At 35.5% G+C, this 144,179-nt stretch overlaps 5 protein-coding genes across 11 annotated transcripts; 1 reads left to right on the top strand and 4 right to left on the bottom strand.

The window, feature by feature from the left end:
• Positions 1–33,753: 33,753 nt before the first annotated feature.
• nsmaf (neutral sphingomyelinase (N-SMase) activation associated factor) lies at positions 33,754–53,237 on the bottom strand. Of its 2 annotated transcripts, XM_065261764.1 has the most exons (31): positions 53,155–53,237; positions 50,487–50,576; positions 50,214–50,292; positions 50,067–50,131; positions 49,500–49,536; positions 49,371–49,421; positions 49,180–49,251; positions 49,057–49,104; positions 48,917–48,969; positions 47,593–47,722; positions 47,432–47,503; positions 47,208–47,316; positions 45,709–45,885; positions 45,541–45,620; positions 44,995–45,085; positions 44,805–44,868; positions 44,669–44,720; positions 44,442–44,562; positions 44,055–44,186; positions 42,694–42,736; positions 42,402–42,562; positions 41,836–41,944; positions 41,691–41,749; positions 39,027–39,091; positions 38,879–38,946; positions 38,680–38,803; positions 36,926–37,009; positions 35,946–36,096; positions 35,754–35,856; positions 35,564–35,673; positions 33,754–35,189 (listed from the first exon to the last, which is right to left on the bottom strand). In XM_065261764.1, exons 1-31 carry the CDS (start codon positions 53,190–53,192, stop codon positions 35,095–35,097), a joined length of 2,733 nt encoding a protein of 910 aa, XP_065117836.1. In that variant the 5' UTR covers positions 53,193–53,237; the 3' UTR covers positions 33,754–35,094. The 2 variants fall into 2 exon arrangements, with proteins under 2 accessions (XP_065117836.1, XP_065117837.1); XM_065261765.2 differs by lacking the exons at positions 44,055–44,186; positions 44,442–44,562; positions 44,669–44,720; ... (14 more) ...; positions 50,487–50,576; positions 53,155–53,237 and having other exon boundaries at positions 42,402–42,592.
• Positions 53,238–56,569: 3,332 nt separating this feature from the next.
• ggh (gamma-glutamyl hydrolase (conjugase, folylpolygammaglutamyl hydrolase)) lies at positions 56,570–63,673 on the top strand. Its single transcript, XM_065261771.2, has 9 exons — positions 56,570–56,741; positions 56,830–56,938; positions 57,070–57,120; positions 57,243–57,327; positions 60,026–60,164; positions 60,290–60,396; positions 60,500–60,590; positions 60,674–60,808; positions 62,971–63,673. The coding sequence occupies exons 1-9, from the start codon at positions 56,639–56,641 to the stop codon at positions 63,090–63,092; spliced, it is 942 nt and encodes a 313-aa protein (XP_065117843.1). The 5' UTR covers positions 56,570–56,638; the 3' UTR covers positions 63,093–63,673.
• A 136-nt stretch (positions 63,674–63,809) lies between these two features.
• Positions 63,810–98,368, bottom strand: unm_hu7910 (un-named hu7910). 4 transcript variants are annotated; one of them, XM_065261770.2, is made up of 17 exons: positions 98,210–98,368; positions 90,016–90,168; positions 89,801–89,872; positions 81,557–81,604; positions 80,305–80,388; positions 79,923–80,105; positions 79,759–79,844; positions 79,590–79,676; positions 68,309–68,459; positions 68,095–68,231; positions 67,915–68,013; positions 67,741–67,830; positions 67,522–67,659; positions 67,046–67,181; positions 64,542–64,633; positions 64,293–64,426; positions 63,810–64,172 (listed from the first exon to the last, which is right to left on the bottom strand). In XM_065261770.2, exons 1-17 carry the CDS (start codon positions 98,247–98,249, stop codon positions 64,022–64,024), a joined length of 1,881 nt encoding a protein of 626 aa, XP_065117842.1. In that variant the 5' UTR covers positions 98,250–98,368; the 3' UTR covers positions 63,810–64,021. The 4 variants fall into 4 exon arrangements, with proteins under 4 accessions (XP_065117842.1, XP_065117840.1, XP_065117838.1 ...); XM_065261768.1 differs by lacking the exons at positions 63,810–64,172; positions 64,293–64,426; positions 64,542–64,633; ... (9 more) ...; positions 80,305–80,388; positions 81,557–81,604 and adding exons at positions 83,223–87,133; positions 87,671–87,709; positions 88,485–88,574; positions 92,066–92,114 and having other exon boundaries at positions 98,210–98,349; XM_065261766.1 differs by lacking the exons at positions 63,810–64,172; positions 64,293–64,426; positions 64,542–64,633; ... (9 more) ...; positions 80,305–80,388; positions 81,557–81,604 and adding exons at positions 83,223–87,133; positions 87,671–87,709; positions 88,485–88,574.
• A 2,837-nt stretch (positions 98,369–101,205) lies between these two features.
• Positions 101,206–111,047, bottom strand: sdcbp (syndecan binding protein (syntenin)). Of its 2 annotated transcripts, none has more exons than XM_065261776.2 (9): positions 110,835–111,047; positions 110,328–110,433; positions 108,858–108,972; positions 108,574–108,680; positions 108,108–108,269; positions 105,659–105,834; positions 102,399–102,570; positions 102,169–102,260; positions 101,206–101,993 (listed from the first exon to the last, which is right to left on the bottom strand). In XM_065261776.2, exons 2-9 carry the CDS (start codon positions 110,376–110,378, stop codon positions 101,939–101,941), a joined length of 930 nt encoding a protein of 309 aa, XP_065117848.1. In that variant the 5' UTR covers positions 110,379–110,433; positions 110,835–111,047; the 3' UTR covers positions 101,206–101,938. The 2 variants fall into 2 exon arrangements, with proteins under 2 accessions (XP_065117848.1, XP_065117847.1); XM_065261775.2 differs by having other exon boundaries at positions 110,328–110,418; positions 110,835–111,046.
• Positions 111,048–112,665: 1,618 nt separating this feature from the next.
• On the bottom strand, positions 112,666–123,094 carry cyp7a1b (cytochrome P450, family 7, subfamily A, polypeptide 1b). Of its 2 annotated transcripts, XM_065261774.2 has the most exons (7): positions 122,991–123,094; positions 121,995–122,022; positions 120,733–120,970; positions 118,915–119,498; positions 118,469–118,593; positions 114,885–115,063; positions 112,666–113,493 (listed from the first exon to the last, which is right to left on the bottom strand). In XM_065261774.2, coding segments are annotated over exons 1-7 (1,467 nt in total). In that variant the 5' UTR covers positions 122,992–123,094; the 3' UTR covers positions 112,666–113,181. The 2 variants fall into 2 exon arrangements, with proteins under 2 accessions (XP_065117846.1, XP_065117845.1); XM_065261773.2 differs by lacking the exon at positions 122,991–123,094 and having other exon boundaries at positions 112,667–113,493; positions 121,995–122,256.
• Positions 123,095–144,179: the final 21,085 nt, after the last annotated feature.

Here is a 144,179-nt window from a genome sequence, read left to right on the forward strand (position 1 = left end):
AACGCAGAATCTTACAATGCCTAAAACAATAACGTAAATGCATTTATTTAAATAACTGAAGAAATTTTTTTATTTATGCATTTATACTGTAGCTCATACAGTCAAATTTAAAAAGTATTTCGGTTTTGAGTCGTAAAATATTAACTTTAAGCGTTTATCATTCATTTGTTACAAATAATCATACAAAAATTGTGTCTATCAATAAAAAAATCAATGAAGAAAGTGTATTTTAAGGTATATAATGTATTTTGGGTTGAAATTCGCAATAAAATAACTAATATTGTAATATGTGACCCTGGACCACAAAATCATAAATCGCACGGGTATATTTTTAACTATAGCCAACAATACATTGTATGGGTCAAAATGTTAATTTTTTTTTGCCAAAATTCACGACTAATCTCACGGCAAGTCGTGTTATAGTCACGACAAATGTGATTCATTTATTTGTGTCCATGGCACGAAATTCAGTTTTTTTTTAGCACAAATGTCTTTTTTGTTTCAGTTGCACAAATGTCTATAAATAGTTTTTCGTGTCGGTGGCACGACTTTCTTTTTCGTGTCATTTTATGTATTGTTTTCTCATAGTTTTTTTCCTTTTGTTACCATTGTCACTTGGGGTTACAATCACTTTCTGTTACATTTTTTAGCATCGTACCCAAACCTCAACTGTAACCCCAACTAAAGGCCAAAATAGTTTTAAAAGCGGAAGAAAAACATATAGAAACCAAAACATAAAAGTACATCCTAACCCAAACCACAAATCTAACCCTAAGCGAAAATGATTTGAAAATAGAGGCAAAAAAAGGAGAAAACGATACATAAGTCATGCCATGGCCACGAAAAACTATTTTTATAAATTTGTGCTGAATGACACCAAATCGACATTCTTGCTAAAGGCACAATAAAAAGCTAAATTTTGTGCCATGGTCACAAATAAATAAATTTAAAATAAAAGAAATTTTTTGAGACTATAACACAAATGAGATCATGTTGCAAAATTCATTAGGATATTAAGTTAAGATCATGATCCATGAAGATTTAAATTTTCTACTGTAAATATGTACTTTCCTACTTTTTAAAGTCTCAAATATCTTATTTACTGTATAGGAACCACATCTTGATTCCTTCAAAGCCTTTACATCAGGATGGGGTTACTGGAAAAACCACTGATCGTTTTTGAGATGAATGGAAACCGAGAAGTACATAGCGTATCTCTCTGAAGTTATTTACAGGGTTCATCCAGTATGGCAGCTGAAGAAGTCAAGATCTTATAGTAATGGAAAGCAATAAGAAACCAATTCAATTAATGAACACTGAGCAAAATGACTTGACTTGTGGAGACATTGTGTGGCATTGTTGAACCAAATGACAGTAAATGGTAAGAAATGGTAAGAAGAAGTGACGTTCCCAAAACATTAGGAGAATTTTTCCAGTCTCACAGTTTCTACACTGTTTTAACTTCAACAGTTCATTCTTTGAAAACAGAAAACTCATAATCCATCCATTTTTTCACCGTGAATGGAGACACTGTTTATCATGAACTCTCTCTTTCCCTCAAAAATATAACATCCTCCATTCATTTCTATTTCTCTCTCACACTCCTTTTCTTCTTTCTCATTCACTCAGAAATGAAACAAACATCAACACTCAAACATTCATTTAGCCATTCATACATACTGTACATTCTCACGTTCACATTAAAGTCATTTTAATCTCTCTCTCTCTCCAATGAAAAATTGCTCTCCATACTCTCATTACTTGGAAACCACAAAATCAGAAATTCAGTTTCGTATTACAGTACCTCACCGACTTTCTTACAAACAATGAACAAGAATCCATCATACAAGAAAAATACATCAGTACATCTCTATACATAGGCATACACAATTCCTGAAACTTGATTTATTTGTTGTGTGCATTTAAATAGCAGATAACATATTACAGCATGATGTGCTGATGACCTCATTATGTAAATGTTTTCTCATTAGTATAAACAATGTGAAACTTGTAGTATTAAAAATATGCTATCTGATATTTATCATCATGAACATGTGAATAAATTATAAAAAAGCAGTGTGATCACATTAGTCTATTTTGTTTTGCTTGACGATGTTCACTGCGTTAAGACAAAATGACTTTTATATGAAACAGAACGAGACCGCAACAATCAGATTAGGAGAACAAAAGGTTTGGGAGAAACTGTGTGAAGAACAGCAGGGTTTGATGTCTAACTGGATTTTACCCTACAGAGTGGGGTTATAGTGGGATGAAAGCAGGTTTTGTTGGCTGTGGGAGTACACAATGCAGGGCAGTGAGTACAAGGAAAGAAGACATTTAAAGATGGAAAAGATATGATTTGATGGCTTTACAGTGCACTTTTAAAAGCAGTAATATCATAAGGAATTTTATTTTCATTGATCTGAAAATGTATGTAAAAAATGTATTTGTCCTGAAGTTTAACAAATACTGTAACGTCACTCAGGCTGCGTCTAAAACCCCCTACTTCGTTACTATATAGCAAGCAAAAAGCAGTAGGTGAGGTGAGCAGCAGTATGTCCGAATTCAAAGTGAAGGTGAAAAGTGCCCGGATGGCCTACTACTTTTGGCAAGATCCCAAAGTGTTCATTCGATGGATCCTTTAGGCCAGTGGTTCTCAAACTGGGGGCCGGTTTCCCCCAAGGGGGCCGCGAGATGGTGCCAGGGGGGCCCCAGTTTTATGACATTTTATAAAAGACATTCATTTTTCATAAATTCTGTGTAATTAAACCTAAAAAAATAAGGCTACTAACTAAGGGTGTCACGATTTCGATTTTAAATCGAAATCGATCGAAATTAAGTCACAACCTCGAACTTCGAATTAAAAAAATGTGATCGTCAATGCTGCCACGCCCCCATGTCACGTCCGGTCGGCTTGTCAAGCAGGGGAAAATAAACCTCTCAGAGGTGATTAAAAAACATTGGTTCAGCGGAACACGATTTATATTTTAAACACGAAGGATGTATTGCTACAACTCATTGTAATGGATATCATAAACAGGATTACTACCTAGTGATCTGCCTTTGGACAGAGCGCAGCTCTCTGCACGTGCGCGAGAGAGCCGCCAAGATGCAGCGGGTTATATTTTAAACAAAAGGGATAGTTTGCCTCAGCTCGCATGAAACGCTTAAAACTGAACAAATACGTAAGGATTACTACTTTAGTTAATGTTTAGACTTTGGACAGATGCGAGAGCGCGTGCACGTGAGACAGAGAGAAGCGCAGCTGCTTATAACGCACCAGTTTTATTTCAGATGCTAGGAGGAGTCCAAGACGCGTGCATTAAGTCCATGTGCGTGCAAGAAGGAATCCTCTCTCTACAAGCTTTCTCGCGCAAGTAAAGCCCACAAACCCCCATGCGAGGAAAAGCACGCAATGTGCATGTTAATATGAAACTATAATAATAATAATAATAATAATAATAATAATAATAAAGGCACAAAATTTTTTGTCTTTAAAAAAAAATTACAAATCGAGAATCGAATCGAACCGTGACCTTAAAATCGAAAATGTAACCGAATCGAGGATTTGGAGAATCGTGACACCACTACTACTAACCAACAGCACTTCTTTGTATGCTTTAATATATTTTGTCTAATTAAAATGTTATGTTTTAGAACAAAAGGAATGCGCAAAGAAATGCACCGTACACAAGAGGGGTCAAACACTGAAAAAGTTTGAGAACCACTTCTTAAGGCTACAGAGAGACCCCAGGAAAAGAGTTATCCAACGAAGAGTGTTGTTTTATTCAAAAATATCCAAAAGTAACATTTATAATTCAAATACAAATACTTTAAACAGCTGTCCCTTGTGGTTAAATTGCGCCAGTTTAACGTCATTCCAGTTAACGACTTGTTACGACGACGTATGTCACGTGATGTACCAATATGGCAGATGTACTGTCGTACGTCCAAATCGGGTGTGCCTCGTATGATAAGTGAAGCTGCTGGCTCTTTGATCGCCCCCTGGTGGCTGGATGCAGTACAAGTCATAAACCCAGCCCTCCCCATGCAAACAGACAGGACTACAAAATTAAAATGTTCCATTTTTATGCTATAGATGTTCCATTTGTGATTGACAGCTTCTCTGAGCGAACTGTCAGAGCTTCGATTAATTTTCAACAATTAATTTTCAATTTCAATGTTATTTTACACCGACAAAATGAGTTGTTCAGCAGTAAAATGTACTAACCGGCCAACATGAGTTTTTTTCCAGTAAAATTATAATATGTGGACTTTATAAGCTAATTAATAAATATATTAGCTAAGATAAAACGCCTAACGTAAGTTAAAATATACTGCGTAAACTAAATATAATTAATTTTGCTGTCCAAAACATTGTATAGACTAATTGTTCATTTTTTAATCTTTAAAAAAATAGCCATACTGTTTTAACTCTTTCCCCGCCTTTGACAAGATAACTCGTCAATTAAGAGAAAACGCTTTCCTGCCAATGACGAGAATATCTGGCTTTCCGCAATACCACTATTATCCACCATGTGGCGCACTTCCGCAACTTATACAACCCGGAAGTAGCGCCTCACGTGAAAGAACTAAGTGTATGTTTTAAAGATCGCTCTGAATCTGATCTCTATCAAAAGGCCTTCAGAAAAATGGAATTATCTCAGCTTTTTGCTCAAAATTTAGTGTTTTTGAAAAAAACCTACTCATATTGGGGAGGTGATAAAAAGAGAACTAATGAAGGTAGGATAAAACTTGTTTTTTTTTTTTAAAGCAGAGGGTCTGTTCTTTCATTTGATATATTGTTTGTTTATATATTTAAAAAATAACATTTTCTGGAAGGCATTAAACTTTTGTGAAAATCATAAAAAAAATGCTGCCGCTGGCTGGCAACTTTTTTTTTAAACGCTGGCGGGAAAAGTTAATATATACTGTAGTGTATTATTATGTGTCTATAAGTTGTTGTATTTGTATTAAACTTACCTTATTTTAGCAAGTCAGTCAAATGAGACGTTCTAGGGGCTTGGCTGAATTGATGATACCCAGGCCCCATAGATATACACTAGTTGTTGTCGCCTTGGGGTTCTAAGCATGCGTCAAAACCGCCACCATCTTGGAACAGGGGTTTTGTCATAGGAAGTAGCTAGGTAATACTACTATCTCCGCCTGCACTTCGAATTCATGAACGATGCCGGACTTTTGTGCTGCGTATGGATGTTAGGCTTACTAACACTATGCTTTACATCAAAACTTTACAATTTCTCTGGACTCCACACTTAATACATGTCTGACCATTGGAACGAACAAAAAAAAACCTAGAAAATCGCATTCATGACGACTTATGGTGATTTTATTTCCGTTACATCTTTGCCTACAATGATGCTTGCTGATGCAGGGCTCCCCTGTTTCAAGATGGCGGCTACATTTGACGCATTCGTTCCAATGAACTTCCAAAGTGACGTTTTTGCGTAACAGTAACGTACAGTCTATGGTCCAAATTCATTCATACGATCCATAATCATAATATAGTACCTACTGTTTTAAAGTCGCAATGAAATTGAAATGAAAAACTATATATGCATTTTTAATATTGTGGTATTATTAACAAATGACTTATCTGTGAGCTTCATTATTTTTTAAAAATTCGTGTGTGCTCATAATCTTTAATCAAAAATGCAAATCTCCTCCCCTCCTCAAAACGATCTCTCTTCACTTCCGGTCAAAAGTATGGCAGGTGGGCGGGGTCCGGGAGAAGATCGCAGTGATTAGCAATTAGCAACACGACCCAACTTCAAACGATCCAATCAGATCTCGATGGACAAATTCAAATCCAGCCCTGCCTTATTTCATCTCAAAAGCCGTTTCATTCGGATATACGTCACCACGGGGAAAATAAGGCAATCGCTACTTCCGTTTCATGGCGACTTTAACGGTCGATGAGTAGGGACGTCATCTAATTCAGTACTTACTATCCTATGCATTTTCAGACACAGCCTCAGATCAGTCTACATGACTTTTGATCAGAAACTTGGCCTTTTCAGTTATGCAAGTTTTGTAAAAAGACTAGTTTAATGATGGCTTATAACCATATTTGACATGAAAACCTTACCAACATTACAAGTGGGCCTCAGAGGAAAAATATTAAACAATAAAAATGTGTCCTGAGCTAAAAATAAACCTACAAAGTTCTAAAAAGCATGTGTCTGTGAATTTGTTTAGGTTTCCAAACCTGAGAGTGGAAAAAGAGACTAGTGATGTAATTGCATTTCATCAACATCCAAACGAATCAGAGCCATCAGTAGCTCTACTTTCTTAATGTCACTTAAAAGACTTCTATGGCCCGGAGTTAATAAAACATCTTAAACTTTACTTACCTCTTCTAAAATAACGTTACTGTCTGTCACTCCACACACAACGAGTTCAAGTGGGTTTTAAGAAAACACTGCAGTCGTGACTCGTGACAGTGACCAGAAAAACACCTGTGCACCATCAACTGGCATCCTAATAAACATCACAATGCCAACACTTCGTTTCTATTAGACACCTTTTGAAACATTAAAGTGAATAGTATAAAAATAGTTTGACATACCGTGCCATCGGACGCTCACGCCGAATTGCTGAACTGAGCACGCGCTAGCCTGTGAATCCACGAGAGGACGATCAGTGAGGTTATAATAATCGGAGCTGTTTACAATTTCGGACTGGAGATTTCGTTGGCTAGTCTGACAACAGTAAATGTTTCTTGAATTGACTTAAGATATTATACTAAATTAATGATAGTCAATTTTAAGAGCTACTAAACAGAAACATTACGAGATAACCACTTAACTTTTTCTCCTGAAAGCGTAGCAACTTAGCATGACGTTACGTGGTCCAAACCGGTGAAAATCGGAATACTGCTGTAAAAATCGTACACCACTTGCGGATGAAAGAAACGAAAAAAAAAATCCGTGCTCAGATGTGTTCAAAATCACGCGACGCTGCGCAGACATGTTGACTTATGACGTAAATGTACCGCGAGATGATTTGCAGGCTATGATGTCATACGCCGATCGGTCTGCGCAGCGCCTCGTGAAACGCGCAGGCGCAGTATGCATTTGAAAGAGCGCAAATGGAACAGAAAACGGGATCAAGGCGCGCTTGAAAGTTTTTTTGAATGGTTTTTAAAAGTATTTTGTTAGATGGAGAACTGCGTTGAGGTCTCACCCCTCCCATGTCTGGCTTATATGTTGTGCAGGAGTCGATTCACAGCTTAAGCACTTAAAATAAATAACCAGCAGTTATGAGTCAAGATGTGCAAAATGCTTCGACCTGAATTTCATTAGATTCTTGAACAGCATCATGACTCATTTGTCACTCCTCAAAATAAAAATAGCAAAAACTTTTGCTTTTCAAGAAACATTAAATGCTTACAGACATTGTTTATTCAGTCATGATTTTAAATTAACCAGAGAAAATTAAACTTAACATAGGAAAAAACACAACAAATGTAATTGTTTAAAATATATTTCTTCAATATTTGTTAGTGTTATTCTCTTGAATTCTTAATGAGGATGGGTCTTACTGTGAATAAAAGATTATAAAGACAAGCATTTGTTTTATTTGTAGGCTAATCATGTTTAATACTGAAGATAAGACAAGAAATAATGAAGTAAACAGGATACATTAGGATTTGATATTGACTTTAACTGGTTTTATCATGGGACTTAACAAAATAAGAACTGATTAACATCCATCTAAACTCCCCACTGTGCCCCTTAACCTAAAATTTTATTAATAAATAAGTAGCTCTATTAATAATGCATATAACTTCATGTGTCAGTTAGGGATTTCTGAAATGGATTTGACATTTGACATTCGCTTTTAATTCTTTAGACTCCTTTTTTGTCCATTGTTGTATTATCATATACAGTACATAGTCATTTCATGATTTCATTTATGTCCACATGTGCTTATGTGCACTAAACAAAAATCTGCTAGTACATGTTTTGCAAGGTTTAAAATAAATAATTAATTTAATTATATATATTTCAACATTTATCAACTTTTTTTCTCATCTAAAGGTTTCATGTCATTTTAAAAGATATATGCACACTTATATAAGCCACTTAAGCCAACACCACAGGAATTCAATTAAAATGTTTCTTCAAAATAGTAGTTTTATCCCCAAAACAACAAATAATGTAAAATCAGCATGACTAATAAATATTTTTTTGACGTCATTTATCATCCCAGGTAAAAAAAAAAAACAAAACAAAAAAAGTTTAGTATGCAATTTGGCCTTTTTTTGGCGAGTTTAATTAATGTTTCTGTTGATCTATACCCTTTTCACGACACACATGGACTAATGTTTGACAAATTATTTAAATGTTGCCTTGTCACTGTTTATCGTTGATCATTTTTATTATTGTTTTCTCAAATGAAAGAGTTTCTCTTTCCAAACTGCAAATGTAAAGGCTAAAAAATGAGCTGGATTGTGTCTGGATTCATTAAAACAGCACAATAGACATATGCACTTTTAATAAACACTTTTCTTTCTCGCTGCTTCTTTCGTTTCCTTCGCCTTCATTGTCTAATCCTGTTTTCAACCCCCACCTCACTTCAACCTACTAGATTACGAATCGGTCCCCATAGAGGGCCGGTTGTCTTGGTTACGAGCCCCACCCTGTCCAATTCAGGGCTGACATCATGTAGAAACATATACCTCTGCTTAATATAATCAATACAGAAATGTTCTGCTTTTTTATAAAAACAAAATATGCAATAGTAACAATATGTGTACTATATGGTATTTCATTTATATTAATTATTTGAACTGCACATTTCATCTAATTTTATGTGAACATACAATATTAAACATCTAACCATCTGTGTATTCCATGCTCATGTTTTCTGTATATCTAGAACACAATACTGTACATATAAATGGATGTGTTTATTGTACGTGTTTGTGCGTAAATAAATGCTAAATCAAGTATATATTGTGCAAAAACTACATTAATACTATGCTGACATTGGACCTTTACTATATGACGTCTCATGGGCTTGAGGACCCCGTTTCCAGACCCTTGTTGCTGTGGCAACAGTGGAGTGTCATTCCAGCAAGCATCTTCCATCTGTGTTGCTGTTAAGCATCCAGGAGACGCCCCAGGCATCCGAGTATAGCCATGTTTTTATCTTTTGCCACTGAAAGAATGTACAAGCTTGTACAACTGAATGAATGTCCAACAATGCACCAAAAGAAAATTCTGATATCTTATACATTTACATCTTGAGGATCACACAGACTGACATTCTCAACTCTCTTTCACCGTCTAGGTTAACTAGACTCACTTCTAGCCAACATAAACTTGAATTTGTTGAATTTTTGAATTTGAATTTTTTACAAGGTGTTTGGTTTCATTTTTTTTCATGCTATGGTTAGACATGAAATTAAAAATCCCAAATTTGCCTTGTTTTAGCTTGGATGTCTGGGCTGTGTTTGAACGGCTATTAGACGTCTTTTAAATGCAAAATTGCTTTCTGGGAATGAACTTCCCAAGAGCAGACCTCATCTGTTTCTTCTGCACCTGTGACTCCTAACACAGTCGTTCACACTGAGCACAATAAGACACAGTGCAGTTCAATGAGAGGGCAACTTCACACGTGCACAACTAATGGAAGAAAGTGACATTTAATTTAAAGGCCAAATTAAACAATTTCACAGACTTCAGATCCATAAACGCCCTCAGTTTCTGATAAATCAAGTAGCAAACACCAGAACACAAGATCTATATGTGCTTAGATGTTATAGACATGCAATAATAACAGTGAATATCTGTGCCTCATGCTGACGAAGTGTTTCTGACACTACAAAAATGTTTAGTGTTTTGGGCTGTTGCCATACAGTATAAGGGTTTGCGGTTTTGAAAAACCTTTAACCCTCAATATGAGCATTAGTATCTCTAATAGTGTTATGTTTGTCTAGTAAGCGTTTTTGTGTGTATGTACGGTGTAACTACATTCATAAGAACTACATCAGCATCTTCTCTTGAAAGCGGTGCTCTTGTTGAGAGCTGTATCACCCCCTGAGGACATTATACTTCATTGACAAATAGCCTCATAAAATACCGCATGCAGAAAATGGGACATGAGAAAGGTATAACTGAAGATTTTGAGTGTGAGTTAATGCTGATATCTTGCAAGCAGCATTACCACTGATTGATTAAATTATATTAAATAAGTGTCTGTCTGTCCTGGTATTTTTATTATAGGGATTTTTCGTTAATAGTTTGTTTTGTCATAGTTTTGCTTCTTTAAAGGGATAGTTCGGCCAAAAATGATATTAAACCCATGATTTTCTCACCCCCAAGCTGTCCGAGTTGCATATGTCCATCGTTTTTCAGACAAACACATTTTGGGATATTTTAGAAAATGTTTTAGATCTTTCAGTTGATTAAATGTAATGTTACGGGGTCCACGACCTTCAAGTCCAAAAAAGTGCGTCCATCCTTCACAAATTAAATCCAAACGGCTCCAGGATGATAAACAAAGCTCTTCTGAGGGTAATCCACGCGGTGTTGTTGTAGAAATATCCATATTTAAAACTTTATTAACGAAAATAACTACCTTCCGGTAGCGCTGCCATCTTAGTCGCGTCCGCATTCAGGATGAGAGCTTACGCAGCCTACGGAGGCGACTCTGCTGCTGCTCTGTACCCCCGCCCTCCGAATTTGTCATACGTCACTAAGAAAAGTGCGTACACTACTCTCTCCTGAATACAGAGGAGTCTAAGATGGCAGCGCTACCGGAAGGTAGTTATTTTCGTTAATAAAGTTTAAATATGGATATTTCTACAACAACACCGCGTGGATTACCCTCAGAAGAGCTTTGTTTATCATCCTGGGGCCGTTTGGATTTATTTTGTGAAGGATGGACGCACTTTTTTTGGACTTGAAGGACGTGGACCCCATAACATTACATTTAATCAACTGAAAGATCGAAAACATTTTCTAAAATATCCGAAAATGTGTTTGTCTGAAAAACGATGGACATATACAACTCGGACAGCTTCGGGGTGAGTAAATCATGGGTTTAATAGCATTTTTGGCCGAACTATCCCTTTAAACACTAAATTCAAGAAAAATTCAAGAAAAATTTGCTTACCCCATTGGCAGATTTTTTGCATGTTTTATGCACAAAATCACTAAAATTTGATATTTTTGATCTAAAAACTAGACTTATTTTCTTGGGTCGTTTTGCTCATCAAGAAGAAGCATCTTAATTTAAGAATTTTTTGATATTTTTACTGAAAACAAGACAAAAATACTAAGAAAATGTTTTCTTGAAAATCATTTTATGCATTGTTTGCCTTAAGTTTATTTTCACATGTCTTCACATGTTCTCCATCACTTTAAGCATTAGGCCTATATTGTCATCACTTTTGTCTTGTTTAGTTAATCATTAGTCTTGTATTTATACCCCTGCCTTTGTCTAGTCGTTGTCCAATCTTGTCTTTGTTATGTGTGTATATTTGCCCGTCATCCTGGTTGTTGTTTTGGTATTATTAAAGTTTATGATTTTGGAATTTCCTCATCTTCCTCTACACGCACCCTGACAGTTTTGCTCCTCTTTGCCCATTGCTCTTTGCCAAGTATTCATGTTTCCTGCATTTCAGCTTATTTATCACTGTAAAAAATGCAGCATAAGTTAAAACAACTTGGTTTTGTAAGTCAATTCAACCTATAATTTTAAGTTTTGACTTAAAAAAGTTGACATAACTTATAAAACCTTGTTAAAATTGTTTAACTTAAAAAATTAAGTTAAAGTAATATAAAAAAAAAATGTCGATTTGACAAAAATACTGCAAATTTTTTAAAGTTTGGTGATTATTTTTAATATAATGAGAGTTTTTAATTTGTTTCTCTCTATAAATACAGCATAAAGATGTGTATGTATTAAAGCAAATGCTCTTTTTATTTTTAAAAGATGGCACAAGCAAATTCTCATGCAAATGCTTTCTCAATTTTCTAAATTTTTTACTGATAAAAGAATATATGGAGTCTTCAAAAGAATGTGAAACTTTCTGGAACATGTCTATAGTTAATTCAGGCATACATATTTTTCAATTAGCTAATTCGTATGAATTCGTACAAATTGAAACGTACCAAAATATATGATTATTCCTAGAAAGAAATTCATTCTCTTTTATATGTCGATTAAATGTTCAATACTTTTGGGGTCAATCTATCGTAACAAAAACAATGATGTAATTAAATGCATGCTTATTTTACACAAATTTAACAAAAGTAAAAAAAAGTGTTATTCTCATCAAGTGTATTAAAACTAAAAACTTTTCGTAAATATTGATTATTTGGACCTATTGATACAAGAGGACCTATCATCGGCCAAGCATGCTAATAAACATTTCTCAACTTCTAACACACATAAATCACAGAGTTGCACACATCCTCTTCTGCCAGCACTATACCATATTAAAATCCAGAAGAAGTCTGCATATTTTCTCCTAAAATCAAGGCAGTAAAGTATTCAGACTCTGACTCATTAGCACTCAAATGTCTGTCACAGTGATCTCAGATCAGATTAAACTTCAATCACACTGCACACGCGCATCCCAACATATCAATAATTCAAACCTTATTGATCCTGCATCCCAGTGAAAGTCAAATAACACTGCTCAATCTCTGCTAATTCAGTCTTTACTGACAGACAGCATACCTAACAAATATCACAGAGGTGACCCGTGTCAAATATATCTAATAGATCCTGACAACCTTTGACCCAATAAGTGTTGCATTTTTTTTTGTCATTCATAATTATTTGTCAGAGATTCAAAGTAGTGAATAGTTAAAGTTAACAATAAACTAAATCATTTTAAAAAACTAAACTCACAAAATATATAATTTCTAGATAATTAAACCAACACTATCAAAAAATAAAATGATCAATAAATGCTCCCTAGCTGTCATTGGGGCGGTACCCTTTTAAAAAGTACACATTTGCACCTAAACAGTGCACATTAGTACCTCAAAGGTACATATTGTACTAAATGTATACATGAGGGATACATATTAGGACCTTTCATTCTGGGCCATTTTTGGGGACTAGACATTTTGATTTCATGGGTTCGATTACTTTAGGGAAATTTCAATGCAATTTAAATATATCTATATAGCACATTTGTCACCTTTTTTCATTGTTGCAAAGCAGCTTTACAGTAAATGCATCTTACTGCAGACTGTAGAGACAAAAGTGGAAATTATGAAACAATGAAATGCATAAATTATTGCAATATGTCATTACTGCTGACACTAACAGTAAAAATAATTGTAAGTTTAATAGCAGTGCTTTTAAATAGGTATGTTTGTACATTAGTGATACAATAATTGATTGTGCGTAGAAAAATAACTAAATTCATGCCAAATACTTTAGATGCATACAATACAATGTACCATGACCATGCTGTATGTAGAGCAAGTTTATTATTTTGCATCCATTACAAGTCAAGCCACCTTAATGCTTAATATCTGTGACTTCTCTCGTCATAACACTGGGAAGTTATGTGGGTGGCAAAGTTTCATTTCCTTTTTATAATCAACTTATGAGACTTCTGCTGCAAATCGTGGGCTTGTTGTTTATTATGCACCAGAAGTGTTGGTGCTAAAAATACGGTTCTTGATTAACAGTTATGGCTCATGAGACGAAAATTAAAAAGAAAAAAAAATCACCACAGCGGTCTCTTATATACATGCACAAAGCATTATTTTGTGTTAAAACATAGTAATATTGATGACTTCATCGGTCAAGGATGTAGTGCGCACACAAAGAGCATCAGACACGCCCCGCTCATGACATCAGACACATGGAACAAAGGTGTTTCATGGCATCTGACTTCATTTCACACCGTTACAAACCCTTCACCTGTACTTTCTGTATGTTGTATGATATTTTTAAATAGTGCATATTGTTTATATTGATCACCTGACATATTATATTTAAAACATAAACATTTAGTAATGGAGGAACTAAGAACCGAATGGGTGGGGAGGAAAGGTGAGCAGTCAATCAAAATATTTTCATCAGCACATAGACAGACAATATAAAATATCTGTATTTTTGTGAGAGAGAGAAAAAGAAAGAGAGACTCTCAGGAGATATCACAATAATAAACAAACCGAATCAGCATTTCTCCAGCGCACACTTTGTTTTTCTGTCATGGTGGACACTTTATTGTACTTTCTATTGCTTTCATTTTGATCTAATGTTATGTGTGGATACCATTAAGTGTACACTACACAATGTAGGTGCCTTCTGGCTTTAGTATGCAGAAGAAAATCAAAGCAGACGACACACCCATTACACCTCTCATCTTTACCTCACTACAATACTTTATAAAAACAAAACCATCTACACAGCGTGAAAAACCAATCTGACCTAAAGATACAAAGAATCTGGCACCTGCCAACCAAACATCAAACTGAGAAGCAGACTGAAATTTAAGATGTGGATACAAAGAAATTTGTAAATTAAAGTAGTTCCCAAGACAGCAATCCCTCTTAAACTCTATTTAAGAAAAACAAAGCCTGGTGTTGTTCAGAAAAGACCTCAGGAACTTCAAAGATCTTCCACCATCAAAACACCGCAGATCCCCAAAGTGAAGCTCATGTTTACCTTCTTTGGCCGCCTCCTCCTCCCCCCAAGACCGTTGAGTCTGTCGGTAGCCTCCATCCTCAGATGGGACTGAGTATCTTCATTCATTCCCTTTTCAAAAATTCAATGTATCCCTCCTGTGGTCTTTTATCAATGTAGACACTCAATAGATCCAACCGGCCAATGAAGATCCAACTCTACTCCCTCCAGTCTGATAGTTCACAGTGGCAATAGTAACAAATAAAGAGCAAGAGACTGGAAAAGGGGAGTGGCCCAAAGAGAGAAAGAGAGAGAGAGAGAGAGAGAGAGAGAGAGAGAGAGAGAGAGGGAGAGAGATGGGCGCTCAAAGGAGGGTGGCAAATAAGGGGTTGGCGGGAGGAGGGAAGCACAATGGAGTCACCATGGTAACAACTCCCACCAATGTTTATCGGGAAGCACAACCAGCCCCAGTTGCCACCCGTACTGTGTGTGCTTGTGTGTGTGTGTGTGTGTGTGTGTGTGTGTGTGTGTGTGTGTGTGTGTGTGTGTGTGTGTGTGTGTGTGTGCATGCACATCTTGTTTATTTCTGACTGTGAAAGTAAAATAAAGGTAAAATTTGAACATTGTTATATTTTAGATCATATTTTACCTAAAGAAAATGTAAACACAAAATTTTAAAACATTTCATGGCACATAGTGCTGGGAAAAGATTAATCGCGATTAATTGCATACAAAATAAAAGTGATTTTTAGCATAATATACGAGTGTGCTGTGTGTAATTATTATGTATATATAAATACACACACATTAATTTATATATTTAAAAAACATTTACATGTGTATATATATTTATTTATATATTTTTATATATATTCTATATTATATATAAATTTAAAAAAGTATATAAGATGTGGAGATTTTTCATTCACTGCTGTGCGACTTTGTGCCTTCAGTAAACTGACAGCTGCTGTGTCAGGATCACCTGAGCTTCTAACACCTGTGAAGCTGTCAGTCTTGTGCATTACAGAGCAGACAGAGTTACATCTGTGTACACATAATGCATTCATTATTAGGATTCATTTATTAGAAAGACCCCAATTATACACCCTAAAATTATGACTAAGAAAGCCAGGGGAAATTATAGCACAACTAAAAAGTATTCATTTGTATACCACTTTACATTAAAACCATAATGTGTATTGACTAATGTATAACACAAACTGTATTTAAAGCTCATTCATCAGTAATGCAGCACACGCAGTAAAAACTGTCCATCTGTCATTACTGCTCAAGGTTTAGTACCATTACATACACATCAATGAGTCCATTCAAACAGACCTCAATACTGAAAGCAATAAAAATGAAGTTCAGTCTATTCAATAAGGAACTGAAAGTTTCAACAGATTCAGTCTAAGCCAAGTCTATATGAAATAACATATTGGGGAGGTTTTCCAGACAGAAAACTCTTATCATAGTCCAAAAAAAGTATTTATTTATACTAGTGCAATCATTTAAAACAAATCTTAACATATATCAGTGTCATTATTTTGTCTCACATACACACCAGTATAGTTTTAAGTAAGGTTTTGTAGGGTATGTCATGTGCCAAAACACTACAGTTTAAAGAAATGTAAAGATTTCCTTTCTCTCTCTAAAAATTAAAACATGTTTATCATTCACTCAAAAAAATTGTTTGTTCAATCAACATAATTGAATTAAGGAAAACTTTTCCACGAAATTAGATTAGGCTTGTACAACAAGAATACAATAAGTTAATTTAAACAAATAATCTTTTGTTGCACCAACTTAATAAATATATTTATATTGGTCATAAAAAATATCTTGTTCAATAAACTAAATTCAGTTAAGGAAAACTTTTCCACGCAGTTATTTCTGTTCAACAAAAACAAAACAAGTTTGTTAGCATGCTAATGACACATAAGATGAACATGTGAAAAGAGACTGATCTTCACACAGTCATTAACACAGTTAGTGCTTTTTAAAATAACTACGTACAGTCTTGTTCAAAATAATAGCAGTACAATGTGACTAACCAGAATAATCAAGGTTTTTAGTATATTTTTATTGCTACGTGGCAAACAAGTTACCAGTAGGTTCAGTAGATTCTCAGAAAACAAACAAGACCCAGCATTCATGATATGCACGCTCTTAAGGCTGTGCAATTGGGCAATTAGTTGAAAGGGGTGTGTTCAAAAAAATAGCAGTGTCTACCTTTGACTGTACAAACTCAAAACTATTTTGTACAAACATTTTTTTTTCTGGGATTTAGCAATCCTGTGAATCACTAAACTAATATTTAGTTGTATGACCACAGTTTTTTAAAACTGCTTGACATCTGTGTGGCATGGAGTCAACCAACTTGTGGCACCTCTCAGCTGTTATTTCACTCCATGATTCTTTAACAACATTCCACAATTCATTCACATTTCTTGGTTTTGCTTCAGAAACAGCATTTTTGATATCACCCCACAAGTTCTCAATTGGATTAAGGTCTGGAGATTGGGCTGGCCACTCCATAACATTAATTTTGTTGGTTTGGAACCAAGACTTTGCCCGTTTACTAGTGTGTTTTGGGTCATTGTCTTGTTGAAACAACCATTTCAAGGGCATGTCCTCTTCAGCATAGGGCAACATGACCTCTTCAAGTATTTTAACATATGCAAACTGATCCATGATCCCTGGTATGCGATAAATAGGCCCAACACCATAGTAGGAGAAACATGCCCATATCATGCTCCATGCTTCACTGTCTTCACTGTGTACTGTGGCTTGAATTCAGAGTTTGGGGGTCGTCTCACAAACTGCCTGTGGCCCTTGGACCCAAAAAGAACAATTTTACTCTCATCAGTCCACAAAATGTTCCTTCATTTCTCTTTAGGCCAGTTGATGTGTTCTTTGGCAAATTGTAACCTCTTCTGCACATGCCTTTTTTTTAACAGAGGGACTTTGCGGGGGATTCTTGAAAATAGATTAGCTTCACACAGACGTCTTCTAACTGTCACAGTACTTACAGGTAACTCCAGACTGTCTTTGATCATCCTGGAGGTGATCATTGGCTGAGCCTTTGCCATTCTGGTTAGTCTTCTATCCATTTTGATGGTTGTCTTCCGTTTTCTTCCACGTCTCTCTGGTTTTGCTCTCCATTTTAAGGCATTGGAGATCATTTTAGCTGAACAGCCTATCATTTTTTGCACCTCTTTATAGGTTTTCCCCTCTCCAATCAACGTTTTAATCAAAGTACGCTGTTCTTCTGAACAATGTCTTGAACGACCCATTTTCCTCAGCTTTCAAATGCATGTTCAACAAGTGTTGGCTTCATCCTTAAATAGGGGCCACCTGATTCACACCTGTTTCTTCACACAATTGATGACCTCAGTGATTGAATGCCACACTGCTATTTTTTTGAACACACCCCTTTCAACTAATTCAACTAATTGCCCAATTGCACAAACTTAAGAGGGTGCATATCATGAATGCTGGGTATCATTTGTTTTCTGAGAATCTACTGAACCTACTGGTAACTTGTTTGCCACGTAGCAATAAAAAATATACTAAAAACCTTGATTATTCTGGTTAGTCACATTGTACTGCTATTATTTTGAACAAGACTGTATATGGTAAAAGCTAATGGTTCCTGTTGGTATTTTAATGGAAACCATTAGGAATTTCTGTAATGGTTTTATTCTTTTTTTCAGCAGGGTGTGTACGTCATGAAATCCAAGCTTATATTATTTGAATAACTGTCTTGTTACCTAAAACACAACACCATTTTAAAACATGTCAGCGACTCCTAGTAACTGATAGCTGGGATTGAAAACATTTTTACACAGCGGGGTTAGTTGTCACACAGCGTTACAATTAGGGCTGGGCAAAAAAATCGATTTTCCGATTAATCGTTTTTTTTTTTATGTGGTCGATTCAGAATCGATTCTCAAAGAATCGATTTTTTTCTTTCATATTTATTTCTGCAAACATTGAACGAAAGATTAACGTTAATCGAATTACTAGTCTTCTTCACTAGATGTCACCCTATTTTTTGCTTTGCGCGAGGTTACCAAGGAGCGAGAGGCAAGCCTGTCATTCATTAATTCAGTGCTTAAAATGGTGGTTTCAGGTGCTTCATCGATTTTAATAATTAATTACTCACTGTTCTTTTTATTAGTATGGTATTTGTATTTAATCTGTATTTATTGAGTTGAATCGAGAATCGAGTATAAAAACTGCCCCGAGAACCGGAATCGAAAATTGAATAGAGAATCGAAATCGAATCGATTTGACAGCTTGTGAATCGAAATTGAATCAATCTGGAAAATCTGAATCGATACCCAGCCCTAGTTACAATGAAGCCTCAGGTATACAATGATAACCAAAATAAATACTATTAATCAAAATGATAACTGTTAATTCAATATCAGGGGAAATAACTCAACATTATGATTTTATGTTTTAAAAAAAAATCTATTCATATGGATTGCTGAATAATAGACGGATGGTTAGATGAAGGATGATGGATAGATGAATGTGTGGATATCTATCTATTATAGTCAGATATTTAAACAAAATCCACCTTTAGTATATAGACAGAATTTGATTGAAATTTGTGTTCAAACTACATTTTCTAGCAGGTGTTACAACAAACCCTCTGTTTGTTACAATGAACCCCACTAATGGGGTAACGTTTGCACTCCTGTCACTTTCGGTGTAATTGTACGATAACGGTAGATCCCACAAACAAACTTTAAGTGTTCATTTGTAGCAGAGATCTGTGTGTTGATTGGGTAAAAGATTATCATTCTAACTTAAATATTTTTTGAATAATAGAACCAAAGCCAAAAAGTGGTCCTTTGTGCCCCACTCCGTCTTTTTACAAAGTGCCTGTGTTTGATTCAGGAAATGCACATCCTGAAGAATATATATATATATATATATACACACCATAATGCACTATAAGTCAATTTGAATAAAAGCGTCTATCAAATGCATGAATCTAAATGATTATGGTTGGTTGCATTTCATTATAAATATTAATTCATTGTTTTCATCTGCTGTCTGTGACCCCATCACAGGCTTTAATCTCCAACCATCTTCCCCATCATTCTGACTTTGACCTACACTACTCCTCCAATAGAAACATCAGCCAATCACAATACTCCATTACTCCATTTATATATTTAAATGCATGCTAATGCTATGATCATGCATCTATAAATGAAAGTGCCACTAAACTGTATAAAAATAAGAATAAGTAGTCTGCTTCACTAACTAGTCCAACCCGATTCCTGTCTTTCTAGAATGATGTGAGAGGAATGTGTGCATCCATACCCATATCTAAATAGTAAATATTAGGAACTATTGTCCCAGTGACAGCTTTTATAAGACACTGATTATGAGTCTATTATTGTTTCTTGAATTTAATTCCCTTCCAAGTCAAGTGATTTCCAAAGATCTGCCTGAAATATTTAACAGCCATGAAGCCTGAACAGTGTGAAGAGTTCATCCCCCCTTCATGCACACACACACACACACATTTATGGGGAGCAACTCCACCTCCCCATCTGTTGAGGGGTCACTGACTTAACAAAACTCTGCCCCTCCTCCCTACACACGCACACACACACACACACACACACACACACACACACACACACACACACACACACACACACACACACGCACGCACGCACGCACGCACACACACACACACACACACACACACACACACACACACACACACACACACACGCGCACACACAGTCTGTATGTCCTGATGACCATGACAACACAGTTAAATGATGTGAATTCACAGGCATCTCATTCCAGCGTCCATCACCTTGAGATGTGTAAATATTTATCAGATTCACTAAAGTCAGCAAAGCTTCACACAGGGCACCACTGAGTAAATGTTCATTTGAGTAAAGTCCAGAATAGATGACCTCTCCAAAAACTTCCCAGAGTCCAACAGAGTAACTGCTTGAAACTGGACAAAACTACATTCACACTGCAGTGCTTCAACTCACTTCTGATAATAGCACTTATGCATTGTGTTGTAGACTATAATTACACAACAACAATGGAGTGAAAATGGAAAAAAAATATTTTGCATTTATAAAAAAATACACATATACACGACAACGCTGTCAAAAATGTTTGCATTTACATGGATCCACAAAAAAAACTAAATAGACTGTATCATGTGTGCCATGCCAGTAGATGGCGATGTTACTCTGTAAAGAAAGACTACAAAACTGTGCAGCCTTCTACAGAGTGATAAATACAACAATCAAGATTGCAACTTTTTGGAGTAGAGATAATAAACTGCTTTAATTGGGTCCCCAGTGCTTCTATCAACCTAGATAGAAAAAAAAAAGATCAACCCAGTAAGTTTTGGTAAACCATTCTGTGCAAGCATGTGAAAAAATAGGTCATTGAAATTTGGCTCCCCTTGTGATGTCAGAAGGGGATCTTATTATAAGACCGCCACTTAATCTGCACTATCCAACCACGATACTGTAATTTCATGCAGAGATCAGCTCATTGGCATTTTAAAGGACACACCCAAAAATGGCACAATTTTTTCTCCTACAAAGTGGCATTTATCTTATAATAAATGATCTATAAAGTATTTGATTTCGAGCTAAAACTTTACCTATAGTATGTTGTCAGGGGACACCAAAGACTTAGTTTACATCTAAAACTATAATAATATTTGTTAGTCCACCTTTGTTTATACCCTTATACAAATATTATCCATGGTTATTTTGTGGTAAACATTGTGTAATTACAGTAATCATGTTTTTTTTAACTGTAGTAAAACCATGGTTAATTTTGTAAGGGGTGTCAGCGGGAAATCATTTTTATATCTCATCTGTTTCTGAAGTAAAAAAAAATTCTTTCTGAATGTAAAATATGAATGAAACTGCAAAAAATATTGTGTGTGTGCATGTGTTCGTGTGTGTTGATCCCTGATGGCAAACTTTCAGGTCTTTTAGGGGAAACTGTGTTGCCATAGAGACACATCTAAGTGGATATCCATAGCAACTGGCACAAAAATGCACAGTCAGAATGAAAACACAGACAATATTAGAGAAATAAAGCAGCGTGTGTATGCATGTGAAATTATGAGTGACACACACTACACAAAGACATCTGAAATATGAGCTGCTCTCTCGATTCATGGCTTAACTCAATGTTTATTTTTATTTCTGTCTAAAGGAATTAATCACAGCTCTTATGAAGATAAAATGATTATTGAGCTCTTTTAACACACCAGTAACATTAATAAATCACTGCTTTTTTACTAGACAGATTATTATTGATTTCCACCAATCAAATCAATTATGTCAGAAGCTATGGGTGTTTCTGTATGTACATATGTTAACCACAAGAGGGCAGCACTGCTTTATCCTCCTGCAGAGATTATCAATGTTTTATTTGTGTTATTGAACTGAGAGAAGTTGCTCTTTATATTTACCATAGTAGCCAAAAAAATGTATACATACATGAGTAATGTAAATACATACTGTAAGAAATGTATATAAAAATGATAAAACAGCAAATAAACTGAAACAAAATGAAAGATTGAACAATAATTCAAGGAGATGAATCTATAATGTAGGCTTAGGTATTGGTATGAATATTTCACGTTTGAAGAATATATATATTAAGTATACCTGAATGATGATGCATATATATATCAATGAACATATGAATGAACGAATAAACAAAAGAACAAAAATATGAATGATTGAATGAATGAACATTTTAATAAAAAATGAATGCATGAACATATGAATGAACATATGATAAAAATAAACAAATTAAAATATGAATGAATGAATGAACGAACAGATGAAAGAACTAACGAATGAATACATTTTGTCTTGGTTTATATTGGCTATGAACAATTTACAAATGTGTTCTGCTAATGAATGAGGCCTAGATTTAATAAACACCACAGCAGATTAATTCAATTACGTTTACTTCAATGTTTTTGGGGATCTGAGGTTTATCAGATTATAATATAATAAATGTGTGGTTCTTATAGCTCAATAGAGCATTGCATTAGCAAAAGGTTGTGGGTTTGATCCCAGGAAAATGTAAACCTTGTAATGCATTGTAAGTCGCTTTGAATAAAAGTGCTAAATGCATAAATGTAATAAATGTATAGGCTTTTCAGCAGCAGATTGATTAAGAGGTGAGGTTTAATTAGTGAAGTGGATTTGACAGCATATACAATTTAGGAGAAAGGCAAGAGTATGAGCTGCAGACCAGACAGATAGCCCCGCCCCAAACTCACACCATTGGTTGAGCAGGCCGAGCCAGAAATTTTATTTCAACACTCAAATTTAATTCAATATTTTGTTAAACAATCCTTTATTTAATAATGATGCATCCATTTGATTTCCAGCCAACTATGACATACTGTAGCATTTACTGGATCATCTGAAGATGCACAATGACACTGACGGACGAACACAAAACCGCATCAAAGCTCCATTAAAATATCAAGTGTCCATCAGAAACCTCCTCAGTAAGATGTAGGGTTAAGTGGGCAACCGATAGCCTGTGAAATTCACACAGGGCGCATATGTGCCCCTTACCCAAAAGTGCTTAATTCAGAATAATAATTATGAAATAATAATTTTGCATAATTTACATACATTTTTCTTTACTATCAGAGAACTGGGACAAATTAATTTGAAGTGCATTCAAACGCACCTGTTTGTGTGAGTGGGGTTGTTGCTTTTGACTTAGCATTGTCAAATATTGTACATTTTTAAGATGTTTTTAAGAACGCATGCATGTTTTCTTAACATGACAATAAAAATCAAATGTGGGACATTTCCTTAATATGCGACGTGCAGGACAAAATTTCAAAATTCTGTACAAAAACAACGCAAAGCGGGACGGGTGGTCATCCTACATGAGGATACTTTATATCAATCACTAATGCTATGGATGTCGCTAGAGGTTATTATAGTTTATAACATTTTAAATATGGAAATTTTTCTTACAAAATCTCATTAATTACCCTCAGAAGGCCTTTAGCCGTGTGGATTATGTCTGTGAAGGATAAATGCACTTTTTTGGGCTTCAAGTTCCCTGATCCCTGTTTGCTAGTTATAAAGCTTGGAAGAGGACTTTTTTCAATAACTTCGATTGTGTTTGTCTGAAAAAAGATAATCATACAAATCAAGGATGGTTTGAAGGTGAGTAAATCATGGGGTAATTTTCATTAATCGCTGGATTTAATAAATGCTTTCAAATTTATTTATTTTTAAATATATTTCAAAATATACAAAAAATGGCCAAAAAATATATTGGTCAAAAATACATTGTTATATTATTCATGTAGCATTGAGGAGAAAAACTTAAGGTTCAAATTTAAGTTAAACTGCTCAACTGCAAAAAAATATACTTATAATTATGTTTTTTTAAATGCTTATATATACTTAGACTTTATATATTTTGTAAAAACATTTATATTTTGGCAAGGAACTTTTTTTGCTGTATAGATTGTAAAATTAGAAATGTATTTGTTGTCCTGAATAGAGCTGTCAAAAGATTAATTGCGATTAATTGTGAACAAAATAAAAGTTTGTGTTTACATAATATATTTGTGTGTAATTATTATGTATATATAAATACACAAATAACATTTTTCTTAAATTTCTATTTTTGTTATTTTTATATAGATGGTTTCAGCAGTAACAACATAAACAAGCGGCTGTCGTGGTCCGCACGTAACTTCCGGTAAACTTCGCTAAGAATAAATAACAACAAAGTTCTTTAAACATAGTTTATTTATATAACAGGCAAAAAAACAACACATAGATTACCTGGGAAACCAAAACGTTTGTTATTTTTGACGAGGCATTTGTTCAAGAGATCAATTAGCAACTAGTCAGACCATTAAAAAACGAAACTGGAAGTAAAGTGCGGATGGAAGTAAAGTATAAAGTTATATATATAAAATTTTAAATACATATGCATGTGTAATAAAATAATTACACACAGAGCACACACATATATTATGCAAAAACTAATAAACTTTTATTTTGTATGCGATTAATCGCAATTAATCGTTTGACAGCCCTGATTTTGAAATATATATTAATATATTGCTTAAAACTGAATATATTTTCAAATTCAAAAATACATTTAATAAAGGTTTACCATTTAACAAAATGTATTTAGCATATATTTTAAACATATTTTTAGCCAGAAACATTTATTTTTCTGCCAGATGGGAGTAAAGTCTTAAAGATAGCTGTCTAAAGTTAAAAGTTAACAGTTTTAAATATGTAAAAGTTAAACATCATTTACTAATCAAGTTATGGTTTTCTAAAAATGTTTATTAAATTTTGAAATTTGTATGCTCGCTAATGTGTCTATTTGTATTTCTGTGTATGCGGTGTATTGAAGTAAGCGCAAGCCCTACATTTGTGTGTGTTTGTGTATTTGTATCGGTCTTTGCATAAGCTGGGTTCAAAATGAGTGTGAAAAGGGATTTAATGGCAAAACATTTGGCTGACCCCAATTACACACACACACACACACACACACACACACACACACACACGCACACACACGTACACACACACGTATACATGCAACAATAATGCCTGGCGACACCACCGGACAGCAAGATTTTATTCTGCTAAAATATTTACCCAGAACAGGGAGAGGTTTTCATCTTTACCTAAAGCACATTTCTAAACCATATGTAAATATTTAAAAAAAATATATATGATCTATTCTTCAAATCAAAACTCTGGATCCTTGTATTTGAGATGAATTCAACAGATATTCATCTCAGTGCAAAATATGTCCGGATTTCTCAAAACAGTGCCAGTAAGCGTCTGCTTCTAATAATCCTGAAGATTCAATGAGCTCTCATATAGACTCAAACAAGTATTAAACAATGACAAAATAAGCATTCACCATCAATTCTTCACATCTTTACCAAGCAAATTCTGTCCATAAAAAGTAAAGACTCTCTCAACATCTCATTCACACACACTTCCCACTGATGCTCGTATTCCTGGAGTTTTTGGGTGTTTAAGGCGGATACGAGAGACTCAGAGCAATGATATGACAGGAATGAGCATATGGTTTCTATTATCCTATTCTTTAAACCTGGAAATACAGCTCTAAAAATGTCCATTAAAAGTAACATGCATAAGATTACATACATTATACATCTAAACATTCAGGTGATGAAATTTCATCAGGCCAAACCTACACCAAATATGAAGCACCTATAAACCAAACAGACGGAAAAAAAATCTTGCTTCCAAAAATAACTTTGTCACATAGGACAACGGTCCGTGTATCACAAAACACAAGGAAATAACATTTCTGATAATAACTCAGAAGAGGATATTTTCGTCTTCCCCTTCAAATATCTCAGATGTCTCAGCTGTATGTGAATGGAACAGAATACAAAAATACATCTGGTGTTAAGGTCTAATAATGTTACATTTAACAGTCATGACTGCCAACCGTATCATAAAGGACTGGACATTCTGTTTCTCTTTCTGTTTGTATGCCACTAAGCTTATTGTCTTGGGGTCTAATGTGTGTAAAGGAAATAAAACTCTGGTAAATAAGTCTGAGTGCCAAACAGTGAAGGAGCTCCATGACTGAAACAATAATGTACGGGAAATGAAGAGAGAGAGAGAGAGAGCAGGAGGTAAAACTACATTCAGCTTTCAAACCCTGACAAAATAAATGAACGTGACGCCTGAAATTCCTGTCAAGTAGAAGATAAGCGCTGCTTAAATTAGACACTGCCCTTTACTCAAAGTCATACTGTCTCCTCTTCAACAGATATTAAACTACATTTTATGTAAGCAACTTTACAATGCAAAAACATCATTAGATTTTAATTCATTTATAAGGACAATTCAACTTGCAATAATAGATATCCTATTTTATACGACAGATATGTCATTCTGGACACACAAAACCAAGGGTCAATATTTTGAAATTGAGATTTATACATCATAAATATGCTTTCTATTAATCTATGGTTTGTTAGGATAGGACAATATCAGACAATCATTCTGACTAGGGAAGCATAAAAATTAATCGCGATTACTCTATTGCAGAATAAAAGTTTTTGTTTACATCATATATGTGTGTGTACTGTAATTATGTATATATAAATATGCACACATACATGTATAATTGTAAGAAATGTATATATTTATACACTCATCTAAAGGATTATTTCTCATTAATGCAATTATCTAATCAACCAATCACATGGCAGTTGCTTCAATGCATTTAGGGGTGTGGTCCTGGTCAAGACAATCTCCTGAACTCTAAACTGAATGTCAGAATGGGAAAGAAAGGTGATTTAAGCCATTTTGAGCGTGGCATGGTTGTTGGTGCCAGACGGGCCAGTCTGAGTATTTCACAATCTGCTCTGTTACTGGGATTTTCACGCACAACCATTTCTAGGGTTTACAAAGAATGGTGTGAAAAGGGAAAAACATCCAGTATGCGGCAGTCCTGTGGTTGAAAATGCCTTGTTGATGGTAGAGGTCAGAGGAGAATGGGCCGACTGATTCAAGCTGATAGAAGAGCAACTTTGACTGAAATAACCACTCGTTACAACCGAGGTATGAAGCAAAGCATTTGTGAAGCCACAACACGCACAACCTTGAGGCGGATGGGCTACAACAGCAGAAGATCCCACCGGGTACCACTCATCTTCACTACAAATAGGAAAAAGAGGCTACAATTTGCACAAGCTCACCAAAATTGGACAGATGAATACCGGAAAAATGTTGCCTGGTCTGATGAGTCTGGATTTCTGTTGAGACATTCAGATGGTAGAGTCAGAATTTGTCGTAAAGAGAACGAGAACATGGATCCATCATGCCTTGTTATCACTGTGCAGGCTGCTGATGGTGGTGTAATGGTGTAGGCCCCTTAGTGCCAGTTTGTCATCATTTAAATGCCACGGCCTACCTGAGCATTGTTTCTGACCATGTCCATCCCTTTATGACCACCATGTACTCATCCTCTGATGGCTACTTCCAGCAGGATAATGCACCATGACACTTTGAATAATTTCAAATTGGTTTCTTGAACATGACAATGAGTTCACTGTACTAAAATGGCCCCCACAGTCACCAGATCTCAACCCAATAGAGCATCTTTGGGATGTGGTTTCGTGCCCTGGATGTGCATCCCACAAATCTCCATCAACTGCAAGATGCTATCCTATCATTATGGGCCAGCATTTATAAAGAATGCTTTCAGCACCTTGTTGAATCAATGCCACGTAGAATTAAGGCAGTTCTGAAGGCGAAAGGGCGTCAAACACAGTATTAGTATGGTGTTCGTAATAATCCTTTAGGTGAGTGTGTATATAATATAAAGTATACATAAATATACATACAGATGTAAACATTTATATGCATGCAATAGAGTCATCGCGATTAATCGTTATGCAACCCTAATTTTGACCCATACAATATATTGTTGGCAATTGCTACAATATGCCCGTGCGACTTATGACTGGTTTTGTGCACATATATTTATTCATGTCCCTTTCAATTGTTTTTTTTTTTTTGTAAAGCTGCTTTGAAGCAATAAAACATTGTAAAAAAGTTATGAATAAATGTGACTTGTCTTGAACCATCACATTAATTTAAAACTTAAGTTGAAATAATTTGTCTAGCCAATCTTTTATGGTGAATAAAGAGGTGACAGAAGGTATGACCAAGTGTAACTAATAGAGAAACTACCTGAAAAATCCCTGCATGGGAACAAAGGGGGGGGGCATTTTTCTTTGCATTACATTCATGCGCTTCAATTCAAAGTGCATTCAAGCTACACATCACTTTTATCAGTATATGTGGTTCCCTGGGATTCGAACCCATAACGCTATGTAGAAACTCTTTATTCCCCACCGAAAAAACAAGAACACACGTTGCTCTTCACTGTATCCATTTTAAAGGGGAAAACATGAATGGAATGTGAAATAAGTTCGTCTCGGATCTAAATGACTAAAGCTGTTTTGTTTCACGGTTTCACTACGTTGCTCAGCAATGGTGACAAACTGGTCAGTGAGAAAGACGGCAGAACCAGAAGAAACCGTAAGAAGAAAAGATGCCTTAGTGGAGAAAAGACAAAGCTGTGTGTTGTGTTCAGACAGAAATGACAAGGAGCCATTCACACACGCACACATACAACACAACACAGCCCGTCTGTGAACTTGACACGTGGGCTGTGAACAATCGTGTGAACAATTTGAGATATTCTTGATTTATGGGGTCACAAATAGGGTGGATGAATTAAAGCTTTGATCTCATACTAACCCACTACACACACGGTATGAAGTCAATGTGTCGAGCTGCAGGTGAAATCAAAAGATCAACATTTAGCCAATCAAATATTTTCATATCAAGTTTGTGACTTTTCCAGGTTAAAGTCGCCATGAAACGGAAGTAGCGATTGCCTTATTTTCCCCGTGGTGACGTATATCCGAATGAAATGGCTTTTGAGATGAAATAAGGCAGGGCTGGATTTGAATTTGTCCATCAAGATCTGATTGGATCGTTTGAAGTTGGGTCGTGTTGCTAATTGCTAATCGCTGCGATCTTCTCCCGGACCCCGCCCACCTGCCATACTTTTGACCGGAAGTGAAGAGAGATCGTTTTTAGGAGGGGAAGAGATTTTTGCATTTTTGATTAAAAATTATGAGCACACACGAATTTTAAAAAAATAATGAAGCTCACAGATAAGTCATTTGTTAATAATACCACAATATTAAAAATATATATATAGTTTTTCATTTCAATTTCATTGCGACTTTAAGTTTACCTCTATCAACATCATCTGTGCTATAACCTAAGAATATCGACGTCATAAAATGCCAAGTTTGAAAAATGAAGCATTTACAGCCCATTCTCATGAAATGTGTAAAAATAGCACTCAGTGTGAAAAGTCGTGCAATACATGAACCAAATTCCCATTTTGCGTGCATTTGATACACCAATCCTTCCTGTTAGTTAATACAGTGCATCTTCTGGTGTCGTTTTATTTATTATAAGTTATGATTTATTTACTCTAGATTTTAATTTATGTTATTTACCGGCAACAAATGAACATTAAACCTTAACAAGTCTTGATCTTTACAGAATAAATGTATAAAATCACTTCCAAAGCATTCTGGGAAGCAGAAGTCCTCATCCTCAACCTTTTTACATTTCATTCCTTCAGATTTTGGTTCCCAGAATGCTTTGCATGAGGCTGTTATTTAAGTGAACGGGAAGGAATGGTGTATCATATGCATTTAGGTTTTTTAGGCATTTAGCAGATGCTTTTATCCAAAGTGACTTACAAAGATTAGGAAACAATAAATGCATGCAACATTGGAATTTGGCGCATGTAATGCATGATTTTTTTCACATTGCATGCTATTTACTGCGCACTTCATGAAAATGGGTTTGTAATGCACTTACATTTATACAGGCCAAGCTTTTAGTTTTGTAAAAAAAACATTTTAGCAGATGCTTTTATCCACAGTAACTTACAAATAAAGACCATCAAACACATTTTGTCAGTAAAGAGGGGATGACTTCTTAAGGCAAATAAACGTCATGCATTACCAAATGCACAGGATTTAAAACAGATGATCTCAGTTCTGTCCCAGTGTTTTAGACAAATTATTATTTTTTGTTAACAAGAATCATGCAAATTATTATTAACATAAAATCAACTAGCAGAAGCTTTTACGCCCCACCAAAAATAAGGAAATTCAAACTGAAGCAATATATTCAAAGACGAAGTTGAAGTTGAGATGCTTTCTGACACCGCAAGAGCGCTCACCAAGCTTAGTTTTAGAGATTTTCAGTTTTTCTCATAAATCAGTTTCTTGTCTACTGTCTCACATCTTTCTTATTTTTTTCCTTCCTGTCTCATCTCATATCTTTAAATGTGTAATAACCTTTAGACTTGATTGTATTCTCCTTCACCTCCATATATCATCTCTCTCCATCTCAATCTTTTCTAGCTCGCTGTATTTTAGGTAGATCACAAACAGCAAGAGTTCCTAAACAGACCCTTCATTTATCCATATCTCTTATATAGTGTAACATCTTTAATATTGGTACTTCTCCCAAAGATGAATGAGAGACTAAGTAGACCAAATTTTTCTACTTTAAAAAGATGCTAAAAATGTAATGTGCGTCAGTAGAAATCTCACTAATGTCTCAAAAGGGCACACACTACCTACACTACCTACAAAGACTATATTAAATGATCAAAGATACACAGATGTCCCAGCACACACACCTTTAGAAACAGTGCCAAGTGTTTGTTTATGTGCATCAGATCTGCCAACCAATCTGTTATCATGGAGACATGGAGCCATTACCTGCTGAACCCTAATGATTCACACATCAACACACATTGATTTAACCCTTTACAACAAAGACAACAGCTTTCATTCAAGAGCGCACAACAAATACCAACAACATCTATACATTACAATTATATAGCATGTTACATAGTTACAATATAGCATATTGAGTAATAATCATTCTAATGATGTCACTTCCTCTTCATTATGGTATATACAATATTATTAAGATTAATAATATAAAATAGTATATAATAATATCATTATCATTTAATAATTCATAATAAAAAACAATATAGGGCCGTTTGTTTTTATTTAAAAAAAAAAACATAAAACATCTAAATATTAAAAGAAAATTCAACATAATAATCGCATGAAATCATATCTTAATAAAAAATAATACGACTTCAAATATTTACTTTTATTAATAATGAAATTGAAAATGAACGATGTTAAAACATCAATGACTTGCTATTGACATTTGTTGACAAACACCAAAGCAGCAAAGACAAACTTTAACACACACAGATGCTCAAGGAAACGAGGAAGCCCTCGTGCAGCTGACATAAGTGTGTATGTGTGTATAAATGAAGCATGCACGTGTCGTTTACCTGTCGTGGATGCTCATGTGTTGTTGGAGAGGGTGTTGATGTTGATGTTGTAGGTGAAGCCATCAGGAGCGCGGACGCACCGCTGCGTTAGGCTATCCGGACGAGGACTTTCAGATCACCGCTTAAACAACACAATCAGATCCTCCATCTGTTCGTCAGACACAACCCAACCGTGACCTCAAAACGCGTTACCGGATTTAAGCCCGCGCATGAGACGCGTAATCATCCGTCGCCGTGCTCTTCACACAGCACGCGCGCAACAGTTTTGTCACTGAAATGACAGCGCGCGCGCACGCACTCACTCACAAAATCTCTCAGTTTCCAGACACACACACAACCACAGACAAACACAATTACACATAAATACACAAACAACCACACACAAACCCTACTGAAAAATCCAGCTAAGACCAGCAAGCTGGTGAGCTGGTTTTAGCTGGTCTCCAGATTGGTTTTAGATGGTTTTGCTGGTGTAGCAAGCTGGTCTAGCTGTGTTTTGGTCACTTTTTAAGCTGGTCTAGCTGGACTTAGCTGGTCAGGCTGGAAGACCAGCTGGCCCACCAGCATGAACAGCTTTGTCAGGCTGAGAGGACCAGCGTAAACCACCATAAACCAGCTTATGCTGGTCTTAGCTGGATTTTTCAGTAGGGGACACAACCACGCCCACACACTAAATTGCTAAAAAAGATGAAAAAGTTTAAAAAGATCAGACGTTTGTTTAAATGACACTTTGGTATGTTTAAAATGACATTCATGGTCCAAGTGCTTCAAGTACAAGTTAAGTGTTAAGTACAGCCATCATTTTCCATTACAGCAACTGAATTAAATCCACATATGACACATTTATGTAAGGTGAGCTGCATTGTCAGCGGGGTGAATGTTTGTACAGTTACCGTCTTTAGTTTGACCTCCGGACAGATATGGACTTCATATAGCAGGTGTGTGGAGTATTTACATGTAAGTCACGTGACCCAACTCTTCCTGTCTCCTCTGTTGAAGATTATGACTTTGATTCAGTTTAATAGAAAGCAAGTCTGATAAATTATTCAAAGCAAATGGATTAAGGTAGTTACACACTTCAGAAGGCTGCTTTTGTAACCTACATTGTGCTTGTTTTGTCACATTTTCAATGTTTACGGTGAAAGAAGCAAAACTGAGCACTCTCAGAAAAGATGTAAAAAAAATATGAAAATCACTGCTATTTGAAGACTGGGAATTTTTTTTTTTTTTAATAATAATAATACATTTTATTTATAATGAGCTTTTTGAAAACTCAAAGTACTATAATACTACTAAGCATAATATGCATAAAGAAATACAAATAATAAGCAAATAATATACAATCAAAATAAACAGAAAAATAAGCTGCATTAAAAAGATAAACAGATTTTTTTAAAAACAACCAAGAGTTGGAGTCTCTAATCATTGAGGCAAGGGCATTCCATACAGTATACATGGACCAGTTACGCACTTGGGAGGGAGGAAGAAATACTTACATTACCATCAGTTATCAAGATTATATTTGTGTATTGCCGTTTGGAGGCCAACCATTAGACGTTGTGTTTTTGACTCATTGAGCTTAAGAAAATTGGCCTGCATCCAGGTATTAATCTCAACTAAAGAGGGGGTGAGAGTAGTAATTGCAAGGCTACAGTTCAGATGTGTGCTGACATAAATTTGGGTATTGTCTGCATAACAATGAAACTCAACAATTTAATGAACTTTTAACAACCAAATTTATGAATAATCTAAGCCAAAGGCAGCATATAAATTCTAAACAAAATCGGCCCAAGTACAGACCCCTGCGGAACACCCTGTTGAACTAGCATTGGTACCCATTTCATAATTTATTTCAAATTCAGCTTCGAGTCAATTTTACATATCAAGTAATAAATACAGTCTTACAAGTTGACAATTACAATGTAGTAACTGAAATTTCTCTATTGTGTGTGTGTGTGTTTTATTGAAACTGCCCAAATTATTTCAATATCTTTCATTCAGATTAAACAATGATGTGAGATGTGCCTGTTCAATTTAAACTATTCAATAAATCTACCCAGCCCTGTTAAAAGCACAGATGTTAAGACAATGTAAATACAGACATGAAAGTCCTTTATGAACATATTGTTTAATACAGAAAAAAGAAACACAAACATTAAAGAAATAATCGGTCAGTATAACTTACACGTATAACAGTAATGCATTTGCAAACGTTTGGACTCCAGCATTTTTTCCATTAGGCTTAAAAACAAAAACAGATCAAAGTAAACAACAACTTAAACATCAAAATGGAAAGGTTATAAACACCCAAACATATTGCAATCTGGCCACCAACATTTTAAAACTTATTTAAGTTATTATGCTGTATGTTTAATGACAGAATAATGCATAATCTTGTGAAACTGACTTTAACATTTTTTATGAATAACACACATAACACAGAAAATCCTCTTCACTGAAGAGTCATTTCTCAAGGCATTCGGTTATAAATAGCGTATGAATATAAAATTATTCATATATACAGAAATGTGTCTATAAGCGAATATTGTAACATCTTATGTTACAGAATAATTTAATTATGCTTTCATACATAACTTGTATGTGTAATAATTTGTAGGTTTCAAGTTATTTGTAAAGCAGGCATTAAAAGACATAACTCTCAAATGATTAAAAACAAAGGCACATTTAAAACTCCTATCAAATGTGCAGCAATTGGCAAACAAAAAATAATAGTAAATTAAATCTTAACTAACTAGTAAATATACGCATAATATGCAATACAAACAAGCCTTTGACTCAAGTTATAATACAGTCTTAAACTGAAGGGCACAAATTTCAAACATAAAAATTCTGAATGCCATATGCATTCATGTTTACACTTCAGTTTTACTGTAATGTTGACCTGCAAGCATTAGTGGTAAGTTATAATATAACAGGTAAACTGATTCTTCAGTTCTTTAGTCACCTCTCATTAACGTGTTATCTTCTTTGTAAACCCGTATAATAATGTACGATTATTTATGACAGCTTATATGATTTAGTGATTATACTGATCAGCAGCTGTGCCTTTAAACGATAATATGAATTGTTGTTTGTCGGATCAATATTATTTCGACAGATTAACCACATGCATTTTATATTCAGCCAAACAAATGATTGGAAAGATATCTTAAAATACTACTAAAAACAGTATCATGCAATGCGTAAGCCATCTCTCCTCATCACCGTTTACAAGCTTAATGTCATTTAAAACTGATAACTTTGTCATAAAAATGGACCAAATTAAGTAAGGACATAACAGAGAACTAGCATTTCTCCAGTTTAAAATGTCCCATGAAATAACCGGGTGAAAATGGACTATAGTTTGTATAAAGCATGATGGATATGTGTGTGTGTGTGTGTGTGTGTGCGCGCGCGTGTGTGTGTGTGTGCGCGCGCGTGTGTGTGTGTTTGTTAATACTGGGGTTTCCACAGCCGAATTTGTTTATCTTCTCCACCCGTGATGATGTTACTGCCCTGTTCATTTATCCACATACAGGTAACTGCACCTATATTCAAAATAAACAATGACGATAAACATCAGGTGAGATACTGCCATGCACATGTGATCAAAGTTTGACTTGTTGGCTTTAGCACGTCTGCTGGCTGTAAAAAGCAAGTTTTCACAATTCAGATGGAGTAGCTGTGGATGCCATCTTGTGTCAAGACACAGGAGTTCATTTGGCACGCACATCACAGTGAAGCGGTAGCGGCTAGCCATTAAATGTACATGGGTTGTATACTCGTTATCGCAGTGCATTATGGGATTGAAGTGCACTCAATAATGTTCACTATAATTTTGGACACCACTACAATTTCAATTTAAGGGTATGGGGCTATTTTCTTACTGTCCGCTGGTTGACATCAGTTTAAATTTGATTACCTAAGTGAGCTGGGATCTTCTGGATGACTTTACTACTGAGAAGATTCCAAACGCTGAGATTTCCTGACAGTCCTCCGGTTAACACAGTGCTGCCGTCCCATAGGAAACACCTGATGAAAATACAAGCCGTGAAACTGTGTCTTTAGGTTAAAATGCGTGCATGTACTGTATTTACATGTGTGTCGTTTACCTTTGTTCTTCTTCTGCACGTACAGTAGAGATGAGCGTTCCTGTCTGTACATCTGTGACCGCCAAACACGAGTCCTCGCCAACACTTAGAATATGTCTACTGTCTGAACAAACATACACATAGCAGGTATAGCACAGGTCACAGGTTCAATTTCATCTTTCGTATGCAAACGCAAGTGTCAAAATGACTGACCGGGACTGTAGGCCACCTGATGGATCTTTCCAGAATGGCACGACAGCTGGTGAAGCGGCAAAGGATGGCTGAGATCCCACACGCTGAGGGTTCCTTCCCTGGTGCCCGTTGCCAAAAGCGTGCCAGTCGGACTGAGATCCAAAGTATTAACCTGAGCACACAAACACATTCATACTTAAATTATAACAGCAGCAAGTTAAACCATAACAAACATCATCATGATTGCAAAAGTCAAGTACTATTTTCTAAACCAGGGTTTCCCAAACCCCTGATGGTTCGTAAGGGAACTGCAGGGGGGAAAATGTATTAATTATTACAATTAAATCATAAAATCTAAATAAATAATGAATCTAATAATGGGTAATATTAACAATAACCATGTCAAATACTACTGATAAAAACCTTCAAATGGATTAAAATGTGCTTTTGAAATATTTACTTAAAATCTCAGGGGGTTATTTAAGTAAAAAATTTATGTCAAGGGGGTTCGGCTGACAAAAAAAGTAAAGAAAACCCTGAACCAAACAAATACAAATTAGTATTTGTACTATTTTCTAAATTTTGCATTTAGTTAATGCATTCCTTGGGCACAATCATTTAATATTCATTGAATTAATAATGAAAAATTTTAAAGAAATAATTCATGATTAAATATTATGTTACCCGGTCTGTGAAAACCCAGCTGAAGTATTTGTTTGTGATTTATTGTTTCTACATCCAATACAATACTGACAGAATAAGATCACATCAATGATTGAAATTAAACTTTGATGCGCCAACCCTCATCATTAGATTATGAGACTTGGATTTCCAGACAGGGTCACAGATTTGAATACAACTATAGTATATGAGGTGAATTCAGGCAGATGGGGACACGTTTTGACATGGAGATGATGTTCAACGATTTTTTTTTTTTTAATAATAAGCCGATGTTAAATTATGAAAAATGTACAAGCGTGTTGCAGAGTAACAGCACTGACCCCAGCTTCATGCTCGAATTCAGCCAGCAGATCAAAGCGAGTCTTCTTATTACTGGAGATATCAGCTGCTACACACCTCCACATCTGATAAAACACAGAGAAAGCATGTAAGTACTGAGCACATGATAGGAAATTCAATGAGCAGTTTGTTTGTGTGATACCTTCACATCCAGACAGATCATATCACACATAAAAATAGCAAGACCTTTCTCGAAATGCAAGCTTATTGGCTAGATTTACACAGTTTCTTGGTGCTGATGTGCACAGGAGTCTATTAGTCCTTTATATGACTAATACTGCTTTAAATGATATCAGGTTTGTCACCTCATGTTATATAAAAGACAAACATTAGTTAAGTTCACATTTATGCACTTGCCAACATAACATAGCACATATAGGTTGTAGATTTTTAGTATGTGTGTTCCCTGGAGATAAAACCCATAAACTAGGGCTGCAACTTACAATAGGCTTTATGCCCAGCTGCACTTCTTCCTGAACTTCAGCCAGCTCCTTGTTTCCTGTCTTCCAATATTGGACAAACTGATTTATCCAGGTGTGTCTGATTATTGTTGTTGTGACTACTGAGGTCAGGTACACCTGGATTAATCAGTTTGTCCAATAATGGAAGACAGGAAACAAAGAGCTGGCTGAAGTTCAGGAAGTAGCGCAGCTGGGCATAAATCCTATTATAATCAAAATCATTCGATTAATCGATTAAAAACCTAAACAATAATCTATTCAATTAATTTTTTTTACTTATAGCAAAATAAAACCCCATATTTGCGTATCCATGTGCATAAGTGTACTTTAAAAAGTGAAAAAGCCACACATTGAGATTTACTAATATTGGGGCAGTTTCCCGGATAGGGTTTATCATAGACTAAAATTAATGTTTGAACCACCTTAATTTAAAACATTTTGCACTGACATATCTTTGTCTTAAGATGCACACCAGGAATGTTTTATGTAAGTTTTTTTTTTTTAAACTCCGTAAATGTCTTTCTAACTTTGTATTTTTGTCTTGTTTTCAATAGAAATATCTAAAAATTCTTAAATCAAGATGTATTTTCTCGATTAGAAAAAATGACCTAAGAAAATAAGTCTTTTTAAAAACTAAAAAGTCTAGTTTTTATCTAAAAACAAGACATATTTTCTTAGGTAACTGTGCTCATCAAAAAAAAAAATCTTAATATCTTAATTTAAGAAGTTTTAGATTTTTGTACTGAAAACAAGACAAAATACTACGTAAGAAAGTCATTTTTGCAGTGTAGTCCTGGATTAATCTAAACCCTGTCCGGGAAACTGGCCCCATAATCTTAATTTTTTTAAAGCCTTAAACAAAAATATTGGTCATTTTTTAAATAGTACAATGTATTAAATGTCAAAATACTAAATGTATTGAGTTCAATCAATCTTTAGGCATGCACTGCAAAAAATGATTTTCAAGAAAAGATTTTGTTAGTAATTTTGTCTTGTTTTCAGTAAAAAAACATATTTTTACTGAAAACAAGACAAAAATACTAAGAATTTTTTTCTTAAAAATATTTTTTTTGTAGTGTTTAGTTCAATCAATCTTTAGGCATGTGCTGGTGAGGAAATTTTGCCATAGATTATTAAACTCCTTGTGATCTTAAACTTTAGACCTTGATAAGTTAAAACATTATTTGTTATCAACTTAACAATCCAGTCTAATTGGACAGTTTTTAGTCAGAAAAATAAGCCATTTATGTTTAAAGGTTGAAGCTTTGTTTCACCTTCACAGTGGAATCCCATGATGCCGTGTAAAGTTTGTCATCTCTCCAGCACATGTGACTGACCGCATCATCGTGACCCATTAAAGTATCTTGTCTTCTTCCAAACGCTATGGAGTAAAAATACCTGCAGAAAACAGTACAGGTGTTAAAGAAAGACTTGGGGAGATTAAATGAGAGCGATGGAGATTGAAGGTCTTACACGTTATTGTCCCAGGAAGAGCACACAACAATCTGATCATCAGGTAACATCAGGCAGGAGGACAAAGCCTTGAAAGATAAACAGTCTGAGTTTAAGTGTGAATGTGAAATGACTGCCTTTATTATATACTGTATGTTAGACTACATACCATGTTGGAAAAGGACACACTTCTTTGCAGGACGCCATCTTTAGAGGACATCTTCATTGTAGAGTCTATGTAGAGACAGCCATATTTATTACTTTTATATAATAGATACACATAACAGTGATAATAGATTATAAAAAGATCACATGCAAGTAACACAAATGTGATAAAGACACACTTAGAGATCATTTAAATATAACATTAAATCATAAGACATTTGCATTATCTATACATTAGAATTTTACAGCAGTAAAATTGTGCATGCACCCACAGATTCCGGAAAATCATTGGCAGTGTAAATTAACCAAAATCAAATGAAATTCAAAATCAAATTTTTCCTGTGTATTTTCCGTAATCTGTGCGTGAAAAGAGCTTTGGGCATTCTGAAGCCTTCTTCATAACAACTGAACTCGTCTTCTTTAAGTTCTTGATGATCTTGGTGCAATCGTCCGAACAGCAGTTCATTTTCATGGAGACTTCATCTGACTTTTGAAGTATTATGCAAATTGCATTAATAATAACTGAGGCGGCAGACTTTCTTAAAACTTTTGGCCACAGCTGTCACTGATGTAGGTACCCATTAGTGTTGGGCGATATGAGATTGTCCTATTGTCAGCCTGTGAGATCGCCTTCACTTGATTGTTGGACAAAAAAGAAGCAAGGGCAACACTGTCATGAACGCAACCTTCTTAAAACTGATGACATAAATCTGAGCGGGTCATTAAACCCAGGCACTCTTTAAAATTTTCTACGTGCCAGGGAGTGAGAACAAGACACTCGCTGGTTATAAACCCCTGTGTGCCAACCTCTCTAGTGCAAGGAAATGTCAGTGCCGCGCGTATTACAAGCTCATGTGTGAGGAAGTTCAGGTGCTAGAAGGAGTCCATCCATGCGCATTCAGGTCCGAGACGCGCGTATTAAGTCCAGGTGCGTGCAAGAGGAAATCCAACAGTACCCATGTTCAAAAAAATTATAATAATTTCCAATTTATTATTTCCAATTTCCTTATTCAATTCAATTTTATTTATATAGCGCTTTTCACAATTGGTAATTGTTTTAAAGCAGCTTTACATTAATAAAAGCACTGAAAAGCACAGAAAAATCGACAGATAGCTTAATATAATACAGATAGCATAAGCAGCTAAATTTGCTGCGGCTATGAATCAACATTATAAGCGAGCGTATTAATAATATAACGTATAGAAGAGGGTGCTAAGTTAAGCCAATGATGGCTGACTCGGATGAATACTTGGCTTTTTGACGGGGTTCGGCCATATCTTAGATTTTTTTCCACCGAACCGAACCCTAAGCTTGCGCTACGCTGGTCGACGTCACGCGGCCGTTGATTACACACATCAGGTGCTGACGTGGAGATAAGTGTTTTTTTTTTCGGTGAGCCTTAGGGGCGTTTCACATTTCGTGGACGCACCTGGAAAAACTAACGCCCCATTCAGACAGCCAACGACAAGCAGTAGCAGAGCGACGCGATCTCATTCATTTCAATGGAAACCTGGCGACTTCCGGCGACACGAGCGAAAGTGACCGTTGGTGACCGTATGGGCGTGTCCAGCGATGCGAGAAAGTTAAGAAAAGTTTAACTTTATGCAAATGTCGAGCGAAGTTCGGGAGCTACTTCCAATGAGAACAAAGCAGTGGAGTTCACGTCATCCTTCTCTCGTCAGTTACTGGCGTGGATGGTACTCATTTGTTTATGACAAGCAGATTTAGAAACGCCTCATTGAAAGAGACGGGTGACACACAGCGATAACATCGCTGGTTGTCTGAATGCGGCGTAACGCATCGCACCGCATCGCTTTCATTGTGCTTTGCAGTCGGGCTATCAAAATGCATCCCCGCCCTGCCCGTCGGGCTATCTTGACTTATAGGGAGGAAAAAATATATTTAAATGCTTATGTACCCTCTCACAGATTAGGATGGGTAATTGTGGTGTATGAAATTCAGGCATTGGGTATTTAAATTGCGTTTGAGCGCACGCTCGAGTTTAACTTTCACTTTCGCGATCGGGCGAAGCCGCAGTACAGGAAGCAATCCGTACTGATTTGTCATGGATTTTTGTGCAAATCCTCCAACTTCGTCCTGTCAGTCATTACTATCCTCACGTAAGAAAATTAAATCTCTCGCAGCAAGCTTTAAAGTGATATAGGGCAGTGTAGAATCGCTCTTAAAGCGACAGTAGCCCCTGTTTTTCTGATCGAAAAACTGATCCAATCTCTAACTGGATGATCCAAACTGTGAGTTTTGTGACCCACTGAACCACTTTTAAATGGTGGGTATATCTAGTGTGGGGATGAGCAGGAACAGTTGGTTTACATGGAAATCCAGTTTTTTGTTTGTTAAAAAACCAACAGCATCAAAACAACAACAAGAATAGCAGATTAAACATTGTGGTTAGAGGCCCTATTGGCTTTGTATTGGCAAAATTTCGGGCAACCAAAAACTGAAGAGTGCCTGCCCGAAGGGCTACCAGGGATTTAGAAATTTTGCGAGCCCTGTAATGGAATAAGGATGCGAGTAGGATTCGGTATTCGGTTTCGGACGAATCTTAAACAGTGGATTCGGTATTCGGCCGAACCCAAAAAATCTGGATTCGGTGCATCCCTAGTTTTAATAAGTCAAAAAATTAGAAGCAGAAGTAAAACAACTAACCTAGAGATGTTGAGAAGATCCAGTCACCCGTGAGAGGCACAGCAATGCCGGTTACTGCCCTGCACAACAAATACAGCAGTAAACAAAAAGATCAAACTCCTTTCTGAGTCTGTGTGCGAATAAAAACAAACAAACAAACACTCACTCTTTATGTAGTTTGTGACAGGACTGCAGTGTGAGTTTGTTCATGTTACTCCAGGCCATTTTCTTACTCTCCTCTGTCAGATCTTCAAATGACTCCATACTGGGTGACACTGACCAAAAACATCATCATCATCATCACAAAATGCTCATGGACACCATCAAAATATACAGGAGCACTTATGTGTGTTCCTCTTATGTTTTACACTGCTGTAAACATCTTGAGATCTGATTACAAGAGATCAGTCGAGGCAGATATAATGTCTGAATCTCTCAAACCACATACAGTAGACAACATTAGAGATTAGAAGAAAAAAAAATTATGAGAACTAAATGTCAACGCAATAAAATAGACAATTAATCGTCACAATTTATCAGACAATTTAATAATCGTGACAACCCTATTAGAGATGCTGTGTGACGTTGGTCAGGAGACATCCAAAGACCCCTGGCTTTTAACCACGTGAACTTTGGTTATTATGGATATTTTGAGACCTCGTGACTGCTCAAGTTACTCTCCAATAATAAAATTTTTGTGTTTAACAGACGAAGGAAAGGTGCGTGTCGTACCTGGTGAGAACTCGCTGCTGCTGAGGCTCGGCGTCGCTGACAGATTGTGAAATCGTGAAGTGATGCGCTGAGGATGAGGAATGGTGAAGAGCTGCCGGGGCGTTTGTCCAAACTCCAAAATCTGAGTTAACATGGCGATTTTCTGATCTGGGTCCTCGATGCTGCAGAAACACACAGACTAAAAATGTACACTGACAAATATAAAACGCACATAAACACACAACACCACATTCAGAAAGTAAAGGCAAGAAGCATTCGTTGCAGATATATTTGAATTTGATGAAATATTTACCTATCACAGTCAACTCCTCCCTCATATGTTAATGGATGGAAGACTGTAATATAGCAAACATCATTATATTTATACTGCGTACATTTATTAGCATTACTTCATTTATTCAAAGTCATTAAAAAAGGAATAGTTCGATCAAAAAAGAAAATAAGTGTAAATCTGATACAGGATGAAGGTAAGTAAATAAAAAATGTACTTTAAACTCAATTTAAAATGCTATACTTAGCCTGGTATATAAGGCAGTCATTCCAGAAAAACGCAGAGTTTTTTGTGATTGTTGCGGGCAAAAATCCTTGATCTTACGAGTTTTCTTAAAAAATGCGGGATATTGATGCACTTTTATGCGATGAACTGCGGGAACTTGCAAAAACGGCATGAACTTGCAAAAATGTTTGCAGCTTTTCATTGATGTTCACGTCGCGTAATTACGTAACTTCCTAACATTACTATGACAACAGGGAACATGGCTGCGCATGTGTGTAGTAAATGCAACATTCAACTTTCTGCTAAAAATGTAATTGAAAATTTTTTATGAAATCATGCAAGCCCTGTATATTTTGCGAGCAGAAATCTGCAATTTATGCGGCGTATTTAAAAAAAATGCGGATTATGCATAGAATCATGCGATCGCAGAATCGCGTTTTTCCGGACCGATAAGAGATAATGTATGTAGGCAGCAAATTGTTATCAGAGAAATACGCCACGACAGTGTGATCTTATTTTGCAATAACAACCTGCTGTCTCTACATTATCCAGCTTATTCACGGCTAATTCATTTTTCATAACTAATGTAAGGAATATTAAATATTAGGGGTGTAACGAGACACTTAATTCACGAGACGAGACAAAACACGAGTCCACTGGACAAGATTTTACCGTGTGTTATTAGTTTTGAGCGATAGTTATCTAAAAAGAATGAACCTTGAAATGTTGCGACTGGCCAATCAGAATCAAGCATTTTAAAGGTGGTGTGTGTAAATTATAGCGACATCTAGAGGTGAGATTGCAAATTGCAACCAACAGCCCACCCCTCAATTTCAAAACGCATATGGTAGCGCAACAAAACAAACATGTCATCGTCTGAAACAATGTAGGGACAAAACGTGATTAGCAGAGAGCTAATCTAGAAACATGACGCGACCATTGTAAGGGGACCTGCGGTGTATGCAAATAAAACGGCTCATTCTAAGGTAATAAAAACAATACAGTTCGTCTTTATACACCACTAATAATATAATTATGTACATTATATTGCATTTCTGTCAAGAGATCCTCCTAAAAGTGACACAATGCTGTGTAATAAATATGCTATAATTTCATCATTGTAATTGGTTGATGTGAATACATGAGTTGTGATTTACCGTTGTGGGCTGCCACAGCTTCACTTCCCCTCTGTTTGTAGCCAAAAATGAGATCGATCCACTCGTGCAGATGTTCAGACACATACTGACTCTCCAACGCTAAATTCTGTTTCTGAAGGAAGTCATCTGCGTCTGCAAACACACACACACACACAACACAAACAAGAAAACCACACGTTACATCACACAGAAATCAAAAAAATCAGGCCATAATGTGGTGATTTCATACATATCCATAATGTTCTTTGAAGTTTATTACTAGCATATCATCACAATTGCAAATCTATCATAAATACAGCACTAGGAATATCACCCATCACTAGATGGCAGAGACCTTTAAAAATTCACAAAGCATGAAGCTAAAGAGGAAAAAGGTGAAATGTGAACCTGACGCCCATGGTGGAAGTTCAACATCTCCGACTCTTCCTCCTCCCTGCCGTCTGCCGAGATTCAACACCAGCAGATTCTTTAGAAAACTGCCGTCACTCCCGTAAAACTCAGGTATGAGCTGACAAACACAAACCAAATCAAATCAAACACTTTTCATGTCACAGATTCAGAGCACTTCACAAAATACTGTAAAGTTGGCTTTATTGAACTGAAACGTTTCTCACCTCTTTAAAATCTGTGCCTCCCTCTAAACAGTTCTTCCATGTTTCTCCAACACTGCACGAAGAAAACAAAAAAAAAACAATGATGTACACACACACATTTACGCTCTTATGTCTGCGTCTGCATGTATGCAAATACCTGTTAAACATTCGGTCCGCATGATCAAAGCGTCCGTTTTGCAGGCACAGCATGTATTCAGGAGCTAAGAAGAGAAACAAAGACAAAATTTTATTAAACTAACACCTGGAATTAAACCATCAACATATGAGATAATACCGCAAACAACACCACAAAGTGTCATTTAGTTAACAAATCAACCAAGACTCACCGACTCTGACCAGGTAGAAGAGCACATATCCAGGTGAAGAGTAATGACTGCCGTACATAAATCGTGGTTCGGGCATATCTCTGTAGCGTTCCTGAAGCACACATACACAATACTTAAATAAAACAAAATACAGAAACGGACACCATTTCTGTATATCATTGTTAGGGCTGTCACAATGATTAAATAATCGTCTCATCGCGATTGTTTGACCTCATCGTGATGATTTCAGATCACCGCAATGATTGCACATCTCTCTAAAAACACAAGGGGGAGCTGCAGCGCCCGTATAATGAGTTAGTACCAGATTACTTTTAAATATGTCTTACTTGTATTAATATTTACTGCCAGATAAACCTTGCAAAAGATTTAATTTAAATAATTACAACAATATGTGAAAATTATTTCATAAACAAAGAAATTAAATGTCAAAGCAATAAAATAGGCAAATAATCGCCACAATTTATTAGGCAATTAACCGTCAGCCAAATCTCATAACCGTGACAGCCCTAATCATTGTGTATAAAGCTCCTCCGTGTGATTTCTTACCAGCAATCTCTCCAGTCTCTCTGTGTTCAGAGCTCCGATCGGTTTACTGAGATCTCGAAACGAAGCAGGGTTCACCAAATCTGAAAGATCACACAAATATCTCTCAATATAATATTAAAGCACAGACCTGCAGCTCACGGGAAAGAAAAGAAAGAGAGAGAGACTGACCGAGTTGTGCACTGGTGTAGTCGCTCAGGACCCAAGGGAACACAGGATACTGGGAAAGATCATTGACACTGCGGTCGGCTAAATTGTTGAGATGAAGCAGGTACTGATAGTTGGTGATCAGACCTCTCTGCCATTGCAGCATGTAGCTCTCGGCCGTTTGCTCGGTCATGTGATTCTCTAAAACATACACACAACACACTTCTGTCAACATCAGATCTTCTTTTATAACATCATACCAACTTCAGGAGGGCAAGGTCACTGAAATTATTTGGCGTTCGATTGCTGGTAGTTGACTAGATAGAAAAGAGAGACTCAATCCTGCAGCCCATATATAATAGGGGTAAGAGGGGCACAACCTAAAGCAGGGTTAAGATCAATATATCATACAGATCATTTATTATATCATGTTAAAATTGTCACTTTGTAGGTGTGTGCAAAAATGTGCCGTTTTGGGTGTGTCATTTAACATGCAAATGAGCTGATCTCTGCACTAAATGGCAGTGTTGTGGTTGGATAGTGCAGATTAAGGGGCGGTATTATCCCCTTCTGACATCACCAAGGGAGTCCAATTTCAATGAGCTATTTTCCACATGCTTGCAGAGAATGGTTAACCAAAACTAAGTTACTGGGTTGACCTTAATCACATTTTCTAATTGGAGACCCAATTAAAGCACTTAAACATGGAAAAAGTCAGATACTCAGGGTTAATTTCAAATTCAAGGACCTTTCAAGGACTTTGCAGGTCCAATACCCTCAAATTCAAGGACTGAATATGAGGCACATTTCAAGGGAGAGTAACGTTACATTGTGTTACCTTTTAAGATACATTGTTACAGTTCCCTTTCGAGGGAACTCGCGCTGCGTCACTGCGGTGACACTTTGGGGACGCCTCCAGTGGTAAGTGCGTCTGAATGTGTATATCAAATTCAACCAATGGTGAGGCTTAACAACAAAGACAGGGTGACGCGGGAGACAGGAAGTATATCGCTATCTGAAATATTGCCAAAGACGGCGTTACAGAGACGCAGGAAGTATGGCAAGGGAGACGCAGCGTCTCGTTCCCTTCTCAGGGAACAACAGTCACATACGTAACCCGAGACGTTTTCATGTGTCAAACACAACTATGCAAAAAAGCATTTTGGTATGAATCAACATTTGCATTCAGAAGATATAAGCATTTAAAGCGAACAGTTAAGCATTTTAAGAATTTTATGATATTATCCTTCACTACGCAGGGAATAATATGGATTTTTTTCTTGCATAAAATAGATTCAAGCACTTTTAATGACCTGTATCTATGTATGTATATTTTTTAAAACTTACTTCCCAGGGCCTTTTCCCCCCATATTCAAAAACTTTCAAGGATTTCAAGGACCCGTTGGAACTCCTGAATTTCATGGTATGTCCCCTTTAAATATTTTCGATTGATTATGCCAAAGCCAAAAATCTTTACTTTGTGCCCCGCTCTACCCTACATGCTGTATGCAAATGAAGCCTACCAAGGAAAGTAGCGATATAGTAGTAAAGCTCATCTCTCTCTTTAGTGTTGTAAAACCTCAGGTAGATGTCAGATCGCAGATCGTTCTCTGTGCAGAAGACTTCAAGGCCCTAAACACACACACATACACGTAATACAGATACATAAAAGCATATAATAATTTAATATATGAATGCCAGATACACACAACTGAATATTACACATTTCCTAGAAGTACACACTCACCAAAGGCTTTAGCCCATGTCTCCGTTTGTAGATCCGTCTTACGCTGTGCAACCCGATCAGCACCACCGAATCCTTTCAGAAACGCATGAGAACAGCAGTGAAGGTCAAGCTCAATCTCAAGAAAACATCTATCGGAAAGCCTTGACGGCACGTGAACTCACGGGATATTCATTCATCGGCTGGAAGTAAAGATTGTGATCTGTGATGCAGACGTGACCGGCATTCGTCACCAGAGGTGAAACCATCTCTGCTACACACTCCATGTGTGGACGCTCGGTTACGCACTGAAAACTTCAAACGCATACATATGTCAGCACTTAAACAATATTTATTTTTGATCACAAATCTGAAACAAAAGATATTTGAGGTAACACAGGCATGATGTGATGTTTGCAGAAAAAGCCTATTGTGTTATTTCACTATTTACACATACTGCACACAAAAATATGGAGCCCCTAAGGGGACATGGAGCAAAAATTAAATAAAGTTTAGTTTCGTGTGCGCACGTGAAACTATCGCATGTGCACGTGAAAACTAAAACTTAAACAAAACAATTCTGCACATGAAGGTTTCGCGTCAGCACATGATCGGTACAAAAATGACAAGAGCTTTTAAAAAAATTTATTTGATCAGCTTTACAAAATTATGCGAATCATAGTGCACCAGGTCACCTGGATCTCATAAAAACAAAATGTGACTGGTCAGTGTTACTGTGCGTTCACACCAGACGCAAATGAATGAAATAAATTGCGCTATTCTGAAACTGAAATGCTTTCGTTGCAAAACCCTCTAAATGCATGCAAGCTTTATGGCATAATCTACACTTCACTGTCCTTTCTGAATAAAAATAAAATGCTCAAAAATTCAGTCAATATCCTAATATATAATATTTGCGCAAAGTTAGACACTTCAACATTTTGAGTTAACTTAATTCGTGCATGAAATTTAGATGCAAATACGCTCATTTTGCCAGCTTTAGCTAGCTTGTAGTCTCAATATGTATATATATCTCTCAAATTTAGTAAAGAGTGTTTTTAACAACTAACCAGATTGTACAACCTCCTCTTTTTATTCCTGTTACTATAAAAGTACGAAGATATGCGGCACGAATATCTGCCAAAGTTCAGATTTTCAACTTGTGCGTTTTGCGCGAATCACGTCAAACGTCCTAAATTCTCGCCATGTCATTCGTGCCACGTCATTAATGTCACCTCATTCGCGCAAATCGCAGTAGAGGATGTCTATCGCATCTTTGCATTGACTTAACATGTAAATCACTTGCGCTGAACGCTTCATTCGCGTCTGGTGTGAACCCACCATTAGGAATAGGCCGATATATTGCAGTTGCCGAAATATTTTTGTTTGTTTGTTTATTATTGGTATTGATAAGCATTTTTAATCTTTGTGTTCATAAATTAGTTGTTCCTTATCAAAAGAAACTTAAATATCTGACAGACAGTAAAATGATCTGATGTCTATTCTTACCTGTTTTTATCAAAACATGTTCTTGCCAACCTGGACTGCAGGATAGCTGCAATCTGCGAAAGAAACACAAATATTCAGTAATGTAACAATCACTTATCATAACTAATATAGGTACATGTGCATGTATTTTTATTACTAACCATAGCTGTCTGGTCACCCAACTTATCCAGACAAGATGCTCTGTATAACTGTAACAACAGCAATGTCATTTATTTAACAAACAATATAAAAATCTCACTCAAAAAGTGAAATCAAAAACCAACCTGTAGTAAAATCTGAACAACATCTTCAGTTTTACTGGACTCTTCCAGCTGAAAAATAATCTTTTTATCTCCCTAAAATAAAATATTTCATACATTCATGTTAAACACCTCTATAAGAATGCCAATAAGCAATACCTTACTAAGATAACAAGGACAAAAACAAATGCAGGCACACAAAACAATAAACTTACCCTGTCGTATTTATATGGAGCAACCACATTTCCTTCTTTAATGAGATAAATCTGAGAAAAAAAAGAGAAAATACACAATTAAAAACAGAAATAATGCAAGACAACATGTGAAAATGTGCACACGCTCACCTGCCGGGTTTCTATAAGAATACGTGGAGGTTTACTTCTGCAACATGAGACATGAAGAAGGAAATGAAAAGGGGAAAGAACATATTTACAAAAGAAACTAGATTTTAAAATAAATAAAAATCCCCCTTAGAAAAAAACTAAAACAGCATTTATCACAATCATTACAGAGATACAACAACAAACAACATATAAAGAGTTCAGATGCAAAACTCTCTAAGTGCGTCTGACATGTTTTCTTGTAAATAAGCAGTTTTATTAGTCTTTAAGGTTCAGTAATTTCACTTTAATGGCAATGTAAAGGTTTATTAATCAGTAACTGAAATGCTATATTTTCACAAATGTCATTTAAATAATATTTAAATCTCTTTCGCTGCAAAACCCTCTAAGTGCAGAGTCTCTGGTCACTCTTCGCTGACCTTTCTGAATAAAGATAAAACACTCAAATATTCATTCTATATCCTAATTGAAGAAAAAGTATTTTATGAATGCCTAATACGAGAGGATTCACGCAACATTCAGCGGCTTTTGCATCTAAGCTCTTCATGTAAATGGGATTGAAAGTGTTACTTTATAAATGGATTGAGGTCCGTTTCTTCCACTGCCTCAATTCCTCTGCAGTCTTTAAGAGGAATCTGTATGAAAGAAAATGAATAATCTTACCGTAAGGTAAAGAGAGAATCATCAGATGACAAAATGATGAGATATGAATCATACCTTTAAAATAGGCTCAAGCACATCCTCTGGTTCATATATGACTGATTTGGAGCAGATCTTTAAAGAGCCACTCTTGCGTCTAGGTATAGAGAAACACAAGAGATCAGCTTTCTTAAACCATTGATGCTAAACAGTAAGGAATAGTAAGGCAGAAGAAAAAACAAACAGATGACAGCTATGAGAAGGCACAAAAACAGCATTTGTTATGCGTGTCCTGTCTGTAACCTTTCACATTTTCCTCATGATTTATTCAACATCATTTCAGTTCCTCACCTGTTCACTTCTGTACGTCTGCCGCTCAGATTATATGCTGTGTGTTGTTCAAAATAATGTTCTTCCAAGTCCAGCAACAGCAGGGAAAATCTAAATAGAAACATTTAAGACATTGTGAAGACTGGTACCCATGACATCTATAAAATAAACAAGACAATTAATTATATAAACAAATTGGGTGGCTCTCAATAGAGAAACATGGTAAATGTATACTATAAATTAAGGATGCACTGATATATCGGCAAATATAAGGTATCGGCAGATAAAAGTAATTTTTCACTTCACTTTTTCAATTTTTCAATCAAAAGGTGTTGCACCCCTAGGATTTCATGGAATAATTTGAAACATTGGGTAAAAGCAGAACTATCGGTTTGTGTCGTTATCTGTAAATGTCATATTAAGTAATCAGATATCGGTATTGACAGACAAACGTTGTATCGGTGCATCCCTATTACAATTTCAATCATAATTTAAAGGTCTACTGTGTACATTTTAGCTAGTGATAGACCGATATATCGGCCAGCCGATATATCGGGCCAATATTTGCGAGTTTTATGTGTATCGGCATTGGCCGTATTCGCCGATTTTTTTCAGGCATTATTTACAGACAGAGTGCTGGAAGCCGCAAGCGATTGCAGGTCATGTGACTAAAAACAACCAACCTTTCCATGACAACATCGAAAGATTGTTCCATAGCACCCTCACCTGTTTTTACTATTTGTTGAATATAGTTTTTTTTTATGTTCAATAAATGTTACTTTTTTTAAATTGAGACTTGTAACATTTGGCATCATCATTGTGTCATTTTTATGATGTAAATTGAGTGAGCAAAAGCAGTATCGGCTCCAAATATCAGTTAAAAAAATCGGCAGCCTGTATCGGTCATCTGCTAAGGCTGATGAAACAAAAATCGGTATCGGCATCGGCACTGAAAAATCCATATCGGTCGATCCCTAGTTTTAGCAACATCTAGCGGTGAGATTGTGAATTGCAAACAATGGCTAATGCAGGGTTCACACCAGACGCAGTAGAGGCGGCAAGCGTGAGTGATTTACATGTTAAGTCAATGCAAAGATGTGAATAGGCATCCTGTGGAGCGTTGTTGCGGGAAGCGCGCAAGTTAAAAAATCTAAACTTTGGGGGATTTCTCCGCCGCATTAGCCAATCAGGACCTTCCTGTAGTAGTGACTTGATTACAGGAAGCGAGCGAAGTCTCAGCGGAGTCGTAGAAGCCCCTCCCATGACGCGAATTTTCGCGTGAATGTCTCGAATGACTAGAATTTCATGCGCGAATGAAGCGAGTAAAGTCAAGATCTTCAAGTGTCCAACTAGGCACGAATAGCGCGTTTTGCCGCCTCTACCATGACTTGTGTGAATGCACCATAGCTCATTCCTCCCTTTCGAAGCGCATAGAAAAGCTACAGTAGCCACCACAGGACAAACACATCATCGCCTGAGACAATCCCTGCTGAGAGAGTCCCAATATGAATACTATTAATCCCAAATAGTATTTAAAAATTAGATTTAGGGTACTTTCACATCTGTAGTTTGGTTCATTTGGTTCGGACATCCCGCCCCTGTTTATATAGTATGGAGAGACGACTGCACATTCTGATTGTATTCGCAATCGTAATCGTTATATACTACTTAGTATGTATACCCCACTTGAGGCAAACTATTCATTTCGAGAATGAAGTGCGGATGCGGATTGAAAATAATGTTTTAATGTGATGCAAACGGCTAAGTTTGTCCTCGAGCTGCCATCAGGCTTTTGTTGCTCGTTCTTACAGTCAACAAACACTTGCTCATCCCATAATCCACAGCAAAAACAGTACATACTTTTAGGGCATAAGACATAGTAGACGAAATGGGATTGTAATGACAAAATGCGCTCTGTAGAGCAGTTTGTCCATTTAGCGCTACTGTAGAAACATGGTGGCGCGAAATGACGACTTCAATATAGTGTATGTAGATAAAAACAATACAGTTCATTATGTAAGATCTTTATACACAACTGATCATATAGTTACGTAGATTATATTGCATTTCTATCAAGAGATCCTTCTCAAAGTTACACACTGCACCTTTAAAACAAATACTAATCTTACTGAAACATCATTAAGGTCAAACAGAAACTCCTAACAATTGCAACCTTACAAACAGAATATATGTTTTTATTCTTAAAGTCCAATTGGATATGCTGTCAAGTTTTAAATGTTAAACTGCAGGGCAGTAAGGAAAATCATTCCAGGAGCCAGAAGGTCGATCGTTCTTGATGTTTTTCGTCTGATGGAGAGACACAATATGACAACAATCTAAATAACTTTAGATCCAAATTATGATAAAAATCCCAATATGACTCCTGCATCATATTTGACTTTCTAACCATGCATAAAGTATAAATATAAAAAAACATATTTAATTAAACAGAAAGAGCGTTTATTATGACTGCACAGAAACGCGACGCTTGTCATTTTTGATAAATGTGTTTGCTTGTATTTATGTGATCCAGTGAGGTAAAGTGACACGATCAGCCTGAAGACAGAAAGCTGAGGCCGGGCGGACATGAGAAAAAACACCCCATATCACTTCCAGAAGCGTCCGATCAAACATTCACTCACATCCAGACCCTAAGTGTGCATTTAGACATCAAACTGAAGTAAAATACCTTTCTTTAACGCGCTGCTTCCTCCGAATAAACGCCATGAGCTTCAGTCGCCGCAAGCAGTGTAAACACGGAAGTCCCGCGAACCGGAAACAACCGGCGATCACGTGAAACAACGTCATTACTACATAACACGTGTCTCTGTTGCTTTAAAACAATAACAAACAGGACAGGACGATATAAAAGGTTTAAGGTTTGGTTTATTTTAGTAATGTTTACGTGTTTATTCAATACTTTATTCACCAAAGGCTGGTATGTTGTCAATTTTTATGAGGCTGCCACAAGTCGTTGTTACTGCAACATTTTCAGCTAAACCCATACGGCAAAAAACCCACATTTATTTGCCCAATAATATGTTTTAAATATATGCTAAATACATTTTGTAGAAAGTAAATCTTTAATTAAATATATTTTGAATTTGAAAATATATTGAGTTTTAACAGTCTTATATAAATATATATTTAAAAATGTATTTCAGGGGCAACAAATACATTTCTAATTTTACAACCCATTTGGCAAAATATTTTTTCCTGGCCAAAATATAAGTTTGTATAAAATATATAAAGTACAAGTATAAAATATATAAGTTTGCATAGAATATACAATTATAAAAGTATATACAAGTATATTTTTGAAGTTGAATATTTATTTAAAAATATTTAATTTTAATCTTTTCAAACCCGTTATGTTTGCAGGTTTGTAACATACAAAGTTTTTCTTCTAATGCAGCATGAAGAATATAAATGCTTTAAAATATATTTCAAAATATACGAAAATAGCCAAAAATATATTTGTGAAAAATTTATTTTGCAAAGATATTTCAGAATATATTTCATTACATTATTTTTTTTTTTTGGTAATTTTTGATATATTTTGAAATATATTTAAAATTATATTTGAAAATATATATATATTTGTCATATATGAATAAAATCTTTAAAAAAAAGCATTTCAATGAGTGGGAAAAAATTAAATATATTTCTATTTTGTGCAATGAAATGATTTTAAACCAATTAGATATCTGAAAGACGATATAAACTAAACTCATTTTTTTGAACACATTTTCATCTAATCTGTAATAACAATTCTTAATGTATGAAGAGGGAAATTTGTCCAAACTTGGGTTTTGTCCACTATTAAACAGGGTGATATAGTTTATCTTTTTACAGTTGGCAACATTCACCATAGAAAATAAACAGTATCAAAGAACCAAAAACACAGGATAAGCAAGAAAAACCTGCGGCACACCATGGAAATAAATACAAGGAAACTAAGAGGTTCTTTGATGTCTATTGTTTTATTTTAGACACTGGAGGCATATAGTCTGAACTGAAGCTCAAAATGTTTCATTTCTAATGTGGGTCACGAAGCCCAAAGAATCGAAACGCACAGAAATTCAGTTACGTGGGTGTTGAGTATTTTTATGTTTCAAATCATATTATGCCTCCAGCAGGATAACTGTGAGTGTGGTGTACAACACTGTAGTGTGCATCAGGATCAATGCACTGATTGTCTGTATTCACAATGGATGTCTTGCCTCGCCTCCACAGCATCAGAGAAATAATACACCTGTAATTGGTAAGTTGCACTTGCAATTTGGATGTAAATGTACATTTTAAAAGCTCTATTTTTAGATGGATATGTCTAAAACTGTTAAAATCACAGAGACATTAGATGGACACTGCAGTGACCAAAGTCAACAAAAGTTTATTAAATAGAATTGATAGTCATCTTTATCTTTTTTCTTGCTACAAAATTGGTGCAGTCACTGTGCAGTCATTTAATGTTTTTTATATTTTGGTTAGATTATTGTAGATTGTAGACAGAATTTACATAAACTCTTATAAAACACACTTTCACAATCATTTCTTTCAAAGAACACAGAAACACTTGTATATGATATTTGTGCTCAAAACAGTACACAAGTAACAAGAAGTAACAAATAACAATAAAATACAAAACAACCATGGAGCATACCCTCAGAAGAGAGATCAGAAGTGAAAATTGTTCATCTACCCATGTAACAAATATTGAAATAAAATTTACAATTTGTTCCTTTTGCAAAGTGAAAGAAAAGTATTTTTACACTTTATCAATTTTTGTTCTTATTTATTGTTGGCTACAAATTTCTGCTTTGTTACTTCTTGCATTTTATCAACTGTGTAATATTTCTGTTATGATGGCTCTTTATCACTCTGACATTTTTGAAAATAAGGAATTTGATGATGCCTTAATTTTCCATTGTATGATGGGAAAATACCACATTTACAAAGCAATATAAATCTAACTGTAAATGTTTTGCTCCTGATTTAAATATTTATTCTATCTATACTTAGTTTAATTCTTTGTTGGTCACTGTTGGTCATCTTTCAAAAGATCTCCAATATAAAAAGAAAATACCATTACAACATTTGATTACATTTATTTTCTTCTCTGTTTTTATTAGAAAGTTGCTTAAAGAATACGAAGGTGAAGAATAAAAATTCAGCCAACAGAAAGCGAAAGAAAAAAGCCAAGGAATCAAGGATAGCCAACTTTGAATGCAGAAAAAAAATAAGGAAAATAGTAATACAAAATTATAAAAAAAAAAAAAACATGAGCATACAATACATTTAAAGTTTTAATTGCCTTTTTGCAACTGGAGGTAGATAATAATTTATTGTAAATGAAATGAAATACATTGCAAGCAAAATAATTAAATTACAGAGAAAGTAAACATCTTCATATTGCTTAATAAATCCAATAAAACATCTTTAAAGCAAAGCTCAAAATCATGAAATTTTTTATGTCAAATTACATTCCATAAATAAATGTAGGAGAGTTTTTGGTGTGAATTACAGAAAGTGCGATTAACTTCTATTTTTAATTTGAATTTTGTCTCAATAAAGGTTTTACCGGATAATACTGATGAAGAATCGTATAATTATTCTCTTTGACCCTATTCATTAATAAATACTAATTAGGGAGAGTCCAAACCTTCTTCCATAAACCATTATCCACTAATCTGTTTTATTGTGTAACATGAGGAGTGGAAACATAGTTATTAGGAAAAAAAAGAATGAATAGGTTACTTCTATTATTTTTCTGCGTACTATTTTCCTCTCTTTTTTTATTTATTTACAAGAACGTTACATACATATAAGAGGATCACAAAGTGCTTATTATTACATTCAAAATATCTACCAATTGATCAAATCAAAGGAAAAATAAAAATGTAAAAAATAAACAACAACATTGGGATATTTTATAATTAATCAATAATAGAAAAGGTTGTAAAAAGTGTATACATTCGTTTTGTTTTTTTTATTTCTAAGATTTTTAATAGTTTCAACATAATTCCTTACTTCTCTTCTATTTATTTTCCTCACGTGACGTTGTTTACGTGCCAAGCTTCACGTGACTTCCGACGTCACAAAACAGGAAATAACAGTAGCCTACCGCTGTCATGTGTAGCAGGACAGACAGATCTTGAAAAACCTCTTGAAACATGACTTATATTCACTTCTTCTGCGTTTTGACAGTTTTTGTCAATGCCGTATTTTCTGCCAATTTCGGAACAAAGATTAAAACAAATGAACGACCGATAATCGGTGAGTGGCGGTGCATTTAAAGCGAGTTTGCTGGTTTCAGATTAAATCCTTATGTATGTAAATTAATTATTAATAATGTTTTGTCCAGGTGTTCTTACGCAGGAGTTTTATGATCCACAGCCGGGTAGAAACTCTTTCATTGCGGCCTCTTACGTGAAGTTCCTTGAGTCTGCAGGCGCTCGAGTGGTGCCTGTCATGTGAGTTCATATCATTTTCACACAATAAAACCTTTTATAAAGGTGATACAGCAAGATTAAATAGAACAATGATTTGTACATTAATATTGAATGTAATAATGTAATGTATATGTTTTTTAAATGTTTTACAGGATCAATAAGTCTGAAGAGGAATACACACAACTCTTTAAATCCATTAATGGGTGAGTGAATATCAGTCTTATATAATGATGGAGGTGATGATATTACAGAATGAGTCATGTCATGTCATATCATATATAATTTCATATATTATGTCCTGTCATGTCATCTCTCTCTGTCTTAGTGTTTTGTTTCCAGGTGGTGGAGTGAGTATAGAGTCGTCTAGTTATTCCAGAGCTGCTGCTGCTTTCTACAGACTTGCCCTTGAGGTTTGTGTACAAATCGGTTTATCAGCTAAATATGACATCATCACCATGACAGTGCATTTAAGTTAATGTGTAATACTAGCACTTTCGAGCGTTAAATCATAGCACCATATGCTGTAATGTGAAATTAAACTGAATATTTTATTTCAAAAATACTTTTACACCATATACCAGGATGCAATTTGCAGGGGGGTGGAGGTGGGGGGATTATCCCCCCTCTAGTCTTTATATCCCTGTCTCTGATTAATGATTTAAATCCCCCCATGATTTTTGGTCATCAAACGGACATATAAATGGCCTAAAGTAAAGATAATTACGTAAAAACGCTGCCACGCAATAGTGCAAACAACAGTAAAATCAGGAATGGAGTATTACTGTCAGCGCTTCCGCTCTTGTGACTATAGGTGAATCTTGATCCCTTTTTAATCCATGCCTGGATTTTCCAAATGTCATCAAGCAACAATAGTCTATTTCAATAATAAATGAAAAGAATTCCAAGCAGCATATCATCGTATTTTACAGGACCGTCAAAAAAACAAATCCAAAATATATTACCATTGAGAATGAGAAAGCAGAAACTACCGTTGTTAGAATCGAGGGATAAGCAAAAAAATGAGTCAAAAGTCTGTCATCAAACAGAACGACTATTTTCTTAATCTGACATCCAGTAGGCATATATAGCCTATTAGCTGTTATATTTAAAGTGCGTTGTGCATTGCATTTTTTTCTATTAAAATATTGGGGTGGTTTCCTGGACCGGGATTAGTTTAAAGATACAATTTGTAAAATCCACCACTAGAGGGCGCACAATCAAAACAATAACAATGACGTAGATTAATGACACTCTGAAGCAACGTGGAATGATGGGATTTGTTGTAAATCACGTGAGGTTAAGTAATTAAAGGTATAGTGGAAGATTTTCCAGAATTTTTGAAAAGAACCGCCCCTCCGCTTTCTTTAAAAAATACACATGTGCAACACTCTACCTCCTCCCAAGAGGGAATGCCTATTAAACGTGTGCACGAGAGAGAGAGAGAGAGCATGCAGGAGCCTAGTTCTTCTCTTCGCTCTGTTTACAAGTTGCTGTCGGCATGTTTACTGTGTCTGCGCGGTTCGGGATTTGTGCCTGGGCTAGCATCGCTTATCATAGCTAACATCAACTTTTACTAGCAGTGATTTTAAATGGATTTCCTCAAATAGCATGACAAACTTTACCTGTCGAGTCGAAACTTCAGGCGAGAAGCCCAACCTGTGATTTTTGTGCACACCAGCGTGTGAAATATTCTCCCAAAAACATTCTGGTTTTGTTTCTTTCTTCAAAGGCCTTTCTCTTCTTGTCATACAATTCGTAGACACTTTTTCTCTTGCGACCCTCAGGCATTTTGAAAAAACACGGCGAGAACGTACGCTTCAATGAATGGTTGAAACCGTAGCCCACCACACATATACACCTAAAAGTGCACATGTGCAAAAAGCGAACCTGGGACGAGCACGTACGACGGCCTTACGTCAACATATCATCAGAATGATTCACAACTGGGATGACCAATATTCTAGATGATCCACCCGGAAAAAGAAAATCTTCCGCTATACCTTTAAGTTTTATAAATGTTGCGTTTGATGACAGCGTTTTATTTCATTATGTAAGGTTTCATGTAATATTCAAAACGAAATTGTTAGTCATAGATGTTATAGTATTAGTCCAATTCGATGGTGTGTTAACAATCTTACCATCAAACTAGATCAACAAACTTACCATAAAGAATGGCAATTTTCTCATAATTTACAAGAAGTTGAAAACATTAGAGATATTGTTTGTAATCAGCTGAATAAAATATATAACACTGGCCTAGTGGTTTTTGGATATTTTAGTGCAAATATCTTACAAATTGTACCTTTTAAAGGTGTAGAAGGATCTTCTTGAATTTTAGAAAAGAACCGCCTTCTCCACTTTAAAAAAAAATGCAATTGCGCAACACTCCTGATTAACAACTAGGAGGACCAATAGAAAATCCTCCGCAATACCTTTAAGCCAGGCCTTAGTTTAATAGTACTAGTTTCAACAAACATGCCTTACTAAAAACATTACTTGTGTGCATTTTGAGGAAAAAAATGAAGGGGGCTGATGTATTTCAAGATAGGTCAGTGCAAGTTGTTTTCAGTTCGGACAGCTTGTACATTTATTTTAGTCTAGGACTAATCTAATCCCTATCTGGGAAACCGGTTTATTATGTTTATAGACAAGTGTTTGCACGTCTGGCATAAAGCAATGCATTTTGGCATGTACAGTTCAGATTCTGTAATTGTTTTATTAAGTTTTTGTAACTGAGGGCAGCTAGTTGAGAGCTGTGCAGTAAAAGTAAACCTCACCCCCCAACCTTAAGAAGTGCTCTCGCGACAGATGTTAGAGCTCATAGACTTTAGTTACAAGAAATACCCTGAATAATCAAAACAAGCCTGTGGTTCATAATTTATATTCATAAATAAAAAGATTTGAAACCCCCCCCTGATTTTTTCACAAATTGCACCCTGCTTACTACATTAAGCTAAGCTCTTTACACTACACCTTATTTTACTGCAATGTTTATTTACAGTAATTTAGTATTCATTTATACTCTGCTATGCTTTGTGTTTTGAGTAAGTCAGAATTACTTTATCATTAATTTATTAAGAAACATTTGTTTTGTGTTTTTGTAATCAGGCAAACTCAAAGGGGGATTATTTCCCTGTATGGGGGACGTGTTTAGGATTCGAGCAGCTCACGCTGTTAACCAGCGGTCAGTTATTATTGTCTCACACTAACACCCGTAATGTTACCCTGCCACTCAACTTCACTGACGGTAATTCAACTTTATCAATTTAATACTTTATCAAGACATATGTGTAGTTATTTTCATTCTTGGTAAATGAACTTCCAGTGTTGTAACACTTAAAAAGTATTTTTTCTTTATTTGATGTTGTTTAGAAATCAGAGACAGTCGACTATTTAAAGACTTTCCTGATGATCTCATGAAATCATTGAGATCAGAATCACTCACAGAAAACTCACACCAGTGGAGTCTCACAACAGAGGTACAGCAAACATAACTCTCTCTATACAGCTAAAGTGATAACAATTACAGTTTATTAAACTATTATTAATGAAATAATATGAATATTTGCTATTAAACTTCAGAACTTTACCAAGACTGAGACACTGAAGAAGTTCTACAGAGTTTTAAGTACCAACACAGACGGACAGAACGAGTTTGTGTCTACAATGGAAGGTAAATGATCAGACATCTACAGTTAACTTTCTGTTGTTTGCATGAGCAACATCATCACTTCCTGTTTCTCTGCTTGTGTACAGCGTATGATTTTCCCATTTATGCCACCCAGTGGCACCCGGAGAAGAACGCCTTTGAGTGGACTCGACCCCATATTGCCCACACACCTTCAGCTGTTAAAACCACGTTCTACACGGCTCAGTTTTTTGTGAATGAAGGTAAGGTTAATAATACCAATACTAATAACACACCAACAAAAATGTATCTACAGTTATATAAATATACATATACAGCCGCAGAAAAAATTTAGAGACCATTTCAGTGGTCCCTATTTATAGGTATGTGTTTAGGTAAAGTTATGACTTTTTTTGTTTCATTTTGTCAACTACCAACAAAATGTTTCTGCCAAATTTTTTATACAAATTATGTTTTTATTTGCATTTATTTACTGAAAATTGAAATTGGGAAAGCACGGTCAAAGTAAGTGGTCTCCAATCTTCAATACTTCAGAGAAAACAAGTTCAAATTCATTTCTCAATAACAAAATAATGGTTTTAAATGTATTTTAGGAAAAATGCAAAAGGTTTTTAATCTGAGTCTTGTCATGCTCTGTCTTTTTCATTTGCTGTTGGATGACTTTGTCACTCCAAAAGGTTTGTTTTTGTTGAAATTTAACAGACACTGGACTAAAATGGTCATAATACATCTAGAAATGATGATTAAAGTCAAAACTGGATTTTTTTTGCGGCTGTATATATATATATATTTACCTTCATATATCCACACACAAACAAGTACACAATTCTGTACTGGAATTCAACAGGAAATTGCGTTTCATTGTCATGAACATAATTTAATAAAACCAAAAATTATGCAAAATATAATGTCTCTTTCTCATTTGAATTTGGGGGCTTTGGGTGTCATGCACTAAGCATGCATATGCACAAATTTGTTCGTAAAATGTGCGTACGAACGTTTCAAAGGTGCTGTGTGTAATTTTTTAAAAGGATCTTTTGACAGAAATGCAAAATAATATACAAAAGTATATTTTTAGAGGTGTATAAAGATCTTTTTATAATGAACCGTTATGTTTTAATTACCTTAGAATGAGACATTTTTATCTACATACACTGAGGGTCCCCTTACGTGGAAGTCACCATTTTGTTCCGCCATGTTTCTACAGAAGCCCTAAACAGACAAGTTGTCTCCTATGATGACATTTTTCCGGTGAAGGCTATCGTAGCTTCTCTATGCGTTTCAAAAGCGATGGGTGAACAGTGGACTGACCCGTTGGTTGCAATTTGAAACCTCACCACTAGATGCCGCTAAAATTTACACACTGCACCTTTATTTTACAAATCATGATTCAACAAAAACTTTCATATTAAAATTTAAATGTATGCAAAAACTTAAGAACAACTTAGAGCACACGTGCGCAATAATCATGAACAAGGAAAAAATTTATAAAATAGTTAACACAGATGTATATTATAGGATTCTTTTTCCTTGTTCATGATTATTGCGCACGTGTGCTCTAAGTTGTTCTTACGTTTATGACATTTGGCTGACGGTTAATTGTTTGTTAAATTGTGGCGCTTATGATGATTAATTGCCTGTTTAATGCTTTGACATTTAATTTTTTTGTTTATGCAATTATTTTCACAGATTGTTGTGATTATTTAAATTAAATCTTTTTCAAGGTTTATCTGGCAGTAAATATTTATACACATTACACCTTTTTAAAACTAATCTGATACTGTCTCATTTATACAGGCGCTGCAGCTCCCCCTTGTGTTTTTTAGAGAGATGTGCAATATTCGCGGTGATCTGAAATCATCGCGATGAGGTCAAACAATCACGATGAGACGATTACTTAATCATTGTGACAGCCCTATACATTTAAAATACATTTTAGTAAGAAAGTTTTTGTTGAATCATGATTTGTAATTTAAAACGTCTATATGCACATTTTAACAACAAATTTGTGCGTACGCATGCTTAGTGAATGAGACCCAATGTTACCTGAATATTTTCTGTGGCCGGTTGAATAAACTGTTAAGACTAGTTTATCAGTTAGTCATCTTTTTTTTTTTTTTTAAATGATCATAACTGTTTAAGTGAGTTGGAATAAATTGTAGACTGCTCTCATTTCAGTCTGAAAGTAAGACTGATTGGCCTATACTAACTGCTAGTTGATCAGATTAGTCTTAACCTACTGGCTTTGTTTATGCATTCACTCCATGATGAGAAGTTTTTAATAGCTGTTTAACATATCAATTTGCCATTTAATTTCCTTTAATAATGCATTGTAAAAAGTAATGTAATGTCCTTTAAAAACTAATCTTGACCATTTCCATTGTTAATTTTGTTGCTTTCACAGCAAGAAAAAGTTTTCATAGTTTTGGCAGTACAGAGGAAGAACAGAAGGCGTTGATTTATAACTACAATCCTATCTACACTGGAACCAAAAGTCCCTTTGAACAGATCTACTTTTTTGATTAATTTATTAAACATGTATTGTTATATCCATACACTTATAAAGTGATTTTACTGTCTCTACTGTACATAAAGTAATTTTAATGTTAATTTAAAATAAGTTTACAACCTGTGATGTGTGACACTGTACAGCAAACATTTAAGAGTGGACTTCGTTTTTTATTAAATGACACAAAAATACAAAAATTTGGCATTTCATGTAAACATTTTCATTTTATACAAAAATCATCTAGATTTTCCATGTAGTGTTAACAAATCACCTGAAAACATCTCCCTGTCACATTTCTCTTCCAAATAATCTGAGATTTTAATGAAAATGATATGTTCTCAATAAAAATTCAGATTAAACAAAATGCATGTAAGAAATACTCTCATCATGCATGAATTCTTCAGTTCTTTAAATCATTTGTCGTGTGTTAAAACTGACCTGGATGTGTGTTTACCAGGCACAAAGTGAATTTATGTTTGTATGTATGGCTCCTTACATCCATATATGTGGATATAATTCATTCAGACACAGTTTAACCTACGATACAGTGCAATGTTCAATCACATGATTTCTGTGAGTTTATAAAACAGTAACCTCTTCAAGTCTCTTCTATCAGTAACAAACATCAATTGTGACTCTAGGTCAAAGGATTTCTTGACTGGTCCCATAACTAACCACCTGTTAATCCTTAACTTTAATCTTACAGTCGAGCACTAACTAATCGGATCCGTTTAACATATCAACTTCAGTCGTTATGCTCATCATAAATCACGTTATTCATTACTATCAATAGATATGACAATTATACATAAAAACTGATACATTCATATTGCCTCACGTTCAGTACCACACGACAGCAAAGTAAGATGATGTATGATGAGCACTACATCAGTCAATCTGATTGGCTCCTGACGGTCATTCAAGTCTCTGCGATTGGTCGATTGCTCTATATGGGTGAAAGCGTCTGTCTCTGTAATTGGGTGAGTTGGGGATGCCAGACGTCCACGATGAAGATGAGTCTATAGCTGTCTGCCTCCTGCCAGACCTCATGCTCGAACGAGTCGTCAAATATTAAGACCTTTCCCTCCTCCCATTCCCTATACAGACAAAAACAGCTGTTTTTTAAAGGTTCTGGTGGTCTCAGTAGTTCAGGTGGAGACCAATGATAAGTGATTTCAGTTGCATGTGTTAAACATGATATTTGTGTTTAAACTGACCTTGTCTGGTTTGTACAGCGGATTCTGCAGCCCTTTTTAGGGATGATGAGGCCTAGATGCATGCGCAGTCGACAGTTAGTGGGACCGGTATGAGGCCAAACGTGAGTACCAGGCTGCATTACTGAAAACTTGATCTGAAAAGAAAGAAAAGCGGTATTTGTATTACAATAAACTGTAGGCTACAATATGTTAGTTGGAGATGGATGCACAAATATGCTTATTGATACAGAAAATGGGTGGGCAATGTACCTGTCCTCTTTTACACCCGGTGGTTTCTGGGAAGCGTTCCAGCAGAGCACAGGTTTTAGGGACGCTACCACATGAAGAAGCAACTTTTCGGCCTGTGAAAGATTTAAGGTGCGTGCGTTAGTTTGGATGCAAACACACAGTAGCTGGGTTTCCATTCAAACGTGAAGCGAATCTTTTCAAGTTGTGCAAAAAAAAAAAAATGCGAATTAGATGCGTTTCCATAAAGTTGTTCGAGCGAATGACTGTTGTATTGGTAACCTACAACCTACTAACCAACAGTAAAAAATGCAAGGCATGCTTAGAAAATAGAGACAGGACTGCATTTAGTTACAATTGAGCAAGTTTTTGCTTGTAATTGCCAAACTGAATGCTTGATGCAGGCACAATAGGTGGGGAATTACAACGACATCAAGCCGCATATATGATAAAGACAACGGCTACATCCCAAATGTTTAAAATGCTGCCTCCGAGGCAATAAGGCACGTCTGAATGTGCAGGGAATGTGATTGGCCAAGCCTGGTCGAGTAAAAAAAAAAAAATGGGGGCCAAGAAAGCAGCTGGATCACAAAGTTTTATTTTCACGTTTTAAACCTTTTGATTAAATTTAATTAATATTGCAAATATGGGATTAGTTCTCACAAAGGCACAGAATTCATTTATGCTGCCTATGAAGGCTGTCCAAATGCATTTCCCGGAGCTGCCTTCATGCCGCTGAAGTCATTCCCTCATGAGGCAGAGAGAAAACAAGTCAGCTGCCTTATGTTTTGGACGCAGTCAACGTCAGCTGATACAGTTAGACAACCAGTCACGTGGGCTTAATGTTCGCTATGTCAGAATTTATTCTGCAAATGCGTCTCCATCTCCCATTATTCGCATAATTCAAAAACCACCTCAAGCAAGCGTAAAAAAGTTTTTGGCGAATTTGCCGTTTCCATCCCTTGTTTCTTATGCAATACTTCAAAATGCGCATAAAGTCAGTGTGATGAAAACCCAGCATTGTAATGCTAATTAATGAGCTTAATGTATATAAACATCTGCCCAATTCATAAGAGTATAAAAAGTACATTTAGATTTTTTGCTTATATCTCTGGCATCATGCAAGCTTAAACCAACACTGGTGTTTCATACAAATCCTTCAATTCTCCTGAAATAAAAGGCTTTCCATTTCAAGTTGGAAAAATGGGTTTATTCATTTCACAGATGATTTTATTCAAAGGGACTTTCAATATCTTTGAGTTAGTAAATGTAAATAAAACTCATGGAAAAGATAAAGATTCATATATTTGAATCAATAAAGTTATTTTGCACATTCACAAACCCAAAGATATAAAAATGTTAATGGGACACTCTACTTATTTTGAAAATATGCTCATTTTCCAGCTCCCCTAGAGTTAAACATTTGATTTTTACCGTTTTGGAATCCATTCAGCTAAATCTCCAGCTGATCTCTTAGCATTGCTTAGCACAATCCATTGAATCTGATTAGACCATTAGCATCACGCTAAAGAATATCCACAGAGTTTGGATATTTTTCCTATTTAAAACTTGACTCTTTTGTAGTTACATCATGTACGAAGACCGACCGAAAATTAAAAGTTGTGATTTTCTAGACAGATATAGCTAGGAACTATACTCTCATTCTGGCGTAATAATCAAGGACTTTGCTGCCGTGACATGACTGCAATGATATTACGCACTGCCCGAAAATAGTCCCCTGCTATTGAAAGTTACCAAGAAGTAACTACAGAAGAGTCAAGTTTTAAATAGGAAAAATATCAAAACTCTTTGGTTATTTTTTTGCGCGATGCTAATGGTCTAATCAGATTCAATGGATTATGCTAAGCTATGCTAAAAGTGCTAGCACCAGACCCGGAGATCAGCTGAATGGATTCCAAAACGGTAAAAATCAAATGTTTAACTCTAGGGGAGCTGGAAAATGAGCATATTTTTTAAAAAAAGTGTAATGTCCCTTTAAAAGCTCCTCCTTGTGCTTATAAATAGCACGCATTGTGAAAAGTCGTGCAATACATACACCAAATTCCCATTCTGTATTCATTTGATACGCCAATCCTTCCTGTTCACTTAATATGGCGCATCTTTTCGTGTCGTTCTATTTATTGGTTTCTCAATTTTTTTCTGTTTTTAAACCTTTGTCGCTTGGGTTTGGAGTTAGATTTGGGATTTGCTTTAGGATTCCATTTAATATATAGCTTTCTCCATGTTTTTGTCTATTTTTAAACTATGGTGGCTTGGAGTTGGGGGTTTGGGTTAGGATGTTAACAACAAAAAGGTTGTTCTAACTCAAACTCAAGCGTCAATGGTTTAAAAACAATTTTTTTTGAAAACCAATACAATAAAACAATACAAAAAGATGTGCCGTATTAAGTGAACGGGAAGGACTGGCGTATCATATGCATGCAAAATGGAAATTTGGCATTATGTATTGCATGCCTTTTCACACTGCGTGCTTTTTATAGGCATTTCATGATTACACAGTACATTACCTTGCTGCCACAGAGTAAACTGTCCCCAGTCTCCCGTCTCTCTCAGATTTTCGTCTTCTGGTAAGAACAGTCCACTGTTTCTGTCTAACACAGACAGAGCTTCGTCTCTAATGGTCAACCAGTTACGCTCCAACATCTGGAAACACAACATACAAACACTTCCTTCAGTGTTTAATATAAAAGTCATGGTCACTTTTTGATCAATCCATCCTCCAAGGTCAGGCCCATGTGTCCTTTACCCTGACCACTTTTTCCATGATTCCATGGTGTTCCCAGGACAGCCATGAGATATAATCCCTTCAGCATGTCCTGTCGCTCAGGGTCAGCCCAGACACCCTTTGGAAAAATCTTATTCAGCCGCTTGTATCCACGATTGCTATTCATAATGTTTACAATTGCATTCAAATTTACAGCGAAGACGACTAGCCAAGAAAATTGTAACGGATTCAAGACATGCAAACTTAAAAAGTTATCACCTTGACTAAATCTGTGTATCCCGTCTCTTTAGCCGTCCACCAGGGCTGAGCACGGAGTCCTGCGACGTTATACAGAGATCTCTGCCATACAGAGGCGAAGTGCCCCCGTCGATAGCCCGCCTCATACCAGTCATATGCCTACGTACAATACACCATATACATTAAGTTTATCCAAGCACAATCCTGATCTGAATTATCTTTAATTTGATGTCAGCTTACACTCTTGTCTCCTATCCGCTGTAACGCATCACCGAGGTGAAAGTAAAATCTTCCATCATCAGTGCCTGGTTCATTAGTCTCCAAACCCTCCTAAAAACACACACACACACACGTTGAGATCATTTGTGTTTAAGTATTTACATTTCTCTTTATGTGCATGAGATTTAGCATTACCCGCAGATAAGGTATGCTTTCTGCAATCTTGTTTTCAGATTTCAGTATGAACCCGTAATGCACTTTGGCAAATCCGTCATTTGGAGCAGCTGCTAAAACCTTGGGAAGATTTTCAGGAACAAAGAAGAATAAATCTCTCTACATCCCAACACTTACAGGTAAATGTGATAAGCATCTCACCTCCTTGTAAACTCGTTTTGCGGCCTCGTTGTCCCCGAGGAGCAGATATGCAACACCGAGGTCATTCTTTAGACTTGTGTCTTCTGGAAACATCTGCACTAGCTTATCCAAAGTAGCTAAAGATCCTCTTGTGCGACCTGAACGGAGATGTCAATCAAGCTTTCAAACAATACTAATATAACTCAGACTTGCTGAGAAATTGTTATGCGTGTACCTAAAAACTGCTGCCTATCCGCTCGTCTCTTTAATGTGGCTTTAATGAGGTCATGTGGTGCGTCTGGTAGTTCAGCTGCTTCTCTGTAGGTGTTTACTGCCTTCAACAGCATCTCATTACTGCGCATTTTCTCAGCTAAATCATCTTCTGCCTGAACAGAGACACACACGGTTATTCAAAAACATATGATGATCGTCTAATTTCAGAAATGAACATTTACATTTATTTGTATAGCAGACACTATAATCCAAAATTACTTTGCAACAATAAGCATAGTATACAAAATACGAAAATTGCAGAATCCTTTTAATCGATACGAGCGCTCTCTTTTTACTGGACTTTGTTCTTGTCAGTACTACATAAAACAGAATAATTAAGTGTTTTATATTGTGGTCCGAGAGATGTTTCTGCATGTTGCTTATAAATATCAGTGGTGATATCTCACACTGTTTTAATATAGTCACTTCACCGGAAAATAAGTCATCAAGTGATGACACTTTATGACACGTGTAAACAGATGCTCCAGATAAAGAGAAAATAATTGTTGAAGTGTTTAAGAACAGCGTTTAGGCCTGTGGATTATGGAGGACCACAAGAGTCATGCAAAATGTAATAAAGAACTTCGATATTTAATAACTACCTGGACAATAAAAATAGCAATTAATAGATTTGTTTAAAAATTCATTATTTAATCTATAAATAAATTAGTGCTGGGCAAAGATTAATCGCGATTAATCGCATACAAAATAAAAGTGATTTTTAGCATAATATATGAGTGTGTGCTGTGTGTAATTATTATTTATTAATAAAGAGACACACATTCATGTATGTATTTAAGAAACATTTACATGTTTATATATATTTATTTATATTTTTATATATTCTATATTAAATATAAATGTAAAAAATCGATATATAAATAAAACAATTCTGAAATAAATATATGAATGTGTGTGTGATTAAATATACATAATAATTAGACACAGTACACGCACATATATTATGAAAAAAAATAACTTTTATTTTGTATGCGATTAATCGCGATTAATCTTTGCCCAGCACTAAAATAAATATGAAATATTAATCCATTAAAAAATAGTTCAAATTAATATAACAATTTATAAAAACAACATAAAACACTCAATAAGTTCATCATTTTAAATTGCATTTATAAATTCTTAATTAAATAATGGAATTTCAAAATGTATTTCAAAAAGCGATTTAAAAAGAGAAAAAAATAACTAGATTTATAAATTGAACTACACATACAGGTTTAAAAAAGGGCATTTCCGTTTAACATTTCCGTTTTCATTTTCCCGATGGTTCTCCTTATTCTTTTCGCTATTCAATTTGCTTTTCGTTTTAGCCTCTCTATTTAGCTTTTCCGTGACTCTTTGGGTCCTCATCCGAGATTTATAAATCTGCGCATGATGTACAATCAGAGCCAATCAGCGAGCTTGTTACATCCACCTGGCCATACAGATGTGGCCTTTAAAAATGCGCGTCTCTGAGACCAGAATGCCGCGGAGACTTCCGAAATTCTGCGAGATCCCGCAAAAGGGGGGTTCGGTGGGGGACGCAGGAAATATAAAAACCTGTAGAGGGCAGGCGTGTTTCTTGTAGGCCATACTGACCACAATGTGTGTGCTCGACTTCATGCTGAGCGTATACTGTATGATATTGAAGTAACATGACACGGATTATCGATGTATAGGCGATAGACTTTGATGTCATACAAATGCATGCTTTTTGGCAAACATTTTGTTGGCGAAGTTTTCTTTTGCCAGTCACATATTCTTCATAAAAATCCGACTCAAACGCGCATCATTTGTCTTATTTTTTCCGTGTACTTACAGTAGAAGAGACGTGATGTATGATAATCGAGTCTTATAACAAAATAATTCGCGAAGACCTTTGAAGAGACCGAGCGCATTTACGCAATATCATTAACTAGTTTATCTAATTTTACATTTAGTTCATTTTTGCATCTGAACGTTTTAATAGCTTTAACATGGTTGTGGTGCGCTTTTCTGCATTACTGAACAGTAGGCTACTTTTTATATTATTATGTTTCCCTTTACATGGTATGAAACACGATAAAAGTATGCATTGGTGTTTAATACATTTCACTGAGAATTTGTATAATATGTTATACTTTTGTACTAAGGAAATAAAATCATATTGTGAGTGTAAATATTCATAAATTCGAGGAGTTTCTGATGTGTTTGTCATCGGCAAAATGCGCAGTTTCTTTGTTGCTGATTAAAAACCGTTGGCTATGTGATTGTTTAAAATTGACATTTTTTCTACTTATTATTAATTTATTTTTTGCCTACATTTACTCAATTAATATCAATGTGAAAATATAAGTAAATCATACTTCAAGTTAGGCGTAAAACTTACACATTTTTGATGTCAAATATAAATAATAATAATTTGAAATATGCAATTATTACAGTTTTAAAAACTTAAATATATTACTCTGACCTTTTTAAATATATTGACTAAAATAATCTGTAAATGTAATACTTATATTATTAAGGCGTATACATCAAATATATATGTACATTTTACACAAAATATCTGTTCTATTTTTAGTAATTTATTTTCCAACTAAAAAAATCGCATAACTGCATTAAGAGATTTTATTAAGTTACTTTAATCATTTATTTTAGAGATATTTACAAAGCCACTGAATCATTTTTAACAGTGTGTACATTATGACCTTACGGTAGACTATTATTAAATGCATATAAATAAAAATATGTAAAACTAAATAAAAAAGATATCATACACGGACTGTATGTAAGCATACGTTTTCTTGTTCGGTGCACGTGGGTTTTAAATGCCGTTTTTCTAAAGAAGAATTTTAAAACTTTATTGGTGGTAGTTGAGAAGAATTCCTTTTTCCATTTCTAAATCATTTTGAGCGCAATATAAATATATCATGTTGTTATTCTTATTATATAAGAATACGCAATTTTTACAACATTTTTAACATATAGAAAATACACGTTAAGCATGTTGTGTGTATTTCCTAATTACAAGCTTTTGATGAAATTGCACCAAAACTAAACGTGCATAAAAACATAAAAAAGTCATTTAAATAAGCGAAAAAATATTTTTTATGAGCTCAAAAATTTGAATAGGCTATAATGTGCTATTGCTGAAAATTGCCCATCTCTAAAGGAGAGTATTCATCTTTAAAGTTTAAGAAACAAAAAAGTACTGATAAGCATTCTCAAACATATATATTCTGCAAGCACTCATTTATCCATAATGATGTAATTTATTTTTAATAACATATTGTCGCTGTCGGGCAAAGATACTTTCTGGACACTAAGACCATGTCTATGGGTTCAAGAATAACAAAATATTGGCCATTTGAAACTCGAAAGTCTTCACTTTATTTTGTCCCATTGTTTTCCATTTTGCGTGTGGTAAAACTCCTGTGCGCGTCGTTCAAATTCATTGAAATTTCGTTCACTTGTAGTTTAGCAAGTATGTATAATACAATTTCAATAATGTTTTTACACTGCACATCGTCTGAGGAAATCCGAAATTGCGTCGAGGGGAACCAAGCTGACAGCCGCGACAGCAGAGATTGTCACGTACCTACAGAAGGGTATTGGAAAAAGCTTGCATCTGACCTGCAGCGATATCATTCTGGCTTGTTGGGATGTCAGCCAGCGAGAGTCCTCTGATTCTGACCTTGTTCTTTTACTCCTCAGAGTCTAAAACCAGGAGGGCATATTAAGTATTCATTGTATTTTCATTTTAACAGAGCAGCTATGGTTGCGCGTTTCACACACCTCTCCAAACCACGTTGTTAACACTATGCTTGTTCGACTTCATGCGGCGCCGCAAGAACCGACAGCCGGATGACGTCAGAGTACCGCGAGAATGATTCAAGAAATCATATTTCGCCTCGCTCTCGCGATACTGTGACGTCTTCTGGCTGTCGATTCTCGGGGCGCCGCGTGAAGTCGAACAAGCCTATTGACAGCAGCAAAAGCTACGCATGCGCTTTTAACTTGTAAAACTCAAAGGTGTATATGGGTAATGTAGTCTCTGCTCTCGGTGGGACGAATTAGGTAGCTTGCATTGTGAAGGGCGCTTTGAAAAGCGGCAGCGCAGCCAAATAATTAAATTAAGCCTCTGATTTAAACAGATGTGCAAATGAGCGTTCTGGTACGCTAGAAGTACGTTCTGGGCGCAGGGAGAGATGGTGGTACGCTCAAGAGCTATATTTGGAAGTGGCGGTACTGTGTACTGGCGCCTACCGGCCCACATTAAAGCACTGGCAGTAGCAAAGGTAGACGGCCCTTTGAAAAGCAAAAGAAAGCTGATAAAAATGAGAAACCTACACTGAAATAAATTGGAGTAGGATTTAGGCTACTTAACAAAATCTAAACATTTTTCACTCAGAAAATGCTAGTAAATATAAACAAAATTATCAGCAGCTTTAACTTTATTACTTTTTTAATTTTAAATCACTCTTTGTTTCAGCGATGTTTATAAATATACTATATTTTTGCATTTTGATTACAAACTGTTCTACACTGAAAAGAAACTAATGTAATCTTCCTGATTTAATCACGTAAAACACGAGTCTAAACACAAGCACCACTTTTCTGAATGATGATAATCACAAACATCCCAGAGTTTGTAAACCAATTGTTTGTAAAACATATTTAATGCTAACTTTACTTAAAAATTCAGAAAATATTTTTTACAGTGTATAAATAAAAAGACATGAAGGAAGTTAATTCCAAAATGTAATTAATTGTACATGGTTTAGCTGCTTGTTTTAGCAGCTACCAGTGACAGAGAGTCAAAAAATTAAAAACCACCCACCCCTAGGTCTGCCAATTCTTTGCCAACCCCCAATGCTAATCGATCACCTCACGAAAGAAAACCGGTTTATCCAGTTTTCACCAGCGTGTTGGGTTTTAATATCAACCCTTGCAGTTTCTTTGTTAAAATGTAATTTAAGCAAATAGGCCTAATACATACGCTGTATGTTATTTTAAATGAATGTTTATAACTTATAAAATTAAGTGGATATCAGGTAACTTAATTTGACATATGTTGATATAACCTAGGCTCTTAAGTCCCACGCAATCACCATGCGACACACGCATTTCTGTCAGTTCACACGCTCACACACCAAACCTTGTAAGCTATTTATCACGCTGAGAAGTAAAATAGAACTTTTCCTGCTATACAAATTAATAAAGGAGGTGCTGGTATACAGAGCATTTCTGTCGAGTTTAGCAGTACATTTTTTAGGTGTGGTCAACTTTACGCAGCGCCACAAGAACCGACAAGCAGATGACATCAGAGTACCGCGAGAAATAAAGCGGAGGAGGTCGGGTTTAAATCGCTCTCGCGGTACTCTGATGTCATCCACTCATGTTTGAGTCTGTATCAGATGAAAATACAGATTTTGAGGAACAACTTATTGTTTGGAGATTGTCAATGGACGTTTCTGAGTGTTATGTTTGTTTTTTCAGTGTAGACCTGCAAAACGCCAAATGCATAAAAATTAATTAATATGGTAATGTCTTAGCATGATATGTTTTCTAAAATGTTTAAAAATGAACAAATCAGTTGTGCGAAACTACACAGAATTTTTTTTTAATGAAACATATTCAATGGTTACAGTGCCTCATGGTGGGGTTGAACTTTGCCCCACAGCCACCGTTCTGGGAAACTGCCTAGCTTAGTAATTCAGGCTAATCTTTAGCTAAATCATTCACATGGTTTTATACATTAGCCTATCACAAATATTTATGGTATGAATATTTAGACCTGGATAAATCTACTTTAACATAACAGCCTTTATACCTGGTATGTATAAATTTTACTTTGATAGGATAAAAACTGTTTTTTTTTTTTTGTTAAAAAAAATCATACTTTAATCATAACTCTTTAATTTGTCCTTCTCTTTAACATATAAATTATGGTTGCTACCTGTATTTGTGGTCACACGGCTACAAATCTGTATGGTTGCCTAGATAAAGGGGGTGGGTCAACTTACCCACTGGCTCACTTTGCCCCACTCTCCCCTACTTGGTATTGAGAAACGGGCATTGTTTATCGAAGCCGGAGCGCGAGCTACAAACTACAGAGCGAGTGCGCGGGTGCACAATGGTGAAAGAGCAACACACGATGTAAATAACTAAACCAGTGCTCGCAGTACACTCTAAAAAAACAAACGGTGCTATATAGCACCAAAACAATTGCTTTGGATCGTAACGATAGAAGAACCATTTTAGTGCCATATAGCACCGGTGAAGAACCAGTGAAGCACCAGTGAAGCACCAGTGAAGCACCAGTGAAGCACCAGTGTAGAACCATATAGGGGCCATATAGCACCACATATGGTTCTACATAGCACTATATGGTTCTACACAGGTGCTTCACTGGTGCTTCACTGGTGCTTCACTGGTTCTTCACCGGTGCTATATGGCACTAAAAATGGTTCTTCTATCGTTACGATCCAAAGCAACTGTTTTGGTGCTATATAGCACCGTTTGTTTTTTAGAGTGTACAGACGCTTTATATTTTAGCGTACTGCGTACCTTCACTTTCTTTTGCGTGCCACCACTTCTCATGTTGCTGGTACTTTGCCTTAAAGAGTCAAAGGGCGTTTCTATGTGGCACTGCGCAGACAGTTCGGCAACGAAGACATCAAAGTACCGCGAGAGCAAGTCGAAATGTTACAAATGGTTTGACTTTACCTTTGCTCTCGCGGTACTCTGATGTCATACGCCGACCAGTCAGCGCCGCACCATTTAAAGTCGAACACACAAAGCGTCAAGGCAGGGCCGCTGGAAGTCATTTTGAACAGGGGGTGCTGTGAATTTTTTAACCAAAAAAACCTATGAGCCTATAGGCCTATTTAAAATACATTTTAAAAATAAATACATTGAGATTTACTACTTTATTGTCATATACACTTCAGGGCACACAGCCAGGGTCTGAAACACACAGACATCATCAGTTCTCAGATGAATATGCGCTATTAATCAGAAGCAAAAATACTTATCCCAGGGGGAATTACTTTCGTTACAATTTACATACAACATATAATATTATAACAACATATAATATTAATTAAACTTCACAATTTTCAATGTCCATGCGGACGAACATATTTTACTTTCGTTTTTAAGTTAGAATCACACGACAGATGTAAAATATTCTCACATTAACATACCTAGTATATTTTTATATAGATCTTTTTTTTACTAAATAGTACTATTACTGTCTTTTTTAAACTTATAAATAATTCATAATTTGAACAAAAATAATGATGGGTTTAGTTCTGATATTGTATACTTTTATAAAGAAATACATGGTGTATAATTACATTTTTAGAATAGGCTTTATATAAGGTTTGTACTGTAAAAATACTCTATTTGTTACAAACAAAAGATAAAGAATTTACAAACGTGTGGAGAGCCATTTCAGCACTTGGACAGCGAAATGTTTTTTTTTTAAAGCATTACTTAAAATGTTTTCTCATCTCACCATATCTACAGGTGCAGAGTCATTATATACAATAAATCCGTTGGGTAGCATTAAAAAAAAAAACATTTAAAAGTAGATGCATTTGTTTAAAGCAAAGCATTTATTTACTTAGCTACAGATGAAGCAGCTATTTAAGCCTTCTAACGTCTCATAATTGGTCATCATTTATGTCCAAGAGACTCAATAATAATCTGTTACATTTTAATCCTTTAATTTTTCATATTAAAAAGCGTTTTTGTGCTGCTGCGCATCCATGTAGGCTATGTAATAAACAAACCCGCGTTGTCATTCCGTTAATACGCATATTATCAATGCGCTCTTTACTCGCCCAGAAAAAACTCGCGTCGCGCATTGCGCCGGTTGTATAATAGAAATTCCAAAGTCTCTCATGAGCTAGGGGACGAATGTCCAGGGAGTTCAGTATTTCTGTGTGGGCATGCATCAGGGAAAGGTGTGTGAGTCTTTTCCAACCCAGTCTCCTGAGGTTGCGTATAAATAGCACGAAGTGTAAAACTCGTGCAATACATACGCCAAATTCCACTTTGGCGTGCATATGATACGCAAGTCCTCCCCATTCACTTAAACGGGGCATCTTTGTCGTTTTATTTATTGGTTTCTCAATTTAAGACGCAAGACAAAGAAAGTGCGCTCGGATGAGGCCACGGATAGGCACAGACAGTAATGAAATTAAAATCCAAAATACACGTAATAACCTAAGTGTGTCAAAAATAATTTCCTAAAATATTCATAAGTAATATATCAATTGTGCAAAATATTTTTACTTAAAAATATATATATTTCTCGCTTTTCCGCGACCATGCGTCAAGTTCTGGAGGAAAAGGATACTTGCCCGGATCCCACGCACGCATCTGCAGTTATATACATTTTACAAAACCGGTATTCATTAGATTTTAAGAACTTTTTTGCCACTTTTAAAACTGTAAAACTAAATAAAAAAGAAATCATATGCCGATTGAGCATGTAAGCATATGTTTTCTTGTTCGCTCCACGCAACACGGGTTTAAACGCCGTTTTTTTTCTAAAGAATAATGTTTAAACTTTATTGGTGGTGGTTGAGAATAATTTATATTGCAGAATAATGTATATTGCATTTTAGCGCAATATAAATGTATCATTGTTATTCTTAATATAAAAGAATACTAATATATTTTTTACAACATTTTTAACTTTAAAACATACATATAAAGATGCTTTGTACAATAGCTTTGCTTCTGACAACAATTTTCTGTAATAAATCAGTAAATCAATCACAAAATGTGTTGAAAGTGGCGAATAAAATGCTTGTCAATTCAAACAAAGGTGTATAAAACCGCTTTAATTAACAATAACTAAACTGTGCTCTTTTGCATACCTCTACTTTTCTCACGTCTTTCTTTATACCACCTTTATCTTTTTAAAATCTTGCCACTTTTAGAAATAATTTGTTTGCATTTTTTGTATACTGCACACTTTATTTGCATCAACTATACCCATAATAACATTTTCTACGTTTTTCTTTCAATAAAAATAAACTTATTTATTATTGTCTTAACTTAAAACTTTGTTTTTTAATTTATAAATTAGATTTTATATAAATAAGTTTTAAAAGTGTTGACTGCGAACGTCTGAGATAAGATATCTGGAAGGACCTATAATATACGCCTATAATATATGTACATTTTAAATTAAAATGTCTGTTCTATTTCTAGCCATTTATTTTGTTTTGACCAACTAAAAAATACATAAGTGACATTAAGAGATTTTATAAAGTTACTTTAATCCATTATTTTAGTAATATATTTACAAAGCCACTGAATATTTTTACTGTTATGAATAACGGCTGAAAGGATAAAAAAAAATCATAACACTGACTGCCTATATGCGCAAGAAAGGTATTACTAAAGTTTTAAATATTTAAAACTAAATAAAGATATCATATGCCCACTGTACAGTATGTAAGCATAGGCCCATGTTTTCTTGTTCGCTCTGCGTGGGTTTAAACGCCGTTTTTAAAGAATATTTTTTAAACTTTATTGGTGGTGGTTGAGAAGAATTCCTCTTTCCATATGTAAAGCAATTTATGCTAATATATTTTTACAACATTTTTAACTTTAAAACATGTATTTTTATACCACATGAATCTCTTTAAAATATTAATACTTTTAGAAAAACTGACATGATTATTAATATTATGAACAAACAATGAAACGGTGTCAAAATTCGACAACACAAATAATTAAGATATTCATTGTAAATAGAGTTAAGTGTATTAGGCTCACACTAAATTCTTTGTTGCACTTAGTATAAATGCCCATTGCACGTACAGTCATCTTTATATATGTATGCGCTGTTATGCTGGCAAGAATTGGTTGACGTCACTTTGCTGTTTTAATAGAAATGTTAAATATTCAGCAATGCCCTTATTAACTTCTGGAAACAACCGCAATGACAACGCATATAAAAATGTAGTTTTTTATGCGCCACCTGGTGGATTTTCTGTGAAGCGAAACACATTAAGGGAAAAGGGAAAGTAGCCCCCCCCGAAAACACTTGCAGAATTCTGCGTGACTCCGCGAGACGATTTGGCGAATGCCGCGGGAGAAAACGCGCGTTTTTAAAGGCCACATCTGTAGCTAATTTGCATTTCTCATTTGACCATTTGCAAGGACCCAAAGAGTCACGGAAAAGCTAAATAGAGAGGCTAAAACGAAAAACAAATCCAATAGCGAAAAGAATAAGGAGAACCATCGGGAAAATGAAAACAGAAATGTAAAACGGAAATGCACTTTTAAATGCCTAATTTAAACCTGTATTTGTAGTTCAATTTATAAATCTAGTTATTTATTTCTCTTTTTAAATCACTTTTTGAAATACATTTTGAAATTCCATTATTTAATTAAGAATTTATAAATGCAATTTAAAATGATGAACTTATTGAGTGTTTTATGTTGTTTTTGTAAATTGTTATATTAATTTGAACTATTTATTAATGGATTAATATTTCATTTCTACGTTATTTTTATAATCTCACTTTTTATTGCCTAATAAAATGTTACATAATGATTATTTTGTAACTTTGTCTATTTATTTATAGATTAATTAATGAATTTTTAAACAAATCTATTAATTGCTATTTTTATTGTCCAGGTAGTTATTAAATATTAAAGTTCTTTATTACATTTTGCATGACTCTTGTAGTCCTCCATACTGGTGGCAGCTTTTTCCAGTCACAGATATGTGAGCGTATGACTCACGTGTTTAAGAAAGCCTCCCTCACTAATTGTAAAATGACCAGTAGGTGGCAGAATGATACAAACGGTCAAGCGGTTACTGTTATGTTATCAGTAGAATATCTCACGGCTGGGCAGGGCTCTTAGCCAATCAGATTGAGAACCAGAAAGTTGTATAAAGTAAATGATCTCACTGGTAGAGTATGCTAAGTTATGTATGCTTTGCACTACTTTATTCATACTGTATACATGCTCTATCATACTTTATATCTTTTCATTGATATTTCACACTACTTAATAATACCTCATTAGTAATGTAAACTGCTCATTTATATTGTACACTCTCTCATCCATACTCTATACAAGCTCATTCATACTGTCCATTATATAAAAGATATCGTATAATACCTCAATGATGGCATTACTGCTTGTTAGAAGCAGAACAGATTTGAGTTTATATTTTCTGATGTGCGTGTGATCTAAACAGTGATGTTGACTTGAGTTTGTGTTACCTGTGCTTTGCCATATCGACACCTGGGGCTGTGAGGGTACTTTTGGATAAGAGCTTCAAAAGCACGAAGAGATTCCTCAGCATTTCCCTGGAAAGAGTATTTTTAAACGTTAGACGTTTTTAAAAGCAATTGTAAGGTGAACTATTTTTCCAACCCTATATGTTTTTACCTTTTTGCGCAACTTCTCTGCAGCGTTGATCTCCGATTTGATGGTTTTGTCAAATTTATTAAGGAGTTTTGGTTTCTTCTTTTTGGCTGTGTAGAAAGATGTCAGACCTTCAAATAAAAGGATATCATCAATGGATTAACAGTGTTAAAGTGAGCTGAGCTTACCTTCTGTCTCTGGTGTTTGTTCATCTGTTGATTCTGAATGTGTTACAGGTGTAGAAACTGATTCTGATTCAGCTTGAGTTGCTATTGGTGGCTCTGTTTTGAGTTGAGTTGTAGGATCTGTTGTGGACTCTACTGAAATCTCATCACTGGGTGTAGATTCAGATTGAGGCTGTGCTGTAGGCTCTTAAATAGACACACATTTTGTAAAAATGTGTAAATAATAAAAAAAAAGAATTGTGCATGCATTACTTTTGTTTTCAACAGGGAGAGATTGTGCATCTTATTCTAAAATGCAACAAATTCAATTGTTTAAAAACAATGTCTGCCTTTCATGGCAAAATAAAATTGTGTATTAAGAATATAACTATTTTTGTTAGGTTACCATTGTTAGAAATAACTGACTCTGTATCTTTCTCACTCGAACGCAATGTTTCTTCCGATTTTATGTTTATTTCTTCTGATGAACCTAAAAAAGGACCAATAGTGAAATTTATGAACAATGGAACAAGAAATACAAAATTTTGTTTCATGCTATTTCTTGTTACATGACAACAAAATGACTAACAGGGCCATTCCACCGAATCTGTGCCATTTCTGTCCCCAGGATATTATATGTATAAAAATACATTTTATTATTTATTATTATTAAGTGTCCTGCATGTTCGTCTAACACCAAATTTAAACTATATAATTTAAAACAATAAAAGAAAATAGAAAACTGCATTTTTATCCATCCCTGCTTTCTAGTTATATATTTTACCTTAAAATATAAAGCATAAAATCCTTCAGATATCTTTATTTTTTGCATTTTTGTGTGGGTCCATATCTTTGCTTTAAAGGGGACATATCACAATACCTTTTTAAGAGGTAAAATAAAGTCTTTGGTCTCCCCAAGGAATACACCACAAGTCACATTTTTAAAAGGAAGTGACATCATCTGGATCTTCCGAAGAGCATGCGAAGATCACTTTTCTTATTTTTTTCTGTATATTTAATGATATTGATGCTATGCCTGTGAATGACAATCTTAATGTTCAGTCCTGTTATATTATTTCTTTGATGTTATGGGTTTATTTCTAAATAAAAACATTTGGTAAATCACTAGAATTTACTAAGTGCTATTAGCACACATTTAATGCAGCTATATTTCATGTATTTGCTCAATCTATGCTAAAAACTCAGTCCTGTTACTTTCAGTCCTGTTACAAAAATGCCTCCATCCTCCATAAAGAAACCATGTTAAAAATAAACTAGTTACCTAGAATGACCAATACTCATTTTGAAAAGTAAAATATGTGTGTTATTAGATTTAGTGATTAAAAAATTACTTTAATTTTGTTGAGTTACAACATGCAAATGGCACAGATTCGGTGGAATGGCCCAACAGCATTTAGCAGACAAACCTTTGTAAAAAATAATATTCATATTTAAAACAACTATGCTTTACTACTAATAATTTATTTTAAAATATAATAAAATATTATGAAAGAAAAAGCAGTCTACCCTTCTTAGGTACAGTTAATAAAGTATCTCTATAAAAACATCCAGACATACAGAAAGAGTGTGAAGTTCACCCAACGATGAACAGTAAACATTACCCAAACTGATAAGGATCTTTTGAATGGTTTCCTTACCTTTTTCTAAAGGGTTTTCATGTGATGTCACAGGTCTCTCTTTCAGTCCTGAAAACAAAATCCCAGAATGTTTGACACAACTATTTTTGTATTGTGGGATATAATATCCAGTGTATTGTGTGTATAATCCAGTGTATAATATCATGCTATAATTTTGAGGCTATATTGCCCACCCCTAGCACCAACTAAGCAGTCACAACTTTGTTTTTAGCGTTGTAATAAGATTATAAATCATATAAATGGGAGCTCTTCAGTGTGCAGATTTTTTCTTTGTTATTTGTACTATATATTCGATCCTACATCCGTACTTGACATGGATGTGCGTGATTTTTTTTGTCTCACGATATGTCATTACCATGTACAGTTTTACATATACAGCAAGCTAAGCTAATGTTAGCAGTCTTCTACTAAGCAAACTGACAGGGTGACAGTGGCAAAGAACCAAAACTCCAATTGTGGAGGAGAAACCAGGCTTAGCTGATAGGGTCAGATCTCCTACGACATGCTATAGCCGCACTGCGTAACTTTTGGTTAAAGTGGTAGCTTATAATAGTGATTATTAATTTTATATTGGTTTAAAACTGTCAGGTAAAATTTTGTGGCAGATGTCAAGTAAGTGAAGAATGATAATAAAAATATCATTAATTATATCAGAATTAATATACACACCTGACATGGTTACCTAGTTCTAGTTTAAGTCAATGAAATAGAACTAAACTCTTATGACTTTTTCACACTTGAATATCTTTCACACAGTGTGTTGCTCCCAGAAAATTGCCCAAAAATGTCCAGAGTGCCTTCTGTGTGAATGCAAACACTTCCTGGAATTGATTATGGGATCGTTCCCAAAAGGGGACCTACTGTGGTAACATTGCCTATTGCCTTAACATTTCAGGAACCCGTATTGTGTTAACAAAAACAAATGGCTTTTGTGGACTAAATGCAACTTCTGGTAAACCTCCACATATAATCAATAGCAACAATGTCCCTATACAGTAGTTTATTTCTTATAACAAGATAAATAAATGACAATAACCTTCATTCAGACACACACACACACACACACACACAAACCAGGTCATGTATCAACCAGACTTTTTTAGGAAAAAGATTTCACATTTATTGGAATCAATAACCTACAGTAATTTAACATCTCGACACACATAATTTTTTCAATGAACATACTTAATAAACTTTTTTAAAGGATTAAAAGAGTTTTTTTAACAAACACTGATCTGTGTTTAAACAGTATGATATGCATGCTTCTGTCTAAACTCAAGACCAAAAACCATACCTATAATAACTAAGATATAGGTAACTAATTTAAATAATTTAGGTATTAAACGAAATCACTACTGACAGGGCGTAGTACATTGGAAAATATAGATACTCTATGCAAACACATATACTGTACAGGTTAAAACGCAATACTAGTCCAAAATCACATGCCCACCTTTCAGTTGAAATGTATATTAAAATGTAAAAGCTAAATTAAATATGTATCCTATTTACATTGGGAGAGGAACCAAAGAGATTTTATCACCCAAATTTAGAAAAAGCACCAGATTTAGACATCATTTGTCCATGATATCAACACACCACAAATCAAATGGTCATTCTTTATTCTTTTGAAAACTATGTTTGTGAGGATGTTAATCCGAAGATGTTTTTTTTTCAGAAATTAGAAAAAGTTTAATTTGCAGATAATACTGATGTTCTGACTGTAATACTAATTAATTGTCCATGTTACCAGCACACAATACCAGTACTGTGTGTTGTTGACCCATATATGCAATGACAAGAAATTAGCAATGTGTTTACAACAAACCCCTATAAAGTCTCAAACATCATTCTAAAAACTAAATAATGCCAGAAAAACATGGTTGATCACAACAACATAAACAGATCAACTGAGAGACTACATTCAAATATTTGCACTTTCAAAACATCACTTGTCACACTTTAATATTATTTAAGTAAACTGCAATATAAACAAAAACCGTAATGTAATTCAAACATAATCAGCTGAAAAGAAACAGTAACCAGTTACATTTTAAATGTAAATACTCCTATAGATTCATATACAGTACACTATAGTACTAGTGTACTAGTGTACAAAGGGCAAAAATGTGCTAGACATCCATGACATTCAGTCATTTATTAAATTAATTCATAAATGACTGTATATGCAAGTTAATCCTCATTATACTTTAGCACGTTCATCTTACGTCATACAATCTCATTTACTGGCTCAGATAACACAATACTTATCTTATAATAACAGATAAGTGATCAATATGATCGGTGGTGTGTGCGTGGTCAACATTCGTTGTACCTACATGAGTTGCTTTATGTAAGATGTTAACAAACATCAGCACAATGCAAAAAGACTTTCTCCAATAACAACAGAGGACAATCTGTGTGCAGAACTGGACATTTTGTCTCTGTTTATGTCCCTTGTTACAGTCTGTCACAATGCTGAACTCACGTAAATGCATTTTATGATTTCAGTTGTATAATTTTTTGTTCAGAAAACAACAACCAACATTTTTGCTGCCTCTAAAACAAAAGTCTGTTTTTAAGAAACTACTAACAAACTACTCTGTATGAGATACAAGATAAAACATTCAAGTCAAATTAAGTTAACTATATTAAATCTAATAATAATATCAATAACTTTACTTTTAAACTGTAAAAAGGGAAAGTTGCATCTAATTCTTTAAGTGAAAAAAGAATTAGGTGAAAAAAATAAAAAAATTACTTCAAATGGTAACACCATTTAAGCTAAATTGAAGTAACTTTTTAAAGTGAATCCAACTTTCACTTTAGAGTTAACTACAAATGACAAACAAAAAGTTATACATTAAACCTATTAAAGTAAACCATATACATTTATTTAAAAAATATACCAAGATAATACACGGCTTAACAACGGATAGCCCGATGGCCCAGGGCCAACATGAACGATGCTTGAGCCAGTTGACAGAAGTGTCACTTCTCCGATCGTCACTAAAGTTTATCATTTGCATGTGTTTTAGGCCTTGCCTATTTTAATATACAAGCAAAGAAGATGCGAAAAAGAGGGCCTTGTCAATGTGCTATTCACACGTTGTTTAAGTTCTGTGTTTGCGCATGGAAAGTCACATCTTAAAGTTTCACACAGCGCCCAAATACTGAGTTCGCACTTTCTTGCATTTTTAACGAACATATTTACACAAAATGATTTTGTGTCAACATAAACAGAAATGACTTACTAAACTAATAAAACCTGCAAGCCACACTAATTCATATGATTAATAGCAACATGAATTCAATATTTTTCTACAACAAAGACTTTAATGAATCACTGAATTATTGATTCGAACAGTGAATCGTTTTATATGAACCATCTAAACGTGCAGATATGCAGAAATGAGTGAACTTCTCAATGACTCTTAAGATGGAGTTTAGCCGAGCAGATCTGAATATCAGTTTTTTCACTTGTAAAGGTGTACACTGTACTAAAAACAGCACTGCAGTATTTAGTTATACTGAAAATGCTACACTGTTCTAAAAACAGTCGAGTTATTGTCACGCTACATAAAATGTTAGTAATGTGACTTCTGCTGCAGGTAAAGAGATAAATTCACTTTGTATTAACCTTTATTTAATCAAAGGTTTACATCGCTTCACATGTGGTTATACATTCAATTATTTATCATCAATTTCGGTTTCTCTTGTTTGAGGACTTAAGGAGACCGTGAGTGGATATTTTGTTCTTTTTGTTATTCTTTTCATCTTTCTTCTTTTCATCATCTGCATCTTTCTCATTCTCTGATTGGTCAGCCTTTCGTCCTTTAGTTGTCTTTTCCTTTGTTTGTGTCTCTTTGTCTTTTTCTGTCTCAGCTAGTTTAGCTTTTGCACTTTTTACTTTTTCATCTTTGTCGTTTTCTGATTTCTTTGAAGCAAGTTTCTCTTTTTCTGCTCTCCCTTTCTCTGCCTTTTCTTTGGCCAATCTTTCTTTCTCCAATCTCTCTTTTTCCAATCTTTCTTTTTCAGCTTTTTCTTTGGCCAATCTTTCTTTCTCCAATCTCTCTTTTTCCAATCTTTCTTTTTCAGCTTTTTCTTTGGCCAATCTTTCTTTCTCAGCTTTTTCTTTGGCCAATCTTTCTTTCTCCAATCTCTCTTTTTCCAATCTTTCTTTCTCAGCTTTTTCTTTGGCGAGTCTTTCTTTCTCCAATCGCTCTTTTTCTGCTTTTTCTTTGGCCAATCTCTCTTTTTCTGCTTTTTCTTTCTCCAATCTTTCTTTCTCAGCTTTTTCTTTGGCCAATCTTTCTTTCTCTGCTTTTTCTTTGGCCAATCTTTCTTTCTCCAATCTCTCTTTTTCCAATCTTTCTTTTTCAGCTTTTTCTTTGGCCAATCTCTCTTTTTCCAATCTTTCTTTTTCAGCTTTTTCTTTGGCCAATCTTTCTTTCTCTGCTTTTTCTGTGGCCAATCTTTCTTTCTCCAATCTTTCTTTCTCTGCTTTTTCTTTGGCCAATCTTTCTTTCTCTAATCTCTCTTTTTCTAATCTCTCTTTTTCTGCTTTTTCTTTGGCCAATCTTTCTTTCTCCGCTTTTTCTTTGGCCAATCTTTCTTTCTCCAATCTCTCTTTTTCCAATCTTTCTTTCTCAGCTTTTTCTTTGGCCAATCTTTCTTTCTCCAATCTCTCTTTTTCCAATCTTTCTTTCTCAGCTTTTTCTTTGGCCAATCTTTCTTTCTCCAATCTCTCTTTTTCCAATCTTTCTTTCTCCGCTTTTTCTTTGGCCAATCTTTCTTTTTCAGCTTTTTCTTTGGCCAATCTTTCTTTCTCCAATCTCTCTTTTTCCAATCTTTCTTTCTCCGCTTTTTCTTTGGCCAATCTTTCTTTCTCCGCTTTTTCTTTGGCCAATCTTTCTTTTTCTAATCTTTCTTTTTCCAATCTTTCTTTTTCAGCTTTTTCTTTGGCCAATCTTTCTTTCTCCAATCTCTCTTTTTCCAATCTTTCTTTCTCCGCTTTTTCTTTGGCCAATCTTTCTTTCTCCACTTTTTCTTTGGCCAATCTTTCTTTTTCTAATCTCTCTTTTTCTAATCTTTCTTTTTCTAATCTCTCTTTTTCCAGTCTTTCCTTCTCCACTTTTTCATTGGCCAATCTTTCTTTTTCTAATCTCTCTTTCTCCAATCGTTCTTTCTCAGCCTTTTCTTTCTCCAATCTTTCCTTCTCTGCCTTTTCTTTGGCCAATCTTTCTTTTTCTAATCTCTCTTTTTCCAATCTTTCCTTCTCCGCTTTTTCTTTGGCCAATCTTTCTTTTTCTGCTCTCTCTTTCTCCGCCTTTAGCATGGCTAGTTTCTCTTGTTCTATTCGTTCTTGTTCTTTTCGAAGTTTAGCTTCTGCTTCCTCTTTGGCTTTCTTAGCAGCAAGAGCAGCTTGTCTATCTTCTTCCTCTTTAGCCAAAACATTACGGACCTCAGCAAGGGCTAATTTGGCGATCTTTTTGGCTTCAATCTTCTCATGAATCAATCGTAACTGCTCCTTCAGAGCTGCTTTTAGCTTTCGCCCAACGTCTCTGGTGGGAAGCTCTGAGAACGAGGGGACAAAATACTGAGTTCACATCTCTAGACACTCATCTTGCTTTTCCCATGCAAACATTTAAACCAAGCTGCTGAGCCGTCTTACGCCTGAGTAATGTTAATAATGGTCATAATACGTAAGTAGGTTAAAACACACACACCTAAAGCATTTATTTTTATTTAGATGTTTATATTCACACCATAATCTGTGACCTTTCTAAACTATATTAAGAATGTTTTAATTTAGAGAGCGGTGAAGAAAGTAAAACGTCTTAGCTAGACATTAAGATAATGACATTTAAAATAAAGTCTATTCTGTTCATAGATAAATGTCATAAAAACATTTATCTAAAATGTGGCCACATCTTTATGCATTATCAAACAGACCACAGTAAAATGCATGGTATCATGCACACTATGAAGCTGTTTTAGTGTTGCTAAAGGTAGTTACACAACACATCATCTTATCACAGTTGTGGTTTAGGATATTATCATGCATGCACAAAAATTAATTGTGCATCTGTCAACAGAACCCATGCTAGATACCTTTGTCCTTCTCTGGCCCCACTTCTTTTGCTCTCTCATCTGCATTAAATGTGGGACACACAGCAAGTTAAGATTTTTGCCTAAAAGTTAAATCCGTGTTTGCAATCAAGCAACAACACATGGCCCAAAACATCAACAATCCAATATCCCATACTGATCCAAGACACACTATCACATACAACACCCTACGTAGGCAACGAGCAATAGACCCAACATAGCTCCCAGGTTTCAAATTAGCATCATCCAAGCACAAATTACATGACAAAACAAAATAATCAAATTATTCAGTGCCATTACAGCTAGGAAGAGTCAGGATAAATAACCCAGCTTAAGAAAGCTGAAGAAAGGAAGCCATATACACACAGGGTGGCATTAAGGTATGTCAATTTTCATTATTGGGTTAACTATTCCTTTAATATCAGGAATACTGAAGCCGTATTTGTGGCCTATATACATGCAAAGAGTCTAGAAGGTAATGCAACTTAATGCAAGCTTATTACAAGTACCAGTAATCACAGAATCACAAAACGTTTTCATTACTGTAGTGATTACATTACTTGACCTTTATGTTACATGTTGCACCATGCAAAGAAAAACATAGTGATGCATCAGTCAACCACAACACAGTTCACTACACAGCTGATCAAGTTTGTATGTCAAGGGCCAATGCAATTTTACAGACCTCATTTGATAAGCTAACATGCCTTTTTTCAAGTCTTCTACAATACGTTGATGCAGTTTTCAACAGCAAGACCACAGCAAGCAAACACAAAATGCAGGTACAAGGACATCTGCGTCCTCAAAATGACATTACAATTGAGCTTGGACTGGGCTGCTCTGACAATGGCTTCTGCTGAAATATCTTTTCCTGAGGGTTTTTCCTTAGTGACCACGGTAGCGTTCTCTGATTTAGAAAGGATGAAGATTATGAAATACTTATAAGAACATGTTGTACCCAATTAAGTATTTTAAAGGGTTAATGTGACATTGCTAAAAAGAACGTTATTTGGTGTATTTTGTGAAATGCAATGTGTTAACGTAGTTAAATAACTCCACATGTCGTAAATTATTGTTGCTTCTCTAGGATTGGCCAAATACCTAAATGATACGCTCCTTAGCACAGGGTTTCCCGCAGCACTTTTCAGTTTGGGTGGCCCGCCTAAGCTTGGAAACCCTACCGCCTTAACTAGGTCGTTAAAAAAAAATCACTGCAAAAACGGCAATCAAGTGCATCTCGGAGAATAGCGCGGACGCTCTTCACACCGCAAGTGAAGTTACTGGTTGCCAGTAATCTACTGTAGAAGATGAAGACTGAAAATGTTTTATGTTCATTTAATTTTGAACAAACTGTTGCCAGTAAATAACATAAATGTAAAATCTACAGTAAGTTACTGGCAGCTAGTTGCCAGTAATACTGTAATTTCTACAGAAAATTTACTGTGTATAAACATAAATGCAAACACTTAAATGAAATAGACACATAAGATGTTATTGTTACATTTATTATGCAATTAACTGCCAGGGACATGTCAGAATGGGCCTAATACATCCATTTGACCTTGAAATATTATCATTCACTACCACATGTTTTATACTTAAACATACAAGTGTAGTCAGACCATTCTGAGATATGCAAACTATTTACTAACTGTGTAGACAGGCCGAGAGGAAACTTGTGGTTAAAAGAACCACAACTTCTCCTCTAATTCAGACACAATACAAACTAAAAGTGGATCTATATGTTAATTTCTCTGCAAACCACTGTCTAACTGTATGTTTGAAAATGTCTGTGATGAATAATTAAGATGATATAAAAAGAAAAGAAAAACAAAAGAAGACTTTAAAAACTGGTTTCATCTGTCAAAATCCAGATCACAGACTTTGCAGATGATGGAGTCGGTCAAAAGCCTCCTAAGTGCTATAAAACACTCATAATAGCTACAGGAAATGTTTGCTAGCGGATATTGCTGATAATGAAGCTGTTACCACTTCACTTTACTCGTACACGCTTTAAGTCTTTGGGTCATAAACAAATAGGAGTCTTTTGCACTTTATCTCATTTAAGTATCTGTCACATCAGTCAGTCACGCATGCATGGAAACAAAATGCATACAACTTAAGCCCACTTACCCAACAAAACCTTAGCATCTGCGATGTCAAAGTCTCCATCACCATCAGCATCATACAGTCCTCCTAAACTGCCTTTAGATGAGAAAAGAGAAGACTTGTGATTCACAGAACAATGCAATACCATGTGATGTCTCAGTGGCCGAATGCATAAACCATTTAACAATATAAATGCTTTTATAAGACATAACTAAGGGCGCTTAATCAACCGTACTTACCAACCACATCTTTGTAGTCAACCAGCTCAAACCAGACGACTCCCACAGATAACCAGACACCCAGCATAGCCAACACAAACAGCCAGCTGAATATCGAGTGGCGTTCTGCAGTCTTATTATCGCTCTTAACAGCTGTATTTACAGCTGGAGGATCTGAGGACACGTATATAAACAGATATGAGCATATATGAGAGATGTTAACTGTGTAGATCATATCAGGCCATTTCTGAGAAAACTGCATTAGCTACATTAACCACTTTTATATCGGATACATCCCAACATTAGTAACCACACACTGTATTGATTAAGAGTACATGACAAGTAAAGATGTCAAAGACACATTTCAAATTTAATATCATTATTTGTTTCAATTGAATTTAAGTAGGGCTGCAACTAAAAATTATTTTCATAATCGATTAATCGGCGATTATTTTTTCGATTAATCAACTATTCAGATAAAAACATAAATATTTACCCAATTCGATTTTCACTTAAAGCTAAATAAAGAACTAAATTTTCACATGTAGAAGTGTACTTTTAAAAGTGCAAAAAAACAGAGTTATACTAATATAATCTTTTTGATTTTGATATTATAAGCCTTAAATAAAAAAGTTTGTGCAGCTTTTAAATAGTAAAACATCTTTAATTGTCAAAATATAAATAAACCAAACAAATTTAGTATTGCCACAGATTAATTAACTCATTTTAATCATCAACTTTAGACCTTGATGAGAATTAACATTTTTCATTATTAAAAAAATAAATAAGCTATTATGATATGAAAGTAATACATGCATTGTTACAGTAATAAAAACCTGGATTTTCCCCTTACTTTGAAAACAGATCCTTAATTTGTGGTTCATACTATTTTTATGAAAATCCAACAACAATTAAACAATTACAAACTCACTTATATTAAAGGACAAAATGTAATGTTTTTAACCAGCGTTCGTTTGCGCTTTTACTTCCATCATTGTCCTGTCAGGGTTGCCAGATCCGTGTAACAAAACCAGCCCAATGGCCATTCAAAATTAGTCCACAAGCATCCCACTGACTATTTACTGCCCAAATACCAACAACTAACGAACCAAATCCTTCCATCTCTTGTGAGCTCACAAGTGTGCAGTGGTGGCATTTTGCATGGCCAACATGGGCAGATGCCCAGGGTGGCATTTTGCAGGGGGTGGCACAAGAACCCGTGAAAAAAAACTGAATTGCAAGAATTTAAATTGCATTGCAAGCTGATTTAAGGTTTGCCCCAATATTTTTACTTGCACTCCTAAATTTCTCAATCAGGGGCTACAGTCCTCTTAGTAAAGAAAGTTTGTACGGAGCTCTGAATATATCAGTTTTTATCACTAGTTTTGGCAGTAGTAATATTAGATGATCTGGCTTTGTCCCTTCCTGATTCACAGTAAGTAACAGTAAGACAATGAAATGAGGTCAACATCTCAATGCAAAAAAGTCTGCAGGGAATGTGTTGCACACACAGAGGTGAATAACAAAGGGTTAAAAAATAACTCCAGCGTCATGTAACAGACTGTATTACACTTGCCTGACAAGGTCACCCGTATGTAAAACACACACATAGACAATCATGCACGTTCTCCTGGATGGCTCGACTTATTTTAAAAGGGGAGTGGCTACATGACTGTGGGCGTGGTCTCGTAGGATTAACAGAGTCTCTCAATGATTAGTTCAGACAATTATCATTATAATAACTATATTAATTAGTAAATTAATGAATTATATAAACATCTAACACATAAGAGAAACCATAACAGCATGTAACTACTAATAGCATGCCAGTGTATTAGTTACACACAAGCTTCTGCTATTAAAAGACATTTCATTCTTTGTGAATATCTCTTCACACAACATATGAAAAATGCAAACACACAAATACGTAGATAAAGTTTATACTTCAAGCACATACAAGCATTACATTTGACAACCACTTATGAAACGTTACACTATATCTAACAACTCTAATGTAAAATCTGAAGCCACACCATCCAATTACACACCAAGTCGAACCACATCAGTCTACCTGTCATTTTGGCTCCGTCCACATCAGTTTCTCCCATTCTTGGGACTTTCTAGTTTTTACGAAGAAAACAGAAAAAGAAAGTGAATCTTATTTCTGCGCTCATGAAACACCTCTGCCTGGCTCAGCTGCAATCCGATATATGCAGAGCCTGCTGGGTATTTTTAGTGCGGCTGTACACACACCCTCTTTCAACCTCATATGGAGACAACAGTTATAGCCAAACACACACACATGCACGATGACACAATCAACACTTTGCTAAGCCCCACCTCCCGCTAGTTACCGTTGCTAGGCCTGACAAGCTTTTATGCTGTATTTACACACCAAACGCGAAGCATTGCGTTTCTCACTCTAGATTACTCGTGGAAAGTAACTTCAGGTCATGCAAATTTTTCGCTCAAGTTGAATATATTTTAAACTTGCACAAATTGGAAAATATTTGAAGTCGAATAGCACATGTTTTTGCTGCAATCACGCCACCCAATTCGCGTCATTCGCATCAGCCTGTGCAAGTTTGTGTCTATTTGTGTCTTTGCCAGAGATGCTCTCTGAGCTCGAGTCCAAGTCAAGTCTAAAGTCTTTGATTTCGAGTCCAAGTCAAGACTCAAGTCTCGTTGTAAAAAATAAAACTCTAATAACAAATAAAGAAATTACAAACATTTATAAAAAAGAACAAAGTTGCACATTAAGTAAGGTCTAAAATTAGCATTAGGTACAGAAATCGAATTAAATGAATAATAACACTCTCTTTATTGTACAAATTAAATATTATTATTTTTAAAGCAATAGAAGTGATTTTCTCTTTGTCTTGGGTTGTTTGATTAACATTAATGACACAGGCTTAAGTAGGTTGATTGAGGTTACTGTCTCTTTAAAGGGGCAATCAGTAGGATCTACCCCCATCTAGTGGTGGAATTGTATTTTGCATTCAAACGAACAGTGCTTACTAGCTCCTCCCCTTTCCAAATGCGTGTTGCAACTACGGTAGCCGTTATGTAATCGCTGATCTCCTTGTCCGTTGCAGCTGGTTCACGTGTTCTGACTGAAAATGCGTTGGTAGGCAAGTGCTTTTTGTCCCTCTCTGCTATTATAGTTTATCAATACGGCGGAACAATATGGATGCCTCCTTGGACTTACCCGTTCAATGTAAGTAAAGAGAAGAAATTCTAAGCTTACAAAGAAAAGTCAGATCACTGGCAGAGGTCATTTGACACCAACGAGGACATATTTATGAATAAAGACATTGATTTTGATTAATAAAACACTTAAAATCCTACTTATTGCCCCTTTAAGAACAAATAAGCACAGACTGGTTTCATAAACAAACATAAACAAATGTTTTTATTGGAAAAAGAATACTGTGAGATCATTTTGTGTGTATGTGCCCTGTCAAGAACAGAAAGATTTTATCTTGGCTTACTTTTTGAAACACTTCTCTCCATGTGCACTACTAAGGGCACTTAAACGCATGCTCACACACAGGCGGAGGGCGAATTCCAAACAGCGCTTCAGGAAGAAGATGCATCATAAACATGCGCTTCACATAAAACGTTATGTTGTTTTTCATGGCTCTATTCAGCAAATGTATGTTTATGGACTACAGTATGACACAAAGTAGCGCAACTCTGGACCAGACTGGAGCTGGACCGGACACATTTAACCGCTGCTCACGTTAGCGCCTTTTTGTGGTTAAATTGTTTAACCATTTAAACATTTGCAAGCCTTAGAAACACGTTAATGATAAACTTACCCTATTTAAATTGCATATTAATCCGTGAATCGCATGCGAGGTGAACTGCGAGTCCGTCACAGCTTCCGATGAATGGCACAGCAGCGGCCGATGCAGTTTGTTCGCTAATGTGTGGCCGCATGCGGAGCAGATACGTCACGCGTTACTTCGTGGGCAGGTTGTAGGTAACGGAGGGAGGGGAATAACAGCGAGCTCATAAGACATTTCCTAAAAATAAACATTGTTCACGAGTCCCGCGGCTTGAGTCTGAGTCAAGTATGAAGTCTTTGAGGACGAGTCTCAAGTCGAGTCTGAGGTCACTGTGTGTGCGACTTAAGTCGCACTCGAGTCCGAGTCTCAAACTCGAGTCCCCATCTCTGGTCTTTGCATTGACTTTGTATGTAATCTACAAACTCAAATCATTGAAATCGTGTTTGGTGTGTACGTCCCATTATACATGTACTTTATTGTACCACTGTCAACATTACCAGATTCAGATTACCAGAATCACCTAAGGAATTACCGTATTTTTCAGAATATAAGCCGCGTTTTTTTCATAACTTGTCTGGTGCTGCGTCTTATAGTCAGGTGCACCTTGTAAGTCAGTATGAATTAATTTTGACATTTATGAGGCAAGAGACAACATTACGGTCTACAGCCGCAAGAGTCCGCTATATGCTGCTCCTGTATTTATGTTATTAAATGGATTCAGTGATGTGGAATGACGGAGTATGCAAACTTCACGCTAGTTGGGTGGTGATAGTGCAGTGGATAAGACACTCGCCTTTGGTGTAAGAGACCCGGGTTCGAATCCACTGTGACACACCAATGTGTCCCTGAGCAAGACACTTAACCCCTAGTTGCTCCAGAGGTGTGGGACCTCTGACATATATAGTAATTGTAAGTCGCTTTGGATAAAAGCATCAAGTAAGTAAATAAGTAAGTTGTCTTTTCGGTTAATTAAGACTATTCAACCTTCCAGGTAAGTTCTGTATGCTATGGTTTATCATTTAAATAACTGATAATATTACTTTAACGTACAGAAATCTATTCAGCCTGCTGTTCTGTCTGCTATTGTTTAGTTGAATAACTTGTCTTTCCAGATTAAATGTGTGTTCTTCGGCTTGGATCTTGTGAAATAATTTTCTAAATAAACGCGACGTATAGTCCAGTGCGACTTATATATGTTTTTTCGTCTTGATGCATTTTTGCATGATGCGGCTTATACTCCGGTGCGGCTTATAGTCCGGAAAATACAATACTCAATAACATCTGTATTAACCATGCATTTATGTGAAGATTCCAAAATGTCTATTTTGTACAGCTGCAAAATATCAATGGTGGGCAAGAGCCTGTGTGAGAAAATAGATGTGTGGCGTGAGAGCGTGAAAATGGGGTCAATTGTGTGAGACTTGGTAGCCTCAGAGGTGAAAAGAGTAATAAGATATTCTACTCAAGTAAAAGTACAGTTACTTAAATTATATTTTACTTAAGTACAAGTAAAATTACTGGTCTAAAAATCTACTTAAGTAAAAAGTAGGCAATTTTAACTTAACTTTGCAATGATATTACGCAGCACCCCTTGGTAACTTCAATAGCAGAGACTATTTTTCAGTAGCGCCTCACTGCAGAACAGAACACGACATCCAGGGGGCGGGGTTGGATCCAGATCCAGGGGGCGGGGTTGGATCCAGATCCAGGGGGCGGGTTGGATTCAGATCCAGGGGGCAGGGTTGGATCCAGATCCAGGGGCGGAGCTGGATCCAAATCCAGAGATCTCTTCCCACTGAATTTTGATTGGTCTTTGATTGGTCAGTTTTACCACAAGACACATCATACACGTGTTGTTGCGTTACCATTTCCGCATTGATTCGTAACTAAATTAAGTTATTCTTTTGACAGAAAAACAAACTTTATGACTACAATAAAAGTAGTGACTTTAAGGTGAAATGTGTTTTTGCTATAATGTTTTGGAGTAAAACATTTCGGGCACTACGAGTAATCTTACCACATGTAGTTTAATACCTATGAATGTATACAGTTTAAATATGCATAATTATTAACATATTTGGCAAGTTATTTAGAAATTAATAAATTGAATGTTTATCTTGAACTTGTTTATTTAACTCGTCTTTGCTTACAGCCATTAGGAAACAGGTTTCCTAAACATGGTTTACAGTTAAAAAAAAGTGCTAATAAAAGATATCAAATAAATTTGTGTTTTTATGTGTAAATATATCCTTCAGTGATATCACTCTGTCGGGAACGTCTCCCCTCCCCTTACACTAACTGTGATCATTACTTACTAAATTACTAATCTCTCTCGACTATATTATTAATCAGATGTACACCTAAACTGATAAGAGCAAACGTTGGCGACCACAGGATGCAACTACTTGCGGGCTGCAACCACGCAAATATCCTGCTTCACTTGGCCGAACAAAGTATATAAACTGCGTTATATCATTGCACCTCCTGCAGCCATGTTACAGCAGCAAAGTCCTTGATTACTACGCCAGAATGAAAGTATAGTTCAGTGGTTCCCAAACTTTTTCAGCGTGCGGCCCCCCTTGTGTATGGTGCATTCCTTCGCGGCCCCCCAAAGAAAATTTGTGACAAAAAACTGTTCTAAAACTCAACATTTTAATAAAAAAAAAACATTAAATTATACAAAAAAGTTGTGCTTTTGGTTAGTACTCTTATTTTTTTAGGTTTAATTACACAGAATTCTTGATAAATTAATGTATTTCATAAAATGTCATAAAACTGGGGCCCCCCTGGCACCATCTCGCGGCCCCCAGTTTGAAAACCACTGGTATAGTTCATAGCCATATCTGCCTAGAAAATCACAACTTTTAATTTTCCGTCGGTTTTAGTACACGATGTAACTACAGAAGAGTCATGTTTTAAATATCCAAACTTTTTGCTTATTTTTGAGCGCTAAATGGTCTAATCCAGGTCTCCAACCTTTTTGTGAGCAAGGGCTACCACAATGAATAAAACAATCTGGAGGGCTACTTTTTGATATAGTCTAGTCTACTCAAAACTTTTTTGTTTTTTTCTTATTGATTTTATTTTATTTTATTGTTGATGTGTTTTAGTATTGTTTAAAATGTTAACATACATAAACCAAGCCAAGCTAATATAAAAAATATGTAATAAATAAATATTACAATTGAGACTATTAATTGAATGTGCTTTGGCGGGCACCACGTTGGAGACCCCTGGTCTAATCAAATTTAATGAATTATGCTAAGCTATGCTAAAAGTGGTACCGCCAGACCCGGAGATCAGCTGAATGGATTCCAAAGCAGTAAAAATCAAATGATTAACTCTAGGGGAGCTGGAAAATGAGCAAAAGTGATAGCGATAAGCATCTGGTTTGTTTAATGGTCTGACTAGTTGCTGAAACTGAACTCTTAAACAAATACCTTATTGAAAATAACAAATGTTTTGGTTCCTATGTAATGTAAGTGTTGTTTATTTTGCTTGTTATAAACTACTTTAAAAGGGCTTTGTTGTTATTTATTCTTCGCAGAGTTTACCGGAAATTACGTGATGACCACGAAAGCCACGTGTTTATGTTGTTACTGCTGAAACCGTCTATACAGAATATAAGTTTAGCTTGTTGTGGATATTTCCTAATTATAAGCCTTCTGTGAAATTCTGACTAAATGAAAAAAACATAAAACTTCAAAAACATGTCTTAATTAAAGTCAAATATTCAAATATTAGTAAAAATGCCCATACATTCTTTAATATTAGCCTACTAGTGCTTCTTCAACAACGTTGTTAGCCAATAAGTTCTGATTGGTCAGTAAGGTTTTTAAGGCGAGACTTATTAAATGTGTTAACTATACACATTTTAACATGCTGACAGTAACAAACATACTATGCATCACTCTTACATAAATTATCTTGCCAAATTACTGCTTGTAAAGGCACTGTAGTGCGTTACCATGGTACAGTGATGGTACTCTGGTATCCAAAAAGTATGGTGATGATGATATCTATATATGGTAATATCATATGCTTGATTTATACCATGGCATTTGCATGTGACTTAAGAAATACCATGGTAAATGTCCCCAAAACATTGTATTATTATTGTAACATATCCTAAAATAAGGTATCACTGTTTCTAATTAATCACACTAAATATCATTTAAAACATCCTTGTCATTCAAACACCGTCTCATCGCTGCAGTTATAACAAAACAAAAAAACAAGTTGAAAGGTTTGTCATATATACAGTAAATAACTCTGCAACTACTACAGCTCGTGCATATCTCGCGCGTGCATGTAACAGTTTAAATGATGATACAGAAGTAACGTTACACGAGTAAAGATGAGTACAGAAATAACTTACATTACAAATTATGAACAAATGTGTTTAGTGCACACTTAAGTTTTACCTTTTCTGCCGTGGGTGCGAGGGTTTTTCCTCTGGCCCATGATAATAACGACGAAGTAAATCCCTTTAACTTCAACTCCTTTTTCACGCGCGCCGATCTATGCACAAATCTCACAGAAATCACACTCACACACAGCTGAGGTAAAGCGGAACCACTGCACTTCTGATGGAAGCCGAGTCAATCCAATAGGAATGCGTCCTGAGGATGCGTAAAGCATGAGACAACCAATCAGTGCTCATTCTTTCTAGTCCCGCCCATCTACCGCAACTCTGATGGTCGTTTCTCAATCCGACGGCTGCAGCCTACGGAGGTCGCACATGCAGGCTGCATACGTCATCAAGGCTGGTTTATTTAAAAACACTGAGCATTTCATTCGCCAGTCATGAGCATATTGCAAAAAATGTACGATTAACTAAGAATAATAGTAAACTTTAAAATTGTTAATATTCTGAAATTAGACAGCCTTGATGACGTATGCAGCCTTGAAATGAAACCTCCGGAGGCTGCAGCCTTCGGATTGAGAAACGGCCGAAATAAAACGTGGCAGGAATCACGCAGACGTGTCCTCGCGAGAACTCTGTGTTTAAAAACATTAAATACCACGCTTTAATATGTAGAGGATATTAGCAAGGTTGTAAAAATACAGATACATTAAACTTATTTAAAGTATGAACGCTGTGTCAGAGTCAACTATTCAATAATAGTTATTTAATCAAAATCATATAGTAGTTCCCACATGATGATAAAATGCAGTAGTATACGTCAGTATTTACTATACTAAACTGTAGCACAATATAATAATATAACATAGTATAGCAATATAGTAATCTGTAGTAAGCTAGTCACTGCATATCTAACTAGTTTACTAGCCTATAGTACCTAAAAACTATAGTATAACTCAGTTATTTTCACGTGGGGAAATAAAGGGATAAAGTAATGTTTTTCATGTATTTTTAAACAATCAAGAGGTTAAAATTACAGCCCTTTGAATTAGTTTTCACCCAATTGATAACTTATTAATCTAAATATTAGGGAGATGTTTCCTCTTGTGGTGGTTACAGTCATGCATTACAGACCCAGACCATACAGCCCATTATTAAAAGCTATTTTGCATGATTTATTATTGCATAAGATAATAATTATAGCCATATTACCCCTTTAACATCGGTAATTAATTTGGTTAAATGTTTTTCTAATAATTTACATAGAATAACACACAATGCACGCTTTTGGCTTTATGAAGGTAAACAAATGCCCATAATAAGTTCACTTCTGACTTTTTTCTTTCTCATGACATTCACAGATCCACACGAGGGCGCTAAAGTTAAATCCTCCAACTTCTTTGTACAGATATTTCATATTTAAAGGGACAGTAAGTAGGGTTTTAAGTGTTTTATTAATCAAAATCAATGTCTTTATTCATTTATATTTCAAAATAGCCTACACTATTCGTTTGAATGCAAAATACAATTGTACAACTAGATGGGGTAAATCCTACGTATCGTCCCTTCAAAGATGATAAAGGATAACTTTTTAATAACACATCAATGGATTGTTTACATGATCAGGACGAAGTCGACTACATACTTTATATTACAGTGAGTAGTAGTAAGTAAACAAAGAAAATACTGATTTCAAGTTGACCATAAGATCAAATGATGTTTATTTGTCACTATTGAAAAGAAAGGTTAAGTTTGTACATTGCACATCAAAGTATGATATACACACAGAAAATGTGCTTTTAAATGCATGCACAGGATTGTGGGGTATCACAGGTTTCATTTATGCAGCCGTAAGTCTTGAAACATGATGGATTGTAAACCTACTAACAGTCTTTAGGAGACTTAATGGTGTTGTTGACCATAGATAGAAAGAGAGATCAAGTGAGGTCTGGTGCATTGCTGTGTCTCCACAACATGAATGATAAACCCCCCTTTTCTTTGGGGTTTCTCTCACACTTATTTTCCCTGCAGGATTGACCTGAGTGCAGGTTGCAACAATAAAATATAACGTTATCGCAATATTCATCCAGCAACCAAATTAAAGCAAATACAGCATGAAAAGTATGGGTATAAGTTAAGCATCGTGTTGCCCATCTGTAGGTCTGCAGAGGCAATGCGTTGGGATAAATTAAGAAGAGATTCAGAGGAAAGCAATCTACTGTATTGTGTACAAAACACACAAATAAACAAAAGCCTGAGAGCATCTTAAAGGAGTAGTCCACTTTAAAGATGGGGTCCATTTAGTTTTTATAGCAGGAAAAAAAAAACTATGGTAAGTCAATGGGCCCCATCTAGTAGACTACTCCTTTAATACCGCAGCACAAATACAAAACTTCTGCACTATCTTTATACGCAACTCTTTCAGCAGTGCATAGTTTTCAATGGCTTTCAAACTGATATTGTGTCTGCATTATTATTATCATTTATAAGTCAGAAAGTTGTTATATATTTTGATGAGAATTTCTTTTGTGAGATGTTTTGAAAGACACTAAAAAAAGCTTTAGGCTTTACACACAGTATGATTTAAAAAGAAACCGTTCACCCCAAAATAAAAGCATCATCATTACCTCACTCATGTCTTTCCAAACCTCTGTGATTTTCATGTTGATGATATTGGGATCCACAAATGCCAATAATTCCAGCCAGGTTTTTTAATGCTATCCCATGACTCTATATTGCAAATGGCTTCGATTCAGTTCAATTCAATTTTATTTGCATAGCGTTTTTGCATATTGTTTCAAAGCTGCTTTATCGAAAATAAATGCATGCGAGGAGCTCAAATGCAAAAACCACTAAATCCTACCTCCGTCAAAAATGAGATGATGATATTGACCGAATGCTCCTGGGATGTTTTGTGTGTTCAATAAATAAATACGCTTAATCCCGTTTTGAGGCCAACAATTTTTTTTACAGATTAAAGGAGAAAGGTTTATCGAATATATATTTATACCTATTCAGAAAAGAGTGACTGGAGACTTTTTTTAGAAGTGGAAATTTTTGCATGCATTTAAGAGGGTTTTGCAGCAAAAGACAGTAAAATTAGTTAAATACCAATGAAAAAAGACGTATAAATTACTGACTAATAACCTTGTCATTGTTATTGCCAAATTTGGGTCTGTTGTGAGTACTTGGACCTGAATACAGCCTGAATGTAGCAGCCACATGCATTACAGCGCCCTTGCTTCAGTTTCTTCATTTTTTTTACAAGTAGAGGTTTTTGCCAAAAAAGAGGGTTAGAGGATTTTGCATTAAAAAACAGTGAAATTTGTTAAATACCAATGAAATGACTAAATTACTTTAAAATAACTGACTAATAACCTTTCACTGCCATTAAAGCGAAATTACTAAACCTAAAAATAAGAGCCAGATGCTGCCAGATGCACTTAGAGGGTTTTGCATCTGAGAAAATAAAGCTTTTTTGAGGCTTTTTTGTCATTTTTAGTGCCAAACAGCACACAAATTTCTGTTTGTTTATCATGAAGGTCATACAGATTTGCAAGTACATGAGGAAGAGTAGGCTACATGACCAAATTTTCATTTTAAGCTTAAACAAAAAACTGTTACTGTATGTTTCCTTTCATCTGTTTGTCTACCGGTTAACGCTCTCTCACACACGCAAAATCACACACGACTGCAAACACAAACAACCGCACTTGTGCTGCAGACCAAACACAACGCCTCTAGACTGTGACCTCACGCTCGGCTGTACGGTCCGATCGGAAGCACATCACACCTCAGGGATTGAGTGATCCATTAATGACTTCACAATACTGGTGGACATCCTGTAGAGACAGAGGGAATGAAAAGAGTAAAGCCATGTCAAATGTTAAGAACACATTTGTGAGGGGAAGTAAAGCATGAAAGAGAAAAAAGAAACAAAGAGTCTTTTAGTCAAGTGAAATGAATAGAGCCATGACTGGCACGGGGTTTTGTCCATCCGTAGTTTATTTTCCATACCTTTTCATCATGTGTTCAAAGATGACCACTGGCATCACCGTTACCGTGACAACACTCCCGCTGGAATTAAGGATGTCTGTGATTTGTGGGTCCTAATAAAGGACAAGAAACAAAGCCCAAATTTAAATCAAATCTTTTACAGCTCACAAGTCACCTGTGTGTGTTGCGATGAAACATTTTGTTCATCCGTTGCACTAAGAGCAAAAGCAAAATGCAAAAGCAGTTTTTACCTTCAGTCCGATGATGTTCTGGCCGTTGATCTCACAGATCTGATGATCGGTGAGGAGGCCGTTTCGTGCCGCCGAACTGTCCTTTACTATCGCTGTGATTTTTCCTTTTTTAAAGAGGAATCCCAGCTGTCCGTTCATGTCTTTGTGTAGAGTAACTGTTCTCTCCATTGGCCTGCAAACAGTGATGGGGTTTTTCAACGCTGCTACGTTTATCATAAAGACACACACACGCTAGTGTATTTTACCATAGACATAGAAACACCTAGACCGTACATTGACACTGCTACTGCAATACTGTACCTCTTCAATATCAGCCAAGTAAGCTAACCAGCGAACAACAGTAAGACGAATAATGTATCAGACAGTCGCTCATCCAAATAGCTAAATGAATTATATTCACATCATTTGACCTCTGGTGTTTTCAACATAACAAGAAGTCCTTCCATTTATAAAGGGTTGCTTAAGCATTAAATTAAAAATGTCATTTCTTAAATAAAAACCTGTTAAAGGCGGGGTGCATGATCTCTGAAAGCCAGTGTAAACATTTGAAATCTCCTAAACAAACACGCCCCAACCCCAATAGAATCTGGACCTTCTTTTGATAGACCCGCCCCACACATACGCAACCCACACCCCTTACTGCTGATTGGCTTACAAGTGTGTTTTGGTAGTCGGCCCGACTCCCTTTTCCAAAGTGTTTTTCAAAAATTAGGCACCCCGCCTTTAACTGGTAAACACATTTGGTTGCTTTAAAGTAAAAATGTATGTCCAATATCATTTACTGATACATTTATACTAAATCAACAATACATTTACATCTTACATTTATGCATTTGGCAGAAATAATAATAGATATTTTAAAAACTGTAATTCTGTGTTTATAGACGGTTTCATCGGACGCACGTGATACACGTCTGGATCCGAACCTTACTTCCGGTTTCGTTTTTTTAATGGTCTGATTATATGCTAAACTGATCTCTTGTACAAATGCCTCGTCGAAAATAACAAATGTTTTGGTTTCCTAGGTAATCTATGTGTTGTTTTTTTGCTTGTTATATAAATAAACTACGTTTTAAGAACTTTGTTGTTATTTATTCTTAGCGGAGTTTACCGGAAGTTACGTGCGGACCTCGACAGCCGCTTGTTTATGTTGTTACTGCTGAAAGGGTCTATATCGGCATCTCGTGCATCTGTGTGCATGCTTCAGATTTGTCAGTCAGCACATGTCTCTTAATAACCCTTTTAACATCAAGCAAGTCCTGCACTTTATTTACAAATTCCTGCATGTTTTAAAACCAAAATCTCAGACGCGCATGTGGATGGACGCGCATCTTTGTATTAGTTAAGCATTTAGGACGGTACACCTCTCGGAAAACTTTCAAATAAACATTATTTTAGACGTTTGATGACTATTTACTGTCTAAGGCTGCATCTCAATTTATCCAACAACGGCTAGGCCTAGGGTCAGAAACGTCACGTTGAGTTAATTGTAAAAAAATAGTGTTGTTGAAATTAATTTACATTATAGACCGTTTCAGCAGTAACAACATAAACAAGCGGCTGTCGCGTTCCGCACTTTACTTCCGGTAAACTCCGCTAAGAATAAATAACAACAAAGTTCTTTCAACGTAGTTTATTTATATAACAAGCAAAAAAACAACACATAGATTACCTAGGAAACCAAAACATTTGTTATTTTCGACGAGGCATTTGTACAAGAGATCAGTTTAGCAAATAGTCAGACCATTAAAAACCGAAACCGGAAGTAAGGTTCGGATCCAGACATGTATCACGTGCGTCCGATGAAACCGTCTATTGTGTTAATTTTGACAGCCCTAGTTTAAATTTTTTTTTTTAAATAATATTATTTTTGGTATCTTAAACTTGTAAATTGGCAGCGGTGCAACTGTCCGAATAAATGAACAGATTAAGACAAATGTTTAAAAAATGGTGTTTAAAATACAAAAAAATTCAAAATAAGAGACTGTGGCATTATTGTACATTATTGTACAACCTTTCCTATAAACAACTTTCACAAGTATCATAAAGATGTTGAAAAGAAGATGAAAAACTTGGATGTTCTTAAATGTCAGGGTGGTGCAACCGCAAACACGGGCCATTTACTAAAAAGTTAACAGGTAGTAACTATAAAATTATTACTGAATCATTCAGAGGACCCCAAATGATCCTTCTGGCTGAATGAAAAGGTTTGTAGATTTGTCTTAAATACTGATAAATAGCTACTTTAGTGTCATTTAGGGCTGCATAACGATTAATCGCGATTAATCGTTTGCAGAATACAAGTTTTTGTTTACATCATATATGTGTGTGTACTGTGTATAATAATTATGCATAAATAAATACACATGCATGTAGATATTTAAGGCGTATTTACATGTGTATATACATTTTTATATTTATATATAATTTATATTATATATAAATATTTAATCTATAAATATATTTTTCTTAAAATTATACATGCATGTGTATATTTATTTATACATAATTATCATACACAGTACACACACATATATGATGTAAACAAAAACTTTTATTCTGCAAACGATTAATCGCGATTAATCGTTATGCAGCCCTATCATGGGTCGAATAATATTTTCTTTCAGGTGGTACAACAAATGTTAGACCATTTCATCAAACACATTTAAATCGTAAGTCATACACATAATAAATGTATTGCTAAAACACATTGTCAATAAAAAGTTTTTCCATATTTCTGTGTTCAGGATTATTTGGGCAGGGCTTAAACACTGACTCGATGGCGCACTGGTTATAGCAGTATTTGAAAGTTAAGAGAGACGGCAGCTCTCCAGCAAGTGGCTGTGGTTTTAGTGCCGACAGAGGACACGGTGGTCACGCCCAGCGTTTATAAGCAGAGAATCCTGCCTGTTTTTCTTAATATTTTGATATTATTATTATTTTGATATTTTTGGTGTTTGGTTGTTAATATCACAAATTGAAAAAAATCATTTAATATCAGACTTTAAAGTCGTTTTTGTCATTAACCCAATTCCACTGCTTTTATATGATCTTATGTTGTTTCCTTTGTAAGGATGACCATTTCCAGTAAAGTAGTTTGAGCATTGAAACACAACTGGTTTGGTGGTAAAGTTAAAACTCAGCAGCACATCCTCCTGTGTCTGATCTCTTCATCAATAATTCAATCTGAAGCTTCTGATCCTCATGAATAAAACAGCAGACCTGCAGTAATGCTCCATGTATGCTGTGTTTGTGTGTACCTGTCTCGCACCACCAGAGTAATGCGTTCTGGGTTGGCATTCTTCAGCACTTTGTGTGCCGTCTCACTGCTCCAGCCGGCACACGATTCACCGTTGATCTGCAAAATCTGATCGCCAAAACGCAGTCCACCCAACGCAGCTGCAGTGTTCGACTGCACCAACTGCACAAACACACCCTGAAACACAAACACATTATTAGATTAACTATTAATTACATTTATTTTATACTTAGGCTAGATGTACTGTTGACTGTACACAAGTATGCAAACACTTCTAGATGACACTTTTCTATACATTTCAAATTGACAGGGGCATCAGTTTGTGTTGAAAAGTGGTGCGGACAAAAGATCAGATGAAAAAACATTACAGCAGGACGGGAAAAATAAAAAATATTGAATAACTGCGCATCAAAAATTGGCGTAGGCTAAAAATACTCAGCATAAAACCCTCAACAATGTCGATTGCACATATAACAGTCCCTACAACAACCGAACAGTGCCAAAGCACCATACTGCATAAAACAGCAGCACGTAAAGTCAATGATTATAATGAAATTCATTACATATGTTAAAGAAAACACACAAAAGCACACAACGCAAAATGTGTCCCTGCACCACAAAACCAGTCATAAACTGCAAAAAATTATTTTCAAGAAAAAATGTTCTTAGTATTTTTGTCTTGTTTTCAGTAAAAAATATCTAAAAATTCTTAAATTAAGAAGCTTTTTCTTGATAAGCAAAATGACCCAAGAAAATAAGTCTCGTTTTTAGAGCAAAAATATCAAATTTAAGTGATTTTGTGTATTAAACATCCTGCCAATGGGGTAAGAAAAAAAATATCAACATTTTTCTTAAACCCTAAATTCAAGAAAAATTGGCTTACCCCATTGGCAGATTTTTTTGCTTGTTTTATGCTCAAAATCACTTAAATTTGATATTTTTGGTCTAAAAACTAGACTTAATTTATCTTAATCTTAGAATTTTTTAGATATTTTAACTGAAAACAAGACAAAAATACTATGAATTTTTTTTCTTGAAAATCATTTTTTGCAGTGTACACTGCAAAAAATGACTTTCTTACTTAGTATTTTTGTCTTGTTTTCAGTAGAAATATCAAAAAATTCTTAAATCAAGATGTAGAAAATAAGTCTAGTTAAAACAAGCTAAATTATCTGCCAATGGGGTGTGAAAACAATATCAAATATTTTTCTCACCCCATTGGCAGATATTTTTGCTTGTTTTAATCACAAATTCACTTAAATTGTATATTTTTCTGTCTAAAAACTAGACTTATTTTCTTAGGTCAGTTTGCTCTTTAAAAGAAAGCATCTTGATTTAAGATTTTTTAGATATTTCTACTGAAAACAAGACAAAAATACTAAGTAAGAAAGTCATTTTTGCAGTGTAAGTCGCACAGGTATTGTTTGATTTTTCAGAACATTTTAACAAAATTAGGGGTGCTTAACGATTAATCGCGATTAATCGATAGCAGAATAAAAGTTTTTGTTTACATCATATATTTGTGTGAACTGTATATAATAACTTTGTATAAATAAATGCACACACATGCATGTATATATTTAAGAAATCTTTACATGTGTATATACATTTGTATATTTATTTATAATTTATATTATATATAAATATAAATACCTAATATATAAATATATTTTTTTCTTATAATTATACATGCATGTGTGCATATTTATATATACATAATTATTATACACAGTTCACACACATATATGATGTAAACAAAAACTTTTATTCTGCTATCGATTAATCGCGATTAATCGTTAAGCACCCCTAAAAAACAGCCATTTCAAAAAGTGGTGGGGACATGTCCCCAGCGTCCCCAGCATCAATGACACCTATGCTTCCCACCTATGCAATGACACATATGTATATGGGTTGCTTAAAGGCAAATAGACTTTGGTGTCTCCAGAGTAAAATGTGAAGTTTTAGCTTAAAATATCATAGATCATTTATTATAGCATGTTTAAATTGCCACTTTGTAGGTGTGAGCAAAACTGTGCTGTTTTTGGGTGTGTCCTATAAAATGCAAATGCACTAAATGACAGAGTCGCGGTTGAATAGTGCAGATAACGGGGCGGTATTATCCCCTTCTGACATCACAAGGGGAGCCAAATTTCAATGACCTATTTTTTCTCATGCTTGCAGAGAATAGTTTACCAAAACTAAGTTACTGGGTTGATATTTTTTTAGCCCAATTATAGAACTTAAACATAGAAAAATCATGATATGTCCCCTTTTAAGCATTTTGATTGGCTAAAACTTTTCAGAAAACCCACAGTTAGCATTTGCTATCATTTCTATATACTACACCTTATGTCAACAACCTCCATCTGTGTTCGCATATTTGCGTCAAGTTTTTTGATAGATCTTTCTGGCTTAATGGTTTAAAAGCTTGTAACATTACAGCTACATACATTGTCAATGGCTTTAAGACGGAGACCAATCTTCCCATCCATGTCTTTACAAAGCACCACCTCCCGCACGCCATGCTGAATCTCCGCCCTCTTTACGCCCATGTCACTTCCTGTTAAAGGTGCTGCCGCCCAGCTCGTCCCAGATGTGCGGACACTGAGAGCCTAGAAAAAGCATTTCAGGATTAGGATAAATGAGAATGTAAAAAAACAAGGTAACTTGATGCAGTGAGACGTATGAGTTATCTTAAAAAAATGTATTCATCCAACCTAAATTTGTTTAGTCATGCAATGCTGGTAATTTTATTTGACTAGTCTACCAAACTGAAAATATTAAGTTCTTATTTAAAGTGGTTATATTTTATACATACTTAAGACAGACCAAAACATTGCTCAAGTAACTGTCCAAAGAGTTTGTGGTCTTTAACTAAAAACTTTACTTATAGTACTATTTTGTTTCGTCTCTCACCCCACTGGTCTGGTCGAGGACAGAAGATGAAAGACTGTGTAGAGCGTCTGCACTGAGATTAAGACCCATAAACTCATTCAGCTCAGGGTACAGCCTGCCTGATGTACCTAAACAAAGAGTTCATATCAGCATCTCAGAGGTACCAAATGTATAGCCTACATATCTGTACCTAAAAGGTATCAGGACCTTTTTAGAAGGGCACCGCCCCAGTGACATTTTTTGCTGACAGTGTGTCTGCTGTAAGATATATATAAATATCACAGTCACCTATGACTGATTCTTACCCATCTCTTCAGTTTTTGACTCATCATAGCAAGTGATGCTGAGCTCATTCTGGGTCCTGGAAGGTTCAGGAAGAGGTAAAGCTTTTGACGGGCTGGCGGTGGGTGTGTTCTGTGACTACAGGAAATAAACATTAAACTTTATCATTCTTTATAGTTAGAAATAGATTTAAGTCATTTAAACATTATGTTTACATGTTTTGTTAATTTCAAACTATTGAACACTTACATTTTTAATAATAAAAGAGGTCTACACTGCAATGTCACAGAAGAACAATTATTTCCCAAAAAACCGTATAGGCAACATTCTTACCTCTTTATAGTCTGAAGAACCTTACAAATAAAGTTTTATTTAAAGGATTAGTCAATTTTCTTAAAAAAAATCCAGATAATTTACTTACCACCATGTCATCCAAAATGTTGATGTCTTTCTTTGTTCAGTTGAGAAGAAATTGTGTTTTTTGAGGAAAACATTCCATGATTTTTCTCATTTTAATGGACTTTAATGGACCCCAACAGTTAACAGTTTAAAATTGCAGTTTCAAAGGGCTCTAAACGATCCCAAACTAGGCATAAGGGTCTTATCTAGCGAAACGATTGTAATTTTTGACAAGAAAAATAAAAAATATGCACTTTTAAACCACAACTTCTCGTCTTTCTCTGGTCATGTGACGCGCCAGCGTGACCTCACGTAATTTGTCATCACGTCAAGAGGTCACCAAGGACGTATGCGAAACTACGCCCCAGTGTTTACAAGTGTGGAGAAAGAGGACCGTTCCGACGTTGTTGTTTGTCGAATGATGCTAATTAATGTCTATGTGTCAGTTTATTGTTTAAAATGTTGCGCAAATGTGCGCTTCAAATATGTATCACATGACCTTTCCACGTTATTACGCAATTATGTGAGGTCGTGCTGGCGCATCACAGGACCGGAGATAGATGAGAAGTGCTTTTTTTTCTTGTTAACAATGACAATCGTTTCGCTAGATAAGACCCTTATGCCTCGGTTGAGATCGTTTAGAGTCAGTTGAAACTGCAATTTTAAACTGCACTAAAACTGTTAAGTGTTGGGGTCCATTAAAGTCTATTAAAATGGGAAAAATCCTGGAATGTTTTCCTTAAAAAACATAATTTCTTCTCGACTGAACAAAGAAAGACATTAACATTTTGGATGACATGGTGGTGAGTAAATAATCTGGATTTTTTTTTTTTTAAATAGACTAATCCTTTAACAAAAGGTTCAGTGGATGTTAAAGGTTCTTACAGTTGAACACGGGTTATTAAAATGCAATTGCACAAATACTTCTTTGCTCATTGTATGTTTGTATGAAGTTTCTATTGTAAAAGCAGAAAACATTTGTGCATTCTGCTCAAAGCAATGCAATACAATACTTAAAATATATAGTTATTTTGTAAATAAAACATAATTAGACCAATTATGCATTAGGGCGAGAGAAAATATGCATGACCAACCTGGATGAACTTATCCACCTTCATGTCTTCCAGAGAAGGATACAGTGACATAATGATGATGATCCTGTTTCAGACACAGAGGATCGATTTTCTACAGGAACACAGACAGAAATAAACAGGAACAAGACATAAGATTTCATTAAATAGGCGCATAAAGAAACTGCTTTTGCGCATCACTGCGGGTGTGTTTGTGTGCATCACAGATGAGCAAGTGGGCCACGGATGCACGTGGCATCATATACATTCATCAAATATATGATCGCCAACATTTATAACAAACATTAATACTGTAAATAATAGATTGTTTACGTATGTAATGTCTCGTTTATTTCTTTAACGCACAAAGACTATAAGTGCATGATGTCTATACTGAATACAGAATAAAATGACAACATAACTCAGTAGATTAACCGCAATCAATAGTTACATTGCATTACCAGCGAAACCGTATGCTGTGGTATGGCACCGATATAAACGCGACGACTGGCCGGAATGATGCGCACTCACCTGCAACGCGTCACAGCGCGTCCGATGTTTGACTCGTCTCTGGATGTGTATTTGGGCAAATCAGCTGGTGTAGTTGGCTGTATTTTAGATGTTGTTGTAATATTAACAGCGGTTAGTTCAGATGACGCAGATGCTCCAGCGCGTCTGATGTCACCGTGCGAGCGCGCTCCTGTATACAGCCGTGTGCGCGCCTGATGTGCAAAAAACTGCAGGGAAAATTCTGGGGAAAACTCGACTAGGATTGCTTTATAGGGGATTGCAATGAAGCTTGAAAATAATAACATGTTTTTAGGATGATTTATTTGGTGATGTTTGTTTTATGCAGTTCCAATCAAATCAAAAGTCTTCTGCAATTTTTACTACAACATGTAAACATAATAAAAATGAAAATAACAAGATAAAACTCAGAAATAATAAACGTAATAAAACGTTTAAAATAAAGGTTTTGATATATGTGACACATCCAGTTTGGCTAAAGTTCAGGCCCTTTAAATAAGAGGTCAACTGTATAAAAATAAAAGAAAAATGCACATCAATACCAAAAACATCAAGCAACTAAACAAACACACAAACTAACAACAGAACAGTAAAGATTTCACATTGGTCCATTTTGATAGCTCATGTGTAAATGCATAATGCAGCATTGCTCTTCATAAATATTATTATATGATTTACGTTTACAAGCCAGATCTTATATTCAAAATAAAGAAACTTAAAACCACAGGAATGAAATTAAGGCAAATAAATATGTCACACATTTATGAATAAAATGTTTTGCACATTTTTTCTTGATCTAACAAAACATTCATTACATGCCCAAACTAACTACAGTCACTGATGCAAAACTTTTGTGCTGTTAAAGCTACAATATAAAAGATTTTTGAAATAAAATAAGCAAAAATCACTTGCACAGTGTGATATATCATGAAGTTATGTAGTTTCCTTACCCCAAAAGTTCCCAAGGATTTTATAAATCCAGCGAAATCCCTCATCTCCTTGTAATTGTCACCGTTTTAGAGACTTAATATCCATGCTATATTCAGTTTCCAGTTGTAGAAATTAGTGGACAAATGCAAAAATGGTGGTTTATTGCGATGACATTAAATAATTTGATTTAAAAAAACATTAATTCTTTACTTTATCTGTGAACATGAACAGCGAATTTCATATTACATTCATTTTCGACTTTTGTTATTGTGTAATATCGACCTCTAGTGGTTGAAAATCCTACATATCGTGCCTTTAAAGGTGCCAAAGAATGCTTTGGAATGTTAAATTATTCCCTGATATCTACATAGAAGGTTTGTGGTTTTATTAAGTGCAAAAATTATCCAGAGATGGTTTTACTTGTCCATTTACAACCCTAGGATTTGCCTTTAGAATGAAATGGTCTATTATGTCCTTTTTGAAAGGATCATGAATAATAATGTTGAGCTCTGCTCTGATTGGCTGATTCTCAGAGCAGCTCCTTCAGTAGCTCTGTGTGTGTGTAAACAGATCTTATGTTTGAGTCTGGAACAGATTTTGAGGATTAATCAGTTGTTTGGAGATTGTTAATGGACGTTTCTCAGTGATAAGTTTGTGTTTTTTCAGTATGGACGTGCAAAACGTAACCGTAACGTCAATAGTAGAACTTCAGCCAAACGTTAGCATAAAGCATTAACAAACATATAGCATTAACTAGCATATACACTGAAAAAAAATTATTCATTGAATTTAAAAAAAAATTTAAGGTATGTGGTTGCAATCAATGTATTTATGCTACATTTAAACAAAAGTTTTATATTTTATTTTACTCTACTAATCTTTTTTGTTTAAATGTAGCTTAAATAAATTGATTGCAACCACTTACCTTAAATTCAATGAATCATTTTTTCAGTGTAGCGCTAACTAGCATGCCGTGGACCTAGCATATACCGTTAACTAGCATATAACGTTAACTAGCATATAACGCTAAGTCAGCAGTCACAACTTTGTTTTTAGCATTATAACAACATTGTACTTAATTTAATGTGTAATTTAATGTTGGGGTCATGAATGTAACGTCACAGTTAGTGTTATGTTAAGATGGTCTGTTTTCCAGCGGTCTTTTGCATGCATGAGGTTTACAGTAGGAGGAAAGAAGGCTTTGAGGCTCATGATATGTCATACCATCTACAGAACTCTTATTATTCATCTATGCCTGCATAAATACACTTTTCCATTCTACGGCACCTTTGAGCCCAATCATACAAATTGCTGCATTTTCATTAATACCATAAATTACTTTGGCATAGACAATATGCTTTCAACATATTTATATCAAAAATCTGCTTTTCATCTCTGAGGTTCCTAATATTCACTGTAGTTACTTTGATCCTGTGGTCTCAGTTTTTCTTCTGTATCTGACAAGAACATCTCGTGAGGGTGGCAGGATACCCAGGCCTGCGCGGGTGCTGTCAGGAACCAGGGTGCTGCTGATGTCATCAAGTTTCAGATCATAAAACCACAGAACCAATGCGATGAATTCTTTAATTTCATTTACTGCAAAGAAACGACCGGGACACTCGCTGGCACCAGAACCAAACGGAACCAGGAAATGCTTTAGTCGTCGGCCATTTTTGAAGAAATTACTTTTCCTTTTCTCTCCGTCTTCTAGGTAACGGTCGTACTTGAACTCCTGGAAACCAAAGACAGTCAGTGTAAACAGGTTAGTCGTAATAGTTTATTCATGCACTACTAAAGTGTCTGTGTAGTTTTAAAAAATTTAAATGTCTTATTGTATATGGTATTTGTTTATCAGTCATTTCTTTAGTTTTAAATTCACATGTTTTATTCTTAAGTGTTTTGGTTTGATTCTAATGTTCAGCACTTCGGTCAGTCTTGTGGCTCTCTTTAAATGTGCTTTATAAATAAATGAACTTAAATGTATTGCATCTGAACTAGGCCAGGGAAACATTTCCTCAAAATTACTTGTATTTGAAATTTGTTATTTTTGTGGCAACCAATTCATGGTAGTTTTAGCTGTATCATTTGTATTACACAGCCTTATTTCATTTGGCCAAGGGTGTTTTTTTAATGCACTCATAGATTTGAGGTAATTATGCCTACTAAATTAAACCCACTGCAAATGCAATGACGTAAGTTGAGCTGTTTGCAAGACCAGTCAAGATGTCAATCTCCCCTATCCATACACTGAATTCAGACAAACTTTAAAACGTCTGAAAAAACCAAGAGCTCCCAGCAAACATGAAACAATCAAAATCTTAAAGGAATAGTCTACTAATTTTCAATATTAAAATATGTTATTACCTGAACTAAAAAGAGTTAATACATCCCTCTATGATCTGTATGCGTGCACGTAAGCGCTGGAGCGCGCTGCGACACTTCCATAGCATTTAGCTTAGCCCCATTCATTCAATGGTATCACTCAGAGATAAAGTTAGAAGTGACCAAACACATCAACGTTTTTCCTATTTAAGACGAGTAGTTATACGAGCAAGTTTGGTGGTACAAAATAAAACGTAGCGCTTTTCTAAGCGGATTTAAAAGAGGAACTATATTTTATGGCGTAATAGCACTTTTGGGAGTACTTCGACTCGCCTGAAAAATCCGCTCCCCTTCTCCCTCTCATAATGGGAGAGGGAGGGTGTTACTGCGCCGAGTTGAAGTACTCCCAAAAGTGCTGTTCCGCCATACAATATAGTTCCTCTTTTAAATCCGCTTAGAAAAGCGCTACGTTTTATTTTGTGCCACCAAACTTGCTCGTATAACTACTCGTCTTAAATAGGAAAAACGTTGATGTGTTTGGTCACTTCTAACTTTATCTCTAAATGGTACCATTGAATGAATGGGGCTAAGCTAAATGCTATCAAAGTGTCGCAGCGCGCTGCAGCGCTTACGTGCACGCACACAGATGATAGAGGGATGTATCAACTCTTCTTAGTTAAGGTAATAACATATTTTAATATTGAAAATGAGTAGACTATTCCTTTAAATAGTGCATTTAAAGGACATTAATTCTGTGATATTAAAAAAGATAAGATGGGGGAATGATAACACTTGACATACTGTTGGGTCGGGGTAGATTTCAGGGTCCAGGTGTATGAGTTGCGGATACAGAGCAATGAAATCTCCTTTTCTAATGCAGACAGTCTGACCTGAGTCCAGCGTTAAAGTAAAGTCATCTTTGGCCACACGGATCATAATGGAGGCGCTGGAGAGCCGAAGAGATTCTTCAATAATACTTTCTGAAAAGAAAAGAACTTTATTATATTATTACTATTTCATAAATCATCAATAACCAAGTGCAAATTATGCAAGCATTATGTTACTTTAAAGGTCACGCTCTTCCTGATCCCATTTTTCAAACTTAAGTTAGTGTATTATTGCTGTTAGAGTATAAATAACAATAGTCCTGTAAAATGATCAAGTTTAAAGTTCACTGACAGGCGATATATTTCCTTATAACAGAAATCTCCTTTCGAAGCCAACAGTGAGCGGCGGGTTTGGACTACAGTCCTCTACTTCCTGCTTTAATGACGTCAATATAAGAGTTTTTGACTAAACTCCGCCCACAGGAATACATTAGTCGCCAACTAAGCTCAAACGGTTCTGGTTAAGCTGCTATCGAATCACAACACACTAAAAAAGCTACACAATCAGAACTCGATACGTATTTCTGAACGAGGGACTTCATAGAACAAGGAAGTCATCAGACCATTTTAGAAAATAGCGCTATACAGATATGTAAATTGTGTGAAAAAAACCACGTTTTTTACACGTAAAACATGAACACATGTAATATTGCGCACTGTAAACACAATCAAAGCTTCAAAAACACAAAAGAGACGAGACCTTTAAAGCTTTAAATGTGTAAAGTAAGCACATGAAAACATATTCTACCAATGACGCTTTCCTGATGAGTTTTTATGGTAATTCCGCAATTACCCAATTTATTAAAAACTGAAGCATAAACTAGCTTAATTAATTTTAAACTCTGTTTATGTTTTGATAATCATTCTGAATCTGATCTCTAACAAAATTCCTTTATAAAAATTCAATTATTTAATTTTTTTGCCTAAAATTTGGTATTTTTGAAGAAACCTACCAATATAAAAGGAGAACAAATGAATATAGAATGAAACATTTCCCGTTTATTTGTTTGTTTATTTCCACTTTTTGAACATTTTCTTCATTTGTATTGAAAATAAATGCCTTCCGGTGCGATATGTGATTCCCACACCTTAGTTTACTTTAATTCAAGGACCTTTCAAGGACTTTCCAGGTCCAATACCCTCAAATTCAAGGACTAAATGTGGGGACACATTTCAAGTGAGAGCAAGGTTACATTGTGTTACCTTTTAAGATACATTGTTACAGTTCCCTTTCGAGGGAACTCGCGCTGCGTCACTGCGGTGACACTTTGGGGACGCCTCCAGGGGTAAGTGCGTCTGAATGTATACATCAAATTCAACCAATGGTGAGGCTTAACGACAAAGACAGGGTGACGCGGGAGTCAGGAAGTATATCGCTATCTGAAATATTGCCAAAGACGGCGTTACAGGGACTCAGGAAGTATGGCAAGGGAGACGCAGCGTCTCGTTCCCTTCTCAGGGAACAACAGTTACATACGTAACCCGAGATGTTTTCATGTGTCAAACACAACTATGCAAAAAAGCATTTTGGTATGAATCAACATTCGCATACAGAAGATATAAACATATAAAGCGAACAGTTTAGCACGTGTGGTTAAAAAGTCTAGAATTTTATGATATTATCCTACACTACACAGGGAATAATATGGATTTTTTTCAGAAAACTTCTTGCATATAATAGATTCAAGCACTTTCAATGACCTGTATCTATGTATGTATATTTTCAAAAACTTCCCAGGGCCTTGAATTCCCTCCCCAGATTCACAAACTTTCAAGGATTTCAAGGACCTGTGGGAACCCTGTTTAAACTTTAGTGGTTTAACCAGACAGTGGTGGGCGGAGTTAGTGTAAATAGCATTTACCAAAGGAATAGTTAGTGTAGATCAGGGGTGGGGAACCCTGGTCCTGGAGGGCCACTGTCCTGCAGAGTTTTGTTCCAACCCTAATTAAACACACCTGAAAAATCAAATTAAAGTCTTCAGTGTTACTTGGAAATGAAATTCAGGTGTGTTTGATTAGGGTTGGAACTAAACTTGCAGGACAGTGGCCCTCCAATGCAATGTAATCTACACCACAAAATGCATTAGTTTCTTTCGAGACATACAACAGTGAGTTTTCCCTCTTTGACCCAGAAAACACCATAATATCATTATTAACATATCACTGAGCCCACTTGAGCATAAACACAAGACACTTTATTTAACAACCACACACAGCAACTTGTGGTGATAATAAAACCAAAATGTGTGAAAGTATATATGTTCATAAGCTTTATGTTTATATAGTTTTTGGAATATACAAATTTGCAGAAAATTCATTGCCACGTACTTACTAAATGATCACCACAGTTTTAAAAATATAAGCAGTTAAAGTTAGTGTTAAAGTGAAAATGCACAAAAGATAACAAAAGTCTTTATAGACAGAATCTTGTTTTTTAATCAGTTATTTATTTTGTAGGCTATTGAAGATATAGTATGCATTGTATTTAGTATTTATGCATGCATAAGCATGTTAAACGAGTATGAAGTATGACTATGCACAAAACAGACAGGGAACATACCTGTATATAAGATCTTTAGATAAGGAGATTATAAATATATGAATGGTGCTATCAGGGGATGATCATGTGAGATGGTCTTGTCGCTCTTTACTTTAGACTTGCACCTTTACCGTTGCGTCTCTTTCTCGTCTTTCTAAACCAAAAGATGTGTGTACTTTGAGCTAACGTCGCGTCAAACTACATCCCTCCAGCTGCGCACGCGTCACTGATATAAACGCTAGTAAACTTAAACTTTATAACAACTAACAGCATTAATATGTTCGGGAACTCCTTTCTTTATTTGGCGGCACAGTTTCTTGCACACGGTTGGAGAGACTTCTGCATTGCCAGAGACTCAGCTGCACGAGCACAGAGAGAGCGAGCGCGCGCGAAAGAGAGAGAGAGACCTGCACCTCACTGGTGCTTATTATGAAATTTCAGAAATGACTCTTTCATTTGTTGGTGGATTATTTCCCGTTTCTCGTTCACACTCAGTCTAACATGCAGGAATGCCAAGTTGACAACGTGCACTTAATTACATTATGCGGAATAGAAAAATATCACAGTAAGTTACCACGGACCAATCAGCAACCATGTAACGTGCAATTATCACGATTGACAGAAAACCTGACAAGTTACAAAACAATATGGCCTTTTCAGCTAATCATGAACGTGAAAATGGGAGGCCCCTGAACTTGGGAGGCCCCTGGGCTTCAGGCAAGGTAAGCCCGTGCATTAAAGCGGCCTTGGCCTAGACTTGCCAAATCGTCTGCATGTTCAAACGTGTTACAGACAGTTTTATTGTGTAAAAACGGCAAAATGAAACACTTGGAAGTTACAGCATAATTTTAAACAAAGATAAATAAATAAAGTGTTGACAATGATCAAACAACAGGGAATTCGAATATATGCATGATTTAACAACAAACACACACATAAACAATACAAAACTCACTCACCTAATACAGTCATAGAGTCCAACTGTTCTCTGGTCAGACTGATGGGTTGATCCGGATCATTTAATGTTTGACCTGACAGAACTCTGTTGATCTCTGATCGAGCGGCAGTGAGAGCATCACCACATCTAAGAGTCAGAGACACACACAATACAATCAAAGGAAACATACACAAAAAATACAAAAGCCAAAAACACACATGCACAAAAACACACAGTCTGATGTAGTAGAGTAGTTTTTGATTCATTAACAGTTGCTTAAAAAAAGTGAAAAGTGACATATGAAAAAACATCATCATCATCATCATCATTATGAACAACTACAAAGTTGTATTTTTTGTATTTGTGATTTTATATAAACAGTGAATACATCACTTCATAGTCTTCTCTTAAATCGTCTTTGTCTTATTGAGTAAATAATTTTTACTGTGATTTACTGCCTTAATTTACCTCAGTGTATAGTAAAGGCTCCAGAAAGCTGCAGGCAGTGTATTAGCCTGCGATGCCCACAGCATGCACACGTGTGTTCGCGCTTTACCCGTCTCGTCCAGATGCATGCGGTCAAACGCATCCATCCTGCGCTGAATCAGATCCGAGATGCACTTCCTGCGATGAAGTTCATCGTGCAGAAGTTCCTCCGCTAAAGCTTCCCTCGCTCTCCACGCCGGGACGTACAGTCCGATGGGAACGCCCGCAGCCAGCGCAGGAAATGCACGATCAAACACCAAAAAGTCCTGAGCTGCTTTCCGCATGCACGTCCTGCCGCCATCGGACTGAAGAAGCCCGGCGTCCTTTCCGAACAGAGTGAGAAAGCCTGCCTCGAACATGATGCGGTTCGTGAAGTCCTGCAGACCCTCTTGCACCCAGCCGTGCTCACGTGATAGGCCTCGTCTCAAAACCACCTGCAGATTACCCAGCATGCTCTGTGATAACTGCTCCAGCGACGGACCTTGAAGCGTTTGTCTGAAGATTGAGTGAACTTCTCTGTAATTCTCACTGAACACTGGAGAGGTGAAATCAGCGTGACCGAACACCTGCCATAGACACAAGAACATCAGCAAGACACTAACACCCAAGATTATCTTTTTAGGAAAAAGTCATTGGTCAAACGTTTGCACATTTTATGCATTTGGCAGACGCTTTCATCCAAAGTTTATCACAATTGTACTGTGTGCTGAACACTAATGCCTGCTTTTCCTTCACTATCCAGTCCAACTTAACCATGTCTTGGCTCTCCGATTTGCGTGAACTGCGCCCGAGCCCACCTATGCATGCCGGCCAGGGCACGTTTAACAAAACCGTGTCTGGGCACGGTACGGAGCGATCACACTACCTGTAGTCAAATGAACAAGGCTTCGGTGGTCAAACTCACTCGGGTGCGGTTTGGTTAGAATAATGTGATAGCCCCCCTAGATTACATTTCCTTCTATTGTACTGCGAATGAAAACTTCCTGTGTGTGTCCCAATTATTCCCAACAGTTGAACGAGTGTTACAACACATGTAACTGTGTGAGGTTAATCCACAGAAACTCCAGCACATATTTGAGTTTGAATAACTAAAGGCACTGTTTATTCACATCGACCTGTAAAACATTAACCACAAGGACACCTCTCTACTGTTGCTAATACTTCACAATGTTACAGGAATGAATAAGATGTGATTTGTTTACATCCCAATAGAAAATTATTCCTAAATTGTCCCATTTCAGATGGTAATGAAGTTGAAAGCGTAACACCTGTATGTGTTCAGCTGCAATGGGAATCAGCTGGGGTTGCTCTAATTGTTTTTATAATATTTCATTATTAGATTCTCAATGTATTTTAATAAAATATAACATATAATTAAGTTTGAAAGGAGCAAATGTGGCCTGCAGGTACACAGAGTTTTAACAGTGGAAAGATGTGGTTTGCATATCATCCAAAGCCTTTTATGTCAAAGCAAATGTGTCTTTTGTAAAGGATAGTTCACCCAAAAATGAAAATTCTGTCATTTACTCTTCCTCAATTTGGTACAAACCTAGAATGAAACACAAGCACCATTGACTTCCATAGTAGGAAACCATAAAACTGTGGAAGTCAATGGTTCACAAAAATTGATTGGTTAGAAACATTACTCAAAATATCTTCCTTTGTGTTCAACAGAACAAAAATCGCATACAGGTAACAACATGAGAGCTCATAAATGATGATCGATTTTCATTTTTTGGGTGAACTATTCCTTTAAGTATTGCGTAATGTATTCTAGCTCTCTTCATGTAACTCACTTACCCTCTGTGAGAAACCCATCGCAAACTTCTGGAAGTCCAGATTTTTACTCTGCCGCACTACCTGAGAGAAAGAGAAAGGGTCTGTGATGAAAGTGAAATACTTTCTGGCGATCTTACACGTGAAGACATCCCCATATTTCTGTTGAGTCTTTTTTATGAAGCCCAGAGGATCTTTGGCATAATCCAAAGTTACGCCGATGAAGGGAAGACCGGTGACTAAAGGAGGCTCTCCTATCCGTCTGTAACACAAACACAGTAAAACCATTACTAGTGAAATCTGATATATGAACACTTGGATAACATTATTTTGTCTCTTATAATAATACACGGTGGGTTGCTGTGTTTTATAGGGTGGAGCAATGTCCCAAATCTCTTGAAACAAGAAATGCTTAGTAAAGGTTTATTGTGCAAAATTGTGCAATTTTATGCAGTTTTTTTTACAAACTGTCTTATTATTTGGTGACCTCCACTTTATCTCATCCTCAGGCTGCAGCTATTATTTCCTTGCCTAGTATCACTCGTTCACACTTCATCCTTTTTGGTTGGTCTTCACCACAATCTTTTCATTATCTCCATGCCCTCTCCTCTACAACTACTTTACTTAAAAAAGTAGTTATACTTTAAAAGACTCAATTTAACAAGAATGCAAACTTGGCACTTCAGTATAATTGGACCGACAGAGGAAGTCTGAAACGCATGCCAGAGGTCAGACTGGCACTGAAGCAGAAGTCAAAAGTAGCAGTTTCTTAAGTAGCCTATGCGGTTATTATGCATAAATGTACTGTATACCTAAAGAAAATATCCTTACTGGAAAAAAAATGTGATAACCCAAAACATCTGTTGCGCATTACAGCGCGTTCACTTTCAAAACATCACATTACACGCGTAAAGAATAGCCTATATGAGCTATTATACACAAAAACATCATATTACGCGCGTAAAAACGCATGTGTAAATATCCACTGGATGTGTTTCATTTGCTTGTACGAAATATTAAAGCCCGAAATTGCCATTCATCCGTTCAACAATGTATTCCAACAGAAATCATTAGTAAGTAAAACTCCGAAAACAGAAAATAAACTTTATCAAATGCGTATCGCGTATATGCTCAATCTCGTTTAACACTAAACTAACAAAGCCAAATTAACTTTACTCTTTATTAATACTAAGAACATTGTAGATGTAGACATACAGCATACTGGTTTCTGTCAAAGATAAAATCTTTTGTTTTAATAAAGAAAGTTTAGCTTGAACATTTCTCACCTTCTGCGCCAGTCTCCACACATCCACACTATAAAGAGAGAAATTACAAAAGTTATAATAATGAGAAGTAATGGAGCCATGTCGCGTTAATCTGTCCGCGTTCAGCTCTTTCTCTCTACTACATGACTGCCCGGACGATCCCAAACCTCGCGTCGCCCCCGCAGCGCTTGATTTACGCAATCCAATGAAGGCGCGCTTCATTATCCAACAACCCCTTGAGAAACCCTTTAAACGAACTCATGTCTTTGCGTAACTACATAACGTTTTTTTATTATTATTCAGCGGGGCGCATGCGTCTGTCCTCCTGATATCAAACATATGAGACAATAGGACAGACGCATGCGCCCCGCTGAATAAACGATAAAAAAAACCGTTTCATAGTAGCATAATCGGAAACTGTGTTGTTTAAGCAATGATAGCAAAAAAATTCACAAAAGTTAGTCTGTTATGATTTGCATTATTAAACACACTATTGTTCAAAGACAACGTTTTTGGATACTCTCTGGTTGGTTAGTGGGACATATCCATAATGTGATTACTACTGTGTTTACTTTACTGGGACACCTATATGGGAGACATAATACACACACTGAAAATCAGTTGGTTGTTGCAATATCATTGCACAAATGTCTGTTAAGTTGGTTGTAAAAAAGGGTCTGTGTGCACATACTTGGTTTAGTTTTTTCATGAACTCCTGCAGAGTTTAAACACAACACACCTGCCTGTTGTTTTTGTAATGTGTTTTATTTAGATGGTTCACATGGGCTATTTTACTCTAAAAATACGTTTTAGGGTGACTGCATATAGCAACACCAGGACAAAAACATGTATATATGAGTCTACATATGCATAATATACACTTCATCTAAAGCAGTGGATCTACAGTGAAACATTATAAAGCACATGAACTGCAGTCGTTTACCGTTTGCTTCAGACGACAGCTAAACAAACATTAGATAATCCATTTCATTAGAAAGAAGTCTCAAATACACTCACTATGCCGGCAATGTGAGTCAATCCAGAGGCAGTTAGTGGTTAACTATTGCTCAGACATTTCCTGTTAACAGAAACATAGCCATTTAAGATTACAGCTCTGCATACTTTGGGCATTCGGTCAACCCACTTTATGAGGTGCATCATGGGATGTTTTATAAAGGACTTCAAACTGAACAAAATCACCATAATGTTGGGCTGTATGGTGCCACAAAGAAGCTTTAACATCAACAAAGGCTTTCTGTTGCACAAGACTTTCTTTGTTGTGGAAGAATGTACCACATACTAGGACTGGGTGCACAATTATTTGAGAAACTGGTCGGGATTACAACTCAGGTTAAACGATTACATAAAAGCACAGCTGCCCATTTGTGCTCATTTCTGAAAGTATAAACTTGGACTAAAAGGCACGTTGAAGAACCAAAAATGGTTCTCCTAAGGCATCACTTCTAAGAACACTTTCAAGGACCTTTATGCTTAAAGGGGACATATCACAAAAATCTGACTTTTTCCATGTTTAAATGCTATAATTGGGTCCCCAGTGTTTCTATCAACCTAGAAAATGTGTTATAAAGATCAACCCAGTAACTTAGATTTTATAAACCATTCTCTGTAAGCATGTGAAAAATAGCTAATTGCAATATGGCTCCCCTTGTGATGTCAGAAGGGGATAATACCACCCCTTAATCTGCACTATCCAACCACAGCACTGCCATCTAGGTCAGAGATCAGCTCATTTACATTTTAAGGGACACACCCAAAACCGGCACATTTTTGCTCACATCTACAAAGTGGCAATTTTAATATGCTATACTAAATTATCTATGGACTATTTTGAGCTAAAACTTCACATATGTACTTTGAGGACACCAGAGATTTATTTCACATCGTTAAAAATGTCCCTTTTAAAAGGATAGTTCACCTAAATTTGAAAATTGTGTCATCAGTTACTCACCCTTATGTTGCTACAAACCTGTATACATTTCTTGATCTTGTTTTGATGAGCACAAAGGCAGATATTTTGAGAATAGTACTTTCTTAGCAGAAAATAATATCCTGGATAAATTTCAGTCTGGTTTTAGGGGGGTCATAGTATGGAAACAGCCCTTTTAAGGGTTGTAAATGACCTCCTCTCAATCATGGATGCAGGTAATCATTCAGCACTAATTTTATTAGATCTATCAGCTGCTTTCGACACCATTGATCACAGGATCCTTCTAACTCGCCTAAAGCAGTTTGTTGGCTTTCAGGGCACGGTTTTAAATTGGTTTGCCTCCAATTTGGATTGTAGATCCTTCTCAGTGAAGCTTGGTAATAATTACTCCGCATCGTCAACTATTTGTTGTGGGGTCCCTCAAGGGTCCATTTTAGGCCCCATTCTGTTCTCTTTGTACATGCTCCCGCTGGGCATGATCTTTAGGAAGTATGGCATTTCGTATCATCTGTATGCAGATGACACTCAGGTCTATGAGTTCTGTTGGTGAGGATTCAAATAGCTACTCAAATGTCTAGAGGAAGTAAAGTTGTGGATGGCAGAAAATCTTGTCCAATTAAATGAAAATAAAACAGAAACTATTATCTTTGGTCGCCTAGCTGGTAGTCAATCGCTAATCGATCGCTTAGGTCCATGGAAGGGGCACTTGCAGGACCTGGTAAAGAACTTAGGAGTTATTTTTGATTCATCACTAATTTTTGACCGGCAGATAAAGTCAGTAATATGTAATTGTTTCTTTTATTTAAGAGCAATAGCGAAACTAAAACCAATTCTGTCAGCCAGTGACTTGAAAAAATTTGTACATGCGTACATATTTTTCCCGCCAAGATTATCGTAGTGCCTTGTATGTTGGGACCTGTCAAAAACATATTGCTCACCTGCAGCTAGTACAAAATGCTGCTGCAAGGTTGTTGATGAATGCTGGGAAAACAGACCATGTTACCCCCCTTTTATCGTAGTTAGGCTGGTTACCAATACAATCTAGGATACACTACAAGATCTTGATTTATGTTTTTAAAGCTCTACATGGAACACCGCCAGAATACTTGGCTGAGCTTATCAAGCCTTTTACGACTGAGATCAGCAAACAAGTTTCTTTTAATGATTCCCCGTGCACGCACTAAAATCAAATGCGATCGTGCTTTTTCTGTCGTTGGTCCTAGATTGTGGAACAATCTGCCATTAGATGTTAGATCCTCCTGGAAATGTAATGTTTTAAAGTACCGCTTAAAATCCAATTTGTATTCCTTGGCCTTTTAGTTTTTCTGTAGGCTATATGGGTGTCTGTATGTTTCTTGCAGTTGCAACATGGCCCTGACACGGACTTTCTTTTCCGTGGCATTCTCACGGATTGGTTACTCAACTGTTTTTTCCTATTTTCAAACCATTGTCGCTTCGGTTTAGGGTTAGATTTGGTGTTTGCGTTAGTATTTCACTTTAAGTATTGGTTTATACTATTTTTTGTAATGTATTCTTTTATATTTTCTAAACTTTAATCAATTGTCGCCTGGCGTTGGGGTTAGAGTTGGGTTTGGGTAGGGATGTCATTTTATGTAAATCTAACCCTAAACCGAAGCGACAATGGTAAGAAAATAGGACAAAACAGTTGAGTAACCAATCCGTGAGAATGCCACGGAAAAGAAAGTCCGTGGCAGGGCCATGGAAATATGAGGAGATCCGTGAGAATGCCACGGAAAAATTAGCAAAAAATTCTGTGACTATGCCACGGAAATTCGTGAGACTGCATTGTACAGAACTACGGTGGTAGTGTGTAAGGTGCTATATAAATAAATAAACAAACAACATGGGAGTGAGTAAATGATGACACAATTTTCATTTTTGGGATACTATCCCTTTAAGTGTGGATGTGTGCTAAAAACGTGGGCTTCCACTATCAGCTTCAACTAATTTGTTATAAAACAAAGACAGATCCAAAAAACATTTATCACTTTTAAGCATATGTAGTTAGATCAAAAACTTTTTTTATAATTGAATAAAACCAGCCTGTCAAACTACATGAAATTCACATCACCACTAGATGGAGCCAATGCAGTGTCAATCCTCCATGCTCCAGTCAGTATCGTGCAACAATGCTTCAAAGTAAATGTCAATTCATTTAACATTACAATGTTATATTGCAGCCTTTACAGTAGTCATTTTTAATTAAATATAGATTTTTTATTTATTTATCACCATTAATTCAGCACTACAACGAATAAATCCACATACGATCGATGCATGCACACAATGCTTTATGATTTATTATCATTTTATAATCAGCCCACAATGCACTTTATTATAAAGCTTAATTTAAATAGCTTGTTGTTCATCACATTTAAAGCAGAATGTGATTCATGCAGAACAGAACGGAGCAGCACAGCACCTGCTACTTCATTATCCCAATAGGAGGGTGTTAGTGCATTCAGTTAGTCTGATGATAACAGCTGAGAAACACGACGACCGATCGCAATCGACACCAAAGGATCCAAACCGATTAAGGCCTCCACGCTTCATTAACTGTACTGCACACACACCCACAAGCAATTGAAGATTATCTGCTGGTGAAATGTGCACCCACATGAAAACAGCACGCTACATGGGCAAGTCCTGCATCAGATTACCAAAAAAAACGAGCTGATGTCTTATTATTTTAACAATGAAACCATAAAGCAACAGCAGGTTGAAATCGTGACTCCACCAAGGTTCATAAAACACCTGTGTCTACCTCCCAACACTTGTACCCCTACACAAACATAAAACACATCCAAATGCTCAACATCAGCATGATGCGGGGTTGCCAAGCAACCATTTGGATTCTCTTCCTCTTTATGTCCCCGTTCTGAAAATGTCCCTATTTTCAACACACTTCAAGCAAAATCATTTACCATTGAAACCTTCTTCTTAAAACGCATCTTGCCAACTTTGACTCCCTTCAAGCTACGGATGAATTTCTTTACAAAAGAAGTATTACTGTACCACAAATTTGTGAATAATGAGCTGTGCAGATGAAACCTTTGAGATAAAGGGTACATTTTCACCCAACTGTTGCCTTGTTTTAGCCTAGACATCTGGGCTGTGTTTGGTAAGCTAGATGTTTTTTAAATGTAAAGTGCTTGTTGGGTATAAAAAGGTTAGAAAGAAATGTTTCATTTAGCAACCTTTGAATTAAAATCTTAATTGGTTCCTCCGTGGGAGTGTTTAAAACACTATAAGAAAAATGTATGGTGTCAAAGCTCGTGACCTAATCTAATGCAGTAAAGCACAAACAAACAACACAGAGGTTTGAATGAAACACAATTTGCAAACCACATGGCAAAACTAGGACACTGCTGTTTTAATCAACACACACCTGCGTATTGTAAGCATACAAAGTCACCAAAACTGTACGTAACCAAAGAAGGGGGTCAAATATTCAATCTAGCAATGATGGCTCTTCACTTACCTCCACAGCACGACAAGATTACTCAATGCACTTCAGCTGCTCTCTGAATCATAAAAAACAGAACAATGTAGTTCACAGGAAACTCACTCACTTCAATTATTTATGCTGCGTTTACAGAAGTATTATATAAATAAGTGTTCACTTTCAGCTTTGTATGATACATGTGATTATAGGCACTGCATGTGTTCAACTACAGACCCCAAATAACAATAAACAAGACAGACAATGAATTCACGTGATGGAGCTGAAGGATCTTATAAAATAAGATTTTTACAAACATAATGAATGACTTATGTCAAGAGAGAAAACCTCAACAAATACTGCAGGTTGCTCCGACTAGACACTGCTGTTTTTAACATCTGTCAAATTGGCAACTAGTTTATTTTATCCAATCATTTCTGTAGATAGCAAATCAACAAAAGACTTTAATCAAATATATGCAATTTCAGGTGTGACCCAGGACCACAATTTTTTTTTTTAAATGGAGATTTATACATCATCTGAAAGCTGAATATATAAGCTTTCTATTGATGTATGGTTTGTTAGGATAGCAAAATATTTGAAGATACTATTTGAAAATCTGAAATCTGAGGGTGCCTTTAAATAAATAAATAAATATTTATTTATGAATTCAATTCAATTTTATTCATATAGTGCTTTTCACAATTGTTTAATTGTTCCAAAGCAGCTTTACATCAATAAAAAGCACATTTAAAAACAGCCGAGGCAGACCAAAGTGCTGTACATTAGTAGAAAACACACAGTTCTTGATAACAAACTATGAAAACAAATCATAAAAACATTAAAAATAAACATAAAAAAACAGCATGAAGAAAATACAACAAAGTTATTTCAAATAAAAAAGTCTTGAGCAACACTCATAAAAAACTGCTTTACATAATAAAAATATATTGAGTTAGTCCAACTCAATTTAAAGTTAATGGCAATACTCAATTAGTTGCCTCAACTCAATTTAGTGTAGTTTGAATAACTCAATGTAGTGTAGTCTGAATAACTCAATTCTATTATTTTATATAAAACGTTTTTATATCATACTAATTAGCATAAGCACATGTTAGCATGCTAATAATAATAACATATGTTACTTTGGATGAGCATGTGAGAAGAGACTGATCTCTAAACAGGCATTAACACAGTCAGTGCTCATTGAGAGAAATACGTCACATCCACAACCTAACCACAAGCGCCACTTTTCTGCACGATGGTAACCAAACAATTTTGAAAAAATAAAACACAAACGCTTTTAAATCAATAAGATAATTAAGTCTTTCTCTTTACCTAAAAATGCATAAAATAACACTTTAATTACTCTCCAAAAGCAGTTGAATGCAAAGCATGCTGGGAAATTATTTTTCCAGAACCCAAACTCAATCTAATTGTGTTAACGCAATTAAAAAGAAATCAATAAATTATAGTACATATTCATTTTGTGTTAGACTAATTAAATATATATATACTTATTGCTCTTAATGAGGTTTTTTGAATTAATTGAACACAATTTTAATGTGTCATTTCTAAGAAGGGCTTGAATAATTTTTTTGAGTGTATTACTAATAATAAATAATTTGTTTTAAATATATATGGTAGGAAATTTACAGAATATCTTCATGAAACGTGATCTTTTAATATCTTAATGTGTTTTGGCATAAAAAAAAGATAATTAGACTCGTACAATGTATTGTTGGGTATTGCTACAAATAAACCCGTGTGCCCCAGGGTCACAATTTTGAAAACACTTTTGATTTCTGTCTTCACATTATGCAAAAACGTTGTAGCCATTGTAATTTTTTTCCAAAATCTATAAACTAAAAATATTTTGAAGTAGGCTACTATTAAATCTTCCACTCCAAATACAACAACAAGGATTCTTTGAGCATTTTTATAAAAAAGTATTTCACGATATCTGAATGGAATTTTCCAGCTGAAATTCACTTAAAGGGATAGTTCACTTTAAAATGAAAATTCTGTCTTCATCTATCCTCATGTTGTTGTAAACCTGTATGATTTTCTTTTTTTTTGATGAACACAAAAAAAGATATTTTGAGAAATGATGGTAAACACACAGCAGTAAGTGACCATTGACTTCCATAGTAGGAAAAAAATGTGTGATAAATGACTAAGAAAATATTTTAATAAATGATGGTAAGCACACAGTTGACGGTACCCATTAAATCCCATCATATTTTTTATTCCTATATGGAAGTCACTTACTGCTGTGTGTTTACCATCATTTCTCAAAATATCTTCTTTTGTGTTCATCAGAAAAAAGAAATTCATACAGGTTGAAAACAACACGAGGATGAGTAAATGATGACAGAATTTTCATTTTAAAGTGAATTATCCCTTTAAGCCCTTTTCACACATACCTTACGAAAAACACATTCGGGATTTGTCCGGGATTGTTTGATTTTTGGTTCATTCACACTGCCAATGATTTTCCAGAATTTGTATGTGCGTTCACACAGATGCCATAAAGATCCTGTAAAGACACGTGACGTGTTTAACTTCTTTAACTCTGTGGACCCTGTACCGGGTCCAGAATTATCTTATTTTGACTTAATATAAAATATTCCTTTAATTTTTAATGGTCTGTCATGGACCCAGTACCACAGATACTGTTTGAAAGCTTAGAGTCTCTACTTTCTGCAGATATGCATCACTTTGAGATATGTTTTACTGTAAGAAAGTTATTTAGACTTAATTTACACTATCACCCCCCGACAATTTATTATATGATTTAATATTCACATATTTCATATTATTCAAGTATGACAAACATGGGCAAGTCTTATATCAAATGAAAGCTCTTATTCTCAGGAATAAGGCTACAGTGTTATTTATGTTCTAATATCAACACATATCCAACAATCCTCGAGTGAATAATAAGGTAAAAAATTGTCTTTTATAAACATATGGGAAACTTGAGTGTGAACTGCCTCAGATAGCACATATAGCCACAAATGATACACCATCTTTTATTTTAGGTCCTACTCTAAAAAATGAGTCCATTCACAGCATTTTCTTTGGTTGTGTGCATAATTAATCCCTAGCTTTTTATTATATGTGCAAAACAAAAAAATTATATTTATATGAAAAATGTATTTTCGCACCCTTCAGTAAAATAAGAATATCTTTTGAATGCGACATGCTAAAGAGTTCATTCTTTTTTTGGGTGTTTACTGTCTGCTGCTGGTAACAACCAGAACTGTCTGCAGTCTGCTAGAGCACACAGAACCAGAATTATACACTATCAAAGACAGTATTTACAACATAAAAAGGAAAATTTGGTGTTTTATCATATGAAAAACAACATAAATAACAATATTTGTCACAAACAGCAGCTTTTTATGTAACTTCAAAATGTTTTCTGCAAAATGATATAAAGATATTGCATTTATTCCACTGTATGTGGTTATGGGAGCACTTCAAATGTTTTATGTACACCATAAGCGTATTAGTCCTCCCATCAGTTGGAGTAAAATAACTTTTGCATTTATTATGATAGAGAAAAAATTCCTTTTTCCTCTGTAAGCTGACAATTGCTGGAATCAAACAAAACTGTCTGCAGGTTTCATTACCACTCAGGGCCAGAGTTATACACTTTGAAATAAAAACTTTAGAAAAAAACATCAAAAAGCGCCTATTTTTTTGTGTTTATTAGAGGACTGATATCACATACAACCATGTTGAGCACTTTTAACAGTGTTTTATGTAATTTCAAAGGGTTTCCTGTAAAATGATACCAAACTTTTGTATGTGCACCTCTGCTTGTGGGTATGATAAGCTTTTGAAATTGGGTAGGCCAAATCCAGGCGGAAATCCCCAAAATAGCCTCAGAGTAAAGTCCTGAACTTGGTATATTTTCTGTCCACAATGTCTAAAGTTTGCTTATTATCTATTATTCCTCTCTCCAGAAACCACGCTCGTGCATTTTTGTTTTATGTTTTTTGTTTTACGTTGCCATTCTAGTATGCTGGTGACTGGTGAATGATCTCAATTTCAGGATGAATATTTGAAAAGCTCCCTGATCTCTGCTTCAGTTTGCAGACATTTCTCATCGTGAATGTTAATCTGCATTTAAAACCCTTGTTTTAAAGAGCTGAATGATATGCGATACAATGACGCGCTGACATTTTTGTTTATTATAAGCTCATGTGTGTGTGATGCGCTATTCTTTTATGCTGTTGAATGTTGATATCTGTGTTTTAAATCACTGTGTCAAAGAGCTTAACCATATCTTCTGGTTGCAATGACATGTGCATCCTCACTACAGCACGCCCTTACGGCAATGTTTCTGTGTCTTTCTGGGAGCGATCCCAAAACATATACGGGACATGTTTGCGTTCACCTTTCTGCCAATTTTACAGGTATTTTCTGGGACCAAAGTGTTGTGTGAATGAGGTTTTAGTGATTCTTAAATATAAAGGTGCTTAAAAGGATCTTTACTGCCATAGAAGAAACCATTTTGGTTCCCCAAAGAACCATTGAATCAAAGAGGAACCTGAAGAACCATGCACAGAAAGGTTCTTGTTTAGATATTAAAGGTTATTTTTGGAAAAAGTGTGAAAATGATGAAGCACCTTTATTGTGTATGTGGGTCAGTTCAGTTAAATGTAAATCCTTTTAAAGTTGCATTTCACGCAGCCTAAACTTACTGTAGTACTTACTGCAGTAAATGTTGGTTTTAAAGACGACTGTAAACATACACATGCTGAAATAACAGCTCTGAACAGAAAGTGTAGATTAGGTTTAAGAAGTCATTTTGTGTTAACAGAAAGAAAACTCTCAGACGTTTCTGTGACTGTTGTGGCGTTCATTGGTGCGTTCAAATAACCACTATGATTATACTGTCACAATCGGCAAACAGGTATTGGTTTTTACCACAGTAAATCATCTGCTTTCAAAACAAACACACGTGAGACACGCCTTTACAATCTGAGGATGAAAGGAAATTGGATTTTGTTTAGATTAACCTCGATTGCAACAAAATTTTAATCTCATACTGTTGTAGTTTATTTGCAGTAAAACACAAAGATCATGGGTTCGATTTCCAGGGAACACACATATTAATAATAAATAACTGTAGCTATACAAATGTAGTTTTGCAGAACGAGCTTCAATAATAAACATTTACTTTAAAGTGAATAATAATGTTAGAGAGTAAAAGTTACTGCATTACATAAAAAAACCTCTCTGTGTCTATACGCCTGCTAAAAATAACAATAGCACTGCGTACGAATGTTTATCCTCTAGAATTTTGCTGCAGTACTTAAACAGATTTCATTGTTGAACACCTGCAAAGGTAACGGTATCAGTAACAGCCTTTTTGTTTCCTTGTGTTCAGGTTTCTTATTAGGCCTTTATGCTGAGAAGTGTGAGATATCAATGCCCCAAACTTAAGATCCAATTCAATAACTTAAATGCATTTCAATAGTTTTAGCTTCTTATATCCAGATCTAATCTAGGGCTGCACAATTAATCGAAAACTAATCAGGATTACAATTACGGGTGAAACAATTAAATCATCGGCAAACTCCTCAATTACAGCTGTCCATTTCTGCTCATTCCTGTGTGTTTCGCCAGCCTGTTTGGGCACCGAATCTGAGATCTTAAAATTGATATGTTGACGTGTCCTTTATTCATTCCTTTTGGATAACTCTCATTATTATTTGTTATTTACATTATATTATCCAGTTTTGGATGTTTGAATTTACCATGCAGCTGCTTCACAGATTATAAAATGTTTTATAATGTAAAGTTTTAAGTCAGTGTAAAGTCTATAGGCGAATAATCGACAATTATGATTTTGCCATAACCCTGCAGACCGTGTGCCAAAATATAAAAATAATAGGACTGCAAGATATATTGAACTTATCAAAATTTGCAAATGTCCATACTGCAATATGCATATGTCAATGCTTTGCAATAACGGTAACACTTTACTTGAAGGGGTGTTCGTAAGACTGACATGACACCTTTATAATCACGACATTACACATGAAGGAGATTTATTTATAATAACTGTAATTAAGTATCATTCATTCAATTATTTCATTTTTAATGCAAGGATAACATTGTTTGAGATGTCTTTGTTATGACAACTTGTCATTACCAAGACAAAATAACTGACCACTTTTTACCCAATGATACAAATTGAATTTTTCATTAAAATGTCATTAAGTGTTAATACTCTGTCATATAGTTTTATAAAAGCGTCATTAATATTTTTCTTGACCTCAACTACAGTAATATAATTGTCATTAAAATGTCATTAAGTGTTAATAATGACATTAATAATAATTTAAATGACAGTTTAACCCATAGGTAGTTTCCTAAATTTGATAATTATTCTGCTATGTCATGTTTATGACAGATTTATGACAAGTTATAATGTATTGGTTTATGTCAAGTTGGAATAACAAAGACATTTCAAACAGTGTCATCTTTGCATTCAAAATTACATAATTAAATGAATGCCACTTAATGACAGTTATAATAAATGTGCATAAATTCTCCTTTATGTTCATAGCACGTGTCATGTCATGATTATATATATATATATACCATTTCTAGGGTTTACAAAGAATGGTGTGAAAAGGGAAAAACATCCAGTACGCGGCAGTCCTGTGGGCGAAAATGCCTTGTTGATGCTAGAGGTCAGAGGAGAATGGGCCGACTGATTCAAGCTGATAGAAGAGCAACTTTGACTGAAATAACCACTCGTTACAACCGAGGTATGCAGCAAAGCATTTGTGAAGCCACAACACGCACAACCTTGAGGCGGATGGGCTACAACAGCAGAAGACACCACCGGGTACCACTCATCTCCACTACAAATAGAAAAAAAATGGGCTACAATTTGCACAAGCTCACCAAAATTGGACCGTTGAAGACAGTTGAATAAAATATTGCCTGGTCTGATGAGTCTCGATTTCTGTTGAACAATTGGGTATTGTTTAAATGCCACAGCCTACCTGAGCATTGTTTCTGACCATGTCCATCCCTTTATGACCACGATGTACCAATCCTCTGATGGCTACTTCCAGCAGGATAATGCACCATGTCACAAAACTCAAATAATTTCAAATTGGTTTCTAGAACATGACAATGAGTTCACTGTACTAAAATGGCCCCCACAGTCACCAGATCTCAACCCAATAGAGCATCTTTGGGATGTGGCTTCGTGCCCTGGATGTGCATCCCACAAATCTCCATCAACTGCAAGATGCCATCCTATCAATATGGACCAACATTTCTAAAGAATGCTTTCAGCACCTTGTTGAATCAATGCCACGTAGAATTAAGGCAGTTCTGTAGGCAAATACGAAGACGATATCGTCAAAAGGGTCTTTACCGTGCACATAACCGTCAATATCGCTCCCTTTACACTAAACTGAACTGAACAAACTGAATTAAAGACATGCGGTGAAATCACAGTATGTGAGATGAGCTAATGTGTACATTGATGTATCCATTTTTTTTTTTCAGAAAGCAAAACATACGTTATGTAGAAGTGCTGTAATTATCACATCTGTTCTCTAATCTCTATCCATCTCTCTCCCTATCATTCGAATGCAGTGAGGGAGAAACAGGTTTTTTTCAATACGTCTACTGAGCTGTAATGGTCTGAAATGATGAAGGTTCATCTCATGCTGTTCTGTGCAATAACACAAAAAAGTCATTACGTGAAAAATTGTTCAGCACACGGTCCATCATCGGCACTCAACGTATAGAGACAAATCTATACGGTGAGATGCCGAGGAGATCACAGAGCTTTCTGATCTATCATTAAACTGACTGAGAAGATCAGACGTGAACCGAAAAGCCTAAAGGAAATGAACGGAGCTGTAATGGAGACAGAAAGAGAGAGTTTGAGTCCATACCCAGTGGATCTGTTTGAGATAATGAAACTGAATAAAGTGTGTGCAGACCAATAATAATCTTAGTACTGATTAATTGTGACATTTCACATCATCATCTGTCTCTCTAACTCAACACACATCACACATAATCAACAGTCGACTGATTGTAAATTTCTCTGATGTGTCAATCACACACACAGATAATGAATTTGTTTGTATGCGTGCGTGCATGCGAGCGCAGGTGTTCAGGGTAGATCACAAAAGTTTAAACGACTGTGATGCTGCTATTCTGTCTGCTGAGATGAAAACCAAAAACCTGTTAAAGTTAATGTTATGTAAAATGACCAGGAACAAAACTACAGTTTGAGCCGAGCTAAAATCTGCAAGCACTTTTAGAAAATTGCTCAGATCACAAGACAACCATCTCAAATCATTTCAGAGTACATCAGTAATGCACCGTCCCAAATAATCATTTACACTGCATGAAACCACAAACTCATCTGCCTTTATGTCCAGATAAAGTCAATTTGTGTATGTATGAAGTTACTTCCTAAGAGTAAAATCTAATAATCTGATTTAAAGGGGACATTTCAAGATGTCAAGACTTTTTTAAGATGTCAAATAAATCTTTGGTGTCCCCAGTACATATGTAAAGTTTTAGATCAAAATATCATATAGATAATTTAATTTAACGTGAAAATTGCCACTTTGTACACTGTAAAGAATTTATTTTGCTGCCCTAAATTTTTGTTGTTGAATCAACTGAGATTTACAAGTCATTTCAACTAACTATTATTTATCTTGACTACAGATGATTTGTTATAACTTAGTTGGAAAAAGTCAATTTTATATAAAGCAACTCATCTCTTGCCAAGATTAATAATAGTAAGTTGACATGACTTGTAAATCTTTTTTGGGTGTGTCCTTTTAAATGCAAATGAGCTATTGAAACGCAAACACCGCCATACACCAACATGGTGGTTTGTTAAAAAAAGAAACGCAATTGTACTGTCAATTTCCTTCCTCTCTTTTTCACTCTGCACTAAATGGCAATGTCGTGGTTGAATAGTGCAGATTAAGGGGTGGTATTATAATAATAAGATCCCCTTCTGACATCACAAGGGGAGCCAAATTTCAATGACCTATTTTTCACATGCTTGCAGAGAATGGTTTACCAAAACTAAGTTACTGGGTCGATCTTTTTAACATTTTCTAGGTTAATAGAAGCACTGTGGACCCGATTATAGCACTTAAACATGGAAAAAGTCAGATTTTCATGACATGTCCCTTTTAAAGGTCAAATGTGTTTATTGATGGGAATCTAGTGGTGAGATTGCAAATTGCAACCACCCTCAATTTCGAAACGCAATGAGAAGCTACAGTAGCTGCCACAGGACAAACACGTCATCATCTGAGACAACATACGCTGTAAAAATGCCCTAACGGTTCATATTGTTTATAAAACGTTAAAATTACAATTTTGAAATGCAAGGGATTATGGGTATTTCCCAAAACATTCTGAACTTACAATTTTAAGTTCAGTAAAACCTTGAAAGATTGTGTGATTTTGTATTTGTAACTAAGACTTTTGGTTTATGGGTTGAAAATGCAAACATAACAAAATGATAAATAAACTCAGATTAAAAAAATCCTCTCATCTATTGCATTTAGTAAAATGTAGATACAATAAAAAACCCGTAAGTATGAAATACCTTTAAACTGAGCATGCTCATAATCCAATGCTCGCTACTTAAGAGCTTTCAATTCTCTCAGATTGAAATATTAAGTTGGCCAAAGGCCATACTAACTTTTTTTAAATTTCACTTTAAGCATTTTTTTATTCTCTCAACTTGTCTTAAACAGTTCAGTGGAATTGAAAAACAATGCTTCAAAAAAACGCATGTTGGTCTTTATACACCAATGATAATATAGTTACTGTATGTAGATTATATTGCATTTCTGTCAAGAGATCTTTCTGATACACATAAGTGAGCTTTATACCTAGCAAGCAATAGATGTCATTTAACCGTCTATAGGTTAACTTAAGTCCGGTATAAGTAACCCACTTCTAGCCAATATAAACTTGAATTTGATTATGTGGCGTTTTTGCTATCGTTTAAACACAAAATGGTTGATAGGTAACAATGCAAATATTTTTGAGTGACTACAATGTTTAATTATTTTTATTGATTCCTAAACTGATTTAAAGCTGGCAAATTATTTTGGACATGCATTTAAATGCACAAACATGCAAAAGTCCTTTAAAATGTCTAAATGAAAACATACCATGAGCCTTTTTATTTTAAAACCCAAACTCTTCCATCATAGAAAAAAATATACTTACTTGCTATGTTAAAAAAATTCACAATCATTTTTCAAATTGAGGATGTCCTTGATGTTTATTTCATAGATGATGCCAAAGATTCAAATCTTTCAGAAACACGCTCGCACACCTAAAGGCCATTTTAAATAAAGCCTTGAGTTTTAAACTTCAAATACACTACAGACGGCAGAAGCTTTCAACAGTTTTATAAAGGCTGACTGATGAAGTTGTTTCTTTTGTGAGTTTAGACAACTAAAGTAGCAATTAAACCGCCAGTTTTCAGAAAGATTGTAGAACAAACGTCTCATTTTAATCACAGAAAAGCTTCAGAGAAAGTGACAGGAGATAAAAGAAGAGAAAATCATCCATTTGTCCTCTTACTCATTCTGACAGAAGTCAAGTTTTTTTCGATTTTGTATTTTTTACGAGAGCGGCAGGGAAACGTGATGTTTTACTCGACTCATATCAGCTGCTAAAACTGTCCTACGTTTGTAGTCAAATGAGAACTTCATGTATCTTGTGTACTAAATATTATTTTTAAAACATTACATTTAGGCAAAGATACATTTTTAATTTCTTTTAAATGTTTAGATAGATGGGTGGTTGACCGGACTAGTACTGTACTAGTAGTCTGCATTGCACAAAACTTGTGTTTGAATCATGGTTTAGTCAGTGGTAAATTCTTTAAATATAAAAAGATTACAATCTGTGAGTCAGAAGTGGGCGGGATTATGATAATGACTGTCGTGTCCACGTCAACAGGCTGAGGAAGTAAACTGTTGCCTACAATCCGTGTGTTTGTTGTAGTCCAAGAAAAGAGATTTACGTTGGAGACGATAACTCGCATCATCGTTTACTTTGGGATTTGTACCTTTTGCATATCATTAGCATCATTAACATATCATAACATTAATTAATACACACTTACATACCAAAGGAAATGTAAAATCGTGAATCAGAAAGCAGGTGCTCTTTAAAAACTTTTTAGGAGTCATATTTGTAAAGTGATTGATTTTCTGTAAGAGAATGAATAAAGGAATACTGTAGTTGACAAATCATATCTTGCATTGTTTTAGTAAATGTCAAGTATTATAGAGCAACACAAACACAAGCAGAAAACATGCAGCTGGTTAATGTGAGTCACACTTTAAACTGAAAGCAGCTTTATCTGAATTTTCCTCTGAATAGCCACTTTAATTAGTAGCTAAATGCCACAAACTGGGACTTGTGTTGCCCACGTGAACACCACAGCTCAGTGGGTCAGAGGATTTTACGATGTTAACAAGATCCGTCAAGGAGGGTTGCTCACATCTCTGTCGACAAGATATGGCAACCAATGTTAATCTTAGGGGCTGTTTACACCCGATATTAAAGGTGCAGTGTGTAATTTTTAGAAGGCTCTCTTTACAGAAATGCAAAATAATATACAAAACTATATTTTCAGGGGTGTATAAAACCCTTTTTTTAATGAACCGTTATGTTTTTATTACCTTTGAAACAGACGTTTTTATCTACATACACAGAGGGTCCCCTTATGTAGAAGTCGCCATTTATTGCCACCATGTTTCTACAGAAGCCCTTAATGGTCAAACTTTTTTGCTCAGTTGTCTTTGATGATGACATGTTTTTCCGGTGGTGGCTACCGTAGCTTCTCTATGTGATTAAAAGCAAGGGGTGAGCAGTGGACTGAGCCGTTGGTTGCAATTTGCAACCTCGCCACTAGATGCCGCTAAAATTTACACACTGCACCTTTAAAGCTCTACTGTGTACTTTATTGAGTTATTTCTTAACAAAAACCCATGTTTTCTTTCAAAAGTATGTGCTCATTCATGTGTAATTACTTCCCACCCACTAATCAAAGTATTCTCGTAAGTGTAGAATCTGCTATTTAAAATGCATACCGTCGAATCGCTCTCTGGCTGAATCCATGTTGTGCCTCCATCTTTGAAATACATTCGCTGAAGAGGGACATTCTTGAAATTCAAGCTCCGCCTTTCGCGCTTTCACTCTACACTCATGCTGGCCGATAGCTGAAGCCTTCGGAGGTTGCATGTGTAGGCGGTATACGTCATCAAGACAGTCTTATTTCAGAAGATTAACAATTATAAAGCTGACAATTATTCTTACTTAATTGTAAATTGATGTAATATGCTTATGACTTGCGAATGTAATGCTCAGTTGATTTAAATAAACCAGGCTTGATGACGTATCCAGCCTGTGACCTGCGTAGCTGAATCCTTCGGATTTTACAACAACCGCACACCGTGATGAACCTGCGATCTAATGCTTTGATTTGAAAGCCTGTTGAAGACATATTCTCGAGGACATTAAAACAAATCGCCAAGGATGCAAAACGGGGATTTTAAACGACAACGTGACAGGAAAAACATCAAGACCAAAGTCACTATTGGAGTTAGTTTTCCAAGAGGGGGCTCAAGGGACACTGAAGTTGCACTTTCTATATTCTCCACAGGTAATTCAGCATATTCGTTTACATCTATACAGTCCATGTTGTAAACTTGAAGTTTTATAGTTCCTTGGCTAACTTTAGCATGATTATGCATAACACTTGTTAGTGTAAACATGCATGTGGATTAATGTGTTCGAACAGACACACGCCGTCTCTCCGCCCATTTATGTAGTCTGAGGTACTGAGATAAATGTTTTTCATCTGTTCTGACCTCTAGCACAAACACACAGTGACAGCGCTATTTTTAGCCTTTCATTGATAAAAGTGTCTGATCTGCGCGTCTTTCATTTCATTTTACAAGCGTGTGAAAGTTGCGCGATCTTTTTTCACCAATATGAGAGAAAGCTCTTACATATACACGGACATGTAACGTTTACTTAAAACATAAGCATTGTACTTTGACATAATATTAGTTCGCGTCCATTTAAACCCGTCATGGTTGCTTTTTGTATGTGATTTTAAGCGGACATATCATGACAATCAGACTTTTTTCATGTTAAACATAAATCTGTGTGCTTTGATGGATCACAGGCAAAGGACATTGCAAATTGTTCATTTTTTTCTCATTGCTTTTGCTTTGTAGCTACTGGAAGCCATGTTAACCTTGGCATGACACGGCCGGGCCACCGTACGAGTTAAAACGCGTTCCGAATGGGGAGGGCTAGAAAGTATTATTCAGTTGCTTGTCATATAGACTTTCACCGCTAGATGGGAGTAGATCTTACACAGTGGAGCTTTAAGATGCATTTTGGTCTATCAGATCGCAAGTGGATGACACTAAATACAGGTGTAAACAGGGTGTACAATGTTTTAAGTTTGTCCATGTGATGTAAGAATGACAGAAACAAGGTTTTCACTTTTTGAATGAAAGTGAGTGAGAGTTTCCAGTTCACTTCTACGAAAGCCGAGCGTCGCTCTCTCGCGTTGGATTGTGGGATTGACTGCGGCATCGAGCGCATTTCTTTCTCACATGTTTTTAAGTTTGTAAACGTTAAGCGTATGATGTGCTCTGACGCATAAAAATATGGGCTAATTGTGCTGTTTGTACACTAGAGGGCGCATATATTAGTTTTTTCTGCCTGTAATAAATTGTTAGGGCCATATCGCCTGCAGAAATTATCACTTCAGTGCACTTTTTTATTGTCTTTAAGCTAATTTGCCTAGTTTTGTAAATATGTCCCTTAGTATGTTGTTTTGTTCTCCATGTTTTTTTGATTCAGGATATATTTAGCCTATACCTGACCTACACTGTAAAAAAATTCCATAGAAATCACATTGTTACTTGCAGCTGGTTGCCGGTAACTTACTGTAGATTTAAATTGATGTTATTTACTGGCAAGAGTTTGTTCCAATTTAAATTAACATTAAACATTTACAAGTCTTTGTCTTTACAGAGTAAAACTAAAATAACAGCATCAAGCAAAGCATTTTGGGAAACTAAATCTGAAGCAAAAACAGAAAAAGGTTGATGATGATTTTTGGTTCCCAGAATGCTTTGCATGGGGCTGTAATTGTATAGTTTAATTCTGTAAAGATAAAGACTTGTTAATGTTTAAAATTTATTTAACTTTGAACAAACTCTTGCCAGTAAATAACATCAATTTAAATCTATGGTAAGTTACCGGCAAACAGCTGCAAGTAACACTGTAATTTCTACAGATTTTTTTTTACAGCAAAATTACATATTAAGGCTTGTATATGAAAAAAGAAACCCAAACAGCAAAACATACTTTACAAAAATATGTTTTAAATATATGCTAAATAAATTTTGCTGAAAGTATAAAGCTTAATTAAATATATTTTTGAATTTGAAAATATATTTAGTTTTAACATTCATATATTAACATATATTTCAGAAAATGTAGCCTATTTCAGGGGCAATTCATTTGTGATTTTACAACCCATATGGCAAAAATATATATTTTTCCTGACCAAAATATAAATGTTTGTATAAAATATATAAATTATGTATAAAATATAGTATTACAAGTATATTTTTGCAGATGAAAATATATTTAATTGTAACTATGTTTACAGTTATATTTACAGGTTTATAACATACAAGTTTTTCGTCCAATGTGACTTCAATAAAAAAGCTTTTAAATATTTATTTCTAAAATATTTTTCAAAATATACAAAATTTTTTACAAAAAATATATTGGTGAAAAATACATTTTTGTAAACATATTTCAAAATATTTTTCAGTACATTCAATTTAGTTTTCAACATTTGTAAGAATTTTGATTGATCCTGACCAAAAGGTCAGCCCTTCCTGGGAACACAGCATGGATGCCCGAGAGTGCAGTGTGTGTGCCCTGTAGGTGCCTGAGGCAGCAAGGACATCAAAAGAGAACTTTTTTGCAACACAACAAGTTTTCCTCCAGGACTCACGGCAGGGGACCAAGACCCCCAAAACACCCCTCTCGGGAACCAGAACTTTATCTCGAATACAGGAGACTCCCTAGAGAGTTACACTTGATTTTCAAACACCACATCTCCATACAACAACAGGATTCAATGTTAATCTGTGACAATAAACAAGTAAACTTAACCTAATGTTGGGAGACAACTCCTACCTTAGAGATGTTGACCAATCACCCACTGTATGTATATTAGGCAACACCCCTGAATTTTACAACAACCAATCAGTAGCAAACTCCTATATGCTTTGTCTCTCTGGATATTTAAGGGAATGATGTAAAATGGTTCAGGGGGTCTTTCTGTTCATGGAAATTCACCCCCATGATGCTGTATCTTTGATACAGCATCATGTATTTTATTTTACTTTGAGAAATCTGTAACCAGATATTCATCACTTGCCAGGTATGCATTATTCTCATTTGATTATATTTGTTTTCTCGTATTTGAATTGGAATGTGAATTGGCTTCTGAATTATGTTTTACCTACCTGGTTAATAAATTGTTATATTTGATTTTATTCTGTGTTGCTCGGTAAATGTTGACACTGTAAGTAATATCGTTGTATCCGTAGTTACCGTAAGGACTGAAATCAGGCTAGGATCGGCCCAAACCCAGTTAGATAGTGAATAATACATCAGCTGAGGATTTGTGAGATACGAATAGCAATTGGCGTTAGTTTAAGTGTACTTAGAAGCGTGGAGGCTGTGTTTCCGTTTAGAGTAACATTTCTGATTACTCTAAATAGGGTCAGCCTCAACCTCTGTTTATTTCAATGTTATTCTATTCATTAATCTTGATTAGAAATAATAATTGTAATAATTAAGTGTCACCTCTAAGGGGACTAAATAAAGTATGTTTAAAGTTGAGCACGCAGAAAGCGGCCGCTTAAGCGTATAGTCCAACCTCTGGCAGCGACCAACACTGATTCGCTTACGACCGTTGACCAGTATATTAATTATGAGGCCCGTACTAGGATCATGTGCGACTGTGAGAACCGAATGAACGAGTGTAATACCAGAGCTTTATCAGAATAAATAAACAAACATCCTTCTAAATTATGTAAGTTTTAAAAGTAATAATCAATCCGATTTGTAATATAATATAAACTAAATCTTTGTCTTTGGAGTCAGATTAGAGATAAATATACCTAAATTACGTAACGCCAAAACGTCATCTGCAAAGCTCCGGAAAAGACCGAACGCGCTATCAATCCTTCCCATGCGGTTTGGACTTCGTCATTGGGCCAAACGGATGGATGGGGGATATAAATTTTCACCCCCTTACAAAGTGGTGATTCCCGGGACGTGATATTCAACCAGTGGAAATCTTATCAAAATGTACAAAGTACGACTGATTCGATCCCTGGAGAATAAGAGTCTTTTCATGGAGCTAAAGGTTTGAACTTCTTCTATTTCTTCAGCTGATGTGGTAAGTCAATCTTTTCTTTGCCTTTTAAAAATGTTTGAGGGAATGTTTTAAACATCCCACATTTATTAAATAGGTTGTAAATATACCTAATGTTAGACTGGAAATCAAATCCGGTGGGGCTTTAAGAATGAAATGAAACCACATTATTAGGAAATGCTGTGTGATGTTAAATGAAGAATGAATTGCTTTGCTCTGTTAAGATCTTTTGTTTACGTGCCTACGGAAAACAAA

The sequence above is a fragment of the Paramisgurnus dabryanus genome, chromosome 2 (assembly GCF_030506205.2).
Source record: "Paramisgurnus dabryanus chromosome 2, PD_genome_1.1, whole genome shotgun sequence".
Classification (NCBI taxonomy): Eukaryota; Metazoa; Chordata; class Actinopteri; order Cypriniformes; family Cobitidae; genus Paramisgurnus; species Paramisgurnus dabryanus.

What these genes read in the sequence shown, in the direction of transcription:
- nsmaf (XM_065261764.1), bottom strand. Translation starts at nt 53,192, where the DNA reads ATGGCGTTTATTCGGAGGAAGCAGCGCGTTAAAGAAAG. An exon ending in CTACACCAGTGCACAACTCG is followed by an intron (nt 45,621 to 45,708) that starts GTCAGTCTCTCT and finishes GTGATCTTTCAG; the next exon opens with ATTTGGTGAACCCTGCTTCG. An exon ending in AGAGACTGGAGAGATTGCTG is followed by an intron (nt 45,086 to 45,540) that starts GTAAGAAATCAC and finishes TGTGTGCTTCAG; the next exon opens with GAACGCTACAGAGATATGCC.
- ggh (XM_065261771.2), top strand. Translation starts at nt 56,639, where the DNA reads ATGACTTATATTCACTTCTTCTGCGTTTTGACAGTTTTTGTCAATGCC. An exon ending in AGTGGAGTCTCACAACAGAG is followed by an intron (nt 60,397 to 60,499) that starts GTACAGCAAACA and finishes ATTAAACTTCAG; the next exon opens with AACTTTACCAAGACTGAGAC. An exon ending in TCAGTTTTTTGTGAATGAAG is followed by an intron (nt 60,809 to 62,970) that starts GTAAGGTTAATA and finishes TTGCTTTCACAG; the next exon opens with CAAGAAAAAGTTTTCATAGT.
- unm_hu7910 (XM_065261766.1), bottom strand. Translation starts at nt 98,249, where the DNA reads ATGGGCCAGAGGAAAAACCCTCGCACCCACGGCAGAAAAG. An exon ending in TCGCACCCACGGCAGAAAAG is followed by an intron (nt 90,169 to 98,209) that starts GTAAAACTTAAG and finishes ACGTGTCCTCAG; the next exon opens with ATCCTCCAGCTGTAAATACA. An exon ending in AGCCCAGTCCAAGCTCAATT is followed by an intron (nt 87,710 to 88,484) that starts GTAATGTCATTT and finishes CATTTAATGCAG; the next exon opens with ATGAGAGAGCAAAAGAAGTG.
- sdcbp (XM_065261776.2), bottom strand. Translation starts at nt 110,378, where the DNA reads ATGTCACTGTATCCTTCTCTGGAAGACATGAAGGTGGATAAGTTCATC. An exon ending in TCCTCGACCAGACCAGTGGG is followed by an intron (nt 108,270 to 108,573) that starts GTGAGAGACGAA and finishes TGCTTTTTCTAG; the next exon opens with GCTCTCAGTGTCCGCACATC. An exon ending in GTCTTAAAGCCATTGACAAT is followed by an intron (nt 105,835 to 108,107) that starts GTATGTAGCTGT and finishes TTTGTGTTTCAG; the next exon opens with GGTGTGTTTGTGCAGTTGGT.
- cyp7a1b (XM_065261773.2), bottom strand. Translation starts at nt 122,074, where the DNA reads ATGGCTCCATTACTTCTCATTATTATAACTTTTGTAATTTCTCTCTTT. An exon ending in AGCCTTTACTATACACTGAG is followed by an intron (nt 118,594 to 118,914) that starts GTAAATTAAGGC and finishes TCTGACTCTTAG; the next exon opens with ATGTGGTGATGCTCTCACTG. An exon ending in AAATCTACCCCGACCCAACA is followed by an intron (nt 113,494 to 114,884) that starts GTATGTCAAGTG and finishes TTTGGTTTCCAG; the next exon opens with GAGTTCAAGTACGACCGTTA.